We start from the raw sequence: 127,663 nt of genomic DNA, 5'->3' as shown, positions 1-127,663 counted from the left end.
TATAGACAACCCATTTAATAAGGAATATTTTACTGATAGGACATCCAACCGTTTTAATCATGGGTGGGGAACTTTAGGATATTAAAAAGAAGAATATAAAAGAACAGTTGGGGAAAAGGTCTACATCATACGGTTGTGATATTCTAAATTGTATTTGTTTATGCATTGGATGGGACCCACAGTTCAGTAGATCAAGTTGAATCTTGATGAAGGCATCTCTTAGTTGGGACAACCAATTCTACGGTGGAGACTATTTTCACACCCAGCACGTATGCCAGATGTCATTTGTGTAACATCTATACATTTGTACTGATAATACACGGAATAAAGTCCTTAGATATTGTTTTTTTTTATGTATAGAAAAATAAAAAGGGGAGGGGGGGAGGGGGAAGATGGAGTTGATGAGGGAGAGATCTGACCGTCCAATATGTGAATAATCTGGGCCTGCTATCCCCGTAAAGCTCCGGACTGACCTGACTAGTAGAGAAGAATCAAAGCTTCAGAAAATATTTAAATATGATTGATTGACTTCAACGAGTTCTTAGTTTCTTACTAATTAATTAAATAATGACGTTGGGTAGAACTGTAGAATTGTAGAAGAAGTACCTGCCAACCAGCTTCTATGCTGTTGAGATCTGGGCCGTCAAAGGATCCAGAAAGAATCCAAATCTGAGAAAGACTAAACTCGTTCACCACTTGGATTGATGGGTCCCACACGTTTATCGTAGCCTTCGCTCCATACAGCTCTTGAGTTGATGATCCCGTGTAGGCGATTGCATGCTGTAAATGTAAAGTAAGTAATTAAACGTACACGAAAAGAAAAGAAATGTTGATCTAGACCCTTAATCCAGTGGTCCCCACTCCTCACAATCCTATTCTATGGGCCTTGCACCATCGTATAACAAGCTTCGACAATTTGAATCCTCCTTACTCCTTAGAATAATAATACTTCACAAAATTACCATTAGCTGCCCCAACCCCCAAGACAAAGTTTAGAAATTGACAAAAATCTGCTTTCTGTTCTGTAGAGTTTCTTACAAAAAACAAAAGAGCCAAAGTCCACCCACTCTCTAAAAACTGTGATGAATAGAAATAGAATGGAAGAAAGTTAAAGTTAGACAGAAGGAGATGAAACTCAGAAACTGGTCTCTTGATTATATATAAATATCCACACAAACTCAAATTAAAAAGACGGTTTCTTCTCTGATTATCTATTTGTCTGTAACCTTCATTCCATTGCAACCATAAATTAACCATCATCTTCTTCTTAATTTGTTTGCTTGGTATTAAGATTACAGAAAGTCTGAGACGAGGAATAGATAGAACACAAATACCTCATGGCCATTGCCACTGACCACATCGGGAGCATCAACGTATCTGTCAAGAGGAAGCCTGCGTATGCGTTGTTTCTTCCCAAAGTGATACAGAGATTTGGCTCTCAATACATCATTCACTGAGCTTCGCCTAATGGGAACCGTTCCCTTGGGACATCTCTCCCCACCTAGATGCCATGTTTGCCATGCACGTCCTGTTCCTTCACTGCCATTAATCTTGTTTCTCATCCCTTCTCCTTCCTTGCTCACTCTCATTCTTGGCATTTCTGGTGGTGCTCTCTGTTACAGACATACGAGCAAACTCATGAGAGAGAGAGAGAGAGAGAGAGAGAGCTAGCTTTAATTCTGTGTACGTACCTGGATCTTGTGATTCTTCAGAAGAGGATGGTCTAAAGCTGGCTGTTTATGTCTGTGAACACAGTCAATGATATCTCCATCTGGGCTCTGAACAAATGAATGAGAAAATGTTGGAACTTCAAAATAAGGTCTACCCAGGAGTCCATAAATCAGAACGAAGGATACCAAAGAACATGAGAGCAATGGAACGGTGATGATGAGAAAACTAACCTCTATGGTTTTAATGGCGGGTTTGTTGATCTTGTCCAAGTGTCTCTGAATTCTTGCGAGTCTCAAGCTCGATACATGTCTAAAATTTGTGTAGTTCAAAGCCAAAACGTCGACTGTAGATCTTTGGAAGAAAACAAGGAGGAAGAGAGCCAAAATAAGAGGTGGGGCTCGCCTCTTCCTTCTGGTTTCGTTATCCATTTCATTCAGTGCCACCAAGAAACTGAGAAGCCTAGATCGCCATTACTGGTAAAACAAATAGCACAAACAAATCAGAGCCCTAGCTCTTAAATTCTTAATAATGCACCAACCCAACAATGGGAACTGGGAACGAACTTGGAAAACGACTGGAATTGAAACAAAGGGAGCCTCTCTCTGTCTCTCTCTCTTCACTCTCCTCTCTCCTCTCTTTTATTGTTCAGATGGGTAGTGGGTGCACGTTAATTAACCTGCGCATAGGTCTTCTGGTTCATCATCATGATGATGGAAGAACATTTACATTTGCATTTGCACCAGCAAGAACAGTAGCTTCAACGCACTATAAAAGCTTGACCTACCCATCTCTACACACCCTTAATTACACCTCTACTCCTTGAATATGCATCTGTCACCAAACAATACGCCATAAATACTTTTGAAACCGCACACACTTTCTTTCTCTGCTCACTGCTGAACTCTTCACTCTTTTCTGTGGGTTTCTTTTATTTATTTCTTAACTTCTTTCTGAAATCTCTATTTGGTACTTCCTTCAAGCATGGTGAAGCATGCTTCCCACCCATCAGGACTTGCTTCAACCATCAGGACACCCAGACCCAGTCATGGCCCACCACCAATCCATCCATATCAGTGCCTCTCAGTTCACTCCCAAAGAACACCATATTATTTCTTTGATGTTTTAAGACAATTATAATATAATATAATTTATTTCTAGGGTTTGGGTGATGAATTTTGAACAGATGGGGAGGCTTCTATTCTCGTTTAGTGTTTTGGGTTACAAGCAATCCCCCTTGATCCTTGCTGTTTTGCTCTCTTCTCCAAGTGTACATTTTGGAATAAAATAATAAAATATTAAATATAAAATAATAGTAAAATATGGAAATAATAAATATGTATAGTTTAATGGGTAAGTTTCTATTCTCGATTCTCGAATGCTTCTTAGCTCATTCAAGGGAAAAAAATGGCTGCCAGTCTCCATTCCTCTCCTGAAGCTCAGCAATTGTCTCTATATGGACTGAAATGACTAAAATGCCCACCACGAAATTTTGGTCTCTTTGTGCAAGTTTCTCGGCCACTAATTTCTCGTATATATTAAACCATTCTAGTGCTTGAATCTTGATTCATTTGGTCTCCTACCTAACAACCCATATTAAATATCAACCCAAGGGCCCGTTTGGATGTCAAATGGAAAGAACATCAAAATGGACAGAAGTGGGAGGAAAAAAAATGACACAAAGCATGCATCTTCCTTTATTAATTCCTTTTTCAATAATACAAAGCAAATAATTAGGACCCCTTTTTTTCAATGTACTATTTTGTCAAACATTCAAGATATATTTTCTTTAAAGAGTTGGGGCAAAATCAAATCCAAATTGTTATTAATACTAATGAACAGATGAAGATAAGAAAGTAAGCCAAGCAAACAGGTCGCAATCACCATACTATAGAGGTCTGAGCTGACTCAAGCCGACCGGAGTTCATCTATTGCCACACCTAGCGGCATAAAAAGCTCAATTCAAGACAAGATGGCTCGAGTCTAGGCAAATTATTGGAAAATAGTATTAACTTAACTATGTTTTTTTGGATGAATTTGGTTCCAGTGCCAATGGAAAATGACGAAATAACAAACACTGAACCCTAATCCTTAGAGTTCTAATGGTCATAGTGTTCCCAAATTTTTGTTGTTTCTTTATATCAATGCATATATGAATATATAAATAACTGAGTTATATAACTATTTTAGTGGTGATAGAGTTATTATTGGCCATATAATTCAGATTCTATATTTAGATCATACAATGGCAATTCAATGAACTGTTATTTGTTAAAGTGATAGTTAAATTGGGGGTCCAACTGGGTCCATGTAATCCATCACGTTCCCCCTCTTCATGCATTTAAAATGGTTTAGGGCCTTAACCCCTTAAGATGATTATGATGTCTTTATCTGTAGAGACTGTTGCTTTATTTCCTCCTAATTTAGTTTAGTGCTTAACCACTGTGGTCAGAAGGTTTTGAGAAAATTATTGTTGACAATTGCAGTCATCAGCATTTATTTAATATGATTTCATTGATTTTAAAACATTTATTGAGATTAATAAAGCTATTAGATATTAAGTCCTTGTCAACTAAATTTGTTTAATTAGTATTATCCAAGTAATATGCAAACAACTTTTGATTTTAAAAGTCATATCAAATACAAAAGACCTGGAGATACTAACAACATCTAATAAATAAATAATTTATGATGAAGATAAGGCCAGTCACCCTTGTTTAGTTCCCTCCACTCTTCAACTAACTTATCAATCAATGTCAGATAAAATTGTTGCCTAACCAACTACCCTTGAAAGATCATAAAGAAAAAAGCTCAGTTTAGGATCTGGGGTTCTTGATTCAGAGGAAAAGCTTCTTCAAGTTAGAACATTTATTAAGGGTTGTTTGGAAAGGCTTTTGGGAGCAAAGGGTCCATGTAGGAGTACTGGGACACATTCAGTCTATTTGATCTATCTCACTTTTAGGGATTTGAAAAGGTGGGTCCCATCCTCTCACACGTGCAACATCAATTAATTAAAGAGGGTTCTTTTTTTTGTATATCTTCGAGGACAATAAACAGCTCTTAGGGTATCCTAAGCAAGGCTTACATATGTAGCTCGATACTTTGAAAAAAAGTTTTAGATGATAGGATGTATCATCAAAGGGTCATTTTTGTCAATGCACAGCCATTTGATCTGGCTTTAAAGGCAAGGAGTTGTCGTGAATAGTGACTCTTTCCTAAACCAAATTTCAACCCGAAGGATCATCAGGAACCAGATCCATTTATTATTTACTCCCTAAGACAAAGAAATCACAGATGAGATTTACTGAGATAGCCCTAGAAAGGACTACTCCCCATTCATTGTTAAATGAAGAGCAGTTCAGTCATTAAGTGCACAAAAGGTAGGTCTTGATTGAAGCTTACAAGTCTCCTACTCTTTGCTGCCAAGTGTGTCCGCTTTTTGTGGTTGCTGCTTTTTTATTTATTTACTCATTCTTTGTCTTAACGGGTAAGGTAAGTTTATTTCCTCCTCTCTCTCTCTCTAAGTTTCAAGGGTTGGTATGTGGTTCTGGGAAGATCAAGTTCCTACCTACCACAGAGATTCTAGAGAAAATGTTATATATTTATGTATGGTTGAGCTTACCAGCAACCCCAATCTGATAGGACTGGCTGGGCAGGTGGGTTGACGGGTCATATTGGGTCAAGAATTTTCATTTCTAAGAGTAGAGGCCAGACCTAAGAGATGGATTCCTCATTCCTATGTGTGTAGATGTATTTATATGCCTTAGACTAGTAAGAATGAAAGATAAAAGAAAATCTGCCCAGATAAGATGTCTTCACTGGTGGTTAACTAATCTAAATTTAGATTTGATTTATTTAGGATCTGGGGTTCTATTAACTGATATAAAAAACTGGTGGTTAATCGAGTCGACCTGTATATATATATTTATATATATTTTTTATATATGTTTTATATTATCTATATATTATAAATGAATATATATGTATTATATATAAATATATATTTATAATATAATATTACATATATATATTTATAGTTTTTTATTAAATTTATATATATTTATTTATAATATAGACAATAAAAATAAAACACCAAAAAAACTGACAAACCAAACCAATCAACCGGTTAATCGATCTGTTTCAGCTTTGTTTTCGATTACTGGTTTTTAAAAACTGGTACTACCAGTACAGTTTGGAAAATTGACCCACAGTTTAGAACTGAACCATGAGAACCCCTAAGTGAACAGTTAGAGATGGTTCATACCCATCCCATTGAACCAACCACATCCACCTATTTATAACCCAACTATTTTTTTAGTGGGTTGGAAACGGGTTGAAACACTTACCTGTTGGGTGATTTGGGTCAACCTAAATGAATTGGGTTGAGTTGGGTTGTGAATACATGGATTAACCTCTAATAATACAAGTGTAAGTTGCCTACCTATTTTTTAATTAATTCCAATTGTCCCTTTTGTTAAATTCAAATAACTCATTGAGTTAATTCATGATTATTGTAAAAAATTCTCAATTCATAAAATTAATGCATTAATTTTTGTTAATTACTAGAAATAATTATTAACTGAAACCATTAATGCCTAGCATTAGTCCAACCTGTAATCAATTGTCGTAATAAATTCCAAGTGGAGTTTAACACAAACACAGATCAACCCATATTCGATCCGAATTAGCCTGAACCTGAACATAATCAAATGGTTCAGTGGTCCAATTCAGTTCAGTCCGGTTTCAAACAACCATGTTATAAGTCTTAATAGAATCAACCGGTCTGGTCTAGTCATTTTTTACACTTCTAACAAATCTGATTGTTTGGTTCAACAACTAACAGTTCTGGTTGGCTGGTTCAACCACGGGTTGAATTCCCATTGTCCTTCCACCTTAAATTCATTGGCTATTCCATTAACTTTCTTTGGTTAAGGCAGCATTCTTTATTTTTTAAGGACTTATTTTCTTTTTGCAGCTAAAACGCCTATATGAACACTGAGTTTTTAATTGTAAAAAAGGAGAAAAGTACTTAAAATAAGAAATTCCAAATGCAGCCTAATTCTACTTAAATTCTCCAAGACATTTTTACTATTAAGCCATGTCTAACTAATTAAGTTGTTAAAACTTGGTCATTTTTATGAAACTGAAGTTGTTACAAGGTTAATGGGTTAAGGTGGAATCTGGTTGAATCCAACACATTCTACTTTATTTAAATGGTTTTTTTTTTTCGCTCCAAGGGGCTACACAACCGGGGGGTAGCCCATCCCCCCAACCCTGGGTTTTCTCAGTTTGGCCCAATTAGAAGGGGTCAAAGACAGAGTGACCTTAGCCTTTCTATTCTACAATGAAGCTTGAAATTTTAGAGGCATATATTTGATTTGTCATTTAAGCGCTCAAGTAAAGATTTATTGATATGGGAAGCTATGTGAGATCCTGTAAAGGGCCCCTTGTAAGGGTGTTGTTTAGCCATTGAATTGGTGTCAGATTTTGCAGTCCCTATACAAGGTGGACATGGGTATGTAAAAAGTACATACATACATTCAATTCTGACGACAGAATAGAAATTTTAAAGGGGAAACCTCATTGAGAGGCCTTACACAGTTGATCAGGTAAACAACTGGATCTTTTTTGGTTGATTGGTCCAACACAAATCAGGTGTTGGATTAGTTCCAGGGGTAGGGATATGCTTGCTACCAACAAAACGCTCCCAATACTGTCCCAACTCATCTACTAGTTGGGTAACTTGGTGAGCTTTTCTGGACGACCACAGAACCTTACACATGGCAAATTAGTTTGGAGCTTAAAAGGAGTCTTTGGTTCTGTATTCATAGAAAAATTTAAGAAGAGAACACTTTGCTGTGTGTGCAAGACAAGCCTATATTAAATTGAATAGCTAATTTTAGATGTGAGAATTACCAAAGCAAGGTGGAGTATATGTTTGATTTGGATGGGATTGAACATGTTCTCAATCTAATAGGCCCCCGTATTTGTTGGATGGTCTACATACTCCAAGATCCTCTTCTTCAAAGAAATTGGCCTGTTGGTGTGGGGAACAAGATCTGACCAGTGTCCAGTGAACCTTTATAAACCAAAAAAATCCATATATCTCCCATAAACTTTCCATTAAATACTAGTCTAAAACTAACCCTTAGTTTTATCATAATCCTTGAATATTCCCTCAAAGGACCCTACCATTAACATTGCCAGAATGGAAGAAACATTGATGGCATAAAAGGTGAAGGTAAGTTGTGGTTTGTGCTGTCATGTCAGTCAATTGGAGTGAGGGGGGTAGGTATTAGTGATCGTTCAAATAGAGCTGCAAAGGTGCAAATGTTATTAGTTTTCTGAATTCAAATTCAAAATCGACCCAAATTCAAATTGTTATATATACATATATATATATATATATATATATATATATATATATATATAATTCAATCTATTCATGATATATCATATAAAATGGACTAATGCACTTTTAATTAATTTTTCTAAAAACATATTATTTTGATAATTTTAGTATGATTTATTAATGACATTCGATATTCAAATGCAGTCCAATCGAAATCCAATGGATAATATCCAATTAAGATGCGAATTTTAACAAATCAAATCTGGATCAAGGTATATACAATTCAATCTGACTCATTTGCAGCCCTACTTTAAAAAATATAAGGAGTGGTTTCAGTACTTGTTAGAAACCCTCAAGGGAGGTTTAATGATATTTCCCTTATTCATAAGCATCTTTTTGTAAGATATTCTTATTACATTCTGAATTTCAGATCAAAACTGCTCATGTGTATCGGCCGATTGGCTGATAAGTATCAATACTTTAAACCTTGGTACATTTCAGATTAAGCTTTCAAACTAGAACACCGAATTATGTAAAAATATTGTGAAGCCAGAAATGAACTTTTGTGAACTAATGATGTTAGCCACTTGGCCTTATGAAAAAAGACTTTGTGAACTAGACATCTGGCTTCCCTACCATAGCTTAAACGAAACATGGTTAATTCTCTAGGCTGCATTATCAGATCGGGACATCCATTCAACTTTATAAACTGATAAATGTGATGGGGTAAGGGAAGGAGTGAATAAATTATAAATATAAAGAATATATAACAGCGTGGGACCCTGGATGGGAGAAAAAAAAAAGCACATTTAATTACTATATCAGCTTCCCTTTCCATGTCTTTGACAAAGGTTGACAAAAATCATATTCTGGTCATTTGCGTTGTCAAGTCAATCTTGTAAAGTTGGATCAGGACAACTCCTGCATCCATCTGATATTTCATGCCAGAACAAATTCTTTGAAACAAAAAATGAAAAATATACATTGTGGTCTATATCAAGTCGTATACAATATTACATGGCCTCAATAGAAGCTTCAGTTGAGGAAAAATTGGGTTCCACCAAACCAAGCACCTTCCCTTTCTCTGCTCTAATTTTTTTTTATCAAGCATGCCAATGCAGAAGGAACCAATTCCACCTGGAAAATTTTTGTTGAAGGCAAAGGGAGAACTTTAAATCAAGCATTACAAGCAAATTCTTCTGAATGGTGGGACTTTAGAATTAAAATGAGTGAAGAAAACCATCAATCTGTCAGCCACTTGCAACATCATCTTCACTGTCATCGCTTCCATCACTGCAATTCCATATTCAAGACAACAAAAGGAAATAAAAAAGCTTTGAATATGTTCTGTGATTTCCAGGTGGCAGAAAACATGTTTGGCTGTTGAAAACCAAATATGATTGTCAGAATTTAGATCCAGAAAGAACTTCCAGACTTCTGAAACAGTTTTGAAGGGCCACAATGCACTTGGTTTTGTTTTATCTTTTAGGCTTGTATCATTCATTAAGCTAACCTTCTCTTTCAGGCTGGCATTTGTTTCAATGGAGTGGAATGGATTTGAAATTGAATTCCACCTTCATCCAAAGAAATAAAATCACACCCTCTGGAATGAATGAATACCTTGCCAGCTTTCTTTGGTTATTTCTCAAAATACCATGCCAGAAAAATGTATTCACGCAATGGGATCAAAGATTCACAGAATTAACAAATCCAATTGCATCTCCAGTTTCAAACCTATCCTAATCCAAATATAACCTTAGAGAACTTAGGATGTTATCACAAATTCTTTGAATGTGTTTAATTAGAACAAAGTTTATTGTTTGGATCTGGACCACAAGACATTGCTTGCCACATTCAACCAGCAGCACATTGGGAATATCTCTTGATCTTTATATCACCAATATTCCCAATGTGCGGCTGGATGAATGTGGCCAGCACTGTATTGTGGTCAGCAGATCCGTACTCCTAACTTTAGTCTTCCATTATAGTCTTTCTGTTTCAAACAACCTCAAATACAACTATGCATATGCTGTTTTTATGCAAATTACTAATGACAGATGGTATACTGCTACATAGGTAAAAGGGAGTGGAAGTTGTCTTGGTGCCTGTACAAACACAGAAATGAGAAAAAAATGATTAAGATGATTGAGTTCCTCGTATATGGTTGTGCACTAAAAATACAAAGGGACCATATTAAACGAGAAATGTTGACCAACAGGATTGGATTTAGGAGCATAAGATGCTGATTACTGCAGCAAGAGATGCTCAAGCAGAAGCAAAATTAACAACTGCGTAGATGGAACTGTTCTCCATAACTAGAAAAAGGCGACTAAGGTGATTACTGAATCACAATAAAAGTTGATTATTATCATTTAGAAGTCACAAGAATCCTAGAAATTAATGAAGAATCATAAAACTAAAGGATTCTTACAATTCAAATCACAAGAACTCATTTTTTTCTGTTAGTGCCCATGCAAAGTTGTCAAATTAAAGATAATAATTAGTCAATATAATACCTGTGCTCAGGAAGCTTTGATATACGACGAGCATCCAAACCGGTGATATACTTCTGTGCAGCTTGGACATTTTCTGTACCTATTAATTCCACAGAACTCAATTAGCATGTTTCTGTGCAACCACCAATTTCTCCCAGATTCAGTTAAGGAAAAGTCGGTTAAAAGCATAGGTCTTAAGATCCATCATCAATGAACACCATAAGAATTCTCAAAATGAAAAAAGCATCAGGCGAGATCAAGTATAAGTAGCTAAGGACAGTCGGTTAAAGGAGAAAAGATGCTATTGAGAAATGAAAATACCTTTTGTCAGTTGGAAGACATGAAAAACACATCTTTCAGCAGCTAGACGCACAGGTGTGTTTCCATCTTTCAAACATTCAGCCAGTGCAGGACCCAAATTTGTAAGACAGGGCTTAATAGCCAAAGGATTTGCCTGCTGTTTCAATAGGTATGGTCATTATTCTGGAAAATTAATATTTAACATGAAATAGTATAGAAGTCCATGGGTAATGAAAGGTAGGGTGTAAAAGAGTTTATCCGAGCTGAGCTTTGTATAACTTGGCTCCAGCTCATGAACTGATTGTTGAACTCAGGCATAACTGGGATAAGAAACTATGGTTTTGATGTTAGTACAACTAATATATTAAAAGAAAATAAAAACAAGAAACTATGGTTTTGCCTCATTTTCTACCCATATTACAATTACTTGTACAAAGTATTCACCACCTATACACTAGAAGCATAAGTTGATACAACATGTATAGGAATATAATGACTCTTTAGCCTATATAGGTAGGAAAATAAACTCACCAAGATTTTAAATAGGATATTAAGCAACCCCATTAAAAACAAAACAAATAAAGAATGACAAAGTAGAGAACTAGAATCTTGTTGAATCGATTCAATTAGCATAAATAATGTTTGTGAGATTTATGATTTGAATCATGAATCTTATCATAAAGCCCTTAGTATTCATGACTCAAATCATGTATCATATCTAAATCAGAAGATTTTGACAAATACAAAAGGAATGCATAAAGGATCAATAATACACCTTTGCAATTGCTTTAAGACCAGATAATGCTCTTCTTCTGACTTCACTTGAGTCATCCTGTAAAGTCAATACCACATATGGAAGGAATTCCAACTGAGCAGTGGTATTAACAGATACACTCTTGGTTTGGTGAAGTAGGAGCCTTCCCAATGCCTTGGTTGCCGTCTCACGCACAGGGAACTGCCAAGTGTGAGAGTTAAGAACCTATGAGGCCTAGTAGACAAATAGCACAACCATGACATGAATATCTGAATTTCCATACCTTGTCATCTTTCAACATATCTTTAAGGTGCTCTGCAAATGAAGGAAAAGCAGGGGACAGGCAAATCATGGAAGGATTGTGCCTAATTGCCGAAGAGATTGTGAGGACAGAACCATGCCTTGCAGACCAGGTAGGAGATGAAGCCAAATTTGATAGCATGTCAAGAACGTTAAGCAGCTCATCTTCTCCCATGTACTATGATTGGAGTGCAATGTCAGAGGACCAAAAGGAATTGTTAGTACAAATGAAATAATTGTTAATCCCAAAGAGATCAAATGCCTAGCAGTCTAAAATATTTACTAATTAAATACGGAGCCATTCAAATAACCAACACCTCACTTTTAAGTCCAAAAGATTGTCCTAGTTACATTTTCACCTTGTGCAGTAACAAAGGTGGCATGCACAATTATAGGAAAAGACACAGTACCACAAACTACCTACACTTGTTTACACAACCTGCAGAACCTGCTTTTCCATGTGTTTGAATGCATGCCCTCAATCAGAGGGAAGCCAAATAACCACCTACACTACATCATTGGCAGATAAGAACATGTATAAAACCCAAATTTTCAATATTTTAGCCCCAATTAATCAACTTATCAGAACATGATGGGAAGAAAAATTAGATTTCAGATGCTGGAAGATTGATTTTGAATTTATAATTATAACCAACTTATCAGAACATGTAAGAAAAGTAAAAAATTAAGGCTCATTTTTTTTATATAATTAAAATTATGGTTCATTTTCCAATGGTATACTTATCAGACCTGTGATATGGTTCCCAATACTCTAGCGGAAGAACTACGAACTTGATCATCTTCTACTGATATCAAATCTTTAAGCAAAATGTATACACGGGCTCTAACAGCACTGCTCACACTCTTTCCAGCATGCTTTAGGACACCTTTGAGTGCAGTCAGAACAGCCTCCCGGACCCCGCCATCTGATGCCTAAATCATAGTGATACTCTTTCAGCACCAATATATTAATATGGTTTAGAATTCATAGGACATTAAGGATGAGAAATAACAAGCAACACCTGCAAAGTGGACAGCAGGTCGCTCACTAAAGGATCAACACGAGTACTTAGGGCACTAAGCTTTCCAAGTGCAAGGGCAGAGCTTGAACGCACCGTCCTGCACAGGCAATTTAATAAAAATAAAATTGAAGCTGACAAAATGAAGACTATGTAAATTGGACATCATTTACTAGATCAAGATCTGTACAATTATGAGAGAATATAGAGATTTACGAAAACAAGATGTACCAAAATAGATAAATAATATTTTCCAGATAGAAATGGCATGCCTATACACTGAAAAGAAAAGATAGATTAAACAATGTAAACCTTGCATTATCTTGTAGGCATTTGATAAATGTTGTCTGAAGCTGTGGAAGAAATGGCTTCAATGCAATTCCACCTTTGCTTATTATGGTGCACAGGGTTGAGAGAATGGCACTCTTTACTTGCCAAGGGAACCGGTCACCTATAATCCGAATAAGAGGCCTGTACTCGAAACCATGAAATTAGTGACAACCATTATCAGATCAAATAATGTGAATCTTGACATATCCAAGCATACAAAATCCAACTAAAAAGAAAATACATATTAATATCTAGGATGGGTTACTTTAGAGGAAATCTAAACATCAGACACTAAAAAGACCAACCAACTTCTTGTTGAGTTGGTCATAAGGTGCCAGTTAATTTGAGACGGTGAAGATCAAAATTATAGATAGGAACAGATATCTAAGCTCTCTACATTATACTAGTAGGGCCTGCCCTTGTGGGGACCAAAGCCACATTGAAATACCAAAAAAAAAGGCGCTAAAAACCTCCCGAGATAGTTATTTCATGTTCAACAATTATTGTAAAAACAGTTAAAAGGGGGTGAAATCAACAAAATAATTATTACATTTAAAAGTCAAAACATATTGGGCATACATTTGACAATGTTTATGCTGACATCTATCTTCAATTCTTCATAATATCATCCATCTTTGTTGTCGAAGTGAAAACTCCAAGCAAAATAGTTTAAATTGGCAGGAACATATGTGCACCAATTAACTTTTGACAGAATTTGCAATCTTATTTTTAATTCGCAGTCCCCTAACTCTTCAAATTCCTTAAAGAACCCAGTACTCCATGTTTTTCAGCATAAATATCTTCAATAAATCTATTATACTTGGATTTTAGTTTTTCAAACCTCATGCATCTTTTTTCTCCCAGTGCCATATGACAAAGATATGATTGATCCTAATTTTTCAGTTGTCCAGTTTAAATATAAATCACCAGTCCTTGTAACTGATATCATATTACAGAAAAAACATGACAATTTAACATAGAAAGATCTATACAGTGGGATCAACTTTTCTATATTACTAATTCAATATGTTGATCAAAGCCAAAAAAACAAACTCATAACAAAACAGATCTATTACTTAAAAAGACCTATGAACAGACATGTTTAAACAGAATATAGCTTATAACGAAATAAAATCATTTTTCTTAAAAAGACTAATCTTAAACCTATGCACATTGAGACTGACCAAAAAAAAACATGACCCCTAAGGGTAATAATTTTTTTTATGGACTAAACCAAAATGCAAAATATGACCCTTAAACTCAAATAAAACATAAAACCACATTTTTAAATCATGATATTATTTATGTGCATACCCTGTTATTGGGACAACAAAATCCTTCAATGTTTTCTCACTGGTCACCTCAATCAAATCCCCCAAACCCAGTGCTGCTTGCTCTCTTAATTCTGCTGAGCCACTTATGAGACCCTGATGGTTAAATAGAGATGTTAGATACAGAAATTCAAAGTTAGAATATTGAATTCATTAAAAAAAAACTGCGAGTATTATTCTAAATTATTCGTTTATATCCTTGGCTTATAGAAAACAATCCTAGTGCTGACCAATTCAAGCATCTGAATTTGACATGTATTATTTGATCAACAAAAAACAATATGAAATTAGATAATACCTCTGGAAAAAAATCTAAATTAATAAACAATTATTGGTTCTGTTAATCATGTTCCAAAAATAATTACAAATGTTAGCAATTCCCTGCATTTCTTTTAAATTCTTTTTCCAGTAAATTGCCAGCAACACGATATCACCATTAGCAGTGCAACATTGGAAAGCAAAAACATATTTGGCAGTATAGGTATGCCAGAATGTGCCCCAAATAATATGAGCATAACATGGCATCTAAAATGGCCAAACATAAATTGTTGATATTGTTAGTTTATTACAAAAGTAATGTGTACTTACTCCCAGCTCTACTCAAGAACAAACTGTTCTTGGTTCCAGATTTCCATAAGAACTGCCTATTCGAGATTCTTAATATTTTAAATATTATTAGGCATAACCAAAATGACCAAAATACCCATGATTCGAGTATTCAAACACTCCCCCTCAAGCTGGAGAGTATATGTCATATAGTCCCATCTTGTTACAAATATAATCTACTCTACCCCGAGACAATCCCTTTGTAAAGAGATCTGCCCACTGATTTCCTGAGCTCACATGAGATGTGGTTATCACTCCACTTATCACTTTCTCTCTTACGAAGTGACAATCAACCTCAATATGCTTAGTTCTCTCATGGAAGACTGGGTTGGAAGAGATGTGAACAGCAGTTTGGTTATCACAGAATAGTTTCATGGGCTTATCAACTGAGAATCCCATCTCTTGTAGCAAGTTCTTCAACCATACTAGTTCACATGTGGTATGAGACCCTGTATTCAGCTCCTGCACTACTCTTTGCCACCACTGTCTGTTTCTTGGTCTTCCAAGTTACAAGATTGCCACCAAGGAAGGTACAATACCTTGTAGTTGATCTCCTGTCTGATATAGAACCAACCCAATCAGCATCTGTGTACCCTACTATCTCAAGGGTCCCTCCACTTCGGTATAGCAAACCATGACCTGGAGCACCCTTCAGGTACCTAACAATCCTCAGAACAGCTTCCCAATGAGGAACCCGAGGATGTTGCATAAACTGACTCACCATACTCACAACAAATGATGTATCTGGTTGGGTAATGGTCTGGTAGTTCAACTTTCCCACCAACCTCCTGTATCTTCCAGGATCATCAAACTCTTCACCTGCATCAACACTCAACTTGGCATTGAGTTCCATAGGAGTCTCTGCTGGTTTAGCACCTAACAGCCATGTTTCTTCAAGTAGGTCAAGAACATATTTTCTCTGACATAAGTTAATTCCATGTTTTGACCTTGCAACTTCTATTCCTAGGAAATACTTCAGCTTACCCAAACCTTTCGTATTGAAGTGGTCATGTAAGGAATTCCTTCAACCTGTCGATTCCGTTACTGTCACTCCCAGTTATGACAATATCATCCACATACACCACTAGCAAGATTTTCCCATCTTTTGAGTCATGGCTGAACACAGAATAGTCTACCTGACACTATTTCATCCCAAAGGCTTTCACCACTTCACTGAACCTGCCAAACCAAGCACGTGGAGATTGTTCCAGTCCATAAATTGCCTTTTTGAGTCTACAAACCTTACCATCCTCCCCCTGAGCAACAAACCCTGGTGGTTGCTCCATATACACCTCCTCAATGAGATCACCATGTAGGAAGGCATTTTTTATGTCAAGTTGTACAAGAGGCCAATCATACATAGCAGCTAATGAAATCAACACCCGAACTGAACCAATCTTAGCCACAGGAGAAAATGTCTCCATATAGTCCACACCATACAGCTGAGAATAGCCCTTGGCCACTAACTTGGCCTTCAATCACTCCACACTGCCATCAGGAAGATACTTCACTGTGTAGACCCACTTACACCCAACAGCATGCTTACCAGGAGGAAGAGCAGTGAGTGTTCCTCTTCCATGGCTTGCCGCCACCCTGAGGAGGTAAGGGCTTCCTGGACAGTCTTGGGAATGGAAACAAATGAGAGTAATGATATAAAGTTGCGATGAGAAGCAGAAAGGTGAGCAATTGAAACATAGTTGGAAATAGGATGAGAAGAACAAGTACGTTTACCTTTCCACAGAGCAATAGGAAGATCAAGATCTGAGGGAGAAGAAGCAGTAGCAGGATCTGTCGACTAGGGCAGAATTGGAGGAGGGTCCGATGCACTTTTGCGGGTATACACTTGTGTGATTGGCGGCCTCTCAGCAGTAACTGGCATGGGATGTGAATCTGCACCAGGAATAGGAGCCACGGGAAGAGGATCCGCAACAAGAACAGGAAGAGGAACTACGAAGGAAGGAGAAGAACCCACAACATCTGATAAAAACGGGACTGATTCAAAGAAGGTGACATCAGAGCACACAAATGACTTATGGAATTTAGGGTTATAGCACTTATACCCTTTCTGAGTCCTCGAGTAGCCAAGGAAGATACACTTAGTGGCTCGTGCATCTAACTTGTCTAAACCAAGCCCCAAGTGTTGAACAAAACAAACACAACCAAAGACTCTTGGGGTGAGAGGAAATGGAGACAAGGTGGGAAACAACACCGAGAAGGGGGATTGACTTCCAAGGATGGACATGGGCATCCAATTGATCAGAAAATAGGATGTGAGGACAGCATCACTCCAAAAATGCTTTGGGACATTCATATTGATCATCAAGGACCGAGCAGTTTCAAGGAGATGTCGATTTTTCCGTTCAGCTACACCATTCTGTTGTGGGGTGTAGGCACAAGAAGTTTGACGAATTATCCCATGGTGCTCTAGGTATTGCTGAAATGGTGATGAGTTGTACTCTTTGGCATTATCGAAGCGAAGAATTTTAATATGAACACCAAATTGAGTGCGTATTTCAGCATAAATTTTTTGAAAAATAGAGAACAATTCACTACGGTCTTTCATAAGACAAATCCATGTCATCCTTGAAAAGTCATCAACAAAAATTACAAAATACTTATAGCCATTGTATGACATCACTTTGATTGGACCCCATACATCAGAATGAACTAAATAAAAATGACTTGAGACACGACTATCAACTCTTGGACTAAATGAGACTCTACGATGTTTTCCCAATTGACATGACTCACAATCTAAAGATGAAAGATGACTCAAGGAAGGGGCCAGCAATTTCAGAGCCTTGAGAGAATGATGACCAAGTCTACAGTGCCATTGAAGAGGAGTAAGAGACGACTGAAAAGCTACTGGAAGGCCACCACCATCAAGGTAATACAATCCACCTGCTTCATGCCCTCCACCAATCTTCCTCCCCGTCTTGAGATCCTGAAACACACAAGAAGGATAAAAGGTTACAGAACAATTAAGAGACTTGGTTAATCTACTAACAGACATAAGGTTAAAGGGGAACTTGGGAACATATAAAACAGATGACAAAGACGAGGAGAGATCAACATCACCAACACCACAGATGGGAGATGTAGAACCATTAGCAAGTGTAATTGTTTGAGATGTGGAGGAGCGAGAAAGGGAAGAAAATACATCAGGAGTCCCGGACATATGGTCTGAGGCTCCGGAGTCGATGATCCAGTGTGAGGCTTTGGAAGCTAAGCAAGCCATACCTGAATGGGCAAGGGTAGCGGTGTTCTACTGAGATGTTTAAAGGAACTGCTCATATACTACACGTGGTACACTCACCATTTCCTTCCCAGAAGCACTAGAAGATGTGAAGGGGATTGGGTCAGTTTGCTGGCTTTCAGTAATTGTACCACTACCCTTAGTCATAGCATGGTTAGCCCAAATGTTGGGTGGACCACATAAATCATAGCAGAAATTAACTGTGTGTCCCTCTAAACCACAGTGTGTACACTTTCTCTGGGAATTACTTCTTCCTTTACAACGACCTCCCCCTGAGTCTCTGCCTCCACTCCAGCCACCAGCGCGGTTAAACATGTGACCACCACGGTTGCTTGGAAGTCCACTACTACCACCACCACTTCTATTTCCACGGCCACCCCCTTTAGTCACCACCAGACCAGATCTGTCCGAGAGAGAAGAATGCTCTACATACTCAATAGATGTCCTCTTAAGACGGGCAAAAACTTCTTCAAGTGAGGGAAGAGCATACCCCCCCAATATTTGTGCTCTGACAGGCTCATACTCAGCCTTCAAACCCACCAGAAACCTTGTCACATCAAGTTGTTCACGTTGTTGTTGTTGGATCTGAACATCCGATGTTAGAGGATGATACATATTGAGCTCATTTCGGATATTCCTCAGACTTGCATAGTATTCCTCCAAGCTTTGACTTCCTTGTTTCAGATTAAAGTATTCTTGATACACCCTAGTTGTATTGTCTTGTCCGGAGTATAGCTTCTTAGCATGATCCCAAATTTCTTTAGTTGTATCTAGGAACATAAAGTTCACACTAATCTTTGATTCCATGTTGTTCCATAGCCATGTCATTATTTGTGCATCTTCCTGTTCCCAGTCACTAAACCCCGAAGAATCAGAGGAAGGTTTCTCCTCTCTCACATGTTTTACCTTCCTCTTGGCCTTTAAGAACACCTCCACAAATTTTTCCCATGGTACATAATTCTCACAATTCAGCTTGATGGATGTTATTTGAACACTTAGGTAGTCTGGAGAAAGCATGACACCTGTTTTATTGTCATTCCCATCTCCAATCCAAGCCATCTTAATTATTTCACCTTCAAATATGCAACACAACCTCACACACTTTCACAAGACTTATCTTACTTACAACACCACCAACTCCAACTTCTTCAAATGCACATTGCACAACAAATACTAAGGCTGAAATCACTCAGTCATCACATCAAACACTTGTGCTGCACACCACAGAATCATTCACCCACCAAAATACAAGGGTCGAAGTCACTCAGTCATTACATCAAACACTTGTTCTACACACTGCAGAACTGTTTACACACAAGGTCTAAGAGTTCACTTTTAAATATTCAGAATCATAGATACACCAATCAACACGACACAACCACCACCACACCACTGCTGTTGTGAACTTCAGCAGTCGACAACTCTTCTTACATATGAGGTAAAACGAAGAAGACGACTGATATGCATATCAGTCACTCCAAACCTCCACAACAAACAAATTTTGAAGCAAAACACAGCATTCAGTCCCTTACTTGGGCAAAAGACAGCAGTGTTCATACCTGTCCACATACAGCCCTCTTCGTACACTGAATAGAGGGTGTTTAGTACACCACTTCAACGACCACCACCACAACGACCGGAGGCATTCTCACCTCCAGGACCACAAAACGACAGCTCCTTTTCAGCCCCTTGTCGAACTTCCACTCAGGTCAGCCGAAGAATGAAGATGGCTGTAATAGTTGGCGGCGAACCCAGAAAGAAAACAGCAGCAAGAAAGAATGAGAAAAAAAAAACGAGGAAAACAAGACTTTACTGCTCTTATACCATGTAAGTAAACCCTATTCGATTCTAGGTTGAAGTAGAGAAGAAGAAAGGAAAGAGAAAGAAGAAGAAGAAGAGAAGGGTTCGGCCAGACTAGAAGAAAGGAAAAGTCACCTCTCCCTAGCCGACCCACTTGTATTTATTCCAAATAATAGACTTACAAGAAAGACCATATTGTCCCTCATAAGAGATGGGACACATAACTTAAACTTAGATAAAATAGACCTTTCACTCTCAAACAGATAAACCAAAATGACCAAAATACCCCTGATTCGAGTATTCTAACAAATACAAATCGTCAAAATGGCGGATCAGATGCTTTGCCCTCTTCATTTGTTCTTTGTTAACCAGAAAAGGAGACACATCATTTTTTCACTTTCCCCCACAATTAGCATGCTTACAATCTCCAATATTCCCACCACAGACAGCATAACAAGGTATGCAATTCATGATTTATAATATGCACAAATACATTCTCTATACCTCTTTCTTGCATTAATAGAATTGGCATCCATCCCAAGTTTTCTCCCCATAGGCTATGCAACGTTGCTCCCATTTCAATTTTAAAGCTTAATTCTTTAAGGTTAGATCACTCCTTAGGAAAAAAAAACTAAAATTATTATATAAAATAAAAAACTAGCACTTTGACAACTTGGTGCAGTTCCTTATATGCTTCTACATCATGCCATATTGAAAAGTAAAAAATGGAACCTTATATACCAGGAGATTCCATTGCTGCAGGTTTAGAAACCACAGTGAAATTGGTTTTCTCAGTATCAGAGATGCAACCTGGGCAGGATTAGATTGACAATTCTTAAAATTTAAAGGGGACTGGCTCGAGGGTAAGACCCAATAGTATTACAAATTCTTCAAATCAGGTATCCAACTTGCACACCTTGGAGAGATTAGTGTTGTTGAACATCAATTGGCAGGAATGCAGGTCATTTAACAGCAGCCTCCATGGATTTTGACTGGAGAGAAAACCATTGTTGCAACAAGCTATCGAGTATTGAGTCTATTGACTTACTAATTTGGGATGGAATGGGAAGGAAACACAAATTGTCATATACATCGCATTACACTCTGACAACAGAATCAGAATGAAATTTTTATATTGCAGTTATAGGAAATGTGTGAACCTAAATTCCAAAAATTGTAGCTTGCATAAATTACAATTCAATTACTGTGATTGCATGCAGAAGTACAAATCTAAGGTGCCCATGTTTAAAAGCCTTAAAATGTAAAAATTGAGGAATACCTGGAGAAAGATAGGAAGTAATGGCTGAAGAGCTTTTGGAAGGCAGAACCCAGGTATAAGGACTGGTCCACCCTGCAAGTCCATTAAACAACAGGAGATGCAGTGTCAGGCACATAATACATATATCAACAAACCAACTAAAATGCAAAATTTTCTCCAACATACCTTCCTTTTTCTACGTTCTTTATCTCTAGATGTAGATATAGCATCACGGACTAGTTTTATGTACGATGGGAGTACTTCTTTAGGAACTGAACCAACAACCCTAGATAAAGCTTCCCAAGCAACCTGTTGCAAAGACAATAACTAAAATTAATAGAGTACAAAGAAGATAGAATAGGCCATAATATGTTCATATCATTTACCGCTACAGTAGCTGAATCTGTATCACTTAGCAAAATGATAAGCGTGGAGATCATGTTTGGGGCTTCATCAACCAAATATAATTTGCTGTTTTTGAAGAAATATCCTACTAGATAGCAAGAATTTCTTCTAATTAAAGCCTGAAAAAGATCATGAAAAGGAGATAAATAAACATTTAGAAAGATGTGGTTAAACAATTTGCCTCATACAAATGAAAAACCTACGGAAAACAGACCTGGTTATCACTGACACCTTTAAGAAGTTCTGACACCAAAGAATCTACACCCTCCTCATCAATGACCAACACCACTGTTTCTGCAGCCTTTGTTGCCAAATTTTGAACCTCCTAAATTTTTTTCAACAAACAACAAACACATCAATAGAGAATTCAAAACGTTTTTTTTTAATAGTGAATAACAGAACATTATCTTGCTTCCTTTCCCAAAACAATTTGTTACCTTAACCAATCAACCTATTTATTTATCCTTATAAACTTAAAATGTAACATCTTGGAGTTTTCCATGCACGCATAATTCTTCAAATCATGTTCATAATAAGCAATGGGTGATTTTCTTTTGGAAGAAGTCGGTAAATAGTAGACTTCCTCCACTTCAACTAAAGACTGCTAAATTTCAACAAATGGCACTAAAGCCCATATTGGTGTAAACAATGGGAGAAACCATACACATGAATTCAGAACAAATTCATCCAGAAAGATTAGAGCAGATTGGAAAAAATGGAGGGCAGCATCTAGACTTTTGTGTGATTGGGAAAAATGTAAGGCCAGCTATGTTGTATGGAGTAGAGTATTGGGCAGTCAAGAAACAACATGTTCAGAAATGAGTGTGGCAGAAATGTGAATGCTAAGATGGCAGAGTGAGAAAACTAAAAAAGGAGAGAATCGGGAATGAAGCCATCCATAGAAACCTAGGAGAAGTTCCAACAAGTGATAAAATGAGAGAGGTCAAGATGGTTTGGTCATGTGCATAGAAGACCACCAACAGTTCCAGATAGAAGAAGTGATTTGTCACAAGTAGAAGGGGCTAGAAGAGCTAGGGGTAGACCAAAAAGGAGATTGGTAGAAGTAGTAAGAAATTATTTAAGCACTAATAGTTTAACAGTGGATATAGTTTTAAATAGAATGGATTGGCGATGATTTTATCCAGAAAGACATTGTCTATACCCCAAAGCACTTTGGTGAAGCAACCCATTCCACAACCCATCCAGAAAGACATTGTTAGGATAAGTAAAAAAAAAAAACAGAAATGAAGAATATAAAAGAGGGATTTACAGAAATTTTCCTGTGATCTGGGCATAGAGGTTCTATTGGGGCCAACCAACTCAATCCCCATCTCTAAGAGGTCAAGATTAGAGGACAACTACCTATAAAAATAGATAGAGCAGCTTCTTCGGAAGCTGAAGGTTTTTTTTTTTTTTGTTTTGACTATTATATAAAAAACTGATTACATGAATTATTCTTTCTCAACATGGAACTATTATATAAAAAGAGATAGAGCAGCTTCTGCACATCATCAAGGATGTTATTCTTTCTCAACATGGAACTACTATCTCATGAGTACAGTACCTGCAAAACTTTATGGTTGTTAAGGAAAATGTACTATACACTGGAGGCTAAGTGCATCCTATTGTCCTAAATCCACAGATCAAAAATCACACTGCAAAGGCTATATCACTATTACTTATTGGTAATTTATGAATTGTGCAGAATATAATCAAAGCATAAAACAAAAGAAAGTTGGGGAAGAGGTAAATTGATAAAAAAACAAAGGTGTTTTACCAAAAATACGAAACCAGTCTCTTAAACATAATACTTATAAAAATATAAACTTAAATTTTAAAACAAACGTTTTAAAAAACCTATTATCTAAAATTAAAGTACATAAACATAACACGTAAAGCACATTCAAATGAAAATTTAAAAATAAAATAAAACATATAAAACATTTTCAAGCATGTAAAACCCACAATCTCTTTTTTCCCCGTCTCTAAAAACACATCCTATACCTGATAATCCAGGGTCTCCCGGACTACTTGCATCAAAATTGAGGTTAACAAAACCTCTGTTCAGTGGAGAGCAAATAGGATTAGTTATTATCCTACTCAGTGTTTTATAAGCACAAGGCACAAAAAAAGTGCAAACACCATTTTGCGCCCAAGGTGCAAGTACAGGCACACACCTTTTTGAAGGAAGGCACAAAATTAAAAAAAAAAAGAGTAAAAACATAAACAAAAATAAAAATAAATTAAGAAAATATTAAAAATAGTATTAATTAAATTTTCAAACTTTAATTTTAAACTAAATGTTGTAAAAAAACCTATTAGCTTAAATTTAAATACATAAGCATAACATATAAAACATATTCAAAGTGAAAAATGCAAAAATAAAATAAGAAACAGCATACAAAACATATTCAAGCATGTCAAACTTTTAATTTCTTTATTTCTTTCTCAATTGCATTAATTCAAATAGTTAATGTGATGTCACATCTTTCATGCCTAATTCTAACTAGGGCTGTCAATGGTACCCGAAAATCCGAGATCTGATCCAACATCCGATCCGATTATCTTGGATTCCAATTGTGTATATATGGATCAGATTTGGATGTTACAATCTATATCCGATTGATAATCGGATCAGATTCAGATTTGACCCCATCCAATCCAATTAAAATCCGAATCCGATTATAATATAACATTTATTAATTTTAATATATAAGTTTTATATAATTATATTTAAAATTATAATAATATATTCTATATGTTATATTATATGTAAATTTATGTATATAATATATCCGTTTGGATACGGATTCGAATCCGAGTCCTTAAATCCAATCAGATTTCAGATCAGATTCGGATGTATGCTATCAGCAATCGGACCGGATGCAGCAGTCTGATCTGATTACAGCCCTAATTCTAACAGTTGTCCTTGCACCAAGCCCCTTGGGGCAAGCCCATACAAGTCCAAGTTAGTGTCTTAATGCTCTTAATCCAAAAAGAAAAAAACGATTTTATAATTTTAATTATCTTTTAAAAATATCTTTTATTACCCGAACATAGGCTTGTTTGGCCATGCTCAAAAAACACCAAAAAGTGCAAAACATGAGAGAAAATTGCCACGGAGTTCCAACTGCTGAGGACGAGTAAGCCACTGCATATTACTCCTTAATGATATGAATAACAGATTAAGACTACAATGTACCTGATGCAGAACAAGTAAACCGTATATATTAGGGCCATACACCCATTCCTATAGGGCTCCCCTACAATTCATGTGCCTCAAATTTTAGTGGATTTTCTTCTAGCATTCTGGCTACCCATGCACCATAATTTACGCCCACAAGAAGAAGTTCAATATTGAAAATTCTGGAATAAAAAATTCTAAGATGTCTAAAAGATATTTTGTACTTTTTTATTTTATTTTGTTCCAATTTACACAATATTTGACTAGCAAGTAACGGTGATTGATACCATTTAGGGTTTCTTGCTTCTCAACAAATAGTAATGTACTCAATTTCATCTTAAAGTTAGCAAGCAAAATGAAATCTGAGTGAAGTTTATATCTAACCGAGGACATAAGTAGCAGCTTCCACTCCTATTAAAACATACTGTAACAATCCAAATAACAAAGAAATCTGAAACATTTATCTATCGCATCATAATTGCATCAACCTAGGAAGTGCTAATATAGAGAGCCAATGGCTTGCAAATAAAAAATAGGATCTTACTGTGTCATCATCACCCATTGCAGATAATAAAGCCGGAAGTATAGTCCCAAGGTGAAAATTAAGCCCAGGTCCAGCAACTTCTGCTAATGCTCCCAAAGCATGTGCATTAAAGGCTCTGGAAGCACATAAAAGAAGCTTTTAGCAAGAATCCACTTTTTCAAGGATAGAATGCTAAATACAAGATTATGATGAACTTACGAGAGGGGAAGCTGGACCAGCTTGGGCAGGATATGGGGCAAAACAGCTGCAGTCCTGACACTAGTATGGGAAAATGAAACAACTTTAATACCTACTACAACAAAAAAAAAAATGCATATTGACAAAGAAAGTGGCCAGCATTTATTAAATAGGGAACTGATTTCCAACCTCAAGATTTGCTTGAGACCATCAAGGGCAGTATCAGATGTTTCATCATCTTCCAGAGCATGTAAAAGTGTTGGGACAATCTCATCAATTGCTTGCAATCCCGCACTCTACATTTTTTAGATTATTTTAAGTTCATTTGCAACATCAGAGATCAAATTAAGTATCTCAAATAAACAGTAAAAATTAACAAAGCACACCTTGTATAGAGTACTGAACGCTAGGCCAGCAGACTCACGAACCTCAGGCATACTGTCAATAAAAATATGAGACTGATTTTGAGGTAATAGGGATAAGCATCAAAATGAGTATTCTGGAATAAGAACAAACCTATCACAAAGAGCTGTCCGAATAGTAGGAATGAGCTCATCCATGAAATTCAACAACTGACTTTTACCAGCACTAGCCATCACCTCACTCAGACCAATGCATACACCCTGCCAGTCAACCATGAATATTAAAGAGGATAAATGATATCACAATTTCACTAATAAAGACAGTCTAATCCAAATTGTGAATTTTCTTCGAAATATAGAAAGACTGTATATTCACCTTCTCATGAAGAGATCTAATATATGCATTCCTAATTTATCATTACCAGATATTCCTTTTGTTGGATTGTATGTCCACACTGTCACTGAATGAATATATTGGATAGGGACATGTTGAACTTTACAACAACAAACTTGAAATGGAAATTATTGCACATCACAAAGAAAATACAAACAGAAGCATCTTGAACACCATTTTCTCCTAATGTGGTGAAGTTCACAAAATACGGAGAAGTTAAAAAATCATTTCTCCACTAAGAGATATGAATAAAAGGCAAAAACTCTTTTGTTTAGATCATTAATAGATATGAATAAAAGATGGAAGTTAACTTATAAAAACAAACTTCACATGACAGCTTCCAAATATTGCAAAGGAGATAAAGACAAGCATCTTGATCACCATGTTCTCTTCTGTGGTGAAGATGGCAAAGACTATGTTGTTTAGATTATTAAGAAATGGCAAACATTAAAGGGAAAGGTTTAGAGTGACTTGTATGGTGATGCATGCAAGTAAAGCAATTTGATTCTGGGGCACACTGAAAATGTTTGCCATATATACATTGATATGCTAGGAAATACATAAGATTACCACATATGAAGGGATCATATTCGTTTTACTGTTTAAGCAATTAGAGATGAAAAATAGGAATTGTCAATAAAAAAACATACTTGTCCGTATTAGCAATTAGGCATTAGTAAACAATGTGAAAAATAAAATATATTCTTTTACTAACTAATAGCTTTTTAATGAATAACTCAACTTAACAAAATGTGGATAAAGAGAATCTGTAAGTACAATCAGCCAATGAGCCAAACAGCCCTATGCTCAGGTCAGCATAACTATCTAAACCCAACTAGTAGCATCTAATTCTACAATTGTCCCCAAAATATTTCTGTCCTATTAACCCCACTCTTGGCTAATGCATCCACAAGGCTATTGGCAATCATTGGCAACCTGGCAACACTAACTACCATACCTCTTGCTAAACTTCTTAACTCCCTCATCATGTAACTTTTATATTTAACATTGTATTCACTAAATTGTTTACCTGATCTATATGTGCAATATTAATATATACTCATTTCCTTTCAGATCACAGAAATATGTGGGTTCTATATATGAGACACATAAAGCTCAACATTAGGCTGATTAAATCAGTGAAACCATCTGATAATTATACATTCGGATTAAATAAATTAAATCCAAGTTTTCAGAATATATAACATCAGCAAATTGTCATTTTTCCGCTCTCAATGGTCAACATGTTTGAATGCCTTTACATTCGTGATAAGCTGGAAGAGACTGTAAGAGAGAATAAAAGGAACCACAGCTTCAATAGTTTTGACATCCATGTTGTTTGGTGAAGCTAAAAGAATGAAAAAAGGTAGAAGAAAGTGAAGAACCTACTGCAGTAGCACTGTAGGGTTAGATAACACTGGCCCATAACATTTAAGTTTGCAACACTGGCCCATAACATTTAAGTTTGCAGGGTTCAGACAGATTCAGAAACAACGCAAGTAGCACTGTTCATTATGAGTGCCTTGTAAAGAACCTACTGCAGAACAAATTCATCATAAAGGATCCAAACAAAATGTCGTATAATGAAACTAAGCAATTAGACAAATGTTCACAATCTTATACAAACTCAACTAGATAAAGGCAGCACTACTGCTGGCATATTAACTACAAACCAACAGAGAAGTGATTATTTAGATTATATGAAATCTAACAAAACCCAAGCAACCTCCATTGACAACTGAATGCACAGACAGTATAGTTTATCATTTCTCCTATGTGTACACAAACTTACTTGTCTTCTGCTAGTATTAGGGTCTTTTAGACCTTGCGATAAGATTGGGATAATCAGAGGAAGGACCCTTTCACCAAGCTTTCTGACAAGCTCACCCAGCGATCGCCCAGCAACCTGAAAATTCATCAGCACTTAGGTAGAAGAGTCAAAATTGGTGCCAATTAAGAAGCCAAATCTAAATTCCAGAACAAATAGGAAAACCTGACGCCTTTCAGATGACGAAGATGCAAGAGAAGTGATGAGGGTATTCATCAAAACTGGCATTATTTCCTTGAGAGTCTTAGGAGTGTTTGCTACTATAGTCTTCCATACATGCAAGGCAGCCTGATGGATGAATTAAACCACCAAAAAATTAATACTGTTAAGATTAATTTGGTATCACATGAAAGAATTTGAGGGAATGATACAAGAGAAGCATTCAAGTTGGGAATCCAATAAAAACCAATTATCTCACCTGCCGTACTGATAAGCTGACATCAGTTCGCACCATATATACAGCAGCAAGGACCTCATTACGCTTATCCCTTCCAAGTACCTCTATAATAGCACGGCCATGTGCTTCAGTACTTGAACCTTCATCATCACTACCACCCTCAAGAATCGCTTTTCCAGATGTACCAGCAACCTGGATGATGTTTAAATATTTTCATACAGTAAACAGTCAGGAACTAGAAAGCCATATTGGGGAGAATCTTAATGTCCATTACCTTGAAAAGAAGGTCACCCAAAAGTTCAACAGAGCTTTGTCGAATACGCCAATTATCATTGAAAATACCATCTTCTACAGCTGGAAGTAGCAGTGGCAATGATCTGATTTTGCAAGAAGAGAAGACATGAGCAAATCACTGTTGCATTACAAATAAATTCACATAGAAGTTCAACAGTAAGTAGGAATTCTTGGTGTACAGACGTTGTTGCATAATGTTCGACCAGAACATGCCCAGCACTGAGTGCAGCATCACGAACAGATTCATTCTCATCAGCAAGGCCTGAGAATATAAGCTGACTTAGCATCTAAAGCATACTAGAATTAAGATACATATGACATCCAATCACACGGGTATAAGAATGTGCACATACCATCTAAAATAGCAGGTAGCACCTGCTGCAAATAGTTCTGGAACATGACACCAAATGATCTTGGCAAATACTAAACCAAAGAGAGAGAACATTTAGTACTAAAGCAAAATAAAAAAAAAAAGGAAAAGAAAAAATAACCATGATAAACACAAAAGCATAAAACAATCTTATAATATAATATTCACCTTGAACACTGTTAAATACCCATCACGTACAGATGCCCTTTGATGAGAGCAGTTCCTAATAATATCAGGGAGTGTGTGCTCAAAGTAATCCCTCCCAAGAGCTGCTAAAACCTGAAACCATAGGTGCTCAAAGAAAAGTTAGCGAAGAAGAAAGGCATCAGCATAATTGCATGATGTAGCAGTATTGCCTCATACTTCTGATTTAATAAATTATATTCATCCATCAAAAAAAATGTGTGATATAGCAAAATAAAGAAAATCAAGCACAGATTATTAAAAAAAAGCACACATGGTAATATACATTTCTATCATAGGATCAGCCTATTCTTAGCTACTGTATGTTATACATTCATTTCAACATGTTTATATGGAAAATATCTAGAAAATGTACTACAGTAAATGAACTTTAATACCAGAGAAAAGATGCAAAAGATTTTATGAATGAAAGTTGATAAGGAGCTCCACAATGACTACAACAAGATATGGAACGGTATCATCAGTTTTTACTTCAATCTGTGCACCCAATTTCCAGACTGTCATAGGAGAAACAAATCGTTAAGGACAGAAGTTGTTAAGACAATCCAAAAGATCTCTGGGGTAGAAACCCTAATGTCATGGTAACTCTTTAATTTTTATTTTTGTGTTCAGCTAAAATCTCAACCTCACTAGTAAGATGAAAAAGACTTCTTCCCACAGGATTGAATTGAAGATTTAAATGTAAGAACGCTATCATCAGTTTTTGAGTGCAATGAAAAAAAAATAAAGAGCATTTAGAGAGTGAGTAGAACAGAACATTAGATTGAGAGCTAAATCACATGAACTCTGTGATAAATTACATCAGTTGAATAGTGTTAGAATCGTAATACGAGAGTTCCAAAAATATGATCTTCTCCCACCAGCAATCCTAGGGTGCCAAACAATGAAATAGTTTTACACAGGTATAATAAAAGCAGCAGTTGTTATGTAAGTTAGTTAAAAAATGATTTGAAAGATATAGTTCTACTGATCAAACTCGCCCAACACGTGGTGGAAAAAAAAGAAGTTAAAGATGGTCGTTCTCGTGAAAATGTTAACAAATCAATAACAATTTTACTGATTGAGAGAGAGAGAGAGAGAGCTTAAGTTGTTTTGAATTTGGATTAGCTGAATGCGTTTGCTGTTCAATGGGCTTTGGAACCAATGATGAGGTTCCACACCAGTAATAAATTCATTGGCCCCCTGTAAAAGACACGGGCCCCATGTATTCAAATACTGGCATGGAACCTTATCACTGGTTCCACAGCCTGCTGAACAGCTAAAGCATTCAGCTAAACCTTGCTTAGTTGTTTCAGTTAGCTCAGAACAGGAATATGAAAGCCCCAATATTACGAATAATCATCAGGTTCTTACAATGGCCCCTATAGCAGATCCCCAATACAATTCTATCGCTAATGAACCAGCTGTTGAATTGGTTGACCTGGGTGTGCATCTGAACTATCTGTGAGTTTCTTTCCATAGTCAGCCTTTTCACATCCCAAAGCCTTTGCTAATCCAAACCCTTGAAACAATTGACCACGTACAGGGTCAGAACTAACCAACAGTTACTTCTTATACTGTCCTTGGGGGAAGGGTTCTAGTGGCATGTGTTGCATTTATACTTAGAGGATAAAGAAAGAGCATACTGCCAACATTCAATTACATCATCAGTCCTTTCTTGCTTAAACCCAATGAGCCACTCCCAAATGTTATCCGCACAACCAAACAATACATCTAATTCCAATGATCTATTCCTCAAATTTGTTGCTATGTCACTGCTACAGAAAGCTATGCCAAAAACAATGAAGACACTTTGACCTGGGGTTCCCCTTCCATTACTTCTTTCACAACAAAGAAACAATGAAGCGAGAATTTAAAACTTTTCTCAGAAATCCTTACCCCAGAGTAAGGATCACGCCTAAAAATGTGAGAATGATCGCAATAAAGCAAAGATGGATTTCCAAGTAAGGTTGTTTTTCATGCCTGTCTCTGTCCCTGCCATTGATTTTTCACACACTGTTTATCCTTGCAAAAAACAGGGAAACTAGAGTGTTTGATGCCTATGATGTCCAACAAAGGGTTATTTCATGCTGCCCTACTTTGAGAACAAACCTGAATGATTAGGATGTAGAGAAGTGTTGGAGGTGGAATAAGTCTGCGGTTTTCTCAATTAGGTCAATGTATAGGCAGTTGACCAGAAGCCAAGATCCGCATATCCCTCACAAGGAAATTTGGTTGTCCCACATTACTTCTAAAGAAGCCTTCCTACTGCGAGCTGCAGTGTGGGAGAAATGTTTAACCAGGGACAGCGTAGTAAGAAGAACAATCAGCATACAATCGGTGGTTTGTGCTCTTTGCGGGAGTGACAGAGAATCTCAAACCATCTATTTCTGCATTACAAAGGTGTGGCTCAGGTTTATGCATACTTCTGTGGTTTGCTAAAGCTGAACATTTCTTGGAGCTCTTCAGCAAAGTTCTCAGATCATCTTTTATCTTGGAGGCTGAGCTGAACCCCAGCTGCAGTAATTCGACACATCTGGAAAGAAAGGAACCAGTGAATTTTCCAGAGCAGGAGCTGTTCCATGGAAACACTAAGCAGAAAACTCGTTGGTTCAAAGTATTCCTGGTTGGCTGCCATGGACCAATTCATAGATTAGACCACCAAAGTTATTTTGACCGTCATGTTGTCTTTGTAAGGATGGCTGGGAGCATACAGATTGAATATATTTGTATATAATAGACAGTGGGTGCAGATAGGTCGTATTTTCTAAAGGGTTGTACTATCTGGGTCGTATTTTCTAACCGAATCTCCATAACTACATACACAACAAAGAAGAATTTCTTAGTCTATACATTATTATACCCAAATAACACTCTTCTTTTAACCTCTATACATTACTATACCCAAACCACAAGCATGCCCATTATGATTTTCTTTAACCTATTTGTGACAAGCACTGATGTCCAAAAATGTAAAGTAACTAAGATGGTTGGAGAACATAAATCTAATGATAATGGTTTCCCCAAAAGGGTAAATATAATTATTTATTTCAGGTCAAAGTAGAACATGGGCTACTGAGAAATTAAACAACAAAGAGTGCTAGCACAGTTCACCATACTGACATCACCCAAATTGGCTCTTAACAGACCCAATTGATCTTCAGATAAGAGATTCTATTAAACAATTTACCAGGCATGAGAGAATTCTATCGATTTGCTCCCATAGATCTTAACAAAAAAATGATGTCATAGGAACATTTAAAATGAGATACAACAATTCCATCACTACCTACTCTAAAGCTCTTAAAGCCAACATTGCTATCCTATAAAATCCACAACACTGCTGCTCTTGTATATTTCCACATTAATCTTCCCCTTTTTTTTGGGCACCTAAGCACTAATGCATCGAACAACCTATTCAGTCTAATAGGACGAATCCATCTACACCCAGAAAGAACAAGAAAACAATTCCAAATAAAACAAGCTAATGGACAGGACATTAATAGGTGGTATGCAGTCTCACCATTTGATTTACACCTGATAGATCAATTAGGAGATAGAAGCCAGCTATGTATTTTTTATTTTTTGTTGTAGGTCAAGAGTATTAATGCTTCCACGGAAAGCTTCCCAACAAAAGGCACTCCCCAAGCCAAAAATCTATCATCCCATCCATTCTTTATAGAGCCCATGAATGCTAACCACAAGGACAACTAAATTCTTCTTGCTAACATTACCTATTTCCAAACCCCCATCCGCTTTCCTTATGGTCAGTTGGTCACTATCTCCCATCTAATCAAACAATCCTTCCTCCCCTCCCCAGGACCTCAAAGGAAATCCCTCATAAATTTCTCTAATTTTTAACAGCCAATTGTGACATCTTGAAGAAAGAGAGGTCAAACACAGGAAGATTAGCCAAGGTGGACATGATCAATGTCTCTTTTTATATTTGTTTCATGGTTTGGAACAAGATAATAATTTAAAGAAGTGTACTTCAGGTTCTTTATCATTTCACAAAATATCATTAAAGGATACAGAGAAAGCTTCCCACAAAGAAGCGTGAGGTGCAGCCTCAGGTAAAACAAAGAATTACAGTTTAGCCCAAAAAAGTTGATTCCTATGCACCCCTAGTTTAGCTAGAGAATATGCCAATCCATTTGCTGATCTCCTTTCCCAATGAAAGCTAACTGTCATATTTGTGGTCAGCCATTTGAATCTTCAAAAATCCCCCCTATAGGACCAAGCCACTCTTTCCAGTTCTTTCAACCACACCGTAAGTTTCAAATCACCTTCAGTTAACAACTGTTCGGAATTCAATTCTTTGGCAGATTCTTGATGGGATTTTCTTGGAACCCACAAAGACAGATAGTAGGATCTGGTCTTTGTTTCCCTCAGGATCCTTTACTTGTGCATCCTTCTTTAAAGCCCTGATACAACTAGAAATTCCTATTGGACTGCCATTCCCTGTCAAGGAAGTGTGGTGTAAACCTATACCTCCGAGGGTTGAGAGCTTTTGTTGGGAAGTTTTCCTTGAAAGAATCAACACAGGTGACCTACTTCGAAGAAAAAAACCCAATAGATGTTTATCTCCACACTAGTGTGTTTTATGCAAAGCTGCTGGTGAATCTGGGTACCACTTACTAATATCTTGTGTTTTGGCAAAAAATATTCGGGATTGGTTTGCTTCTTTATTTGGGTGTAGGTGGACACCTCCAACTAGTCTGCAAAGCTTGTTTTCCTCTTCACCTTTTGAATGCTCAACGAAAAGATCAAGAATTATGTGGAGATGCGTGAGAGCTGCTGTGTGTTGGACATTATGGGAGGAAAAGAAAGCAAAGATCTTCTCGGAAAAGGAGAGAGGCTTGGAAAATATGGTAGAGTTGATTCATATAAGAGTAATACACTGGCTAAAGACTATGAAGGAGTTTACAGATTTTTCAACAAACGATTTGCTAAGAAAGTGGAAAGAAGTTGCTAGCTCAGTTACAAGGAAGAAGACTTTGAATTTCATGTGGAACCCTCCACCTCCTGGTTTTATCAAACTAAATTTTGATAGCAGTAGCAAGGGGAATCCAGGGCCTTCGGGTATTGGGGGAGTCCTAAGGGATGAGAGAGGTAATATAATAGCTTTGTTCTCTAGTCCAATTGGAGTGGGAGACTCCTTGAGGGCTGAGGAGTTAGCAGTGTTGGAAGGGGTGCAAAGGGCCAAAGAAGTTAAAATTAAGAAACTGATTATAGAAGGAGATTCTGCGGTTGTGGTGGATTGGCTGAAAGAAGACACTTCCAAGATGTGGAGCTACAGAAATGAAAAAAGAAAATTCAAGTGGTTGATTAAGGATATGGAAGTCCTATGTACTTGGGTTAAAAGAAGTGCTAATTCCTTTGCTGATGGATTGGCTAGGCAAGGAGTTTTCAGAAATTCTGGGTTTTGGGCTCAATTGTAGGGTTCTGAGTGTTTAAATCAGATGTATCTCTATTCTGGGGAGTTAAGAATTTTTAGCTCCTCTTCCCTGTAACTTTTTTCCATTATTTAATGAATTCTGTGATTATTGATCAAAAAAAAAATTCTTTGGCACATTCTGCTCCTTGTAGCATTGCTTGGTTTTCTGTATTAACTGTCATATCCTGCTCCTTGTAGCACACCTCATAATGTTACAGATGTAGTCTAGTCACCTCAGTGGAAGGATGCTATGAACCAAGAGATAGAGGCTCTCTTAAAAAACAACACCTGGGAGCTTGTTCCTCTTCCTTAAGGCAAAGTCCCAGTGGGCTACAAGTGGGTAAATACCATTAAACATCGGGTTGATGGATCAATTGAAAGATACAAAGCTAGGTTGGTGGCAAAAGAATAAACCCAAACATATGGAATTGACTATCAAGAGACATTTGCTCCTGTGGCCAAAATGAACTCTATCCGAGTCATTATGTCTCTTGCTGCTCATTATTCCTGCCCTCTATATCAGATAGATGTGAAGAATAACTTCCTAAATGGAGATCTTTAGGAAGAGGTATATATGGATTTACCACCAGGGATAATCTTACCTAAGAGTGAGGGGAAGGTTTGTTGTCTAAGAAAACCTTCTGAATTTGAAATCAAAGATCTTGGGAATCTCGAATACTTTCTTAGAATTGAAGTGGCATGGTCAAATGGAGGGATATTCATTTCACAGAGGAAACTCCTATTGACCCCAATCATAAACTAAGTGTTGATGATGGAGATATTCTTCCAAACAATGGTGTCTATCGGAGGCTTGTTGGTTGCATTCTTAACCCGTGCCTGACTCAACCTAATATATCCTATGTTCTTAGCATGGTTTAAAATGTCCCTAATTTTCCTAATGCTTCCACAACATATTTCCATTTCCATGGGTAGCGACACGAAATTTTACCGGAATCGACCTTTCCCCACTGAACACTACTAGCACTATGTGGAGTACAAGAGATAATTTCCACGACATATTTTCATTTCCACTTCCCTGGGTAGCAACATGAAATTTTACTAGCATCGACATATTCCCCAGTGATTGGTGATGATATTGTAGATATGTAAAGCAACAATGTTACTTTCTACCACTTTGAGCTAACTCAATATTCATTTCAAACATGAAGTTAAGTATTGGTTTTTTGTTTGTGTAATAGACCACTTGGTTGATCTATTACAACCATTTAAATTTTCTGAGTTAAAATTTTGCTTTAACTCATTCTAATGAAGCTTTGAACCTTAAAGTTTATAGGGCAACTTCAAAACGTATTCTTTTATCTATAACCTTAGTTTCTTAGCTTTGTTTAATGATTTAGAACAAGACAATAATATAAAAAGGTGTGCCTATGCTTCTTTTATCATTTGATAAAATATCATTCTATATTTTGCATATTTTACAATGTTTCCACCATGACTATAATTTTTACAATATTTCCATACGATATTTCTGACATGTTTCTTATATTTGGATGACTAACATTTCCACTAACATCAACATTTTAAACCTTGGTCGTTAGCATGGTGAGCCAGTACATGCACAGCCCTAGAACTTCACATATGCAGGCTGTCAATAGGATCCTTGCCTACCTAAAGGGGTGTCCAGGTAAAGGAATGTTATAAACTAACCAGAGACATGTCAAGCTCGAGTTGACCGAGCTTGGAAAAGGGGTGTCCAGGTAGGAGGCAATGTTGTGTCTTGGAAAAGCAAGAAAACAATCCATTGTTGACCGGCCTAGTGCTGAAGCCGAATATAGAGCTATGGCTCATGGTGTATCAAAGTTGCTATAGTTGAAGTCTTTGTTATTAGAGATTGGGATGCAAGTCGAAACCCAAATGATTCTACACTGTGATAATCAAGATGCCAAAAACATTGCTCATAAACATATTCAACATGATCGCACAAGGCATAATGAAGTTGACAAACACTTCAGTAGAGAAAAATAGCCAATGGAGAAATATGTCTGCCTTTTGTTAGGTCAAAGAATCAACTTCTTCATTGCCTCACCAAGGGTCTCAACAAGCCAAAACTTGAAAGAAACTTGAGCAAGCTAGGCATGATAGATATCTATGCACAGCTTGAGGGGGAGTGTTGAGAATGTGCATTTGGCTTAGGGGTATTGTTGCCTTTTTCTATTATTTGTATTTAGGGCGCCCATATAGGGACATTAGTCACATAACTATAATTTTTGTCTTAGTATACAATGAAATACTTTGGGTGTGAATAGTAACACACCCTATTCTCTCACACAACCTTTCTTCTTCTTCCTCGTCTTCTTCTTTCTTCTTCTTTTTCTTCCTCGTCTTCTTCTTCCTCTTCCTACACTCAACAACTTAAACAAACCATGAGGAGTAGGAGTCCAAATTCTTTTATCAGCTTGAGGAGGGTCCACATACACCTCATCAAGGATGCCCAGAGACAGTACTATTTCATCTATAATCCCTAATAGCCCTTCTCAAACCCAAAACCTAAGTTGGAAGGAACCAATAGAGCTTTGTCAACAAGTTCCTAGTTACTCCATAAATCATCAAAGGAGAAAAGTGAAAAGAGGTCCAAAGTCTTAGCCCAGATGATGGCTCTATACTTGTATAGTCCGAAACACTAACCTCATCCCTCTCCTTATCACAAAAAATTCCTGTATATCTTTCCTCCCAAACAGTCCAAACCAAAGCAGCCCTAGCACACTTCCACAATACTCTACCTTTTCTCTTTGGCCAAGGCATGCTTCCTATATTTCAGTGGCTTATGTTTCCACTGATGCAAACATTTAAAGCCCTGTCTAGATGTAGTTCTCCATCTACAATTGACCATACTAAAATAACAAAACCAAGAAGATATAAAAAAATGTCTATGCATGCCTATATCTTTTTCAAAAATTCAAGTCAAATTACAATTTTCCTTCCAAGAAATCCGGATTAATAGTCGCAAGAGTGAATGGCTAAAAGGAAAACATGCTAAACAATATAGTACTTTCATCCTAATAATCTATTAGATACACTTGGTAAATCTCATGAAGGTGAACCGATAGAATAATAAATTAAATTTGCAATCTAAGATTTGAATAAAATCGAACAATTATTGCGCTAATTAATCTACTTCCATTTAAAATTGTAACCCATTTATATTCCATTTGAAAATAATAGAAATTAATTAACTATAAAAAAAATAATTTAGTAACTTGCTTAAATAAAATAAAAATAATTACTAAATATTGTTATTGATAAAATATATTTTTAAGATCTACTTAAAAAAATCAATAATAGTTAATTAAACTTCATAAGGCATTTAAATTTAATAAAAAATTAATATACTTAAATAAATTCAATTTTTACTAATTTCAAAAATTAATAAAAATATTAATTTTAAATATAGTTTAATTATTTTAAATCAACTTAAATTCCATTTAAAAATAAGGAAAATTATAAAAAACCTCCCTGGATTTTCTAACAATCCTATGAAACTCCCAGTGTTTTGACCTTAACAAAAACCTCTCCTATTGTTTTGAAAAAAAAGGTGCAAATAGCTTCCTTTTTACCTTGCTTTGTCCAAGAAGAGTAAGGAGAATTATTCTTTCAAAGTTACCTGACAAAATAAATTAGTGAAGGGTAAAGTTCAAACTTTAAATTATGTATGATAATGCATTAACAATGAGAAGGGTGTTTTGGTAACTTCAATGTCTTTTCTAACGAAAAGCCATGGGAAAGGAGGCATTTGCACTTTTTTTCACAAAACTATAGGAGAGGCCTTTGTTAGGATCAAAACACAAAGGCGGTTTATAGAATTGTTATAAGAGAATTTTTTTTATAATTTCACCTAAAAATAATACAAAAATAATAATAAAGCAATAAATTTTTTTGAAAACTGTAAAGTAAAGTGATTTCATTAAAAATCAACTAATAAAAACCCCTATACAAAGAAAAAAAAAATAGAGGATACACAAAGAAACCAAAACAGCCCCATACGGCTCCCCTAATCCAAAAAAAACTACTCCCTCCTTACAAACAAAAAATTAATCTCAAAAGAAGCACTTGGATGTCTGTCTTTAAACAACGGGTGCACAGTCAACCAAGAGTGGATCATAGCTTAGCACCAAATAAATCCACCACTCTTAACCATATCCAGTGAGCAAAATTGCAGTGTAACAGCAGATGACTAGATGATTCCACTATCCCAATACATAAGGGACATGCCATGACTACCACTTCTAACCCTATTTTGACTGAATTGTCCTTGCTTAAAATCTTATCCAGCACTGCTGACCAAACAAAGATGGCTATCTTTGAAGGCACAGTTCTAACCCATATTCTTTGACTTGGGAAAGATATTGCTTCCTCCTTTGAAAAGCAATAAAAATTAATAAAAAAACTTTTTTAGAAAAATAATAAAAAGTAGCATTAAGATACAAAAAAAATAATACAAATTTATCTAGAGAATATGAAATTGGCCACTCTCACTAAAGCACAACTTAGATTGTTATTGGATAAACTACACATAACCCCAAAAAGAAATACTTGAATTAAACTTAGATGGACACCGTTTAACTGGAGATGTCATAGAGCTACATCTTCAATTTTGCTTTTAAATAAAGCCAGTGCATAGCACGGGTCCTGGCTAGTAAAGAATTATTTCAGGACCCGTAATTCAGCAATGGGCTTTAAGAATATAAATAAAATCATCTAGAAGGGCTAGGAGCAGGCCTTAAAGCACAGACATTTTAGTGGAGAACATGATTTAAGAGCCTGTAATTCAACAATGGAAATGGTAACTGAATATGGTAGAATAATGGAACAGGTTTCATGGAGATAAGATATAATTGGGAAAAAAACTTAGTTTAATTGACCTGAGCAGTGCAAACTGTTAAACAAAAGTATAAAAAGAGAACCTTACTAATGGAAATAAAAGACAACCATGAACTGAAAGTGAAGAAAGAGAAGTTCAATAAAGAATGAAAACAATGAAAAATTCTAACCTCACTCAAACCTTGGGCAGCTCCAGAGCGTTCCACATTGCTATTATCAGATTTAAGCGTATCTAACAACCATGGGACAAGATCTGGGAAATTTTCTTCCCCCATTCCTTTAATAAGAGAACCAAGAGCCCTGGCTGCAACAGATCGAACTTCTGGAATAGGATCCACAAGAACCTGTTCATTCCCAACATCAGCAAAATATTTAAAACACAAAAGAAAAGTAAAGCACAGCACCTACAATTAAAAAACATACCTTTTTGACTTCAGGAAGGAGTAAACCTATGTAAGGAATCATATCCTTTGGTTCTGTTACTAATGAGCACATATTTCCAACTATCTGTGCTGCTTTCTTTTTCGTGTCAGCACTTCGCTCCCTTAAGCCTCTATGAACTATAGGTACCAATAAAGCCAGTGAAGGGGCATCAATTGAATTAACAAAAGTTGTCTGCATCCAACAAACAAACATTATGAGAGCATCTGAGGAAGATAATCACTCCAGGATGATTGACAGCGTTCACAAAAGCATGCTGATGAGCCTTACTTGAAGAAGAATATCGAGAGAGTGCTTTGTATAATCATTGGGATCAGTAAGACCCATCAAGAGGGTAGGGACAAGAGAAGATATTTCAGGGTTCTTTATTACACTCCCAACCTAGTAAAAGAAGGAAAAAGTAAATAATAAAAAAAATCAGCACTAAGCATAAGGATACAACACAATACTGGTTGTAATTCGATACACAAACAATACCTGCTGAAGGGCCATCTGCCCTGCTGACTGGACTTTAGGATGAGTATCTGTCAGAACCTGTAACAATGGATGGCAATTACCAAATTGATGTAAAACAGCTTTCAATAAGTAGCCACTCATTCAGGCCCAATGAAAACCAAAGTTTAAACTGGGAATGTACCTCTGTAAGTTTAGGCACAATCTTAGGGAGACATTGAGAGAGTTGTTGAGGAGCACAGTAAGCCATAGCACCAAGTAGTTGTACACTACTTTGCTTTGTTCGCCAAGCTTTATCTTCTAGAGCCTGAGCAAGAGTACATAATTTGACCATTTTAGAATATATAGCTGCAAGAAGTGAAACATTCAACGAAACAACAGTAAAGGAAAACTGCAGGTACCCTTAGTTTGTAATTCCTGGATGAAGAAAAAAACTTCAAGATACCAGTTGATCGAGATATAGGTTATAGAAAGTGAAGTTCCAGTCCTCTTCAGTGCCATCCATATTAAGGGTTTCATATAGACAGCACTGAAAAGTAAGGCACCACAGGCATCAGTGCAGATAAGGTTTTCAAAATATTGACATCAACTTGCAGAAGTCTTGTAAAAGACACCATGGGCAGTCAATTACCCAGAACATGGAAAGTTTACTTTCAGTAGCACGAAACTTGTGCCTTAAAGTATTGATGATAAAAAATATGAAAAGACAACTCTAAAAAGCATCAATCCAACCTCATTTCAAATTTAAAAAAAAAAAAGAAAAATATAAAACAAAGCACCTTCAAAAGTGAAGGGAGAACAAGTTTCACTCCCTGACCACTAAGTTGAGACATCATAGCACGAGCAGCACATTCAGCAGCTTCACGGACAGCAACAACCTGGTCGGAGAAAGATACCAAAAGCAAGGGCAACATTTGAATTACATACCTGGGACAACAAAACATAGATTCAGATATATCAAAATATATGCACTCAGTAGAATCACTTTTCATTACACAGAAAGATCTCTACATACGGCTCAAATAATCTACCAAGCTTCTCACATAGGCACTCAAATGCCAGTAGAGCACCTTCACGAGATTTTGCAGAATTCCTGTAATTCAAAAAAAGAATAAAAAATCAAAACTTATAACAAGATCATATACGGATTTTTATCAGTGAATTGTAAGATTTATTAATTCATAGCCAAGGAGAGTACATTTTAGGGAGAGGCACAAGATGCTACCTCCCCTTTAAGGAGGGGAGATGGAGGATACCATCAACCCTTTACTTAATAAACAGAACAAAGGACAAAGAAAATTACAGAGAAGCCCAATACAAAGAGACCCGAGTAGCCCCTTGTTTAGCAAGATAATCAGCCAAGGCATTAGCCGATCTACCCCACCCACTGAAATCTAACTGCCATATCCCTCGAAATTCATTTAACCTTTTTTAAAATATCCTTAAAACAGTACCTGGGTCAGCCAACCATCCTCGTACCACCTTGGAATCTCCTTCAATTATTAAGTTCTGCACTCCAAGTTTATAAGCAATCTGTATCCCCTGTGCTGCAGCTATGAGTTCAGCCCTCACAGAGTCACCTATTCTCATTGGTCCCGAAAAAAGGTCAAGAATATTGTTCTCATTCTCAGTACACCACCAATACCAGACGATCCTGGATTACCCTGACAACTCCCATCAGAGTTCAGCTTAACAAAACCCTCCATCGGCGAAGTCCAAGTTACTTGAATTCTAGGCTTCTTAGAAGAGAGGGCAACTGCAGACCAATTCCTCATTATATCATCGAAGGAGTAATTTTCAAAGAGATTTAAGGATTTCAGCCACAAAATAGTCATTGTCAAAATACACTCCTTGACCGGCTGAGTAGGGATATTGAGGTGAAGTACAGATGGGTGAAGAGAAGTGCTAATTCTATGGCTGATGGGTAAGCCAAGCAAGGGGTGCTTAAGGATTCTTTGTTTTGGGCCACTTTTTAGCTTTCTTTCTTGTTCTCTGTTGTGGGGGAGTTAAGATATTTTACCTCCCCTCTCTTGTACTTAAAGTTTCACAATTTTTATAATCTAATAAAGCATTCTGTTATTGATCAAAAAAAAAAAAAAAAAATACACTCCTTGACCTCAAGAATGGTTCTTTCCTTCACCTGAATAATTCTGGAATTTCTCTCTTCCCAAATAGTCCATAGAAGAGATGCTCTTATACACTTTAAGCATAACTGCACTTTATTGACCAATGGTGTAACTTGGGGAGTCACAAACCAAGCCCATCACAACCCCATCTGACATTTTACATTGACTGGTTTTGGATTTTCAGTCCTTGGGCTTGGCCTGGAATCAGGTCTTGGACCCAATCCAGCATCAACCCACCCAACTTTATATACACATCAGAACATCAAACCCACTAGGTCTTGCGCCTTGTGCTTTCTGAATAGTGTCTTCTATGATAATGACGAAACTACATATGATACAGACCATCAGTTCCAAGTTCCAACAGGATCAAGCACAATCCAAGCTTGTTAAAGTTTAACTCAAGCTAGGCATGGGTTGACCAGCTCAAGCTTTTCACTGAGTTGACTCTAAACCCAGACAAACAAGGCAAAGTTTGCACACCCTAGTTCCGAGCTACATCATATGAAACCTATATAAATACCAAACATTAGGAAAACCGGCCCTTAAAATGTACACACTTTGCAACATACATGCTGTAGACACCATTACTTTCGTTTTTTATGTAAAGAATTAAAATGACAGAGAGTAAAGCAAGGTGCCCTGTTCTAGTTGTGACATTTTCATTTTCTGTAATTTGCAACCTTTGCACTAGCCCTGAAAGTACAACATGACCTTTCTAGGTAATAAAGAAAAGCTAAAGGCACGATTTTGGGTTTCCATGCCACCTCATGATCTTTTCAAAAATCAACACAAAGAGCCAAGATAGCAAGACTAATTATCTTATCAATAATGTTTTGGTACAAATAAAAAGATCAACAAGGTTTTTGACCATGGCATCAGAAAGATGCAAAGACAAAAAATAAAATAAAACAAAACATGTAGACAATATTGATTCTTGTAGAAGTTTGAATATGTGCATAAATTTCCAAACAAAAATCATTAACTCAATGATACAGTGATCAAGGTCACCAAACAATGGAACATACTGGAAAGGAAAGTGCAAAATAAGTCGGTTATCAACTGGAAAGGAGACAAACCTGTCTTCCAGGCCTCCTCTTAATACAGCAACAATTCCATACTTTTTCAGCGAAGAAATTCCAAATCCTTTAACAACACCAGCAAGTCCAAATGCAGCTCCACGGCGTTCCCCATATTTATCACTAGTCATCAATTGATCCAACAGCCTAGAAACAAGTGCCTGAGCATCCTCCTGCCCATCCACAAGTCAACAAAGAAAAATAGAATAACAGTGTTCAATTATTAATATACTACTAAAAGGAATTTACAACCGACAACATTAAAAAAGACAAAATCACAATCTCAGATGTAATCATTCCTTTTGGTGCGATGATACAGAACAAAGTCAATAGAAAAATCTTGAGGATGCCACACTCCAATCATATCTAATTTTCAACCATTTGATCAACATATAGTTATTCCTCCAATCTCTCGTATGACCACAATAATTATCGAATTTAAGCTTAATTCAGAAGGAAATATTAGCATGGAGATCACAATAAATATCAAACCAGTCAAGCCATGGTAAATTTGTTGATCATATCTATACTTTCTTCTCTTTTTTCTTTAATAATTTGTTTCCTATCATTCTTTTCTGATGGCATAGAATTAATTGATGAAACTACAAAAGGATTAAATGCAAAATTAGGTTTATGTAAAATTGCATTAGAAACAAAAGGCATTAAAATAACAAGGAGTAAAACAGATTATAAGCAATGTAAAATTAATAATAATAGGAGTGCAATTTAGGGTGCACTTAGGTTTGGAGAGCAAGATATAACCTTATTTTACCTCCTTTGTTACCTTGGTTCAATTATACATAACAATGGAGAGATTTGTGGAGGATGTTGTAAATACAATTAGACCAGAATGGCCAAACTTGAGAGGTGCATCTGGTGTCTTGTATGATAGGTGAACACCACCATTCCTAAAAGGAAATTTCTATAAATAGTTACAAGGCCAGCTATACAGTAAGGAGGAGAGTTTTGGGTAGTTATGAAACAGCATGTCCACAGGCAGAAAGGCCATGGTTAAAAATGAAGTCATACAAAGGAACCTTGAATAGCACCAATAGGTGATAAAATGAGAGTAGATTGAGATGGTTTGGTCATGTGCATAGAAGACCACTTACACCAACTGCTAGGAAAAATCATCTATTACAAATTGAAGGGGATAGAAGAGATAGGAGAAGAAGAAAAAGAAAGTGGGCGGATTTTTTTTTTTTTTTGATAAGTGAAGTGGGTGGAAGCATGGTTCAAAGTATCAATACGATACGCCCCGTATCAGGCGTATTGTATTGTATCTTTCGAAAATGATACGGTCCGAAACGCCTGTTTCTAGGTGTTTCAGACCCCCAATTTTTTTTAATAATAAAAAACAGGTTAGAAGCTTTTCAAAAAAACAAACTTTGAAAAAAAAAACTAAAAAAAATAAAGTTTCGGCCATTTCCAAGTGTTGATACAATACGGCCGAAACTCGTATCGTATCGATACTTTGAACCTTGGGTGGAAGTATTAATGATGGAGGCCCATCACAAGGCCCATCGCACCCTAGGGGCGGCAACTCCTAGGATAAGGGCAAGTCAAGATAAGACTCCAAGAATGATAAGGCAAGACTTCCAAAATTAGCAGGAATTCAAGACTCCAATCAAGATCCAACAAAGACTCCAAGAATGATAAGGCAAGACTTCCAAAATTAGCAGGAATTCAAGACTCCAAGATTCATGCATAAGGAGAGCTAGGGAGATCGGACGGTGGAAGATCAAGCCCAAGAATTCTAAGAGGGTTCGACCTTATCAAGACAGCTCAAGAGGATCAAGATCAAGATCAAGATCCATGTTCTTTCCTAATTATTTTAAAATTTCTCAATGTATTATAAATACTGCTATTTCCCAGAATTATTAATCAATTCATACTTCAGATTTTTCAGAATTTCTTCAAGTTCTCTTCTTCCTATTTTCGCCACCTTTTCTCTCTCCTAGAGAAATCGGTGTTCTTCACTAGAAGCAAGCGATCACCCGGTGCTTGCGTAGCCAGCTCCGGTTTCCAGTGCTTCCATGCTGTGTCAATTAAGCACCCATAATTTAACGATGGATACGTAATGAACAGAATGGAATGCCAAAACAAGATTCATGAAGAAAAACCCATGTTGGGACAAGGCTTAGATGATGATGATCAATTTGTTGTCAATTACTGATACAATAATTATTGCTTCTCCTTTATTTTGGGCATTCTTCAACATTATTTTTGTTAAAAATAACTTTCAATCCCATTCACATAATCAGAATTTCAAATGCATAGAATTTGGTTATTATCAAAGATTGAACCTCAGGGCATGAGTTCAATGCCATTCTCATATGCAAATTACCTATTTGAGTTGCCCATATCTGGCCCATTTTACACCTAGACAGGAAATATTGAAATAAACTAGCACATCAAAGATATGTATGTTGAATAACTGACACATACTTGCTTAGACTGCATCAGTGGAGATAGGCAGGTAGAGACAGCACGTTGTACAGCTTCTGATGGAGTGTTTAATACATCCAACAATTTCTCAACAACAGTATGAACTTTAGGATCATCCTGTTCCACGAAATATTAAATAGGACTTGTCATAAAAGTAACATATTTCAATCTCGAAAGCACAGAATAAAAAATTTCTCACCTTGGCCAAATGTTTCGCCAAAGCTCCGGTAAAAATAACAACTCCTTCACGTACTAAATCATATTTTTCTTCATCCAATGCCTGCACAATAATATATCTCAATGAAACCATCCAGCTGATTAATATTTAATATTCTCAGTGATAACAACTGGAACAATTAGGTCAGATAAGACACTAAAGGAAGTGCACAGATAATCGTTCTTTACCCAAGGACATGTAACACTTCAGTCATAGCTTAAGAATGACAAACCTTTTTATTTAGATAGTTTTCAAAAATAGGAAATAGCAAAGACACATTATCTCTTCCATGCCTATCAATTATGACGATCCCAGCATTAATCATTCTTTCACGAACATCTGTATTTGGGTCAGCCTGCATAAAACCATATTATCCAGTAATCATTTCTGAGATAAGTGCCTTCATAAGAATAAGCAATACAGATGAAACCAAGTTGCACATTGACAGAACTTAACAAGTATAACAACAAGCTTGCTGAACAATTCACTTTACAACTCAAGTCACAACAAAAGTGGAAACATCAAATCAATCATGCCAACAAAGAGAGCAACTGGACCAGGCATTGGCCTGATTTTATGTTTTCCTTTCGTCATTTGATCAGGCTTGCTCTTTTCTTCTTCACTTGATGATATTTCAATTATTCATCAAAAACAAATGAATAAATAAAAAATCCAATAAAAGGTTACCTAATGCCCCTATGAAATAATCAGCCAAAAAGAATGACAAAAGGTTGATAGTTCACAGCTAGCCAAACTATAGAAAGATAATTGAGACCACCCACCAAACACATACCCAAAGCAGTTATGTAATATTAAAAAACTCAAAAAAGACAGTTGTATTTTTCTTAATTTGAGAGAGAGAGACGGTAAATTATGATTACATTAATATAAAAACTAACATGTACAACAAGATGATATATACAGGGACCATATAAAATCTGCCATGGCAGCACAATAGCCCCCACCATGCTTTACAAAAAGATTTCCATGTACAAGAAAGGAATTGAAACCTATCTTCTTGAAAAATCTTATGGCAAGTAAACCATCAGTTAAACTATAGAAATGCTTCATCCCATCTATTCTTCCAGGACACACAGTTCAACAACGGGTAAACTTGGATCAATCAATCTAAAAATATTTAAAAAATAAGTGTATATCTACGCAAGCATGCATGCATGCATGCATGTATTTCTCTGCATTAAGTTTTTTTTTTATGAATGAAAATAATTTATTAATTCAGAATATAAGGCAATACAGGAAACCCATGAAGGAGAGGCATGTGCTGTTACCTCTTCTAACAAAGTATTACATCAATTAAGAACCGGATAAGCAGAAATAAACAGAAATAAAATTACATAGCAGCCCAAAACAGATGATCCCTTGAAACCCCTTGCTTAGCTAGTCCATCCGCTAAGGAATTTAAGAGTCTTCTTCAACTATCAAGTGTTGAACTCCTAACTGTTCAGCAATCTGGATGCCTTGTACAGCCGCTAAGATCTCTGCTCTATTTGAGTCTCCTATTCCCACAGGACCTGAAAACAAAGCTAAAATGTTGCTCTCTCTATCTCTCAGCACCCCTCCTATCCCCAAAAGGCCTGGGTTTCCTTGGCGACTACCATCAAATTCAGCTTTGCCCAACCTTCAGGCGGAGGCTTCCACACTGCAGCTGCCTTGTCCCTCCTCGTATGACTAGTGGATACCGCCTTCCAGTTACACCAAATGTCATCAAAGGAAAACGTATGAAAGAAGTCCAAAGTTCTTGGCCAATGAATAGCTCTAGTCAGTATACAATCCTCAACAGTTTGTAAGCTTCTTTCCTTTTCTTTGAACACCCTAGCATTCCTTTCTTCCCAAATTGTCCACAAGGCTGCTGCTCTAATACATCTCCACATCGTTTTTCCTTTTTTTGTAGGCCACACAAAAAAAAAAGGATCGAACAGCTGACTTAATTCTGAGGACAAATTCCACCTGCATCCAAACAAAGAAAATATCCAACTCCAAATAGCACTAGAAAATGAACAAGATACAAATAGGTGGGAGCAATCCTCACCACTAGCCCTACAAAGTACACACCAATTAGGGGACAAGCACATGAAAAGCCTTTTCTTCTGCAAGCAATCCAAAGTATTGATCTTTCTATAAAACACCTCCTAACAGAAAATTATACTTTTAGGAGGAATAGGTCTGAACCAAATCTCCTTAGAAGGGAAACCCAACTGTCCCATGGAGGGGCAAAGGGACTTAAAAAAGGAAGCACAAGTGAAAAAACCTTTTGGATGAGGGGACCATAGTCTCACATCCGACCAAAGAGGGTCCAGAAAGACACTGCCAAGAAGAGACAACAATTCTGAAGCACTACTATGTTTAACATCCCTCAAACCTCTCCTAAAACCAAACTCCCAGCTTAACGAAGAGGGTGAAGTAATAGAAGGAAGAAAATGAGAAACAGTTTTTTCCTTGTAAAGGGAAAGAGAATAGAGAGCCGGGAATCTGTCCTTAAGGGCAACAATACCCACCCAAGTATCTTCCCAAAATAAAATAGTCACCAAAGTTAACATCATACCTGACCAAGTTGAGAAACTGAGGGAGGACACTCTAAATTGCTTTCCAAGGAGATGCCAACGTAGCTTGACGTCATACACCCGCATCCCAACCATTTTCTGGTCTGCCATGTATACTATCCATCACTTCATGCCACAATCTCTCCCTTTCTCTAGGCCACCTCCACAACCACTTCCCTAAGAAAGCTTTATTCCTTAGAGCTAACCTTCCTACTAACAGTCCACCCTCCTCTTTACTCCTACAAACTATTTCCCAATTGATTAGAAGATCTTTCTTTTCCTGCCCAGGCTCCCACAAAAAAGATCACATTATCCTCTCCAACTTCTTAGCTTCCCAAATAGGAATCCTAAAGATATAGAGGAAATAGACCGGTAAATTTGCTAGGGTAGCTCTCAATAAAGTCCCTAATAGGAATCCTTAATTTAATTTTCATTACTGAAATATTTTTACAATTGGGTAACACACCATGAATCTGCATACAAGGGGTGAGAGCAAGTGCATTTGTGAGTTTTTCACGCATATACTAGATAAAGGTCATGTCATCAGAATGACATAAGGCTAGATACATACAGAAACAAAGACTGAATGTTATGCCAGGACAAATTTCAGAATTTTGTCAAGAATCGGGCCATATCGTGACTCATCAATACACCAAATACCTTTCATTTGGGAGTTTGACCTATTTCAGGGGGTAGGCAGAGCTAAGACCTACCACCCTGTGGTCCGACATTTTTTTGAAAAAAAAAAAGTTAAAAACAAGGTGTGTGGTGGAAAGTAATGATACACCCCTACAAGAGTATCACGGTGTATCAATACTCTGAACCTTGTGCCAGGATACCAATGGAAAGATCCTCTGAACATACGTTTACATTGGAAAAACTAGGAAGAAATGCATAAAGAACATTAAATAACTTTCTCCTAAATATACTGAACCAAAAAGTCTCACAAGGATATAAAGTATCACCAAAATTTCAACAGTAAGGCTCCCCAATTTGTCTTCAAAACAAAGGGAGTGAAGCACAACAATTAAAAATCACTTAAAATCTTTCAGCATTACAACAAACCAATGGTTACCAGAGCTCGTGAAATGAGAAAAGTCATGACAACAGGAAGGTCCTTCGTACTAAGGACATCAGCAGCAGAATGTAATGCCAGAGCTATTCCTTGCCTCCCAAGCCAACAAGCATCCATGTTGTCCCCTCCAGAACCAATGTCACGGATATATAAAGAAAATAATGTTGAAAGAGTTTCCTACAAAAAGAAGGTACAACATGAGAAATCACAAGGATTGAATACAATCAAATCAAAAGATAGAAAACCAAAATATAACCTGGATAGTCTCTGGACTTTCATCCAAGGCTGCAGCAATTGCCTCACCAGCTGCTAAACGGACATTATAGTTGCATTGAGAAAGTGCAGCAAAAAGTCTCGAATAATCGGTACCAAAATCATTCTCATAATGATCCCATATCTCCTCAGCTGCCTCTGCAACTGACTGAAAAGACAACAACACAGAGACTAACTGGTCAAGGATACCAAATTTAGGAATTCAGAGCAATCAAAGGAACACATAACAAAACCAACTATGAAAATGGTAATGCTCAATCAAAACTAAAACCAACTAGTGGACATAAACCTGAAAAAAAAAAACCAAAAACATATTCCTGCATATTATAGACATAACAAGAGATAAAAGCCCATATTCTACACTGCAAAACCAAACAGTGTAATTAAATCTGATATGAACCTTTTCATCCTGTTATTTAAAATAATATATTAGGGGAAAGAAGAGTACATAAGAGTTATAATCTAGAGTTCATAACAACCTTGTTCAACATTTCAGAGTAAATAAAAGGTAAATAGTAGAGCAGCAACTTGGGCAGGCTCGGGTCGAACAATTGCCAAAATTTGAATGGGCAATTATTCAAGTTGGATAGCCGACTTGTACCCCAAGTAAAAAGATGATAAATATCAAATGATTTTAGTTTAACTACTAAAACAGCTAGATTGACATTACTGTGCATGAATATTGTATGCAATTAGCTACATAATAAGTGTCCTAATACCAAATAGTGCAGTAAAAGCATCCTCAAAGTACTAGCATTTAAAGGACATCAGATGTTACTAACTATTAACCATGGAACCCAGTGAGTCCCACAAAAAAACATACATAGTTTATTTAGAAGCCCAATTCTCTTTCAAGACCTAAGTTCAGGACAGACCAGTTCAAGACCAGTGGGAAGACCAATAACATTGTAAACATACAAGAAAACAGGAAGGAGAGAGAAGAGAGAGAGAAGAGAGAGAAGAGAGAGGAGAGGAGAGGAGAAGAAGAAGAGAAAGAATGTGGGAGTCGAAATCTTGGAGCTAGCGGCTACAGCTCCTCTTTTATTTAAAATGTTATAACTTATAACAAATATAAGAAATTGCAATTAGGCCCTTGGGGCTCACCCTAATACAAAGAAAAGAACATGCTGACAGAAGTCTAAGCTGACAGCATTGTAACAACATAAATAAAGAAATAACTTTTTAAATCTAACAACACTCCCCCTCAAGTTGGGTGAATATATCTATCATACCCAACTTGTCACACAGCTCATTATGCCGCAAGTGTGGAAGTCCTTTTGTGAAAACATCAGCAAGTTGCTCCTTGGATTTGACACAAGGGGTGCAAATTTCTCCCTTTTCCAACTTTTCTCTTATGAAATGCTTGTCTACCTCAATGTGTTTGGTCCTATCATGTAGGACTGGATTACTAGCAATGTTAATGGCTGCCTTATTGTCAGTGTAGAGGGACATAGAGTTGTGGACAGCAACCCCAAGTTCTCCTAAAAGGTTCTTCAGTCAAAGAACTTCAGCCACCCCATGTCCCATGGCTCTATAATTTGCTTCAGCACTTGATCTTGCCACTACACTTTGCTTCTTACTTCTCCATGTCCCTAGATTTCTCCCTACAAAGGTGCAGTACCCACTTGTGGATTTTCTATCATCCACAGCGCCTGCCCAATCAGCATCCATGTAGACTTCCACCTTCAAATAATTATGTTTGCCAAATAGTAACCTTGTTCCTGGATACTTCTTCAAGTACCTAAGAATCCTCTCTACTGCCTCCATGTGTTGTCTTTTAGGGGAATGCATGAATTGGCTTAGGACCTCAACTAGTAAGCAACTTCAATTCCAAGAAAGTACTTCCTCTAAGAGACGAAGATGCCCCTTTTTGAACGGGCAACTTCAATTCCAAGAAAGTACTTTAGGGGGCCCAGATCTTTCACTTCAAATTGAGAGGCAAGGAATTCCTTCAACTTTTTATTTTTGTGCTCCATTTTCCTGTAATGATGATATCATCTACGTACACTATCAACACAGCCACTTGTTCTTAATATCTCTTCACAAAGAGAGTGTGATCAAACTAACATTGCTTGAACCCCACTTGTTGAACTGCCATATGAAATTTACTGAACCACACTCGAGAAGATTGTTTTAGACCATAGAGAGACTTTGTTAGTTTGAACACCTTACTTTCACTTCCTTTGGCACAGAAACCAAGAGGTTGAACAATGTACACCTCCTCCTCCAGATCACCGTTTAAAACGGCATTCTTAATATCCAGTTGATGCAATTTCCAATCAAGGTTTGCAGCCAATGATAGAAGAACCCGTATTGAATTCATCTTGAATACTGGGGCAAATGTCTCATCATAATCAACACCATAAACTTAGGTGTACCCTTTAGCTAGCCTTGCTTTGTACCTTTCAACTGTCCTGTCTGCCTTGTGTTTCACTGTAAACACCCACTTACACCCCACTAGGTCTTTCCCTGTTGGAAGATCCACCAACTCCCGTGTTTGATTCTTGTGAAGGACATTAATCTCCTCCTTCATAGCATCTGTCCATTCAGGGTGTTTTAAAGCTTCTGCCACATTTCTGGGTACGGAAATACTATCAACTACAGATAGGAAGGCCCGGTGAGAGGGGGAAATGTGGTCATAGGACACATACTAGGTAATGGGATGTTTGGTAGTGCATTACCTGACCCCTTTTCTATGAGCAATGGGAATGTCAAGGTCATCCACAACTGAAATAGGGGCTATGGGATCAACAGGTGATGGACTTGCCTCCTGGGAATCAAATAGTGTTGGTTGCTCAGTGTTTGGTAGCTCCACCTCTGTCACATTGCTGATCTCTACAACGTTGACATTGGAAGACACGAAAAGGAGCGATATACAGAATGGATGGAAGGGAGACTTGACAAACCTGAGCCTGCTTCTCTTCCACATTACTCTCTCCCTGAGGAGAGGCAGGGAAAAACAGTTCAAAACATAGACCATGAAGAAGAAGAATATTGTTGTACTTCACACTTCATACACCAATTCTAGCACATACCTGGACAAAGGGGATCACACATCCCTGTACAGAACTTATACGAAGGTGCAAAAAAAACATAACTAGGTCTTCGACAGCATCAACCGAAGGTCAAAAAAAAGGATGCTTATGCCTTCATAGCATTAGTCGAAGGAGCTAGGCCTTCACAACCTCAGTCGAAGGTCAAAAAAAAAAGTTTAGGTCTTCACAGCATCAGCCGATGGAGCCAAGCCTTCATAACCTCAACCAATGGTCAAAAAAAAAAAACAAGTTTAGGTCTTCACAGCATCAGTCGATGGAGCCAAGCCTTCACAGACTCAGCCGAAGGTAAAAAAAATGAAGTTTAGGTCTTCACAACATCAGTCGATGGAGCCAAGGAAGCTTCACAGAAGTTTAGGTTACCATGGTGCTACAACAAAGGAAGAACCCAAAAGAAGTGCCAAGAGATATTTCTAATCAGTCCGGCTGAGTATTTTTGTCTTCATAGTCCAAGAAAACAGGCACCTAGGTTGAGTGAATACTTCTCAGCGAGAAAACCACAATTCCTATTGCCTAGAGTGTCGCTCTGATACCATGTAAACATACAAGAAAACAAGGAGAGAGAAGAGAGAAGAGGAGAAGAAGAAGAAGAGAAAGAATGTGGGAGTCAAAATCTTGGAGCTAGCGGCTACAGCTCCTCTTTTATTTAAAATGTTATAACAAATATAAGAAAGTGCAATTAGGCCCCTGGCTTACCCTAATACAAAGAAAAGAACATGCTGACAGCAGTCTATGCTGACAGCATTGTAACAACATAAATAAAGAAAAAAGTTTTTAAATCTAACAACAAACATTACAGGGTGGCAAAGGAAATACAGGCCAAACCAGTACAGGACCAGAATCTGAACCACATATTGTAGGATTCATAATAGATTCAGTCTTATAAAAGCACAAGGTGCAAAAGAAACGCAAGGGCCCTTTCATGCCCAAGGCACAAGACACAAGGCCAGGTGCACACCATTTTGAAGCAATGTGTGAAGTTATAACAAATTCAAAAAATGCAAAAAAAAGCAACAGGAATCAAAAAAAATAAATTAAAATAATACTAAGAAAACTGCAAACCCTAAATTTTAAACTAAATGTCTTAAAAAGCAAAAATAGAATACACAAACATAAGTATTCAGTTAATGCAGAAATTCAAGCAGTGCTACAAGGAGATGAATTTCCAAAAGAACTGAATTGTGAACAGCTTTTAATCAAAGGTGATAGCAAGCAAGTGATCCAGATGTTAAAAGAACCAGAAACAGCAGCCTGGTCCTATAAAGGGGCTTTACGAAGATTCAACTGGCTAACTACAAAAATGTCAGTCCACTTCCAATGGGAAAGAAGATCAACAAATGGATTAGTAGACTCACAAGCTGTGCGTAGGAATCAGATGTTTTGGGCTAAACTGTAATTCTTTGTTTTGATCTGAGGCTGCATCTTGTGCCTCTTTTTGGGAACTTTCTCTGTGTATCTCTTATGCTTCTAATTTTTTAATAAAATCACTCAATGTTCATCAAAAAAATAAAATCAAATCAAACTTGGCAATATAAAACTTATTCATGAATGTGAAGCTTTCAATATCTTTATTTCATTTCCAATCACATTATTTAAAATAGCTGCTGTGATGTTAAAGATCTTGCATTTCTAATTCTACAAGCTGCCTTTGTACCAAGTCCTCTGAGGCAATCCCATACAAGACCATGCTAAGGTCCTAAATTCTTAACCAGAGCACAAAGATTGATTTAATAATTTTAATTATAGCTCTTTATCTCTTGAAAAACATATTGTATTAAAGGATGACTGAGCAATATTATTATTAGCAAATAAGGTTGTTCTTGGCTAATTATAGTTCTTTATCTCTTGAACCCCTAATTTTGTTATAGGTTAAGAAGAAATGAAAAGGTGAAAGAAGAAAACGTGTTGATTAGACAACTATTAAGTTCTTCCCTACTTAATGGTTCAGGTTTTGAAGTCTTTGAGGGTTCAAAACATCATTTAGCAACATCTGTATTGATTAAACCCTATCAAATAAGAAAATACTAAAAATAAACTATTATATAAACACACAAAATGAATATTTAAGTTTAATAATGACTGTTTTAAAATTATAATCTCAAAAAAAATTAAGAATATACAAGTATTTAATAACACCATATATAAATCTGCTTGGCGATTTGGCAAAGCAACCCTCCAAGGGCTCTTGTCACCTTCACAACTATAAGGGTAAAGACAAAAGGAGAAAGTGGGTCCTCTTCTAAATTCCCCTAATAGCTAGAAGAAATCTTCAGCAACCCCATTAACTAGCACTAAGGAGTGACAAATATACAGACATCCACAAATCCACTTACACCATTTCTCCCTAAACCTACACTTTCTCAAGACTCAAGTATAAAGACTAACCCACAAATCATAGGCCTTTTAGTAACCAGTTTACACACCAAATGTTTCCCCCTAAATCTCATCTTTTCCTCTACATATTCATTAGCAATCAAGATTTGATCCAAATTTTGCCTACCCTGAATAAAAACTCCTTGAAACTGAGTGGTCCAACCACTAGTAGACTCCCTCCATAGACAAAGGCCAACACACAAACTCTGCAGTAAAAAGCCAGATGTGGACTTTCACAAAAACTATCACTTAGAACATTAAATTAATGATTCAAAAGCTAGTTTGATGGACTTAATGACTTGCACTGTAGCATACCACAAGCATTTTGTTGCAATAGTTGTCCAAATCAAAAAAATACAGCAATGGTACTTAAATGTGTTTGGCGCGCCGTTGTTGTCGAAAAACATTTTTGTAATAACAAGCAAGCTTCAAACTACGAAGCAAAATTAAACTAAAAAAAAGATACAAGAAGAAACACTAAAAATCCTCCCCTTCTGACACTTCATTAGTCTTTTAATTCAAAAAAAAAAAAAAACTCTTCCTGACCATCTCCTTCCTCATTGCATACCTCTCCCCCTACCCCTGCTAAGTTACTCTTTAATTTTTCTTCCATCCTGCCCTTTTTCAAAAACTCCAAATGCTCTTCTTGCAAAGTCCTTTCCACACCAAAAAAACACAGGTCTAAACACTTTCCCACCTTTAGGTTCCTCTCAGGCAAACTCTCAATCTCCACTCCTTTAATCTTCACCTTCTAACTAAAATCTCCTCACCATCTCCCTTCTCACCGTTGCAGCCTCCTTTCTTGTTCTTCTCTAGCCCCGAAAATAGTAAAGAACTTTTTTCCTGAGAAACCAACATCTGGGACTCCACACCGACTGAATCCTGAACCCCAAATCCTCTCCCCCAGCAGTCTTCTTATTCAAAGCTTTAACCTTTGATCCTCTTTTCCTGTAGATGCTCTTAAACTTCTTCATGGGGCATGTTCCAACTAAACCTTCTTTTTCAGTCGTGAAAATGGCGTAGTGACACGAACTATGAGAGACTTACTACAGACCAGAGCATTTTTCAAAACCTCCGTATCACCAGCAACTCCATGATTGATCGAAGATTTCATTTTCCACCCTAGATCAACTCCGAGTCTTCCAATCGGAACATCGAAATTCAGTAACTCGTCACACTCCTCTGGCTGGTCATACACACCCTCTTCACCCACCTCCTCGGCACTACAGAAGTCTTCATGTAACTTATTCTCAGCCATTATAGAAACCTCCCCTCCTCTCCTCCATTTCTCAATGCTCCCTTCCCCCTCATCTATCTCCTCCACTTTATCAACCACATGCACCATTTTGCCCCCCCCCCCCCCGTTGAACTAAACAATCACTATCTCGGTCAATCAGAGAAGAAATACCCCCCTTATCTGTTCCATTTTGAAACTCAACCAAAAAAGAACCAAAGTAAAACACAGTACCTACCTGACGCTTTGAGTCCAACCTCTGAACCTCAACATTCCCATCAATCAGCTCACCAGGAATGGGCACCTGCTCACGTTGAACCGAGCTTTGAGGATTCTCTGATCCTTCCCACTTGTCTGCAGCCCTCATAACCATACCCCCTTGTTTTTCCCATCTCTCAGCACTTCGAAACTTTCTTCACATTCTTAGATGAAGTCGCCACACAAACCCAAACCTCTTCTGGGTTCCTAGCAAGCTGCAAAATATCAATACACCCGAATACGCTGGATGGACTGCATCAATACTTTGAACCTTGTGGTCCCTATTTTTTTAGTTTTTTTTTCAAAATTCCATAAGTGCTAGTCTAAGCAAGGCCTACACACTGGTTACATCAAACTTTAATACAACATGGTATAAAATGTCCATAAATTTCCGAATATGTTCACAACATATTTCAATTTCAATGGGTAGCGACACGAAATATTAATGGAATCAACATATTCCGTAGTGAACACTATCAACACCATGTGGAGTACAAGACATAGTATTATAACATAAAGTTGGTGACAACATTGTAGATAAGTGGAGTAGTTATGCTATTGCTCCTTTGCTTGCCTAATGTACAAGATTACCATTTTTAGCCAACTAATATCCATTTCAAAAATGAAGCTAAATATGAGTTTTTGTTTGTGTAATAGATTACTTGGTTGATCAATTAGAATCATTTCCATTTGCCATGAGTTCAAATTTTGCTTGAACTCGCTCTATTATGTAGTTTTGAATCTTAAGGTTTACAGGACAACTTAACAGCGTATTATTTTGTCTATAACCTAGTTTCTTAGCTTTGTTTAAAGATTTGGAACAATATAAATTAAAAAGCTTGTGCCTATGCTTTTAACATTTCATCAAACATCGTTCAATATTTTTGCAAAACTTTAGAATGTTTCCACCATGTCTATAATCTTTAGAATATTTCCATACGATAATTTAGACATTTTAACTTGTTTCCTGCAAATCCACCAACACCAACATTTTAAACCATGATTTAAAAAAGCCTAGCATTTCACGTATCGGAGCCACAACAACACAATATGCCCCTATACATGAAAAAATTTTGAGCCTTGATAATGAGCTTTAGGATTCATTAAAGGAGGCATTTCTTGAATTCTCAATAAAAAGTTTCCTGAATTACCTTAGTGATCTTCAAAATACCATTGGGATATACAATGAGATATACAAAATTACTAGAATGGAGGAAGTTGAAACAACGCAAATATCATTACAACCGATATATTGTGCATCATCAACAAATGCTTTTTCTATCCTTTATTTCTTACTTTAAGGATTAAGAGGCACCAATGCTATTAAACTTCTTTTTAGTCAATAGATTCTATGTTTAATTTTCTAATAAAAAAACAGTATCACCCAAACTAATAAACCACCAAGCCTTTCATGTGCATCTCTAAGCCCCATCATCCTTCTGCATGTGACATTATCCAGATGGCCATTGCTAGTGACCCTCCTCCACTACTATGTGCCTCTCTTTTTCTCCCATACTCAACAAAGGAGATGACAATCCACACTCAAAAATGAAACTCTTGGCACAGAGCTCCCTCAATTCTATACCATATTCACCCACATTTATATCAATTTCTATTTCATTTCTTTCTTCCTTGATTTTTTTATTGGTCTTTCTATACCATATTCACCAACATTTATATCAATCTCCTGAGCAAATCACGGAATTGACAAATTGACACATTATTGTCAGTAGCAAGTTTGGTTCATTAATAATTAATAAGTTGGGCTACCAATGTAACCATTTCTAAGAACTCAATATGTAGAGTAGGCAATTGGGACATCCTTCTATAGAATGAAAAGAAGAAAAAACACTAACAAATGAAAAATTACGAAGGAACTTTGAGATTCCTAAAGTACAAACTATTACAGTGAACTCTCATTGAAAATTAAAAACCAGGCTGGAATTTAAATGACCTCTGAAAATTAAACATTTAATAATCTTTCAGAATTTTTTAGCTTCAAACTTTAGTCCCAATGACACAGGATGTGAGTGGAAGAAAAAAAGAGCATACTCTTGCACAAGAGAAAAGCAGAAAAGGCCTTACCAATAGTGTGGAAATTTAAACACATAAACCTTACACATGCAAATAAATAATAGGAATCATAACACCAAAATGATTAAAAAGACTACCACGAGAGTAAGAAAAGGTTCTGATACAAAACAAAACAAAGCACTAATCAATTATAAAAACAAAGCAGTAATTAATTACAAATTCGTATGCAGTCTTACTGAATGCATATTCTTAACTATCAAGTTCGCCTCTTCCCCATTCTTTTAGGGTTTATCACTTAAGATGACTAACCTTTTCTGGATCATGCAGGGCAATCCAAATGCTTGTTGCAACATCAACATCCTGGCAAATAGAACGCCTAGCAACAGAAGGAATACATTTTATAGCATTTAGGCAGGCAAGCCGCACATGGACATCTTTGGCATATACTCCACAAAGGGCCTGTTTAAATTGTATAAAAGAAATCAAATAACAGTATCACAATATACAAGAGCAACTAGTTCAAGTAAATTCAAAAAGAATCACACTCACAGGTGCTAGTTCTTCTGGTTGTAAACCCAGACATAACTCATTTAACATTGGTCCAACTAATGCTTGATATGCTGGAACAACACCAAGAACATGGTAGAGAACCTGCATAATAGATGACAAGGAACATAGAATACAAGAAATGCTTAATAAAAAAATAAGAATAAAACACAATACACAGGCAAGAGCTGAAGAAGATAACTGATAGCATTTGAATCCTAGGGAGAGGTAATATGGGATCCAAATGTAAGGAAAGTATCCGCAGAACATCATCATGAAGTCTTGTCTTCTTAGAAGACAACAATATCTGCTCCATAATCTGACAACAAAAATTTAAATTGACATGGACATTAGCAATATGGTATATAGACATTGTCAGCAAACATCAAATACGATAATGACAACAAGGCAACCTTACCGGGAATACAAAAGTAAAGGAGTCCACAGGAAGAGGTCCATTTTTGCACGATGTCAATAAACCCTGAACTATTCTCTCAAAGAGTCCCATTGATGGGCTTTCTTGTGATTCCCCTTCACCAATTGAAGGAAATAGCCCCCAGATGGCATGCCTTTCCACAGTTGAAATTATGCGCAAAGCAGCAGCAATATCAAGAGCCCAGTTACACAGAGGTGACGCCACACATTTTGAGAGCTTTATCATGGATTCAAATGCGGCGTCACTTACTACTGGTGACCGCAGTAAAGGGTCAACAAACTTAACCTGATATGAAGAAAACAAAGTATGGGTCAACAGAACAGAAAATAGGATGTTAGTCCAAACAAGGGGTGAACAGGGAACCACTAATGAATCTTCTTAATTTATATTCAAAAAAAAAGAAAGAAATGAACCTCAATAAATTTACTGCCAGAGATAGAACCACTAATGAAGTTCTGCTATGGTATAACAATGGGAGGGGAATGATTGTAAACTATAAAGCTAAGGGAATATCACATCAGGAAACTAGAATTCAGTGATAAAATAACAAAAAAGGAAAAGACAATAGGTTAGAAGCACACCAGGTAGGGCAACTGGCTGTGTGTAAATACAGGATTAGCAACAGCAATTTCTCCAAGAGCGCTCAGCATCAAAGAGAGGTTTCTCTGTATACCGCTAACCTTCTCACGAATAGATGCCTCCTCCCTAAGTAATAACTCCCTTGCCTCTTCCTTCGCAGATTTTCCCTTGTCTATATAAATCGAAAGAAAAATATATGAAAAAGTCATGATTGATTTTGCAAAAGAAAGGATATGAAAACAATTGGAATGATATCATGCCAGTTTTCTTTGTTGTCTTCCCAGAGTCCTTTTTTCCAACCGCAGTAGTTTCTCTCTTAGCAGGCTCACGCTGCACTGCATGATTAGATTTGACATTATCCTGTACAGGGGACCAAAAGTTACCATTTGTTTGCCAGTCATTTGGACTCATGATGTTAACTTTCTTTACAATATTTATATCCACTCATCTTGAAAACCATTCAACCTTATAAACAAATACTTCAAAACAGGTAAAAAAACAAAGGCATACTTAAACAGAGATAAAACAATCATTAAATCTACAATCAAGATTTGCTTTATTAATTTAATTTGTTTAATGAAGCTCACTTTCACATAAATCGCAAAGAAGCACAACTTACCATGTCATCTTGGTCATCATAAACACGAAAACGACCCTTTGCAAGCTTCGTGTTTTTAGTAGCAACAGTCTCTGCAATGTAAACACCCTTCTCACTGGAGAGCATTCCTTCAGGAGTGTGGAAAATCTGTGTGGATATGAGAAGAACAAGATAAATCAGCTTGAGAAAATTAAGGACTATCTATGATCAAAACCCAAAAAAGGGACATCAATGCACTGAGGAGAATGATGGGGACACTGGCTTTGCCTAAAGCCAGCATTTTTAAGTAAACCCAAAAGATAGCCAAGTAGAGAAACAACCCTCAACCTTCTTGAGGGTTGGGAGAACAAAAGATGATACTAAGAAAATAAATCTTATAAATTCCCCAAGAGAATTTTATGTAACGGCATTATCTTCTGCAAAATACTTTGCACCTTAAGAAACCACTATTTCCCAAAAAGATTTCTCTTCAGGAAATGACTAAAAACCTGAAATAAAAAAGAGAAAAGAAAGCTGTCTTCATACAATTTGATGTTATCTTAGAATTTTCTCCGGTGTTGAGAATGACAGATTTCCAGGACTGTTTGCTTTCTCTCAACAAAGATTCACTTATTTCAGTGTGTGTCCTTGTCTCACCTTGGCTTGGATTGGAGGGGAAGGAGTCATTAACCCAACCAAATCAGATTCTAGAGTTTAAAACCTTAATTCTCCAGGTCACTTCTCATGAATGATATTGAGCATTAGACACTGATTTCTAAACTGATACATTTCTCCATAATTTGGGGGACCAATCAAAATGAAGTGTAAAGTTAAAGGTCAATACAAACATTATAGCACGGACAGAAAAACAGAAACTGGAGCCAACACATTCCCAAGAGTCTAGCATGCGACAAGAAAAAACAGACTCATGGACACATCTATGAAAAAAGAGGGTCTAAAATGTAGCCTTTATAACTATTTAACATTGTATAAGAAAAGTTGTACTCGTGTTCTAGATTATCTGTTCATTTATGTCAGATGAGCTGGGAGAAGAAAAGGGTGTGCTACGCAGAAGTGTGCATGAAGAATCCATGCAATGTTAGAATCCACCCCGCCCCTGACAGACACGTTTTCCATTTAGTAGAGTCCATCTGCTCCCATGATATAGGACCATTACAGAGGATTTTGTTCAGGTACACCATCCATATAAAGAAACATATTTTAAAGGAAAAGTACAACAAATGACAAATAGGGTCATTACCCATATATGCGTATATGCTTACAATTGAAATATAATTTCATAATCTCATGACTGAGAAAAAAAGAAATATTTAACCAAAAATAAAGCATTGCTTACTGATTCTAAATCCTCCAGTAGTCCCTACTTTAATACCCAATGCAACTAATACTGAAAGCAAAAAATAATAACAAAAAAAACAATAAAGAATATAATAAATAAACAAATAACAACGTTGTTGAGGTTCATTTTAATTATTACCTTTCATAGCCATTAGAAAATTTTTTCCTTACAGCAATCAAAAAATACACAAGAGAATTACATTATATATCAATTAAAAAACAAGCAATATTCCAAAGAAAAGGAAATGCCTGAGCCCTCTTTGCTAGCATTTTCCAAATTGTTTTCCCAAGGACTGGTATACCAATTGCCAAAAATGACAAGAACTTATTTATTGCAATCATCCAATTCTTAACAAACTTATGAAAAAATAATTAAGCACGCTGTAAAAAGCATAATTTTTATATCAGAAATTAGTCCAATACATAAAATCAAGGAGATGAAAAGTCAAACCTGAATTTCGCTCTCTGAAAGTGAATCATGTAAAGACAGATCAGGAAGATGGTTCAAGTGCTGTAAAAGAACAATAAGTCACAATCAGCTTCAAGCAACCATGAATCACTATGCCCATTTGATTAAAAAAAATACCCAAGATAAGCAATAACTGAGAATCAAACCTTCTCAAATTCTAAGTATGTTTCCTTAGGTGTAATAGACATCAAGGATGATAAAGAACTTATTGCTGCCTGTCTTTCAAGAGGATTAGAACTCATTAATCCCATAGGTCCTAACAGATCCTGTAAAGAAAAACAAATGTTAGTGATATAAGTGTTGAAGATTAATTAGTTTTATGATGTTTTTCTGAGTAGATGTTTTATGTTAGTCGTTAGATAGGAGGTGGGGACCACAGTAGTTATGTGAGTCCAAATTTCATTATGTTTTTTGAGTGTTATACATGCTGTTTTATGTTCTGCCGCCCGATAAGGGCATAGTTGTCCTTGTACTGTTCTATTATTTTAGTATAAATAATAAGTGAAGGGGGCGGCTAGATTATTGCTCTCTTTTCTTTCAACTTCTCTTCTTCTCTTCTTCTCCTTCTCTCTTCCTTCTCTCTTCAAGAAACTACTTTCTTTCATATTTTTTAACTCAGCAGATTTCTACTTGGTATCAGAGCATCGGCTAGGGTTTCTTGAAGCATTCTCATGCAGTCCTAGATCAGCCAACTGCATGAAGTAGTAAAGGGCTGAACGAACTGCTATAGATTGCACAGTTCTTGGAGTTTTTGGTGGGATTTAGACATCAGGAAGGTGATCGACTGTTCGGCATCAAAATCAGGAAGAACTGGAGTACGGGGAAGAGCTCAAGGGGGTGTAGCCCCTGTGTTTCTTGCAGTCTTGCTTAAGGTATGCAACACAAGATATTAGAAATAGAAATTCAGACTTAAAAGAAGAGCTCAAGGGGGTGTAGCCCCTGTGTTTGGCCAAGAAAAGAAAAAGAACTTAAGAAGAAAATAGGGAAGCAGAGTCCCTGTTTTAGACCAAAAAAAGAAAAAGAACAAGGGGCTCCACCACTGTTTTAGACCAACAAAAACTGGGGAAACACTAAAATAAAAGAAGAAAATGAAAAGAAGGGGCAGAGGCCCTGTTTCAGGCCACCAAAAGCACTGGCCCAGGTCAGCCCCTGAGAATTGCAGGCCTGAAGTGGACCCAGGCTCAGGCAGGGCCTGACCACAAAACTAAGACCCACGCTGAGCCTAATCACAAAACTAAGGCCCAATCCCAAAATTTCCGAGCCAGGATTTCCAGATGGGGCAGAAAATGATCACGTAAAGAGTCAAAACACCTCAAATGCATTCATTCAATGAGATGCATTAATTCAAAGCGGTCAAGAAATTTTCTCCTCCTTTTGAATTTTTTATTTTTTTATGATATGTCATTTTCAAGACAACCAATGAGATGCATTTTCCCAATAACTTAAATAATCACTTCTCCTAAAATTTCTCCTAAACTACCTCCCACACTATCCCCTACTTTCTCCAAAATTATCTCTAATTCCTATTTATCTTACAAATTATCTCTAATTCCTATTTATCTTACAAATTATCTCTAATTCCTATTTATCCTCTCCCCTACTTTTTATCTATATCTATCTAAAGAAAGATTAGATTACAAACATTTAAAAATTATTTAAATACTCTAACAAAATTATATAATAACTAAAATATTTATTAAAAACACAAAAAAATATATATATTTTTACAAAATATATCACAAAATCATGTACTAACAATTTAAACTATGTTTTTCCGGACTACCAATTTAAATATTTTTTAAATATTTAATAATATGTAATAGCTTTAAATAAATAAAATTCAAATAACAAAACATTTGAAATATTTTATAGATTATTTGAATAACGAAATATTTATCTTAACTATATTTTAAATACTTAAAATAACGAAATTATGTAATAAAATTAAAAAATTTCTTTAAAGTAGATAAATATTTATAACATAATATTGAAATTAATAATAATTTAAAAGATAACAAAATTAATAATGAAATTATGTAATAATAGTATAAATTATGATTTTCAGGATATAAAATTCAAATAACAAAAGATTTTAGATATTTTATAGATTATTTAAATATTTAAATAACTAAATATTTATCATAACTAGATTTTAAATAGTTAAAATAACGAAATTATGTAATAAATTTAAAAAATTTCTTCAAAGTAGGAAAATATTTATAACATAATATTGAAATTAATAATAATTTAATATATTACAAAATTAATAATGAAAATATGTAATAATAGTATAAATTAAGACTTTATGGATTTCAATAAATAACTCATATTTTAAAATTTAAATATTTTACATATTATTTAAGTATTTAAATAAACAAATATTTTAAATAACAAAATATTTAACATAACTAGATTTTAAATAGTTAAAATAAAGAAATTATGTAATAAATTTTAAAAAAATCCTGAAAATTAGAAAAATAATTATAACATAATATTAAAATTAATAATAATTTAATATTTTTACATACTATTGTAAATAAATGATTTCAAATATATCAAGTAATAATTCGAGAAAATAACTTTCAAAAAATAATATTTATTTATAATAATTTTAAACTCTTAATCTGTATTTATTATATAATTATATATACTAAAATTAATATTTATTGTATTTCAGTAATTATTTATTGTATTTTGTGATAAATGTATTTTCAACGATTATGTATAAATTTATTTTGTTTTGCTACTTAATAGAAAACTTTTAATAATTGTTGGAGATTAAACTACTATTATTGATATTTTTAAGTTTAATTTATTGTACTTATTGTATTTATTATATTTTTGTTATAACTTATTGATTAATTTTTATTAGAAATTAAACTATTATTTGAGATTATACTATTCATTGACTAAGTTAATATATTTTTTGTACTTATTGTATTCTTGTAATTATTGTATTTTTTTCATTACCAACATATTTTCAAAAATTGTGTATTTTTCCTGTAAATTTTCAATAATTATTGGAGATTAAACTATTCTTATTTATCAAAGATGAGACTATTAATTTAGCTAAAATTATGAGTGTTCGTGAGTTGGTTCGGTTCGGTCGTAGGCTATTTGGCCAACCAAATTGACTTGGTCAGGTTGGGGGAGTTGGACAACTGAAACCGATTTACCTTTCGTGAAATACAACCCACTCAAGTTGTACCGGTTTGGGTCGCCTTTTTGGTCTGGTCAGTCGGTTCAAAAGATTTAAACTTAAAATTAAATTTAATTTTAAAAAATACAACCCAATTATTAAAAAATCAATTTAAAATTTAGATTTATGATATAAAACATTTTAGACTAAGAAATATGGGAAATTTCCCACTTTTCCATATCAACTCATGTCAAGTTGGTCGGGTTGGTTGGTTTCATCAGTTTGATGAATAAACCTAACTGAAATTAATTATTGTTAATTTATTATAAAAAAATTATCAAAAGTAGTATATAAAATATGAATAATTCATCCTATCACTAGCCATTTCAACCATAGTCCATGAAAAATTGAAGACAAAAATCAAAACACAAACACCTTACATATAGCACATTCAAAATGCACTGCAATCTTCAAATCTAATTTAGTAGTAAATTAAAAGGAAAACAATGAATATATAAGTAGTAATTTATGCTGCCATGTGGCCGAGCCAAAGAAACAGACCCACAGTGACAATAAGTGGCAGCTGAAGTTAGCCACATATCACCACCAACCTATATGAAAGGACCTGTACAAAACCAGACCCAAAAAACACCAAGAGAAACAAACACCATCCATCAAATTCTTACCCATGGAACATCTTCTGATCCACAAATGGAACAACTTCCACTTCAGAGCCTTCACTTCCTTCTTTACTCCTTTACTTCTGGCCTTACCATACCGAAATCCTAGGAAATCAAAATCCATAGCGGATGCGCTACCTAAATCAGAGGTTTGGAGGGACTTGTCAGCTGTTCAGTTAGTCATTATGTTGTTTCAACATCCTTTCATGTAGATCCCTTTTAATTTAACATATCATATAATATCAGCCTACAATTTTTTTAGAACACAATATGTTCCTCCAGATAAGAACAACCAACAATTTTTACAGGTATTAACAACCAAAATGTTCCTCCAGATTTTTTTTATTGTTTTTTTATCAGTAAAGGAGGATAAATTTTATTAAATTGAAAAATAGATTACAGTCAGCAGGAGAACACAGACACGACAATCAAAAGAATTACAAAACTGCCCAGAATAGATTTTGTCTGTACACCCCTTGTTTTGCTAGCGAGTCAGCAATCCCATTTGCAGTCCTTTTGATCCAAGTGAAAGTGGCATTGAGCTCCCTTGCTAAACTTTCAATCTCTCGCAAGGAATGTCTATAAATCCAGGGAGTGTTCCTCTGAAATTAGACCAAGAAATCACCAGTTTGAATCTCCTTCAACCTCCAAATTTTTAAAATCTGATCTGCTTGTTTGAATAGTTTTAGCCCCTGCAAAAGAGCATGAAGCTCAGCCTTTATGGAGTCTCCTACCCCTATAGGCCATGAATACATAGCCAGAACTTTGTTTTCTGAATCTCTGAACACACCCCCTATACCTGCCAATCCCAGATTCCCTATGGAACTGCCATCAAAGTTCAACTTTAACTTATTTGTAGCTCGGGGTTTCCATTCCATCACCATCTTTTCTTTCTTCTTAGTTGAACATGCCACTTCTTTCCAAGCCCGCAAGATATCAGCAACAGAGAAGCTTTTTTTTTTTATCAATAACAGTAAAACTTTATTAATGATGTGAAAATTTAAGAATATTTAGATACAACAGGGGAGGTAAAAAGACTTAACTCCCCTACAACAGAATACAAAGACAGAAGTTCACAAATTAGCCCAGAAAATAGCCTCCCTATTCACCCCCTGCTTGGCCAGCCCATCTTCAAGTGAGTTAGCAGACCTCTTCACCCAGCTATAGTGTATCTCAATGTCTCTGCCCACCCAACAGAAATTTTTCTTTTCATTGTTATATCTCCACAAGCCACTGTCCTCTTCCTTTAGACAGCTAATCACCGCCTTCGAGTCACCTTCCAAGACCAAGCATCTGATATTTAGTTCCCTTGCTCTTTGAATTCCTTCCAGAGCTGCAAGGATCTCAGCCCTGAGAGAGCTTCCTTCTCCAATAAGGCCTGAGAACAAAGCAAATAATAACCCCCTCCTCATTCCTGAACACTCCCCAAATCCCAGAAGGTCCTGGATTCCCCAAACTACTGCCATCAAAATTCAGTTTTATACATCCAGAGGGAGGAGGGGACCATAACTTCCTACCCTCCAGCCTTTAAACAGATTATTCTGATCTGCATTCAAAATCATCCTACTATGGATATCTGCAATTAATGTGAAAAGGAAAGGAGAAAAGGGATCCCCTTGCCTCAATCCCCTTTTTGCTGAAAAATGGTCTCTTGCCACACCATTAATCAGAATCAAATACTGTACAGACCTTAAACAACCCTTCATCCACTTCCTCCAGATAATGGAAAACCAACTCTTCTTTTCATTTCCATAATCAAAGTATACTGATCAAAAAAAAAAAAAAAAACATAACTAAAAAATGAAAAGCATAAACTTTACAAGTATTTGAAGTGACAGTGGAATAGACACATAAATAACTACCACCCCAGAAGATCAGCTAACCATGTTGTGCACATTAGTGAGAAAAAAGAGAGAGATTGAGAGTTATATTTACCTTGCACACATTTGCAACATCTTCACTGATAATGTAAACAATGTCAAGTCCATCCCTTTTTAGACTCCTTCGGAGCCTCTGCAAATGAAACAAAAGCAAATAGCCCCAAATGAACATTCCTCCATAAAGCTACATAATCGAATTTCATGGAAAACAGAAAAGTGTGCACGTGAAACCTAGAACACACGAAGCAACATGGTATCATTTACAGAAATAATTCTGTAAATAGCAATCGTTTTGTTTCAGAAATAAAAACATTTCAACAAAAATTTCCATAATTCTTTTACAACTCAATTGGGTCATTAAAAAACCATTCTGAGAAGGGAAAAGGAAAAAACAGTTTTCAACTTCTTTTTCATGGTTTAGTTGCAATTGGGAATCAGGAAAAGCCCATTACTTAAGAGGTTCTTAAGAAAATTGCTTAGGAATCCTGCCATATTAACCATAAACCGGTTAAAGAATAACAGAATAAAACCCTCAAATGTTCCAGCCACATTTGTTTCATAAAATTGAATAAATTGAAATGGTAGACTCCACTAGAATCCCAAGTAAAACATTGAATACAAAGTTTCTGCAGATTTCCTTCCCAATATGCAGAAATCTCCAACTGATTTGCTCTGAAATAGTAATTTAAATTCAGCAGATATCAACTCAGATTTGTGTACCTCTAACAATAAGTTGAATGAATCTGCATTGAGATAGCAAAGAATAAGACGAATTCAGATTGCTCTTGTAATGTCTAACGGAGGCTGCATCTCATGCCTCTCCAAGGGATTCTTGTAAAATCATATTTCTCTTGATTAATGAAATCATTTTCAATTATCAAAAAAAAAAGATAAATTCAGATTCCAACTAAATCAACAAGAAAAGACCATACGAAACCACCAATTCCACTTGGAACACAATATGATCTGTGCAGAAAAAAGAAGAAAAAATATATGTAAAAGACTCTCTGAAGGATATGAATTCATTTTCTTCTGGTCAGCAGGAGGTTTCTGGTAGAGGTGGCTTTTGAGATCAAGTGGCTGTTTGGCAAGTCTTTCTGGTGGATCTTTCAACAGTCCAGCAGATCATGAGACGCACAGAACTTTTCAGCTCATGCCTTTAAAGAAAAAAGGCCTTTGGTACGTATTTTGGTCTACCTGGTTGTTAAAACATATTAGAATGCTATTTGAAGCATGGGAAACAAAATATAAGCTCCATTTGAATCTTCCTGATTTTTGGCCATTTCAGTCTTCTGGGCACTCATCTTCGGGTCTTTTCATCATTCTATTACCAAAAAGATACAGACCAAATTTAAACTTTTAGTTTATCAAAAGACTGGAAGACCGTGCTTCTTTGAAACTTCCCAGTTTTCAGCCATTTCGGTCTTTCTACGCAATCATCTTTGGGTTTCTTCATAATTCTATTACCAAACAGAAGATCATGCAAACAAGTAAAAACCCTATAATTTGTTCCTAACACCAATTTTCCTCATTGGGATTAGGTTGTTTTGATGCAATACCCATCCAGAAAATTAAGAAACCGCATTTCAATACTTCTTTAGAATCATAAAACTGTTTATCAAAAAAATAAAAACCAATTCTCAAGAGTATCTTCTTTCCACAAACCATTTTCTCAGGAACCAAACAGGCCCATGGGAAATAATATAGTTGACATTTGTAGATGGCACACTTGTATTCTGTGAGGCATCCCATGAACAACACTGTTCTGTTATGGAAATCCTTAGGTGCTCTGAAGTTGCATCCATAATGAATGTAAGCATGCATAAGTGAGCTGGTTGTTGTGGGGGAAGTTCAGGAGCAAGAAAGTTGGCCAGAGTGGGGGTGTAGAATGGGAAAACAGCCACTAAAATATCTGGGATAGCCACTGGGTGCTAGATGTAATTCTAAATCAATAAGGGAGCCTATTGTTGAATGAATTGAGAACAGATTGGCCTATTGGAAAACCATGTATTTCTCCTACAGAGACAAGATTACTTTGTTGAAGGTTGTCTTCTCTCCCTATGTATTTGCTCACCTTGTATCCAATCCCAGCTGAAATGGCAAATATTATAGAAAAGAATAAGAGAGGCTTCCTAAGAGAGTGTGGGGGGAAGACAAAAGGAAAGGTCATGAATGTCAATATTACTCTTTGGGAAAAGGGTTCAGAGATTTGGAGAGAACCAAGGAAGGTTGCGGAGAAGGGTGGGTGATGACAGCTAAATATGGATATAGAAACATGGGATAGGACCTGGGGGTGCCAAACCAATCCTATGGGAGCTCTGTTTGGACAGGTATTGGAAAACCCTATGATCTTACCTCAAAGAGAGTAGTTCACAGTTGGAGATAAATTTCGGGTACAATTCTAGAAGGATGCATGGTTAAAAACAGGCCATTCATTGAAGTTTATCCTGATCACTTTGAGCTGGCTGCAGAAAAAGAAGCCTGTGTGCCAGATTGTATGCAGATGCAGAACGGAAGTGGTATGGATTACTCAATTTAGAAGAAATCTAAATGATAGGAACTAAATTCAATGGTGAAATTGCTGCACAAACTGTATAGCACTGGAGTTGACATAAGAAGAAAAGATGAGAGAACTTCAGAATAGGAAAAATCTGGAAATTTCTCAGTCAAGTCCTTTCACATCTTTACTTCCAGATCGGAGAAACATATAACCCCAGCTAAAATTGTTTGGTGCGAGAATATTCCCACAAAAGTAGACTTTTTTTTGTTGGACTTCCTATTTGAACAGAATGTTAACAAGGGATTGTTGAAATGCTGTTATTTTGTATGTTTAGTACTGCAGGGGTACTTTAGTACTTTCAGCCTGTTTTATTTTAAATTGTGTAACCCTAGTATAAATAACAAAAACCTGGCGCCGCCAGCAGCTTTCTGAGACTCCAAACTTTTGACTCTCTTCTCTCTTCTCTCTCTCTTCCTTCTCCTCTGGATAACATGGTATCAGAGCGGGACTGTTGGATCCAAAAGAAGAGATCGAGCACACCTTCCCTGTCTTCTCCATTCGCCAGATCCAGATCCAGATTCATTGAAGATCCAGATCCAGATTCATTGAAGATCCAGATCCAGATTCAGATCGGACTGAAGTAATCTCTCTCCCTTCTTTTTTTATTTTTTTCTGGTTGTGTGCCAGAACAGAACTTGTAATAGGTTCAGACTGTTAATGTGAAGCGAGCAGTTCCTCTTCCTTCCTTTTTTGTGGTATCGGCTGATCCCTGTAACAGACTGTAGGTCAGTAATGACCTTTACATGCTGAGACAGCAGCCTTCTGGTGAACTTGTAGGTCAAGGGATGACCTGTATATGCTGCAACAACAGCCACAATTGATTTGTAGGTCAAGAGAGGACCTGTATATGCTGCTACAGCAGCCATACCTGATTTATGGTAGGCCAGTGATGACTTGTGAGTTCGGTAACAGCAGCTATTTTTAGTTGAAGAACTTCGGTAACAGCAGCTATTTCTAGTTGAAGAACTGAGATTTAAAAGAAGGGAAAGGAGGGGAGTGGTTGTCTCTAATTCCCTAGTGCAAAATTTTTTTTGGGGTGTTCGGCTGCTTCTTTTTGGCCTTCCTTGTGTTCAGTTGGAGTGTAACCTGAAGTTGTGATTATGAGAGGTTAAGACTTTGCCACATCTGGAGTCTCCTTAATGCAGAACGGAACAAGTGGGGGAATAGATTTTTCCTTCCCTATGGCTGCTATACCCCTGGATGGTCTGAATAACTTAGAATGGTCGAGGGGGATCAAGTTATACATTACTGCAAGGGGGAAAAAAAGGTATATAAATGGGAGAATTAAAGAACCGAATTCCGAGAGTGGTGACTATGACAGATGGAACTAGGAAAACAGCATGGTTATGCCCTGGCTTTTGGTGTCTATGCAACCTCAAGTGAGAAGGAACTTTATGTGAGCTGAAACGGCTTATGAGATTTGGGAGCAAGCAAAATCGACATATTCTAAACTGCGTCACTATGCAAAAATCTATCAGTTACAGGCAGAATCATCCACTTGTAAACAAGGGGAGAGGAAACTTTCTGTGTACTATTCAGATTTGACCTCCGTTTGGAAGGAGTTAGATCACTATCAGAGTGTAGATTGGAAGTGTGATGAATATGCAAAAGCATACAATAAGCTTGTTTCCCAACAGAGAGTGTTTGCATTCCTCCATGGTTTGAATCTAGTATATGAATCCATCAGAGTCCAGATCCTAGGCAGCAAGGATCTTCCTTTTGTCCAGGAGGTTTATGCATTAGTATAGTCGGAAGAGAGTAGAAGAAATTTAATGAACAGCTCCGGAGGGGATGCAGTTGTGTTGGCAGCAAAGGGGAATGTTACTACAGGTGGGGGAAGATTTTTTAAGAAGGGGGACCCTCAAAAAAGGGTGGAAGCCAAAGACAAACTATGGTGCACCCACTGCCAAAAACCCCGACATACCCAGGAAACATGTTGGGATCTTCATGGGAAGCCCAAATGGGCCTAGGATTTAAGCAAGAAACAAGGTTCAAACCTGAATAAGAAGTCAGGACAGCAAGGTCTAAGAAAGTTCACCACAGCAAATGTGGCTTCTTAGGAGAATCGGCCCCCTATTACTGCTATGACTCAGACATACACTTCTGGTTCTAACCCGAGGGAGGATATTATCAATTCCTTTCGTGACCATTTGGAACTCTATGGTAGAGCAATTCGTTAGATGGATTCTTCTCCTCCTTCAACTTCATTTGCGTCTACATCAGGTAACCCTGCCACAGCTTTCCATGTATCGTCTCATCCCCCTAACTCTCCTTGGATAATTGATTCAGGAGCATCAAAACATATGGCTGGTAAGTCGACTTATTTTCATACCTACCACCTCCTCTCTGAAAGAGACAAGGTGAAACTAGCTGATGGTTCATATTCTACCATAGCTGGTCAAGGAACCATCTCTCTTCCCTTTGGCCTCCTGACTAATGTCTTACATGTTCCAAAATTCCCCATTAATTTGTTCTCTGTTAGTAGTATCACTCATTCTTTAAACTGCTCAGTAACCTTTTCCCTTATTGTGCACTCCAGGATTTGGCCTCGAGGAAGACGATTGGTAGAGGACTTATGGTGGATAGACTCTACATGCTGGAGAATAAGGCTGGTCTTACAATCACAGTCTAAGAGTCAGTCTAGTACAAGTCAGGTCTATTTATGGCATAGCCGCCTCGGTCATTTGTCCTTTCAGTCTTTAAAATTAGTGTTTCCAGAGTTGTTTAAGTCGGTGTCAGTGTCACAGTTACTTGTCAATTGAGTAAGCATTGTAGAACTCATTTTTCTTCAAAGAATAATAAATCTGAATTTCCTTTCCATATTATTCATTCTGATATTTAAGGCCCTGTTACTTTACCGTCCGAGAGTGGCTACAAATATTTTATTACCTTTATTGATGATTACTCCAGATACACATGGATATATCCTATGCGAACCAAGGATGAAGTACCCAAAATTATCCAAGATTTCCACCGAATGATCTTCACCCAATTTCAAACTGAGATCCAAATTTTCCAATCCGATAACGCAAAATAATATTTTCATAATGACCTCACGGAATTCTTTGCTTCGCATGGATCACTTCACCGTAGCTCTTGTGCCCGAACACCACAACAAAATAGTGTTGCTGAAAGAAAGACCTGACACCTTCTTGAAGTGGCTAGGGGTTTACTCATCCATATGAATGTCCCAAAACGTTTTTGGCTTGAGGCAGTCCTTTGTGCTACCAATCTCATTAACCACATGCCCTCCCACTGGTTAGAGTGCAAAGCCCCACATCAGCTTCTTTTTCCAAAGGCTCCTCTTCTTTCTATTCCTCCTTGTGTGTTTGGTTGTCGTTGCTTTGTTCAAAATCTGGCTCCCACCCGTGGAAAATTGGATCCCTGTGCTATTCCTTGCATCTTCTTGGGGTACTCCCTCACTCAAAAGGGGTATCGATGATTTGATCCCGTCTCCCGAAGATATTATGTTTCTATGGATGTCTCTTTCTTTGAGAGTGAGCCTTCCTTCCCTGTTTCTCCTCAGGGGAGTGTAGAAATGAGGAGAAACTAGTTCAACTGCGCCCTATTCCTGATCCTCCTCACTTTCGTGTTTTCTTTCGATGTCACAAAGGCCAGCCAAGTTCAAGAGTTGTGGAGCATCTAGAAGTTGTACCACCAATACCATCAAACTCTCTGAGGATGGATCCTTCCCTACCTTGGTTCCCATTGATGTTCCTGACCCTACTACCATTGATACCTCTATTGCTGATGACCTTAACCTTCCTATTGCTCATCGGAAAGGTGTTAGGTCTTGCACCACTAAATACCCCATGTCCCACTTTGTTTCCTATGAGAACATTTCACCTTACTTTCGGGCCTTTCTCTCTTCCATTGACAGTGTTTCTATTCCTAAGAATGTAGCTGAAGCTCTTTTGATACCTGAATGGACAGATGCTATGAAGGAAGAGATTAATGCTTTACATAAGAATGGTACATGGGAACTTGTAGATCTTCCTGAGGGGAAGGAACCAATTGGGTGTAAATGGGTTTTCACAGTAAAACATAGGGTCGATGGCATAGTGGAGCGGTATAAAGCTCGTCTAGTAGCAAAGGGGTTTACACAAGTGTATGAAGTGGATTATGCAACAACTTTTGCACCCGTTGCTAAGATGAACTCCATTAGAGTTTTTTTCTCCTTAGCTACTAATCTTGACTGGGAACCTCATCAACTTGATATCAAGAATGCATTCTTAAATGGTGACCTTGAAGATGAAGTATACATGATGCAACCCCCTGGTTTCTGAGCTCAAGGTAAGGAACAGAAAGTGTGCAGGTTAAAAAAATCATTATATGGCCTGAAACAATCACCGAGAGCCTGGTTTAATAGATTCCATGTAGCAGTTCAGCAAAGAGGATACAAGCAGTGTCAATCTGACCACACATTGTTTGTGAAAAGAGGGGAAGGAAGGATTGCAGCACTGATGGTATGTGTTGATGGTATAGTTATCACTGGTGATTGGAATGATGAAATTCAAAAGTTGAAGAGTTTCCTTGCTACCCAGTTTGAAGTGAAGAATCTAGATCCTCTAAGGTAATTCCTTGGAATTGAAGTGGCCCACTCAAAAAAGGGTATCTTCATTTCCCAAAGAAAGTATGTCCTAGATCTACTCCAGGATACAGGAAAATTGGGAGTGAAGCATGTTGATTCCCCTATTGATCCTAACCACAAGTTAGGAGACTATCAAGGTGAACTCGTCGAGGATGTGAAACAGTTTCAAAGACTTGTAGGAAGACTGCTATATCTTTCTATGACTTGACCAGACATTGCTTATGCAGTGGGAGTTCTTAGCCAGTTCATGCATGCCCCTAAGACTACCCACCTGGAAGCAGCAAAAAGAGTTCTCAGATATCTTAAGAAGTTCCCAGGTGCAGACTTGTTGTTTCAAAAGCACGGGCATTTGAAAGTTGAAGTGTATACCGATGCTGATTGGGCAGGATCCTTGAATGATCGGAAGTCAACAAATGGCTATTGTACCTTTATAGGAGGGAACCTAGTTACCTGGAGAAGCAAAAAGCAGAATGTGGTAGCTAGGTCTAGTGTTGAAGCTGAATATCCGGCAATGTCTCATGGAGTGGCAGAAATTATGTGATTAAAGAATTTGTTAAGTGAGTTCAGCTTTCTAGTTGGACCTATGACTCTTTACTGTGATAACAAAGCAGCCATAAACATCGTTGCTAATCCTGTGCTACATGATAGAACTAAGCATATCGAAGTTGACAAACATTTCATCAGAGAAAAGGTTGTCACAGGGGAAGTGTGTACTCCCTATGTCAGTTATGAAGACCAACTTGTAGACATATTCACAAAGGGGTTACATCACTTGTGACATTATGATTTATGTGATAAGTTGGGCATGATTAATATCTATGTCCCAACTTGAGGGGGAGTGTTGAGATAACAAAAGGCAGAATGTGGGCATGATTTTAGTACTGCAAGGGTACTTTAGTACTTTCAGCCTGTTTTATTTTAAGTTGTGTCGCCCTAGTATAAATAACAAAAAGTTGGTGCAGCCAGCAGCTATCTAAGACTCCAAACTTTTGTCCCTCTTCTCTCTCTCTCTCTCTCTCTCTCTCTTCCTTCTCCTCTGGATAGCAGGGATAATTTGCTAAGGGCATGTTGCTAGATTCCACCAACTGTGTTCCCTGCGAGGAGAAAACAGAAAACAGAATCAGATAATCATTTGCTGCTAGATTTCAGATTTTCTCTTGAGGTTTGGACAAAATTTTGGAACACTCTTGAGGTAAAAAGCTGTTGCCCAAAATTGGTAGTGGATTTTGTAAAGGGTTTGAGAGTTGGAGGTCTAAATAAGAGGGGGAAATTGGCATGGAGCATGGTTTTTTGGTGCATATGGCAAGAGAGAAATGCAAGGATATTGAAGAACAAAAGTAGTTCTACAGACACAATGTAGCAGTAAATCTTAGGAAAAATGTTTCCTTAGCTTGCTGTAACCAAATTGTTTAAAGATAGAAATTGCAGCATTATTTTGTATATGATAACCTTTTTGTAAAACAGAGGGTTTGCGCATATAGGGTTGCATGGGAAGTGATAATAAAAACCCTTTGTACAGGAAATTGTTTACATGCTTTTTGGCTAATGTTAATGACACTATACTCTACCTGCTCTCACAACGAAATGCACTAAAAAAGAACGAATCAGGGTGATAAGACACTCAATGTTACGACTGTCCCACATTCCCTTCTCTAGATTCAACAGTTATACTTATTCAGATCGAGAACCAAATCCAATGGGTCCCTCCATATCCAGCCCGTTCATACCCTATCTTAACAGTCTACCATAAAATTCAACACCAACATCCAAACAAATTTACTTTCAAATCAATTGAACCCAATTCAATGGAATATAATTCCCAAAATAATAATTCCGAGCCCACTACCTCAAACACAACTCTAAAACCACAAAAAAAAAGAAATTAAAAGGCAACACAAGCATAATGGGTTAGCAAAACAAGAGACAAACAAAAGCCAAATGCATTGTTGTATCAGGGCAGTCTAATTCCAGTAGGGAGGAAACCGTTGACCTTATAAAAATTATGCTTAAGGCAGCAAGCCAAATCTAGCTACCTTTGTTAGGTGCTTGGTGTTTAGTTCTACAAATTCCAAATACATTCTTCAATAAATAAATTTGTTGTTACCAATTAAAAAAGTCAGAAAGAGGTTCACAAAATTCAAGCTATACTCAATAACAAGGGGCACGAAAATCATAGTTCAAACATGAAATGCAAACCAAATTAGAAAGAACCTTACACCTTATTGCCTTAAACTGGATTTTGCCTAACTTTATAGAATGAGTATTTTTTTTCAGGTGAAAATGTTATTGAACAAAATAAATTCATTCACCTAGAAGGAATTGATACATTTTTCAGATTTTCTCCTTCACAGCAATGACGCTGTAGTGTTGACTACCAAAACATCATCACAAATCCCATAACATATTATCCTGTTCATGAAAAATTTGTTTCGCCCTCTGCATGAAAATTTTCAGAATGCAATGCCTGGGGAGGAGGTTTTAATATTTCCAATAAAGTATGCAATCATATCTTGTCTGCACTCATTCCTTTCCAGACATCGCAAAGAGTAGAGCCAGAGAAGTCCAGTAAAAAGTTGGGCATTAACCAAATAAAGAATATCTTATAGGAAGATATAAAACATTACCCTCCATACAGAATCTTTGTTTGCACTGCTAACAATGCATGGATGATGTGAGCAGAATATAAGCCTTGAACTTGCACTTGATGCAGCAGCTAGAGCAGGTGATGAAATCACAAGCAAAGCCTTCACTAAAATCTCAATAGTTGGAAGGAAGGGCACTTGAGCATCAACCGCACTTTCTGTGTCACTACAGAAAAATAACATACTTAAAATAGCTTGCCTTAGCATGTCAGAAAAAAAAAATAATTCTTCAGAAATAGAAAGGCATGGAGCTTGTTAGAGATCAGAAAAAAGGGGGAAAGAGAAATTCCAGCAGTCATAGCAATTAACAAAAAAAAAATGCATGAGAAAACCAATGGCAATCATCAAACAACTCGTTTCTGATCCAGCAATTAAGCATCTATATTCTTTTAGGTACTCACTGAAATCTCAAAAGGATTTGGATTCAACATTTTCTTTTCGAATTAGAAGACATGATACACATCAGTACCACAGGATTGAAGGTTTGATGAAAATTCATAGGCCTATGATATATCGTCAGAGATATTGAACATCAAAAAAGCTTTTTTTAAGAATAAAAGGAAATTTTTATTAAAAGGAAAAAGAGTTACAGCAGGAAGATGATAAGACATCATCCGGAAAAAAAAAGAACTAAATGACCAAACAAACAAAACAACAAGACCCCTTAAACAACACCTAAAGAACAAACACACCACTTACATACCAAAGACTCGTACTAAACTGGACTGAAGCTAATAAAACTTTTAAAACCTGGTAGAGATGCTCAATCTTCATCCACAATCTCATCCTTCTGATCTGAAACTTCCTCGTCCCAAGCTTCGTCTCCTTTCAACAGAGCTTTCTTCTTTAACTTCTCCTTCCTTTTTGTCCTTTCAAATTCCTCAAAGGCCCTCCTAGCGAACTCTTCACCACCCCAAAAAAAGAGACCCAAACTTTTTCCGATCGTCACCTCTCTATCTACCAACTTTTGAAGAGTCACACCGCCCGAAGCATTACCCTTAAACTCATCACTTTGCACCTCCATACTTGTACCTAAAACAGAACCCTCACTGCCGTCCTTGATAGCATGAACATCCTTCCCCAAAAGAGAATCCAGTGGCTGCTCCTCCATCGTTGTTCCTTTAGACTCAGCTCCAAGAGACAAATTGCCTCTCTTCCTTCTTTTGTATACCCATTTGTAGTTTTTTGTGGGTCCTGCCCCTGCCAGACCAAGCTTCAACCTAGAGAAGATTTTTGTCACACACACTACATTAGAGTTTTTTAGGCTGTGCGGTTTCTTATCATTCACTTCGTTGAACCTCTCATTTTTCTCTTCACTCTTGCTTCTTCGACCCAAGTCAACACCCAACCTTCCAACCTTCACCTCCTTAAAACAAATGGCATCTCCAACGTGATTCTCATCCTGAACACCAATGTTGTCTCCATCTTCGCTCGGCCCTCTTCCTCCTGCCGCTTCCCCGATCTCAGAACCCGCATAGATTTCCCCAACTTCCTCGGTCCCCTCTTCCAACCCCCAACTCTTGTCAGGGATAATCTTCTCAGATGTCAGTTGGCTGAAACCAAATCGTTCCTTGTTTCTTGGAGAGTCAACTCATCAACCTCAATTTCCAATGTGATCCAGGCCACCACAGTATTTCTTCCAACCTGAGCGCATAGGCCCTCTCCTCCAACCACAGAAGAGGCCTGATTTCCAACGTGATCCTCCTTTGTTCGTCCATCTGGCTTCTTAATTCCATTTTTGTCAAATTTGGTTAGCCTTACCCCTAATAACGCAATTGAAATTCAAGGTTTGGGCCCCACCTGTTTCTTCAAAGGGTCTATTCTACTCATTCGGGTTTTCAGTTTCCACCATTGTTGCTTCGTTCTTAAAGTTGTCCACGTGTCCCACCTCCCCAATCTTCTCACCAACTCCACTGTCTTCTGCAATAACCAAATCCTTCTATCCCTTTCAACCGACTTTACCTGGGCCCCACCCACTTTTCCATTTCTCAAGTTCTGCCAGCAACCTCCATCATTAAAGCCCCTCGACATCTACCTCTGTCTTTCCTTATCTCTTTGACTTCTCACCTGATTCAATAGAACGAAAAGCTTCTTTGCAACAGGGCTCCTTCCAGTCTTGTATTCCCCTCCCATCAAGAAATATTGACATAGGCAGCAAAAATCTTTTGGGCTTCTGCCATCTTCTTGTGCATGCATAAGGAGACAGTCACCAAAGCCTCCAATCCAATTACTACTCTACTCTAAGAATCAGTATACTCCTGATTTCTTACCTTCTTTTGTTTAAACTTTCTTTCTCTATTTACTTTATTCATAAGAATCATTTAACTGCAAAAGGAACTAACTTCCTCCCAAAACTGCAAAACGAAATACACTCCTTTGTTTTCTTGAGGTGTTTTCCAACCAGGGATGAGGGAAAGAACACAGGAAAGAAAAGAAACGTCCACATGTATCAACTCCCATGTCAGAAAGATGCCACTTTGAGAGAAGACTTCTCAAAATGGACTGATTGAAGCAGGGTTTTAAGGTCAAGGCGACGAGGGGCAAGAAAGATGGGAGTGGGTGGTTACAAGATTCATTCCAGGAAAAGAGAGCAGGGTGGAGGGTAAGAAAAATGGTGCTGGTGATCTCAAGCCCACCTCAGATTTTCAGCTCGTGACTGAACTTTCTTGTGATAAATTGCTGCCCCCAATTTCAAACTCGATTGTGCCTGGGCAGCAGCCAAAGGAAGATGGAAGCGAAGGAAGAAAGTAAAAGGTAGGCATCATTGAGGACGGAGGGTTGATTCTGGTTGAAGATGCTGAGAGTTTCTATCCATCAGTTCAAGATCTTCAAAAGATTGAAGGCAAGAAGCCAGTGGATTTGGATTTTTCTTCATTTTCAAAGGCTGAAGATAAAGGAATGGAGATTTCAAGAGAAGATTATTTGCAGAGGATGCCTTAGATGGACAACCAAAGGCAGGAGACTCTTGGTAGGGCAGAAGTGAATCCTAGAAAAAACAGACCTTATCTTGTCAGATGGGGATTTAGTGGTTAATGAGAGTCAAAAGGTGGATGGTGCAGTTTCAGAAGAGGGCTTGTTTGGTCACAGCAAGTTGAATGATTTGGTTGTGGAGAAAGATATATCTTATTTGGATGGGGATGACCATGACATGGTAAGAGAAAATGATAGGTCAACCAAATTCTAGAATCCTCAAGGAAAGAGTCGAAAGAAATTTAGAGGGGTGGACTTCCCAGTAAAAGAAATTTGGAGTAAGCCTATCCCACTCAAAATTCAAACTTTCTACTGGGAAATTTTTCTTGGTATGGTAAATGCTTATGACTTGCTGCACAAAATAAGGCCTTTTGTTTCTCTCCTATGTGCTTCCTTTGTAAGGGTAACGGGGAGACTATCTCATTTACTTCTCTCCTGTCCTTTGTTCTGAGAATTTGGGAGTTTTTTTGTTCTCTTTCTGGCTGCAGGTGGGTCCCACCTCAAGATGTGGAAGGTCTCTTCAACCCAAACTTCTTGACGCAACCAAAGAAAAGGGGGAAAATTCTTTGGAAAGCAACTAAGGCAGCAATCTGCTGGGTGGAATGGGAAGAGAGAAATAGCAGAATCTTCTTGGAAAAGAGCCAAGTTTGGCAGAGGTGAGGTGATAGACAGTATAAAAATAAGGTAGTGTCCTGGGTGAAGACTTTGGATATTTTCAAAACCTTCTAAGTAAATGATTTCTTCCGAGCCTGGACCGAAATAGCACAGTCATCAAGAACAAAAGACAGAAAAAGGATGGATTGAAAACCCCTGGAAGACAACAAAGTAAAATTAAATTTTGATGGAAGCTCTCTTGGAAACCCAGGTGTGGCTGAAATAGGGGGGTTGTCAGAAATTCAGAGAGGAGGATATTGGCTATTTTCTCAAGACCAATTGGCTTCGGAAATTTTTTCAAGGTGAGTTGTTGGGTTTATTACAACGCCTCAGATTAGCTAAGCAGTTGGGATTTAGAATGATTTCACAAGTAGTCATCTCCTAGGCCAAATCCAAAAGGAATATTCCTTGGTCCCTAAAGTATATTCTAAGGAATGTGGAAACAATTACAGAAGAAATAGTGGCTGAATTTAAATAAATGGGTTAGGAGTGCAAATGGTTTAGCTGACACCTTAGCTAAGCAAGGGGCTACGAGGCAAGGACTGTTTTGGGCATCCTTGTAATTTGGAATAGCAAAGTGGGCTAAAAAGCTGTACTTATCTTTTCTTCTTTCAAAATTTTAAAAAAATCTTTTTTCTGCTGATCAAAAAATAAAGAGAAAATGATAGGTCCTTTTAAAATGTTTGTGGGAACTTTAGAGAAGGATATGAGAGACATAAAGAGATTGGAAATGGAGCAAAGGTGATTACAAAGAAACCACAAGAAGCAAATAACGTTCATTTAGTGCACATGACCAAAGTTTTCTCATGACAAAAGGATAGAATTGTTGGGCCAGGACCTACCTGCAAATGCAAGAGAATTTTCAGAAGGGAAATAGAGTCAAAGTAAGAAAACAAAAGAATCCTGGGAATCAAGAGCGTCCAGATCAGGACTTGTTAGTGGGGAAGGACATTTTGCTGCAAAACATTGGTCGACAAGGATAGGTTGAGAATACCAATTCTGAAAGATCGGAGGAAAAGGAAGAAGAGGGTGATGTCATTCTGGATCAAGCTAGACCAGTGGAGAAGAGTTCTGAGCTGGAAAAATATAGTTGAACGTGAAGTGCAAGATAGGAGTCTGGATGGGCTACAGACAAAATTATTCACACAGGGCTAGGAAACCTATCAAGAGTGAACACGCCAGCGTTCTGTACACATAGGGCCCACATGGGACCCACACCCTTGCAAGTTAGCAAGACAATTGTTTTTTTTTGTTTTTGGGTGGGGAGGAATTTGCAAGGAAAACTTTCAAAGAGATGAGGAAAGAAATATGGTGGGCAAGGTTCGAGAGAATTTGGGGAGATAGAAAAGTTATTTGAAGGGATGCAGTTGGAAAAAGCTGAGTGAAGGTTGATATACATGAGTTTATTGAGAGTTTTTGGTTCACTATTGACTGTGATTAGGAGTGGAAAAAAGAATTTTCAGGGAGTTCTGCTTTGCTTGTTGGTCAGCAATGAGAGAGGGTTGTAGGATCAGGGTTCCTTTTTTTTTTTTTTTTTTTTTTGGGGGGGGGGGTGGGGGGGGTGATGTCGGTGTGGACAACTGCTTTACTAATAGTGAGTGACAATAAATTCTCAGTCATTTTTCTTTATATTCTCCTCCCTTTCTGTCTTTACTGCATCAGGATTAAACTGCCCCCAAGCTGATGTTCTACATCCCTCCTGTGAGTGTGAGGGGCTGATATCTCAGAACATCCACACACAGCCCATGTTGAGACATGCTCCCCTTGTGATTGCAGCAGCATCTTGCACTGTTGCACATCACAGTAAGTAGTAGCATTTTCCTATAATGCAGTTCTAGTTATTGGTCTATGCAGCAAATTCAAGATGACCTCCCCTTCAAGGTAATGAATGGGTTACTATTTTCATCCTATCCATGAATCAGAACCAAGGTTCAAAATTTCGACACAATACACTCTGTATCAGGCATATTATTTCAAAACGGCACACTGTCGATACACCTTTTTTAAGGCTAATTCCAGAAGCACTGGTTTTAATAGTTAAACAATGTTTAAACCTACCCCTCCCTGTTTTTAGAAAAAAACTAAAAAAATTGGAATGAGTGTGGTACAAAGTAACGACACACCCCTTCCACTGTATCAGCATGTATCGATAATTCGAATCTTGATCAGAACCTACTATAATAACCTCAGAAAAATACAGTACTTAAATTGCATTATAACTTTTCCTAATCAACATGGCATTTATTAAACAGAAGTAACATCTAGAACATGTCAGCATTGAACCAACCTGCTCCCTGCCAACTTACACATCTGGATCAGGTCTCAAAACATTAAATATAATATAATCAGACAAATAAACCTAATTGAAAAACAGGAAGCCAGACTACAAAGCTCCATTATTAACTATATATACCTTGTTTTCAGAAAATGCATTTTATCTCCAACTACAGAGAGAAGTTTTGCAAACTCAAGCAAAAGATCTTCAGACAACTTTGGGGCAGCAGTGATGATCTTCTTTGTAGCATCATAGGCCACCCGACGAACATCCCAGCTTGGATGGCATATGAGAAAGATTATTAACTGTACATGACAAATCATCTGTCAGTAGTGTTTCTTAGCCCAAAAAAAAAAGTAGATTGCACCTTGGTTTACCTGTAATAGTGATCTGACAGAAAAAGTATTCAACACTCTGCAGTAAAAAGGACCAAGAATTGAGTCTAAACAAAATCACACTTCCAGTTTTAAGTTGGAAGGAATTTAAAGAAATGAACAATTAATTTCTAAACAATGAACAATGAAGCAATAAAAAGCAACATAAGTGGAAAAACCTTTGCAGATGTTCCACCAGAAGCACCTCAAGAAGATCAATGCATGCCATTAAATCCTCACTCGGTAGTTTTGAAGCCTGCAAGAAAAGCAATGGCACAATATCACTGTTATCCGGAAGACGGCCATTGCAAAGAAGGCTTATAAAGAGACAAAAGGCTCTCGACATTGCCATCACTACATGGATTTTCAGATACTTTATACATAAAATGGTAATGCTTAGTGAACTCAGCTAAAAGCCTAAAACATACATTCAAGGATTTAGATCATCATCCTTTATCGGATTTGAGAGGCTGATAATCAAAGGAAAATTGTCTGATTGTATTAGATAGATCAGCAATGGCAATAAGGGTCCACAATGGCTTGGACTATCAAACAGGGAAACAAAGCCTTTTCAGTTCCAAATTGAACATGCGTGCCATTTGAAGGAAAAAAAATGTTGATACTCATCCTAATGATGTAGGGAAAAGGAGCAATCTGCAAAGAGATCCTTCATCGCCTGGTTAGGGACTTCTTTTATTTAGTATAAGGAGCCGTTCATGGAGCTACACTGGATCAATTAATGTTTTTCAACTGATAGCTGAAAATGAAATCTGTTATTTATATATCATTGACATAAATTGCTGCCTAAAGAATATCATTTTCCAGTATGTAAATAAACAAAAGGTAAATTTTAATTAATGCACTTTGCTATGAATAACATGGATTTCATTAAAAAGAGAATAGTATGCACAAACATTAAACTCTAACTTACAAATATCAGACCCTCACAGACTCATGTACTACAACAAAGTCCAGAACATTTGTTCTCTCATAACCCTTGCTTAGCTAGATGTCAGCCATGTAGTTGACTGAACTTGGAACTCATTATTAATGCACTTTCTGTTTCTTAACATTACTTATGTGAATTTGTTAATACCTCCTTTAGAAAAATTTGCAAATGCGGTGCTATCCCACATCCAATGCTTTCGCCTATTCCTCTCTGTTGAGCACTGACTCCAATGCCTCTCTGCATCAAACCTGGTTAAGTATGAGTCCTTCGTGAAGTCAGCGATGGAAAATATCACCAACGTCCCCAAGCCCTTGACAGGCTATCTTGCCCATTAAGGATTTATTCCATGAGTCCTGCACCACCTCCATCTGTGAATAAGAATGAGTCTTGCCAAATCCTTCAACAATCACCTCCTCCTTTGCTCTATTGATGGAGACCATCTCCCCCTCCTATGATGTCTCCATGTTCCTCTTGAAACCAGAACGCTCAAAGAAAAAAGTTATTTACCTCTTGAGAATCATTTCTACTGCCAAACAACCTCTCTCCAGAAGCAAACACCTCAAGAAAAACCTTTCTATAGAACTAAACATTCATCCGAACTAACGAGAAGAAAACACATGAGAGTAGATTCCTTCAGGCAGTCCAGGGTTTAGAGATTCAAAGCTGTTATTCAAAGGGCTCCCAGATTAACAGGGGAAGTTTTCCAAAAGGTTTCACTTTTGACACTGCTTCATTCCAGGTGTGTTTAATCTCAGTCTCCGCTGATTAATTCACCATTTGTTCCATGATTCCATCCATACATTTGTTTATGTTAAGAATGCCTGTGTTTAGGGTATTATTGTCATTTTACATCTTTTTGTATTTGGGCGCCCACATAAGGTCATTCTTTCTCTTCTCCTCCCCTCTTCTTCTTCATCTCTACTCATTCTCTTCTTACCTTCTATTCTTCCAATTGCTTCAGCATATTTTTTATAATAAAATAAAATTCATTGATAAAAAAGATATTACAGGGTGAAGCTCACCCAACAGGGAAAAAGAAAACCCCAACATCAAAAAAAAAACATCAAAATTACTGCTCCTCAACGAAATCATCTTCACACCTCCCTCAACCCATGCATCCCCTCCTTCACTTAAAAAGGTCTTTCGGCGCTTCTCCTCCTTACTCCTTTTCTGAAATTCTTTGAAAGCACTTCTAGAGAATGCTTCTCCACCCAAGAAAAATAACCCCAACACTTTACCACCTTAACATATGGGCCACCTTCAAAATCTTCCCCCGAAATAACACTTAGCTTTTCATCTCCCCTTGGTACTTTGCAATCTTCCTCCTTTGCTTATCCTTTTTCGTAAATTCTCCCAAACTCTCGAGCTCCCCTTTGAGTACACACACCACAGAAGCAATGATCAAAGTATCAGTATCGCATATTGCGTCGGACAGATCGGACATGGATACGGACACGCTTTGGAAACGCATGGATACAGACGAAAAATACGGAAGCGCTTGGATATGCTTGGGAAATGAACATAGATTCCATAAGTATATTAATAAAAGTAAATTTAATGTCAAAATAACCAGAAATAATGTATAAATACATAGAAAATTTATATTTTAATAGTATATATGAAGAAATGCATTACAATTAATATAGTGGGATGCATAAATATCATGCAACTTTATTGATAATACATTAATCAAGAGTCAAGACACATTATATAGATTTTTACAAATTAATACATGCACAAAACCATTATTTTATTTTCTATTAAAGTCCAAAGCAAAAAAGCATATGCAATTATTGTATTTGAATTATAATATCAATTATTTTATCTTTTACTATTTCTAATTTCAAGCATTAACAAAAAGGTCAACTAAAAACTTAATTCTTAATTTTTAAAAAAATAATATTTTATTTTTGTAAACGATAAATATGTTGTTGTAAATTAAAAGATCAATTAATATATTACAAAAATATATAATCTTAACACAACATATATCAAATCTATTAAAGCTTCGAAGATACATATCATATGTAAATTCATAATTTTTAATTACTAAAATAATTAGTCCATTATTAATATATTTATTTCTTTAAATTTTGTAAAATATAAGATCCATTTCTAAAATAAATGAGGATTAGTGGATTTGATAGATTCAATTTGTATTATATTCTCAAAAATTATGTAAACAATAATAAATACATTGTTATTTAATACAAATTAAAATATAAATTACTAAAATTTTTAAGATACATATCATGTGCAAATTTATAAATTTTAAGTACTCAAATAATTATTCTATTATTAATTTTGTATTTGTATAAATTTCTTGAGATTAAAAATTTTATTAATTAACAATAATAATAATAAAATTCCAGCCCTTTCCCTTGCTAAAGATGCAATTTAGAGAGAATAAGTAATTTAGAACTGTCCCATTCAACTATTCAAATTTGTCATAGTTTTTTTACAGGTAACTAAAGTAAAGAGTTAGAAATAAAGATCAAGTTTATATACTTCTACATTTTGTATCTGGTTCTCCCAACACTAAAAAATGTATAATACTATTGAAACTACAAATGTTTTCTATAGGAAAATTGAAACTACAAATGTTCATTCTTTATCGCAAGAGAAAACCGTAATTTACAAGGCATTTTGATACTTACAAATGAAATAGACACCACTGAAGAATCATTTTGAGATATCAACGACCAGATCTTTTCTTTTGACACAATATCCTCTGAAAAAGAAAAGAAATGCTTTAACCTTAACTGTATGCATGCATAAATAAGCAAATTACCCATCAGAGGCCAATAGTCGGCCCTCCAAATTCAGGATAAAAACTGCAAGACACCTGCTTTAATATCAACGGCTACAATTTGGGCAACCAAAAGAAATGCATAAATTCCATCCAACCGCTGTGCTGCTTTTGTAAAACCGGTTTTCACCAGTTGGACAAGAGGCCCAAACAAAGATGATAACTGCAGAGGGTACCATTGAAGCTCTAATTAGTTACTAGAGAAGGGGGAAGCAATTTCAAGAAAGTATAAGTTCAGAAAAATTACAAGTATGGAAGAAATAAAAATTTGGCTTCCTCACCCTCACAAAGACATCAGGATTCTTGCATATAATTCGGAGGCAACGAAGATGCCCCCGTCTTAGAGTTTCTTTCTCCTTGAGGCCAGAAACAAAAAAAGAAACAATATCTGGTTGAACTGCTTCAGCAGATCGCACTGCCCAAGAAGCCATTGCAGATAAGGTTGCAAGTTTGACCTCTTCATTTCCTGTGAATTAAGTTGAAACACAAATTCATGAATCTATTAACCAGATAAAAGTTGTTGAAAGACTTGGAATCATTAAAGGTGTAAAGACAGAAGTTGGGAGAAAGAAGAAAGGATTCAAATAAAATTCTTACCATCCTCCTTGTAACAGGACAAAAGAAATGTACAGATGCAAGATGCCAAGCTGTTGAGTGATTTTCCATCAGGAGCATTTGACAATTCTTGCAGTACATTGATCATTCCAATCCTCTGGTAAGGAAATGCTAGTCTCCCTTCTGAACCTATTTAAATTCAAAAAATTTTCAAAAGCATCTACATGATGGAGAGTAAGTTAAAAGATACTTGAAATACCTCACAAGAAATGGGAGAGAAAACCCAAACCTCCAATTACTGCCTTCACAGCATTAAACATTGCAAGCAGAACATCTGGATCACTAGATTTTTGGCTCAAACACTTAACAATTGACAGAGCCCCATGCCTTCGCTCTTCATCACTATGACGGGCTTGTGGCAATACCACTGAAAGAATTTCTACAGAATATTTGCTTAAATCAAGGTTGATTGACTTCAAGAGAACACCAACTGACTCCAATACAATTTCTGGGTTCCTTTTTAGCATTTTAACAGATGATGGAACCACAATATTTTTAAAGTCTTCATGCAACATTTTCATGAAAAGAGGATGAAATGCTTCACTGAGACCCTTTGTGGGCTTCTCCTTGGAGTTAAGAACAGCTTTGACATACATTTCAAGAAATACAGCCTGTACAAAATAATTAAAGAATACTCAGAATGAACCTGACATGGACTGACAAATTTTTCAATAAATACAAAGAAGAACATGGACTGACAAGTTTTTCAGGCACCAAGTAAATATAAATCTAAATTGATAATAGAATGGAGAATACTCTTACCTTGCATTGCTCAAACAGAGAAGGGTCTGTACATGAGAAATCTAGCAATAACCATATTAATTTGGCACTATCTTTAAAAGGAATTCTTGAACCATTTAGCTCCTCTACATACACTTTGAAAACGTTCGAAGACTGAAAAGACAAAGATCGGGAACAATAAGTTAATTGGAGTTTTAATAGGGAGTAAAGATAGCTCCAATAACACAAGGAAAAAAAAACATGCATGAAATACCTGAGAGAATAGATGAACAAATATTTTCTTGCAAGCCTTTTGCATGTGGAAGGAGCCCTGCAAAGCAATCTGAAGCAAGGATGCCTGCAATGCAGCTACTTTCCACAATGCATTCTTTGATACAGTTGTAAACTGGCTCTTACTTAAGAGAAGGCAAGACCATTTGAGAAGTTTGAAGCAGACTCTATGCAACTGGAACTTTAACTGCTTTTCTATGGCCTGAACTAGTGCAGCAGCAAAACCCTTCATAAAAGCAAGCTCACCCAAGGCTTTTACAATCACATCATCTACGGCTGTTCTTGACACTCGATCATCATAAATAAACAATGTCTGGAAAACTATATCTACCAATAGTGATGCATGCTCAACTGACATTTCTGCAATTTCAATATGGAAGGTAAAATAAATAATTCCAGTGTAAAATAAAGGATGATACTGCATCTAATCAGAATTCAGAAAGCTCCAAGGAAATCAAAGCAATCCACACAATTTAATCTCGTCAAATTGAAGATATTCAACTCTATTAGAGCAGAGCTACTCTTGCTTCTTTAGGGACCCAGGTTCTGTTTCTCCCTCAGCTATGATAAAGCGGAAGTTGCAGGTGACTCACAGGTAGTGATTGGATAGATGCAGGATGGTGGTGAAGTCCATGGCTGTATCATCATTCACTTAGGGAAGCAAAATCTCTAGCCCATATGATGAAAACCTCATTCAAATGGGTTGGAGAATCTGCAAATCAGTTGACAGATTCATTGACAAGGACAGGGCAAACCAGGTTGTTTGTACTACACTACACTCACTGGTAGTTTTTAGAATGTGAAAACCGAGGGGTGCCTTTGCTAGCATAGCTCAGCTTATACTCCATCAATGAAGTGTTGTACCCCTAATTAATTTACATAATTATTTAATAAAGCTAGTTGATTTGATAACTATAGAGAACGGACTATCTCATTTTCTGTTAGAAATCAGGGAGCTGGCCTCTTACTTACAATGCAGCTTCAGATGGATTCCTAGAGAATTAAACCATGTGGCTGATAATCCAGCTAAATCTGGGCTGGGAAGGGATTTTTTGTATAGTGATCATACTTTGCCATTGTAGTGGGCTTTGTCTTTTTGTTTTGTTGACAAGGCTTTGCACATCTCCTCATGTGCATCCCTCCCCTTTTTTTATCTAATGAAATCCGATATGTAATCCTATAGTTGCAACTGAGTAACCCAGATTAGAATATATATTATTTTATCGGTACCACTTTTAAATATACAGTAACATTGGGAGCCCAAAGTAAGAGATAGAAGTGCACATAGAGATGCTAAGTCATACTTGTCTAAAGTACCATTATTCCATTACACACATACAGCTTAACTGCTTCACATGACAAGCATCTGTCCAAATAAGAGAAAGAATCAGCAACTCCCCCCTTGTTTTTTCTTGGGTTAGATGGCATGAATGGCAATAGTCAAGGAAAAAATTATATTGCACAAAAAGTAACGTCCACTCTCATGTTTAAAAATGAAATAAAGCATAACTAATCTCATGCAAATCCCCCTCCCAAAAATGTTCTGATTAGGACAAACATGAAGGAAACTGAAAGGTCTAGTTCCTCCATTTGTGGTCATTTAGCATGAGAAGAAAAATAAAGAGGAAAAGAAAATAAAGTTATCTTCATCAAACTTCTACCATCTTATTTGTCATCATCTCCTCCAACACTGGTATCAAGCTAGAAAACAAATTCTTTATTGGATGGCAGCTGAGGAAAACTTCTTTCTTTGACTGGTAAGGAAAACACAATTTGTTATCAATCAAACTTAAATATAGAAAACAGAATCTATTGCCCCTTATCCAAAAGCCAAAGAAAAAATATACCTGCAATTACTCAAATTGCAGATGAGACATACTTCTGCAAATTCCCAGACAAATCATTCTATAGGAAGCTAACTGAAAGGAGAGACAAGAGATTCCCCTTTAAAGAGATATGGGGTAATGTCGCCCTTTCAAAGGTAAAGTTTTTTACATGGCTGGTGGTTCTGGACAAAAGTCAATCTAAGGAATATATCACAAGAAGGGGCCGGTCCTGGACAACACTGCATGTGTTCTACGTGAAGAGTATCTGGAAGCTTATAGTCATTTGTTCTTTCACTGTAAATTCACCAGCAGGTTGTGGGCCAATTTCCAGAATGCAATTCGATGGCAATGGTGTCATCCTAATTCTATTCTTAACTTTTAGTCAGGTGGCATGTTCAGAATATGAGAAAGAGAGGCAGATCAACCTGGGCCATGATCCCCTTGGCGATTATTTGGACCACATGGCATGAAAGAAATGCCCATCATTCTTTTTTGTCTACGGAATTTTTTGGCTCTTCTTAATGCCCTAAATTTTTTGGCTCTCTGCTAACAACATTCTTTTTTGTCTACCCTCATCATCTTCCTTTGAACTCTCCTCCTCAAACGATTTGACCTACATTCCATGCTTAAACGAGGATGGCCTATGACAATCCTCCAAATTTATCATGATGCCCACTTCATTAGGAAGCTTTATTGAAGCCCTAACATGTTATTCAGATGGATCCAGCACCTGCCAACCCAATTGCTTATGGCCTCCCTAGGGGAGAAATTAGGACTTGGGAGGAATAAGTTGCTTTATTGATCCTTTATGAATATTCTAGAGTACTTCCATTTAATGCCATAAAATCCTTGAGACTAGTACACTCCTCAAGTTCAGATCATGAAGTATTCTAAACCAAGGGGTCCAACTGAACAAGATGTTCATAGTAGCTTCCAAATCCTATCTCTGGTTGTTTCAAAAAAACCAAGAACCTTCTGCATTAGAATTGAGCCACCAAATTGCCATTTGACTCATGCTCTATAAGCACCCTGTTGGACATTGGGGCGGGGGGAGGTAGTGAGCTACAGCATACTGTCACTAGATTTGAACTATTTTTTATTGTTAGCAGAGTAACTTATTAATTGTCATAAAAAAAATGTATATACAAAAAGGTTGTTTTTCTTCTGTTAGGCTAGTTTTCACTACCTAAAACCTTCCTGTTACAACTAATTTAATAATTTTCACATAGAACCCCCACTTGTTACCCCCCCCCCCCCCGAGAATAGAAGCTCCTTATTAACACCCAATGTTTTAAATAGCGTCGAGGCATACACCCGGAGACACACTCAAAACGCCTTGAGGAATATGCTGGAGGCATGGATGCATCTGAGGAGTACACCTCAAACGTCTTTTGCATGAGGCGTGTGCCTCTGGTATGCCAAATGCGCCTCATGACACAAAGGAAAAGAACAACTTGTTCCTCAACTGTTTAGGTTTGTTTTCCGAGTTAAACAACACCGGGAAAAATAGGAATATAATTCGGTTCCCTACTGAATATTGTTTTCCATGGAAATCATTTGTTTTCTGTCATTCTACGTGCACCCAAATGCAGAATATATGTCAACACTAATAAATCGATATGTAACAACGAATAAACAATGTGCATGTGAATTTATAATAAACAAATTACTACCACTGAAGTGCAAAATCCAAGTCAATTAACTACAGATTAGGAGAAGTAAGCATACTACTAGTAATATCAGTATCAGTAGTAGAGAAATGAAGTTCCATTTCATGTCATCATTGACCAGATGACAAACTCAATTTACATCATTCAATTCTTCATAACAGAACATCTAAATGCATCCTCAATTCATTGAAACGCTTGTGCGTATTCAAAATGTGCGCAAAAATGGACCTGAATTGTTCAGAACCGACGGTATATCGTTGCGGAAGATCTGAAGTCGTTGCTTGGTAGATGGGGTCGAAACTGACGCGGCTGCAGCGCTCAAAACTTCTAGTGATTTGTCCATTTTTAATCAGATTATAGATCTAAGTTGAATTCAAGCTGTAAAACAGAATCAAGTGACAAAATTGAGGTTCTGGTGAACAGGTTCCGACGAAGAGTATCGCCTACTGAAATCGATATTTCAGTCTCAGAATCCGACCCTCCTTACTGAGCTACACTTGTTAGGGTTTTGAGATGACCTTCACGTCATTGGATGGCTTTTAAGTCCATTGCAGGACCAGGGTTTCTTTTGCCTTTGTATTCTTTTTCCTATTCTTTACCGGGTGAGAGAAATTAGGGTTTTAAAGGATCTGGGAGAGAGATGTTAAAACCACTGATGCCTACTGGATTAAGTCCTGGGCCTGGGCATGGACAACCCCAGTCCCACCAATCTGAAGGTAAGATTCCTTGAAATCAATATGAAGCCTAGATCAAACCATTATGAGAATAATCAACCCATTAACCTAAATGGGCTGAGGAATTCAAATTGGTTGAAATGATCCAGGCATACAACCAATCCAAGCCAAACCTTAATGCCATCCTCCTATCCGGGTCCCGGCTCAACCGGAAGCAAAACTGGGATTTGTCAGTGTCAAAGCTGAAGCTGAGCCAATTGATGCGGCAAACCATGATGAGAATAATCAACCCATTAACCTAAATGGGCTGAGGAATTCAAATTGGTTGAAATGATCCAGGCATACAACCAATCCAAGCCAAACCTTAATGCCATCCTCCTATCCGGGTCCCGGCTCAACCGGAAGCAAAACTGGGATTTGTCAGTGTCAAAGCTGAAGCTGAGCCAATTGATGCGGCAAACCATGATGAGAATAATCAACCCATTAACCTAAATGGGCTGAGGAATTCAAATTGGTTGAAATGATCCAGGCATACAACCAATCCAAGCCAAACCTTAATGCCATCCTCCTATCCGGGTCCCGGCTCAACCGGAAGCAAAACTGGGATTTGTCAGTCCAAGCTGAAGCTGAGCCAATGTATGCGGCAATGGTAGCATGATGTATGCGGCATAGAAGGACTAGTAAATAACTAGTTTATGCAACCCTTTGTGATCCCATCTTAGACATATAACACGATATGCTTCCAATATGCATGGATATAATATAACATAAACATTAAGGCACACGAATACAATTAGAAAAACTCAAATATATCAACAAAAAATAATAACATTAATATAAATTTTATATGACTACGAATAAACTATATACACATAAGAAATACATTATTTAATAGTTTATGTTAAATATGAACTACGAGAATATTTGGTTGATTTTGAAAAATGACAACAGAATTAAAATATACATGTATACGAGAATATATTAATTTTCAGAAAAAATAAATATATATATATATATGTACTTTAATGATCAAAATTTTAACATTTATTGACAGATATCTACTAATTAAAATGAGGAAATGAATAAAATTTTAACTAAAACAAGTAATTATAGTATATGGCTTCAAAAAAAAGCAAGTAATTAGAGTATGGTGCAAAAGTAGATTTATTATCTTAAAAAAAAAAACAGTGGGGTATAATTAGGGGAATCCAATGGCACTTAAGAAAACCCAATTGACAGATTTGAATTTAAATAGTTGCCTTAAATATAGAATAATAGTGGGGACCCGTGCGATGCATAGGATTTATTAAGCGAAGGCAAAACACATAAGAGTATATAATTGTTTTATACTTTTAACTTTTAAATGATTAATAATTATTTATATTTTGGGTTTGACTACAATATGGGAAAGATATGATATCTGAAATTTTTTTTACCAATCAACTGGTATCATAAATGTGGTAGTCAATTAGGTGTTATTTATCAAAATTCATGGGTAGATTTTGATTGATCAAAACTCTTTCGATACTATATCTTTCCCGCATCATAGATTTTCCCTTATATTTTATATAATACTTTTAATAATTTTTTATTATACAAAAATAATAATAATAATAATTAATTTCAGGTAGAGTAGTTCATCAAACAAATGAAATCAAACCAATACTTGAGCAGGAGTTAATGAGTATGTCAGTACCCTTTTTCTAATATATGCACTAGACTAGACACAATACAAAACAATGTCATGGGAGTATTAGTATATGGGTGGAATATCATGAGAGTATTAGTTGTGTATATGGGTGCAATAAAACTGAGTTTCGGTCACTGGACCAGTGCCACACATTCGTATCATTAGAAAATACTTAAAAACTTTGTTCAAGAGTTGCATAAATTCATTAGCTAGTAATTTATGAATTTTTTGTAAAAAGCAAACCTAATCCATGAAAAAAAAAATACTAGCGAGATGGGCTTTCATCTTAGGCCTCATTTGCTTATCAATAGTTATTTACCCGAGTAAGTGCACTAACCCATGTTATTTTTTGTAAAATTTATTCAAGTAAATGAAGCCTCCCAACTTTCCCATATTCTTGGTTGAGATCCTTTAAAAAAATTCCATGTTCTTTTGCATCACTCACTTTCCTGGATAAGTAGTTAATTTTCCATATTTTGCCATTTTTGCCCTTGGTCCCAATTTCATGTTTTTTGGATTATATTGCTTTGATGGGTATTTTTAAAAAATTGTATTTTGAGCATTTACTCTCCACTTAGGAAGGATAACTTTTCCAAATAGGAGAAGGGTAACACTTCCCTACATAGGTGATACCTAAGGAAAACATATTTATTGTGGGTCCCACCTAAATCCTCAAAAAGAATGTGGGAGAGTTGTCCAATGGGAATCACAATCCCATTGACTAACCCCCCCCCCCCCCCGACAATAGAATATGGGAAACAAATGAGGCCTTAATACCACTAGCTTAAGGTGCATACCATCATATGTCATTACCGAAGATTCTAACACAAGTGGCTGAATGAATTGAAACTGTTCAAAAGGATTTCTTATGGGAGGGTGTGCATGGGGAAGAGTTAAGAGGGGGAAAGAAATTTCATTTGGTGAATTGGTATAGGGTTAGGGTTTAGAAGAGTGGAAGTTTTTAAGGCCTTGGTTGGGAAGTGGTTATGGAGATTTGGTTTAGGGAGGGAGGAAAGTTCATTATGAATGAGGATTGTGGTGGGGAAGTATGGGATGGCAAGGGTTGGTTGGGAATCTAGAGAGGTGAGATCTTGATATGGGGTGGGGTGAGTTTGTAGAAAGGGATTATGATATTCAATTAGGAGTTTGGTAATTTAACAAGTTTTTTAGTAGGAGATGGTTCAAGGATCAGGTTTTGAGAGGATAATTAGTGTGGGATAGTGAAACTAAGTGAATTGTGTCCAAGGTTGTATGGGTTGGGTGAGGTTGAAGTTCCTATTAGCCATTGTTATTTGGCTCTCAATAGGAACAGTTCATTCTCAAGCCAATTTGAGGATGGGTGGTGAAATCCAATTCCCCCCAGGGCGGAAGCTTTTGTGTGGTAGGTGGCCATGGAGTATCTTGACTATGGACCACTTGAAATCAAGGGACTTGATCAGTATGGCTAAAAGGCCTTTAGAGCAGGAGGAGAATGTCAGCCAGTTGTTTTTTTTTGCAATTTTGCAGGTTTCATGTAGAGATTTGTTCAGTGTTCATTGCTGTATTCAGGGTCTCAGATTTTAATTCATGTTCAACTGCATAAATCTTCTCTTAATGGCCAAAGTTGAGAGGAAGTAAGAAAGCTAAAGTGATTTGGAACTGCATTTCGCTTGCAATATGTTTGAATATATGGAAAAAGAGGAATAGAATAATTTTTTATGAGAGAAAACTTGCAGCTTGTACAAAATTGTGGCTAATTGGTTTATGCCTTTATGGTGCTACCAAATTGAGGACGGAAAAGTTAGGGGAAGTTCTGAAATTCCTAATTTTTAAATTGGAAAACTTATTTTGATTTGTAGTACTTTTTCTTTGATGTTACAAGTGAGTGATGCCTTGCTACCTACTAGATTGTATTTTTATTTTATTTAATGAAATCTTATTTTACCCATGAAAAAAAAGGTGCATGTCATGGTACATGTTGCAAGTTAAAAGAAAAAAGATACAAATATGAAAATAAATTCATATTTTAAAACATATTCTTATTGTCATTCTTTAAATGCCTTAACCCATTCATTGTTGTCATTTATACCTTGTCATTGGTCCTTATTCTTAGATTTGTGGTGTCTAATTTTTTTGGGCTTTCCTTTATTTTGGTAATTAAGAGGAACTGATATTTGACAAATAAAAGTCAAATACATCGATCATGGCACTAGGGGAGGCAATTTTTAACCCAACCCGCTCAACCCGCCCAACCCACCCATTTATTATCGGGCTGGGTCGTAACTTTTAATATTGGGTTTTTAATGGGTGGGCCAACCCAATAACAAAATTTTAAATGGGTTGGGAGGGTTGGGTCATGGGTGTCCAACAGATCTCCATCAATTAAGGATTCTAGTCTTTCATCATTTATTTATATCTTGGAGAAAAATCTTGACAAATTTCTCTTCCTTTATGAGCGGCAAGTCTCCTCCTCTACAACTCTGAAATCTGAGGACAACAAGTCTCCTCCTCCTTTACAACTTTCAGATACGAGGGTAATAAGTCTCTTCCTCTACATGTTGGAGATCTGAGGATGACAAGTCTCCTCCTTTATTAATCTTTCTCTCTCTCTTTCTCTCTCTCTCTCTCTCTCTCTCTCTAGACCAGAACCCTAATTTAATGGTAGTTAGAGATGTAAAATGGGCTGGCACGGCCCATGGGCGGCCCGCGCAAAGTGCAGGCCATGCTGCCCAGGGATGGCAGTTTTCCCCATCCCCGACGGGGACCTGACTTCCCCGACCCCATCGGGTTGGGGATGGGGATGGGGATTGAGGTCCCTGCCCCGCCCCGCCCCGAACCCGATTATATATATATATATATATATATATATCAAAACATATTTAAAAATTTTATTTATTTTATGTGTATTTTTCAAATAAATACTATTATCTAAAAAAATTTCGGGGATTTGGGTCCCTGCAGGGAACCCACCCTTGTCGAAGATCGGGGATGAAGGACAAATTTTATCCTCGGTGGGGATCGGGGACGGGGATGGGGGTTTCATAATCGGGGTCTGGGACAAGGAATATGATCCCCACCCCGTTGCCATTCCTACCGCCCCCCAGGGATAACTTGGGGGGTCGGCCCGGCACAGCCCACAGCCCATACCTGTGTCGTGTCATGTCGTGTCGTGCATTGGGCCAAAGCTATTTATTTAAAAATATGACAAAAAACTACAAAATTTAATTTCATATGAATTTTGATATATAAAATTGCTTATATACAATAATAAAATAAATAAGAATAATAACATAAAAAAATATTTATTTTATTAATATATTATATACTATATATTATTATATAATTATAATTTACATAATATTATATAAATAATATATATGGGTTATGTCGCAGGCCGTTCTGTCACATGGGTCGCGGGTGGCATGGCCCGCTCGGTCATGTCATGCCGACCCAACCTGTGGACCTAAAACCCTAGGCCTAGCACGACCCACATGATCGTGTTGGGCCTGGTCCAAATTCGCGCCAGACCGCGGGCATCATGACCCGTTTTACACCTATAACGGCAGTAGTGTCAGTTCGAAAGAAGATCAATTGTTGGAGGTAGAGAAACCATCATTTGAGTTAGGGTTTTTTTCTGGGATTGCCTCCATTCAAATGTTTTTTTTAGGGAAGATGTTCATTGGAATCTGGAATCAATAGTATTAGGTGTGTGTGCAATGGGGCTACTATTGTTGTTTGCTAGATATCTAAATGACAAGTATCCTTATATACGACAAGAGGCATTTTACCCAATGGTGATTTTTCTACAATTTTTTTGTAATTTTTCTAGTAGCTATTTATATTGTCTATAATTTCTATTATATTTCTTCACTCTCTATGTTTTTCTATGATTTTTTATATCATTCTTGGATTTCTGTTCTTTTGTCTGCAATTTTTAGTTTTTCTTTTTTTTTTGTAATTTCTGTTATTTTTCTTCATTTTCTATGTTTTCCTATAATTTTTATTATATAATTATGCAATTTCAGTTTTTTTATGTAATTTCCTATTTTTTAAAATTTTATGTAATTTCTATTAGTTTATGCATTTTTGTGTTTTTGTTTAATTTCTATTTTATTTCCTGCAATTTCTATTATTTTTGTGTAATTTTCATTATTTTATCTAAATGGGTTGGATTGGATTCAGGTGGATTTGGGTTGAACCCAACCCATTTAATTCTATCTAATTGGGTCATTAATAAGTTGGCGGGTTAAATTGATAGGATTGAAACTCAACCTAAACCGAACCTAACCCAACCCACCCAATTGCCACCTCTACATGGCACCCAGATCCTGGGTCCTTTTAAAACTCTATTGGTGAAAACATCTGATAGGAAATTACACTCCTGAGGGGTGTAAACAAACTTGGAATCAATTCTCAAAAGAGCTTGGCATAGAGATGATATCGTGCTAGATTGCACCTAAAGGACACTAGGCATTAGATTCTGCATGGTCATCAATATAAATCCCTAAGGCTGTATTTGGTTTGAAGGAAAAAGGTCGGGAGAGAGAGGGAAATTCATACAAGGTCTGCTTGTGGAATTTGGTAGGGAAGCCTTACCTTCTCCTTCAAACCAAATACAGCCTGCCTAAGAATAAAGGCTGCTTGGAAATTGGTGCTATATTTATTTGCATGTTATTCAAACATCTCATAAACTTTTTGCTACTAATTATATTCCTCATACATTCATAGTGCCCGTTTGGGAGGGCTGAAGTGTAGCATTTTTTGTTTTTTTGAAAGCGCAATCACTTTTGGCTTTTGGAAGTACTTTACAAGGACACCCGATAAACTATATTTGGTGAAAAATCCAAAGAGCCCAAAGCTACTGCCAACCAATCACTTGAAGGGATGGGATGTTCCCCTTCAGCCCTTTCAATAGTTTATCTTAAATTAATGCTGCAAAGGAGCTCAACCAGCTTAGGTTAACAGAACTTGTCCTCCCAAAGCGCTTCAAAGCGAGTTTGATCTGCTTACCACACTCATCCAGCCACACATCTAGAACATTGGTTGTATTTTACCTCACCGATATTCTTGAAGTGTGGCTGGATGAGCGTGGTCAACAAATCCAGACTCCTTCAAAGCAATTGAGTATTCATACAGAGATATTTCCAATGCAAGACTGTAGGAACGAACTTTACCCTGACCGAAGTCGGATTCATTTTCTTAATGTAAATTTTGGATATCATCTAGTAATATTTGGACTTGAAAATCTGCTAAGATCCCCAACTATATATATAATATTAAAGTATTTAGAATTAATTAAGATTTGGGATTTAAAACTTATAATATAGATTTATTGATATTTTAATGGATTCGGATTCAAACTGGATGCCTAGATTTGTGATCGAATTGAATTTAAATCTATGTTTTCCATATCCGATATCAGATCGAATTCAAATCTCATGAATCCTTTTCAGATCGGATTTTGATGTACCTGTTTAAAATTGATCTAATCCATTTGTAGCCCTAATTAGGAGTCCTAAGTTCTTATAATAGTGGAAATCCTTTAACACGCCAACACTTCATCAATTGACTTTTAATCCAAAAAAAAACACCAACTTGTACATCTCATGTTATTCTATGCTCAAATACCTCATATAGAGAACAATTTTGTCGGTAAAATACACAAAATCCGTCAATATAGCTCTTTTGACAGAACAAAATAATAATAATAATAATAATAATAATAATAATAGTGGTCTATTGGTCTAAAGATATAGGTACCTTTGATATGAGACTGTATCTGCTCCTCACACCTGGTGCCACACACACATCCTACCATGCATATGGGAACATCTCCCGTACTTATTAGTTATTATTCACGAGAGATATCCCCAATGCATGGTGGATGTGCCTATGAGGCACCCATTTGTGAGGAACAGATCCTGGCTCCTTTGCTATAGGGTTTTAACAATGAATTTAGTCTCCATCGGTACATATATGCGACTCGTGACCGTAACTGAAAAGGTAGATGCTAGAAGCAAATTTCTTTTACCGGAACCCATGTAACTGAGAGAAGGCTTAGCTGATAATACACATATACACACACATGAAGTTATCCACATGCACATAATAAGGCATGCATGGCACTATAAAAGCCATTTAGGCCTTGTTTGGCATCACTCTGGATAATTGCTTCTAGACATTCTTGACTCTGGAGTAGAATTGCGTTTGGGTTGGCTTACTCCCAAAGATCTATATATTTTTGGATGGGAATGGAATTTCGCATCATGACTCGTTTCTATGATGAGAAATTCTCATCCGCCTAATTCTTGCTACATTTATTACAAATTAACGAACACGTGCGAGGTTTGCACATGAAATGGAGTGCATTTTGGTAATTTATCATAAAGCACACTCCACACTCGAGAAAAAAACCCTCAACCATAATATGAAAAAAATTACAGCCAAATTCTCATCAAATCGAGAAACCAACCCTTCTGCAATTACGTTAATTAGGCCCTATAGACACGAAATTACATCAATGAGATGCGTAACTTGGTCCTCGATGCGAACATACATAGGATGCTCTGCACTGAGATTTAGTGCGAGTCTGAATATTCTCATCCCAAAAAAGGTGACAGTTTTTTTTTTTTTTTTATCTCTCACTGAATTGGGTTCATCGAATAATAAGTTGATGTTCTTCTATACATAGCATCATTTTTGTGAATAAAGCCTACTGTGAAATTCAAATCGTTTATGGTGGATGATCGGCCAAAAGAGCAGTGGATCAGATTGAGAGGTAAATGTGAAGACAAGGAAAAGATTAAGATTGAGGATACGATGTTTGATGAGTCCATTTCTGTTCGCAAATCTGGTTATGATGCCAAAGGGGAGGATTTGAAACCTCACGTCAGCGTGATTATTGATATTAATTTCCAAGGGGGAGGGTTGTGATGTAATGGAGATTGTCTGCATGCCATGGTCAAATTATTTGGAGATCCAGAGAGTTTTCATGCTTCAATGTGATTGAATGCCTGCAAGATGTTACATGGGATGAAATTTTAAGAAATTGAGTGAGCTTCTTCAAGATGCACTCTAGAAATTCTTGGAGGCAAAGGGGTTAAATGACGAACTTGTTGTTTTCTTGCATGAATATATGATTAACAAAGATAAAACTGAGCTTATCCAATGGATGGGGAGATCTTTTGTTGACAATCAGCCAGAAAGAGATTTCTTGGGTAAACAATTTAGAAGAGATCTATATTAGTGTTTAATATAAACCAATGTTGTTGTGACAGTATACGTGATCATGGGCCCATTCATGGCCCATGCGGGAGTTCTACACAGACAGACTCCAAGCTCAATTCCCTCAAGAACCCAAATCTAGTGGACTCTCCTAGATAGCATCCTTATTCAGGATAGTCTCTCACCCCTTCTGGGATAAATTCTTTCCAAGATCTAAACGGATAGTGTAAAGCTCTTATCCCTCATCAATTGTAATCATAGTGTAAACCAAAATTTTTATCTATAAATAAGAGCGGCTCTTGGCACCACCACTCAAGGTGAACCGATTTATTTTATTGCTTTCTTCTTGTTGTTCTATCTTTCATTGTTACTATTCTATTTTTCTTGTTGTTCAACTTGGTATCAGAGCCAATGTCAACCAAAGCTGGAACACACGACAACAACACAGTTCTTTCCAACAATGGTCATTCGTCAACAATCAGCTCACCCCCAACAATCTAGAACGTCACTCACTATTTGCTTATCAAACTTGATAGTGACAACTACTTGTTATGGCACACTCAGTTCCTTCCTATTCTACGACATCACCATCTCATAGACTTTGTCGAAGGGAAGAAGAAGCCACCGCTTGAAGTTATTCCAATTTCCAAATCCAGATGTTACAGGGCCAATCATCAACCAAGAATTCGAAAAGTGGACAGACATAGACCAACTCGTCTTGAGCTGGCTGATATCTTCTCTTACAGAAGGTGTTATGGTTCAAGTGGTAGGCTTATCCATAACAGTCGAGGTATGGACTTCACTTGCTTGTAGTTATTCTAACCACTCTCGATCTAGAACAGCTGTGATGACAACTACAAAGCCTCAAAAAGGGATCACTTTCTACTTATGCTTATATTCAACGTGCCAAGTCCATAGCTGATAGCCTATCCACTGTTGCTAAACCAGTTCGCAAATCAAAACTTGTTCTCTATATTCTTAACTGACTAGGGAGTGAGTACGAATTTGTAGTTACTACACTCACCAATAGGATTGACATAGTTGACCTCGACATTGCGAACATTATGGGAGCTCTTCTTAATCATGAGAGTTGGCTTGAAGAACAGTCCCACGTCTCAGATCCTCAAAACGCCAATCTTGTCGGTGTTACCCCCAAGATCAAAGGTAACCCTCAAAAATCTCCACAACAATTTTCTCCAGCATTCAATAATAATAGAGGCAAAGGACGAGGTCATGGATCTCCCTAGTATAATCATCAATCTTTTTGAAATTAGTTCCAACAATCTTCTGGAGGTTGTGGAGGTAAGAGCAACATAATTTGCCAAATTTGTAGCAAAGCTAGACATAGTGCTCTTTAATGTCGTTGAGCAAAATATGTTTTTGCTTTTAGTAATGATAACACATATAATGAGTCATCTGCGTATCATGGAGGTGTAAGCACCCCTCAATATCAGAACTCTTATAGTGAAAACAACTTCAACCCTAACTGGTATCCAGATTCAGGAGCTACACATCATATGACCCCGGACTTGGATAATATGCAAAATTGGACTGAGTATACAGGATCAGATCAAGTCAAGGTCGAAAACAGTCAAGGTTTGCACATTCGACATACTGGATCATCTTCTATGATTTTTAACCAAAATGCCTTTTCTTTGGAAGATATCTGTCATGTTCCCTCTATATGCAAAAATGTATTATCTGTTAGTAGATTTACAAAAGATAATGATCTATTTTTTGAGTTTCACTGTGATTATTGTTATGTGAGAGATTATACGGGGAGAATCCTGCTTCGAGGGTCAGTAGAGACGGCTTATATAGCTTCCCTTCTTCGGTCACCATTACATCGGAATGTCACGAACCTAGACTCCTCTAGTGTTTCGTGCGGCACTTGGGCAGCAGTCCTCCACTCCACAAGTTGGCCTTCCATACTTAAAGCACTCTCCTGGCTCTTGAGATCAAGTAGTTTACTAACTTGTCCCTCACACTAAGGCACACACTTAGGTGACAAAGGCATAAAGCACACAAGGAAAGAGAGATGGAGAACTCAAATGAACTCTTTGTATTGCTCAAGAGAGGGATACAACACTTAATTGCTTGGTTGCTTGATGCAAATGAGGGAGGGGATCCCCTTTTTATAGGCACTTCCACCTCTTTAAAGGATTTCTTTAGAACTATGTACACTTGGCATCATCAAGAAGCACCTCTAGAACATTCTACCTTCTACACTTTTCTAGGGGATGCCTTATTCATCAGATTCAAGAACACTCTAGAGGAAGTCTAGATTGTTCCCAACCCCTCTAGGTTGTTCCACACAAACCTGGATTGTTCCACAAGGTTCTAGAGAGTTCCACCAACATCTAGACACTTCTAGACACATGGAAAACACTCCAGAACACCACAGAAGCATGCAGAATTGGCTAGAAGCCTCAAGAAACATCTAGAAAACCTCTAGCCCGATAACCCATTATGTCACTCCATGACAGCAAGCTGATGTTGGGGAACAAACATCTATCCATGGATGGCACCTTCGGCTTGGTCATGCAGCTTTGCGCATCGTACAACAAGTTGTTTCAAAATTTGGTCTTCCTTTTAATAGGTCTACAATTAGTCAATCAATTTGTGAGTCATGTCAAATGGGTAAGAGTCATAGGTTGTCTTTGCATTCTTCCAGTTCTAAGTCCAAGTGTTCCAAGTCCAACTCCCGTTAAGTCAAATGATGGATATTCATATTATGTTAGCTTTATGGATGATTTTTCAAAATTTTCTTGGATATATCCTATGGCTCAAAAATTAGATGTATCTGATTAATTTCTTACGTTTAAAAGGCATGTTGAAGTACTCTTTGATACTAAGATCAAAGCCTTCTAATCTGATTGGGGTGGTGAATATCGTCACCTGTCCAAGTATCCCGACTCACAAGGAATCACTCATCGACTGGCATGCCCCCACACTCATGATCATAATGGATCTGTTGAACGGAAGCATCGTCACATTATTGAATCAGCTTGGTCTCTACTGGCCACCTCAAAACTCCCCTTCTCCTTTTGGGTTGATGCAGCTAAAACTACGACTTTTCTGATCAATCGGCTACCTACTGTAATTCTCAATGGTATGTCTCCTTATGAGAAGCTCTTTCATACTAGTCCTAACTATTCCATGCTTCATTGTTTTGAATGTGTCTGCTATCCCTTCTTGCGGCAGTACAACGGGAACAAGTTCATGTTTCGATCTCTACAATGCACCTTTATTAGTTATAGTAGCTCTCATAAAGGATACATGTGTCTCCATGTTCCCACAAGGCAGACATACATTGCTCGACATGTCATGCTTGATGAGAGTATTTTTCCAGGAGTTGATAATCCCACTTCCAGCCCAACCACTACTTCTTCTAGTGTGTACATCTCTACACCACCCGTTCGACATCCAGAGTCGGCGTCAACCTCACAACCACACCACTCTGCTAATCCTCCTGTAATAAGCTCCAGTTCGGCTCCAATACTTCTAGAACAGACCTCCTCATCTTCTTCTGCTGGGTCTATTCCCAATACCTCTCCAACTTCTGATCCACCACCACGGTGTCGAAGCATCCAGGAGTTGTTGAACCACACTAAACCTATGCCACCTCCTATATGCACTCATTCTATGCGTACTAAATCTATGGACGGTACTCTTCCACGATCTCATTCAGCCACAAGATACCCCATACCCTCTGCTCTTCTCACTCTTCTCTCTAATGAAGAACGGGAACCAAAATCCTTTTCCCAAGTGGCTATATCTGAACAAAGGTGTGCGGTAATGTAAAAATAATATCAGACATTAATAAATAATAACACTTGGCAATTGGTTCCGTACGATTCATCCATGAACATTGTCGGAATTAAGTGGATATACAAGATTAAAAAGAATGTTGGTGGTTCCATTGACTGTTACAAAGCCTGACTCTTTGCCCAAGGGTCTCATCAAGTTCCAGGTCTTGACTACTTTGATACTTTTAGCCCGGTTGTCAAACTGATCACTGTTCTCTCTCTCGCAATCTCTCAAAACTAGTTGGTGCATCAGTTAGACATTAATAATGCATTTCTACATGGTTTACTTGATGAAGATATTTATGTTCATCAACCCAAAGGCTTTGTTGATCCACCCCATCCCACTCATGTCTGCAAATTGCGTAAGGCACTCTATGGGCTTAAACTAGCACATCAAGCTTGGTATTCTGGTTTGAATTCAGCCCTCAAACAAATGGGTTTTCAATACTCCACAACTAATCCTTCTATGTTTGTCTTCAACTCTAGTAACACCATGATGATGCTACTTGTTTATGTTGATGATATCATCCTTACTGGATATTCCTCCGCTGTTATCACTGGATTTCTCCAATCCTTATCTACAGTGTTTTCTTTGAGGGATATAGGCCCTATGCACTATTTTCTGGGCATTGAAGTAAACTGCTCTCATAGCAGTCTCCTTCTCTCTCAATAGCGATACATCTTGGAGTTGTTGCATCGCTCCAACTTGGAAGGAGCCAAACCAACCTCCTCTCCCATGGCCACTTTTAGCCAACTTTCTAAGGATTCTGGAACTCCATTACCTAATCCAACCGAGTATAGAAGTATAGTCAGCGCTCTCCATTATGTCACCATCACTCAACCCAACCTTTCTTTTGCTGTTAATAAAGTGTGCCAATTCCTCCACTCTCCAACTAATGAACATTGGATGGCAGTGAAGAGGATCCTTAGATACCTCAAAGCGACTCTCTTTCATGGGCTCCTATTTCAGTCTTCTTCATCTCGCCAACTAGTCGCTTACACTGATACTAATTGGGCTAGTTGCCCAGATGACTGACGATCGATTGGTGGCTATGCTATTTTCCTCGGCTCAAATCTCGTTGCTTGGAGTTATAAGAAACAACAAACAATAGCCCATTCTAGCACCGAATTTGAGTTTCGAGCTCTTGTCAATGTCGTCACATAACTCTTATGGATTCAGTCTCTACTCAAGGATGTCGGCTACTTACTCCCCCTCCAGTCCCCTAGTGTGACAATATGTGAGATACACATCTGGCAACAAATCCTATTTTTCATGCCCGCACCAAACATGTTGAAGTTGACTTCCGTTTTCTTCGTGATACCCACTTCGGATCATACCCACTTCGGATCAGATAGCTGATGTCTTCACCAAGCCACTCTCGTTTTCAAGATTTGCTCTTCTCTGGTCCAAGCTTCACGTCACCCCGTTCAGTTTGTGGGGGGATGATAGCATACATGATCATGGGCCCATACATGGCCCTGCACGAGTTCTAAACAGACTGACTCCAAGCCCAATTCCCTCAAGAACCCAAATCTGGTGGACTCTCCTAGAAAACATCCATATACAAGATAGTCTCTCACCCCTTCTAGGATAAACTCTCTCCTAGATCTAATCGGATAATGTAAAGCTCTTATCCCTTATCAATTGTAATCCTAGTGTAAACCAAACTTTTTATTTATAAATAAGAGTGGTTGTCAGCACCACCACTCAAGGTGAACTGCTTTATTTTATTGCTTTCTTCTGGTTGTTCTCTCTTTCACTGTTATTATTCTATTTTTCTTGTTGTTCCAACTTTTTGTGACTTGTGATTTCTTCATTGATATCAGTGTTTAATTCGAATTCATTGTATTCTGTTTTCGTTCTTAATGAATATGTCGTTGTTGATAAAAAAAAAGGATCTCTCTCAAACTGGGTCATGTAAAACATCATTTTTTATTCTTAGAAACAAGAATCAAGGTTTTATACCAAACACTAACACCAATTCTCAGAATTAAAAAAAAGAACACATAATCCATTCTTTTCTTGATGGATTGTGAAGACAAGAAATTCTAGAATTGATGCCAAATAGTGCCTTGGTGAGTTTCCCTTGAATGATCCAACTGCAGCATTGATAAATGGATGCTACTCGAAAGATTCTAAAATTTGGCTATACCAAAGAGTAATATTGATATATGAAAAAAATTTATAGATAAGAGCAATATAATCCAAAAGCACGTTCAATCATTGCATTCAAGTATGTTGAGCTCCTAAAATATTAATTGACACACTTTTATATTTAGAACATTTAGCATTCCACTTCCCACTCCTATTTTAGTAAATATAAAATGTCAAGTTCATATTTTGATTGAAAGAAGTCCCTTTGTTCATCCATACATTTCCTTGTTGATTAATGAAAAAGAATGCCCAAAATTCAACAAGCACACAAAGTAATGATTTGTTTATATTTATGATAAATTGTCATAAGTTTGCCCACCATTAATTGATTTAGTGAAAGCTATGATAGATAGGAAACATAAAATTTTTCAACACATTGGCCCATATTAGCTAACTAGTAAGTGGGCACGTACTTTGCACGTGGCAATTCTAGATGATGATAATGATAGTAATAGTGTATCGAAAAATTTTCTATAAAACCCATGTATTTTTTTATTTTTTTTTTATTTTTGTTTTTCGCTATTAATTGGATGCAAATTGCAAAATCTGAATATGATTATGTAAGCACTAGGGGTGACAATTTTCCCCATCCCCAACGGGTACCTGGGCTCCCTGACCCCATCGAGTCGGGGATGGGGTACCTTGGCGGTCGGGGTCGGGGATGGGGCTACCCTTGAATCCCCGATCGGGGACGGGGAATGCAATCCCCGCCCCGACCCATCCCCAATTAATATTATATATATGATATAATATTATATTATATAATATATATAACATATTATATAATATAATATATATATTATATATTATATATAAATATCATATAAGCATAATAATTATTATTCATTTTTTCAAAGATTAAAACTAAAAAAATAGTAAAATACTAAAACCCTCAATAGTAAAACACAAAACACTTCGACAGAGATAAGAAAGAACTCTGTCTTTGAACCTTTGCCGGCGACTATCTCTGAACCTTCATCGGCGACTCTGTCTTTGAACCTTCGTCTTCGTCGTCGGTCGCCGATTTGCTGACCGTCGTCTCGTCGCTATCACCACTTGCCTGTCGGGCATCGGACAGAGGATATACTTGACTGCCAGAGAAGAGCTACTCAAAGAAGAGTCGTTGTCGCCACTCGCCGACCGTTGTCGCTTCAACCTTCGTCTACCGTCGCTGATCGCCATCGTCGTCGCCCGTCAGACTCTTTCTCATCACCGACCTCAACTCTCGCAACAGTTCTCTCTCTCTCTCTATCTATCTATCTCTCAGTCTTAATTTTTCAGTCTCAGACTCTCAGTGTGCATACATATCTCGTCGGGATTCGGGTCTCCGATGGGGAATTCATCCCTATTGGGGTCGGGGATGGAGGGGGACTCCTTTCCTTGCCGAGGATTGGGGACGGGGATGGGGGAGGGGATTTGGGGGTCAGGGTTGGGGATGGGGAATGTAATCCCCACCCCGAACCAACCACGTTGCCATTCCTAGTAAGCACCTCATATCGGGCTTCAAAGTTTTGGGTTTCATTGACAGACCTACTTACTTGGCTAGACTATTCTTTTTGTAATGTTTTATTTTCTTATTATATATATATATTTGTTCATTTATCAAAAAAATGTAAAATTTACAGAGAGGAAATTGAATTATGTGAAAATTGTAGTTCAATCTACATTTTAAACCTCACAACAAAATATGATTAAATTCAAAAAATGAGTATTTTAGTCAAAAGAAAGTTCCATAGTGTAATTCATATTTTTAATAGCAGTGTGAATATGGAGTTATATATGTGTTCAATTTTTTTTCTATAAATTTTTATTTATATGTGTGTATAAATAATATTGTTATGTACACTTAATTTTTGTTTAATATGATAAATATATGATATTATACAAGTGCCCAAATGTTGTTTATGTAAAACTTATGTATTCTTTTATTTTTGTGTTTTTATATTTTATTAAATTTTATTATTTAATTATGACATTAAAGGTTGTTAGATTTGACCCAAAAGTTGAACTATTGATCTCCGCTAAATAGGAAAATAAAGTAATTTTTGGTCAGTTTTATATTATGTATTTCATTTTCATCATTAATAAAAATAATTATTGTTTATTACACTTATTTTTTTAATTTGATTAATAAAAAAATATCATAAATGTGCTATATTTCTTTTAAATATTTTTATAATTTTTTATATTTATTTCTATTTAAAAATTTTATTATCTAACTATAACTTCATGGATTAGCTAATTTAATTTGGATAGTTGAATTGCTTAGTCATCACTTGGATAAAGAAAGGTTTTGTTTTTTATTAAGTTTTAAAATATATGGGTTTATATTGCTAAAATCATTGGGCATAAATTTAATCAATAGCATTTATTAGTGAAAAATAACTTAAATATAGGATTTCGTAGGAGAGAATGGGAGTTCATACCTTAAACAAAAGAGTTAATGAGAGAGAATTAAATAAGGTGAAAAGCATTAACTGAAATTATGTTTTCAACCTTCATAATTAGATATATTTTTTTGCTTTGTTATATACATATACATATATATATATATATATATATATATATATATATATATATATATATATATATATATATATCGGTTCGGATAGGGATTAATCTGAATTCGATACAATTTTTTATCTGACCCTATTATCTGACTTGATCTGATCCGAAGATCCATACTAGGGATTCCTAATTCGACAAAAAGGATTGGATCGAACCATGATCTGATATAATTTACACCCTACTACTCGGATAGATTCTTCATTTTGTAATGTTTTATTTTTTTGGTGTATCTTTCTTTTTGTTCATTTATAAAAAAAATGTAAGATTTAAATAGAGTGAATTGAATGTGGTGAAAAGTAGTAATTCAATTTACAATTTAAACCTCACAATTAAATAGGGAATAAATTCAAAATTGAGTATTTTAGTTAAAAGACAATTCCATAATCTTATTTATAAATTAATAGTAGTGTAAATATAGAATTATAGATGTGTTCAATTTTTACTATAGTTTTTTGTATTTTTGTGTGCGAAACTAGTAATTGAATACATCTATCTATAACTCTATACTTACACTACTATTAAAAATATAAATAAGATTGCGGAACTTATTTTTTTACTAAAATACCCATTTTTTAATTTAATCCCTGTTTAATTGTGAGGTTTAAAACGTAAATTGAATTACTACTTTTCACCCCATTCAATTCCCTCTATTTAAATCTTACATCTTTTATAAGTGAACAAACCAAAAAAGATACACCAAAAAAATTAAGTATTACAAAAAGAAGAATCTAACCAAACAAGAAGGCTTTTCAATGATACTTGAAATTCACAACTCGATCCGATTATTGCATATTTGGATGAGGTGTTTACGTAATTAGATTTAGATTTTCAACCCGCATCCAATTAAAAATAAAAAATAAAAAATAAAAAATAAAAATACATAAAGTTTATAGAATAATTTGGATACTTTATTACTATCATTATAAATTTGTAAATGAGTGCACGTGATAATACTAGATGATGATAATGATAGGAATATGTATTCAAAGTTTTCTATAAAACTCATGTATTTTTATTTTTTATATATTTTGTTTTTCACTATTAATCAAATGTAGATTGCAAAATCTAGATCTGATTACTTAATCACCTCACATTGGGTTACAAAGTTTTGGGCATCATTGGCAAGCTTACCTATTTGGCTGGACTCGTTTTTTTGTAATATTTTATCTTCTTAGTGTATACTTTTTTGTTTCTTTATCAAAAAGATGTAAGATTTAAAGAGGGAGAATTGAATGAGGTGAAAATTATAGTTAAAACTACATTTTAAGCCTCATAATTAAATAGGGATTAAATTCAAAGAATGGGTATTTTAGTCAAAAGAAAGTTTCACGGTTTTATTTGTATTTTTAATAGTGGTGTAAATATGGAGTTATAGATGTGCTCAATTTTTTTATTTCCATGTGTGTAAAAATAATACTATTATTTACACTTATTTTTTTGTTTAATATGTAAATATATGATATTATACAGGTGCCCAAATGTTTTTCTAAAATTTATGTATTTTTTTTTATTTTTTGTTTGTTTTTTATATTTTATTAATTTTTATTATTTAATTATTGATGGGTTGTCGAAGCCCTCAAAATTAGTACTAGTCCCACAATCAAATAACTACAGTAAAAAGTGGTACTAGGTCGAATCCCACAGGGAGCAAATCAGTAATCTCTTAGCCGAATGGATAAAGTAATTGAGTGGGAAAAATAATTAAAATTTAAAAGAATAAGAAAACAATAGCAAACTAAACTAACAAGAGAAAATCAGTCTTACCGAATTCTGGTTCAAGGGTTCAGGTTGAATCAATTGGCCATCGATCCTAGGTAAATTTCAACATTATCGCAATTCAAGCATTTAACCTTAGATTTATTAGGATAGCCATAATAAACCTTGTGTTTTCCTAATTCAGTTGGCCAAACCCAGCATTCGATCAACACTTATCACCACTTAACTGGGTACGATAGCGTTCCATGTTAAAGAGTGATGGCATTAAGATTTGTGAAAACAGTTAAACCAAAACAACAATAATTGAGATAGCTGCAATTATTGAATCTTGTTCCATCGATTCCCTTTAGGTTAAACCATGTCAATACATTGGTCAAAGGCTGTCACGAACAATTGACCTAGAAATATATTAACCTAATTGCTACTTGTACCACTATTCGTGACAATTACGGATCACCGAAATCATGGATAGCAGTAGGAAAATAAACATTAATTCAGTTTGTCAAACTAATTAACATTAACATCCAATAAAAATGTGCACAAGAACCAATGAATACTTGAATTAAAAAGCAAGAAAATAAATTAACTACAGAACCTCACAATGACACAATCGAACCTCCCCCCTTGAACCAGAAAAAGAAGCTTATCTGCTCATGATCTGCGAAATCTCCATGCTTTTCTTCTCCATAGCCGAACTGCCTTCTTGAGCTTCTTGATCTTCTTGATGATCTCTTGGATCTGAGAGTGAGTGATGCTAGAGCTAGTTCGCCTCCCTCTTTATATAGCCAAAGGAGATGGCTGTTTTCCAACTCCTTCTAGGAGATCATCTTATCTTTAGGGAGTATTGATCTTCTTTGAACTAATCCTATCCTATCTCTTATCTAATCCCCAACCTTCTTATCTTTATAGGATTACATTCAAAGTTTAGATCTAATAAGGGAGATTACATTCGAATTAGGAATCTAGACTCTTGTATCTGAGTTGGGCTTCTCTGCTACTTGGGCTGCTTCCAGGTTCTTCTGCGAGTTGGGTTTCAACTGTTAAATGGGCCTGGCTGCGAATTTGCTCCGACTTCGGGCCCGGTTTCGTACGTACTCGATGCGGACCGAATCAATCAAAGCCCAAAAACATAAAAGTTGTGGGCCTTTCTTTCTTCTTTCTAATGCTTCTTGAATTGCCCAATTCGGAGTCCAGAATTGTGAGTTAGGCCCAGATCACTGACTGTCGCCAAAACTGTGCAAAATCACCCGAATTGGCATGTTTCCTTCCAATTGCCTTCTTTATTGCCCTGAATCGAAATATAAGAGTAATGAGTCCATTTAAGTGCTAAATAAATGTAAAAGTGTGAATATTAGGGGATAAAAATAGGGTTTTTTTTTGTCTCATCAATTATGACATTCAAGGTTGACATATTTAACCCAAAAAGTTGGACTATTGATCTCTACAAAATAGGAAAATAATTTCATTTTTTGTTAGTTTTAGATTATCTTTTTCCTTTTCATCATCAATAAAAATATCATAAATATGTCTATTTTTTCTACATTTATGTAATTTTCTATATTTATTTCTATTTAAAACTTTTATTTTCTAACTATGATTTCATAGATTGGCCAATTTGATTTGAATAGTTGAATTGATTAATCATCACTTGGATAAACAATGATTTTGTTTTTGATTAAGCTTTAAAATATACTAGCGGGAACCTGTGCGATGCACAGGATTTATTAAGCGAAAGCGAAATAATAGAAATGGTCATTTACTAAAATACCCCTTATGGTTTCATGGATTTACTAAAACCTGCCCTATAGTTATCATTTTACTAAAACACCACTTATAATTTGCAATGGATTTAATCAATCTTCCATTAGGTGACATTGTTGACCCTAATGCTCTTTTAAATAAATTTAATTAGAAGAAAATAAAAATAAAAATGCCATTTTATCTCTTAATAAGACACGGGCAACCACTCTCTTGGCTATATTTGGTCAATTTTGTTAACTATACAAAAAAAGTGTTAGGGGCATTTTCAGAATAAAAAATCATGGGCCTAATGGCAAAAAAATATCCTTAACGAAAGGATGATTAAGTAAATAAGTTATAAAATATATGGGATGTTTTAGTGAAATGAAAACTATAAGGTAGGTTTAAGTAAATATGTAAACTATAAGGTGTGTTCTAGTAAATTGGTACTTTTAATAATAATACTAGTAAGTGGGCATGTGCTTTGCACGTGGTAATTTGAGATGATAATATTGATAGTAATACTGTACCCAAAATTTTCTATAAATTTTACGTATTCTTTTGTTTTTTATTATTAATCATACGTGGATTGAAAATCCAAATATAATTGTATAAACACCTCATTTAAATATATAATCCAAATATAATTGGATAAACACCTCATTTAAATATGTGATAATCGGATCGAGTTGTGAAGTTTCAAGTATCATTAATAGGCCTATTTTTTTTGGCTAGATTATTCTTTTTTGTAATATTTAATCTTTTTTGTGTATCTTTTTTATTCATTTATAAAAAAATGTAAGATTTAAAAAGAGAGAATTGAATGGGGTGAAAAGTAGTAGTTCAATTTACAAAATCCCATAATTAAATAGGGACTAAATTCTAATATGAATATTTTAGTCAAAAGAAATTTCCACAATCTTATTCATATTTTTAATAGTAGTGTAAATATAGAATTATAGATGTTTTCAAAATTTTCTCTAACTTTTTTGTATTTTTGTGTGTAAAAATAATACTAATATGTCACATTTGCTTTTTTTTTAATATGACAACTATATGATATTATACATGTGTCTAAATGTATTTTCTTTAAAAATTTATGAATTTTTATATTTTATTAACTTTTATTATTTATTTATGACATTAAAGTTTAACATGTTTGACCCAAATTTTGAACTATTGATCTTTGCCAAGTAGTAAAATAATTTCATTTTATGTTAGTTCTAAATTATGTATTTTATTCTCATTACCAATAAAAATAATTATTGTTTATTACACTTATTTTTTAATTTGATTAATAAAAATATCATAGATGTGTCTAATTTTTCTACATTTTTTGAAAGTTTCTATATTTATTTCATTTTAAAAAAATTATTACCTAACTATGACTTTGTAGGTTTATCAATTTGATTCAGATAGTTGAATTGTTTATCCACCACTTAGATTAAAAATGGTTTTATTTTTGAGTCAGTTTTAAAATATATGGGCTGATATTGTTAAAAATATTGATACGTATTTAATTTAATAAGAGAAAATGAGAGAATAATTTAAGTATAAGATTAATGAGAGGGTATTAAGTGAGGTGGGAGGTAATAATTGAAGTTATGTTTTCAACATAACCATTAGAGATGGATGAAATACACAATTATGGCATTTTAGTAGCTATTAAAGTTGGCATTAAATATGTAATAAAATGGTTTTTATACCCTTTCTCGAACAAAGAAGTAGAGGGTAATTTTAGTTCAAAAAAGTTTCATATTGCATTCACACTTATATATATATGTATCATATCGGTATGTTACCTATATATAATAGTTTGATCATATGGTCACGTTTGTTTGAGGTGTAAATGAGAACCGGGTTAAGCTTTACACTTCGATCCGATTTTGTAGGCATTTGGTAGAAGTGTTAATAAACCTTGTAAATTGGTGTAAAGTCCATTCATGTCAGTATTTCCCTCGAAAATTAGTGGAAAGTCTACATCCATTTTCCCTTCTTCTCTCTCCAACAGTCTCCTCTACCTTATTCTCTTCTTTGTCTTGCAACAGTTTCTTCTTTTTCATTATCCAATTATTGGCAGCCCACCTCGTGTCTACCTTCCCTTACCTCAAGATGCTGAAAGTGGGGGTTTTATTGAGTCTACACCTGTTTCCGACAGCGACGAGCAGGTGGTGGCTATGAGTGAAGCTGATAGAATGTCTGGTTCATTTTCACTACTTGGATATTGTAATCATACGAAGAAGAGGAATAATAGAGAAGAGAGAGAGAGAGAGAGAGAGAGAGAGAGAAGGGAAGAAGAAGAAGAAAAAGATATGATGGGTCAAAAGAAATTGGAGCTGGTGGCACCTAGCTTCCCTTTTATTTAAAAAGTTTTATAACAATTCTAAGAAATTACAAATAGGCCCTTAGCACGCTAGCAACACACCTTAAACAAAAGAAAAGAACATGTTGCCAATAATCTAAGCTAATAGCATTGTACAACATGAATAAGGAAAAACAATTTAAAAATAACAACACTCCCCCTTATGTTGGGTTGAATATATCTATCAATGCCCAACTTGTCACACAGCTCATTGTGCTGTAGGTGTGGAAGTCATTTTGTGAGAACATCACCAAGTTTCTCCTTAGATTTGACATAAGGGGTGCAAATTTCTCCCTTTTCCAACTTTTCTCATATGAAATGCTTGTCCACGTCAATGTGCTTGGTCCTATCATGTAGAACTGGATTATTGGCAATGTTAATGGCTGCCTTATTATCACTGTAGAGGAACATAGGATTGTGGACAGTAACCGTAAGTTCTCCTAGAAGGTTTTTTAGCCAAAGAGCTTCAGCCACCCATGTGCCATAGCTTTCTACTCTGCTTCATCACTTGACATTGCCACTACACTTTGCTTCTTATTTTTCCATGTCACTAGATTTTCTCCTACAAAGGTACAATACCCACTTGTGGATTTTCTATCATCCACAGCTCCTGCCCAGTCAGCATTTGTGTAGACTTCCACCTTCGGATGATTATGTTTGCTGAATAGTAACCCTGTTCCTGGATACTTCTTCAAGTACCTAAGAATCCTTTCTACTGCATCTATGTGTTGCCTTTTAGGGGAACGCATGAATTAGCTTAGGACCCCAATTGACTAAGCAGTGTTTGGGCGATTCATGGCCAAATAAATCAACCTTCTCACTAGTCTCTGAAATTGTTTCACATCTTTTAGTGGTTCACCATCACAATTTTCTAGCTTATGGTCAACATCCATAGAGGTATCGACTGGTTTTGCACCTAACTTGCCTATATCTTGTAATAGATCTAGGATATATTTCCTTTGAGAGATGAAGATGCCCCATTTTGAGAGAGCAACTTCAATTCCAAGAAAGTACTTTAGGGGGCCCAGATCTTTCACTTCAAATTGAGAGGCTAGAAATTCCTTCAACTTTTGTATTTCTGTGCTCTAGTTTCCTGTAATGATGACATCATCTACGTGCACTATCAACACAGCCACTTGTTCCTAATATCTCTCTACAAAGAGAGTGTGATCAAAGTGACATTGCTTGAACCCCACTTGTTGAACTGCCATATGAAATTTACTGAACCACGCTCGAGGAGATTGTTTTAGACCATAGAGAGACTTTCTTAGTTTGCACACCTTACTTTCACTTCCTTTGGCACAGAAACCAAGAGGTTGAACCATGTACACCTCCTCCTCCAAATCACTATTTAAAACGACATTCTTAATATCCAATTGATGCAATTTCTAATCAAGGTTTGCAGCTAATGATAGAAGAACCCGAATTAAATTCATCCTGGCTACTGGGGCAAATGTCTCATCATATTAAACACCATAAACTTGAGTGTACCCTTTAACTACCAGCCTTTCTTTGTACCTTTCAACTATCCCGTCCGCCTTGTGTTTCACTGTAAACACCCACTTATACTCCACTGGGTCTTTTCCTGTTGGAAGATCCACCGACTCCCATGTTTGATTCTCGTGGACGGCATTGATCTCCTCCTTCATACCATCTGTCCATTTAGGGTATTTTAAAGCTTCTACCACATTTCTGGGTATGGGAATACTATCAACTCCAGATAGGAAGGCACAGTGAGAAGGGAAAATGTGGTCATAGGACACATACTGGGTAATGGAGTGTTTAGTGGTGCATGACTTGACCCCTTTTCTATGAGCAATAGGAATGTCAAGGTCATCCACAACTAAAACGGGGGCTCTGGGATCAACAGGTGTTGGACTTACCTCCTAGGAATTAGATAGTGTTGGTTGCTCAGTGTTTGGTGGCTCCGCACCTTTGTCACATTGCTGATCTCTACGACGTTGCCATTAGAAGACACAAAAAGGAATGAGATCTGGAATTAAAGGAAGTGAGACTTGACGAACATGGGCCTGTTTCTCCTCTTCCACATTACTCTCCCCCTGAGGAGAAGCAGGGAAAAATGGTTCAAACTCAAAAAAGGAGACATCCATGGAGACAAAGAACTTATGATCAACGGGATCAAAACATCGTTAACCCTTTTGCGAAGAGGGATACTTTAGAAAGACACATGGAATAGACCGAGGGTACAACTTACCACAGGACGGGACAAGTCATTGACAAAGGCATAACAACTAAACACCGTCATGGGATTTGAAAAAATATGACACTGAGGAAACAATAACTGATGAGGGGCCTTGTAGTTTAACACTTTGGAGGGCATGCGGTTTATGACATAAGCAACAACAAGTACAACATCAACCCAAAATCGTTTGGGAACATTCATATGTAACATCATCCTTCGGGCTACCTTAAGGAGGTGTTTATTCTTTCTTTTTGTAATACTGTTTTGTTGTGGTGTTCTTGCACATAAGATTTTATGAATTGATACATGGGAAGCAAAGAATTCATTTAGTTCACCATGGAAATACTCTTTAGCATTATCGGATTGAAAAATTTGAACTTCCACATGGAATTGTGTAAACACCTTTCTTTGGAAATCTCTTACGATCTTTGGGACTTTGTCTTTATTATGCATGAGAAAAATCCATGTATAACGGGAGAAATCATCAATCAATGTGATAAACCACTTATACCCATCCTCCAAAGTTATTGTAGTAGGCCCCACACATCAGAATACACAATATGGAAAGGGAAACTTGATCTTTTATTACTTGTAGAAAATATTGTTCTACATTGTTTGCTCAATTGATATGTTTGACAATGGAAATCTGACACTGAACATGACTTAAATAAAAATGGAAACAAAGACTATTATTTCAAAAGACACATGTCCTAACTGACTATGCCACAAAACAATTTGACCCTTATTTGACCGACTATGAGACTTTGAAGATGACACCGAGAAATCAGCCTTGCTATCAAGACTGTAGAGACCATCCATTAAACTTCCTCTATCAATTATCCTCCCAGAAGTTTGATCCTGAAAAATACATGAATTAGGAAAAATAGTTACACTGTAGTTTAATGAATTTGTGATACTACTAATAGAAAGAATGTTGATAGGTAGCAGAGGTACATGCAAAACATTACTCAGGTTAAGTCATTGAGGAATGGATATTGATCCCTGACCTGCAATGGAAGAAAAAAAGCCATCTATAAGTCTCACTTTATCCCTTCCTGACAAAAGTTTATAAGAATTGAATAGGTTTGGCTTATCGGTCTTGTGATTAGAAGCCCCTGAGTCAATGATCCAGGGGGAATTTGTGGTTGTGGAGACGTGGAAGGCAGAAGCTGCATTACTTAATGTAGATGAAAATGAAGTAAAAGGGTTACCAACGGCTGATCTGTCCATTTGGTGTAAGGCCTTACCATATGATTCCAAGTGACTACGTAAAGAGTTCATAGTGTCTTCCTTGGGGTCAGAACCAATGAAGTGTTCTCGAGTAGTATCAGTTGGCACCACAACAGGCTGAGTTTCTTGGGTTACCACATTTGCTGCGTTGTGTGTTGTATTAGGCTTCTTCTGACTCTATACCTTACCCTGATCTTGGTTCTTTACAGACCACTTTGGTCTCCCGTGGAGCTCCCAACATGTGTCATGTTTATGTCTTGAATGGTGGCAGTGAGTGCAGAACATTTTTTCCTTATCATCGGCTTTGCTGGAATAATTTTTCTTTCCCAGATTATTTCCACCCATTGCAGCTAATGCCACTTGTTGCTCCCCCTCAGTTGTAGCCATCACACTCTAACTACTTTCCTCAGACTGAACAAGGGCATACACCTTTTGAACTGAGGGCAACTCTTTACTTCCTAAAATCTGAACTCTAAGGGGTGTTCATATATGGGGTTTAGTCCCAACAGGAAGGCAAAAACCCGCTGTTGAGAGACTAGCTTCTTATAGGCTCTAGCATCATCCTCATGTTTCCATTCTATAGCTTGATAGTGGTCCAATTCCTTCCACACTGAGGTAAGAACTAAATAATAGGCTGATAAGTTGCGGTTTCCCTTTTTACAAGTTGAGGATTTAGCTTACAATTGGTAGATCTTAGTAAATTGCCTTTGCTTTGAATATGTGGTCTTGGCCTGTTCCCATCTTTCATCTGTAGTATTTGTCCACATAAAATTCTTTTTCACATCAGATTCCAAGGCTGCAAGGAGCCAGGACATTACCATACTGTTTTCTTGGTTTCACCAATCATGTTCAATAGTCCCACTATTGGGTTCTTTCACCCTTCCATTTATGTAACCAACTTTTCCCCTTGTTGTTACATAAAGTTTTACACCTTTGGCCCACTCCAGGTAGTTCAGATCATTTAAAGGAGTTATCGGCATAGGAAACATCATGCTTTTAGTCCCCATACTTGCTGTACCACGGGTTGATGTAATCCCAAATGATGCAGAATCATCATTCGCCATTTTCAAAGGTAGGTTTACAAGCCAAAACAGGAAAATTGCAGGTGCACAAGACAGTCCTCACACCAGTACTATTTCTAACAGTCATAATTAAGGCACAAATCACCACACCCTACTTCTTAAAACATGTACACATTGTTGAACCACATAAACCGTCCAAGAAGAAAAAGAATATTGTTGTACCAAGTATACTGTTGTATATTCCACACTTCACAGACTAATTCTAGCATATACCTGGACAAAGGGGATCACACACCCTTGTACAATATTTGTACAAAGGTGCAAGGAACATAACAGGCCTTCATAGCATCGGCCAAAGGTCAAAAAAGAAAGTTTATTGGTCTTCACAATATCCATCAAAGGAATTAGGCCTTCATAGCATCAGCTGAAGGTCAAAAAAGAAAGTTTGTAGGTCTTCACAGCACCAGTCGAAGGTCAAAAGGACATTTTTTGAATCTTCACAGCATCAACCGAAGGAGGCAAGGAAGCTTCACAGCATCGGCTTCCACCACTTAAGGTTATCTTGGTGCTACGACTAAGGAAGAACCTAGGAGAAGAGACGAAAGTTATTTTTGATAAGTCCGATTTGAAAATTTTGTCTTCACAGTCCAAGAAAAGAGGCTGACGCCTGGGTTGAGGGAATACTTCTCATTGAAAGAAAACTCCTATTGCCCAACGTATTGCTCTTATACCATGTAATCATACGAAGAAGAGGAATAACAGAGGAGAGAGAGAGAGAGATGATGAAGGGTCGAAAAAAATTAGAGTTGGTGGCACCCAGCTTCCCTTTTATTTAAAAGTTTTGTAGCAATTCTAAGAAATTGCAAATAGGCCCGTGGCACCCTGGCAACACACCCTAAACAAAAGAAAAGAACATGTTGCCAGCAATCTAAGCTAACAGCATTGTAACAACTTAAATAAGGAAAAACAATTTAAAAGTAACAACAAATACAATTTTTGAAATACACAAATGAAAGAAAATAAACCCATGATGTAAAAAGAACTCAAACAAAAGAAAAAGGGAAACAGGAATTACTCAAAACAAGAATAAGTTCTCTCTTAGTTCATTTACACCTACATGGGTATCTATTCATTTTTCTTTTCTCCTCTTCTTCTATAAGCCACTGCCATTTGGGGCAGCCTAGCTTGGGAATTGCGATTTGTGACCATAATTTGAGCCCACCATTGGTTATTAAAAGTCTTTCATCCGGGTACTTTGAAATTCAACTAGGTTCAACGACAAGGAAAGTTTCAAAGCAGAGGAGTGGGAAGCTTTTCGCTTTTACACCGTGACAACCAAAACCTCCTTTTTGGACGGTGTAAAAGTGAATTCACACCTAAAACAAACACAGACTATGGTATTTTCCCAATTTTTAGAAAAACAAACTAAAATAAACAAAATAAAGTATGTGGGGTTGAAGCACCCGCTATGCCCCATCCCATGTATTGGGGTCTATCGATATTTGATACTTACTAGGTATATGGCTGCTGCCTACATAGCTGCATAGGGAAATTCCTACTTAGGTCAAGTACTTGGAGCAATTGTTTAACTAAATTAATTATAGGGTCATTTACTAAAACACCCCCATAGTTTCATTGATTTACTAAGACCTATCTTATGATTTTCGGTTTACTAAAACACCCCTATATGAAAGTGAAAAGTTATTGTTTTGACCCTAATGTCTATTTGAATAAATTTAATTAAAAGAAAATAAAAAATACCATTTTTTGCACCTAGTAAGACATGAGCAATCAATTTTGGTTCTATTTGATCAATCTTGTGCAAGGGATACTTTTGGAATATGCAATCATGGGACCATGCCCTTGAACATTTGTGATTCAGTTTAGGTGATCATGTTATTATTTTCAAATGGCAAAACAAACTGTTCTTAATAAAAGGTTGATTAAGTAAATGGGTTGCAAATTATAAGGGGTGTTTTAATAAAATAAAAACTAGAGGGTAGGTTAAAGTAGATCTATGAAACTATTGGGGTGTTCTAGTAAATGATCCTTAATTATATGAGACTCTCACAAAATGATTGAATCAAGCAAACAGAAAAAAGGCATTGAACATGACTAGCTGCAGCAGAACATGAATGAAATAGTTGAGATGAATTATTGGGCAAACTATTAGATTTCAGAAATCTAACAGAACTACTAGAGTTGGTCCATTGTGAAAGTGTGCATATGGTAATGTTTCACATGCGGGTGACTGGGCGAGTTTTGTTCATACATGGTTTTGAAAATGAAAACCTTTTTTTTTTTTTAAATTTGGGTAGGGTTGTGGATTTTTTAGGGTTTTTACCACAATAGGATGGTTTAAAATCGGAGAAGACCCCATATTAAATTCTATAAAATGTAGTATTATATAGGGTAAATTGTTGAAACCTCTGCTGAAGTTTTGTAATTACAATCACCTCTCTTGAACTTTGTGACATAGTTGCAAGTAGAATCTCTTTGTTAGAATCCTCTAACAAAAGGCACAAAAATGTCCAAAAAACCCAAGCAATTATTTTTGAGGCTGTTTTTCTTAATAAAACCTCATGAACAACAAAATATAAGAGATTTTAAAGTTGTAGCTTTACCTTTGAGCGATTGATATGAAGGGCAAATTTGAAAAATAAATCAATTTTAGAAAAGAGATTGGAAGGGTCTGGGGTAGTGATTGGTATGAAGAGAAAATTAGAAAAATAAACATCTTGATCAAAAGTAATTGCATGGGTATTTTGGACATTTTAAGACCCCTTGTTAGAGGATTCCAAGAGAGGGGAACTACTTGCAACTGTGTTCGAAAGTTTAGGGGAGGTGATTGCAATTAACAAACTTTAGGAAAGTTTTAGCAACATCAAAAACTTCAGGGAGGTTTTAGAAATTTACCCTCTTATAAAAGTTCTTACACTTATATAATATGGCATTGCTATCCCTACACAATCAATTTTTGCCAAGTGCTTTGAGAAGTTAATGTTGTGTTTGGTTTGAAAGAAAAGGTAGGAAACCTATACAATGTTTGTATATTTGTATCGGTTTCCCTTCCTTTCCCTACCTTTTCCTTTAAACCAAACATAGCCTTAAAACACTTATAAAATGTATTTTCTGGTTTCATGAATCAGATACAAGGACCAAACTTTGAATGTTAAGGAATCAAATTTAGATCTACTTATACTATAAAGTGTTTGATCTATTTGCAGCCCTACTCCAAATAATAATTTTCTTGATGTTTCCATCAATGCTCAATGCAAGTAACAGGAAGAATAATAACCTGTTGCAACTTATGTTAAACACTCTTATTGCTAGTAGTTGCTATGTGCATTGTAAAACACTCTCAGTTATGGTTAGTGGTTATTCAATGTTCAAACTGCTCTTAGAGGACTAGTTAGGGGAATAACAACCTGCCACACTATTGAACATTGGTCATACTATGAATATTAAACCTGCTGCAACTTCTTAGAGGATCAGTTAGGGACTGAAAAACCATTTTTTTCCTGTGAAAACAATGAGCAAAGTTATAAGTATCGATACATAGATACATGTCGGGGATGTTTTACAACATGAATGTTTTTGTTTTCATTTACTTGGAATTGCGACATCAGCAAAAAATGAAAACATGTTCTTGAACTGTGTTTTTGTTTTCAAAGGAAAAAACAAGTTGGTTTTGTTTTGAAAAATAATATATGTTTTTGGAACCAATAAAATATTGGATTTTAAAGCAAAAACAAGTTTTTTAGTATAGAAATTATATTATTTATGGAACAAGATGTTGAATAAATAAATGGAAACATGTTTTTGGTTTCAGTTTTGAAAGCAAAAACACATACACAATCAAAAACATCTTTCTTGTATTTTTTTTTTCAGAAATGTCTGTTTTAAAACAAATTGGTTTTGATTTGTTTTTTCAAACCAGCAACAAGAAAAACAATTCACGTTATAAAACGCCCCACCAACAGTCGAACCAAGAGGGGACAATGTTATCATCTTCTGGCTAGGCTCCATTTATATATAGGTTTCTTTCTCTAAAAAACAGTCTAATTTCTTGCAAGCATGCATACATGTTTTGGAAGCTTAGGCCAATCTGCTAATGCTAGATATCGATGCTTCTCCACTTTGAGAGTTATGTACTTGCCTAAGTTTCTATGATGATATTGGCACAAGTGTTAAGGGCAGAATTCTGATCTTTTTTCTTTTTTGGTAGAAGGCAGAATTCTGATCACAGGACAACAATTGAATTGTCAATCATGCTTTTTTTTTTCTTTATAAAACACGGTGGAAAGGTTTTTCACAATAATGAGAATGTTTGGAACTTTGAACTTTAGCGCAGTATATTAAATTGTGCTTTTAGGTAAAGCTTTGTTGCAGTAAAGGGAGGCACAAATATGGATAAAGAATGGGATTTTGGAAGCAGAGCATGTCAGAGTGGTGGCAGAGTTGAATGAATTATTCAATAACAGTGAGAGCCTTGAACGCTTTGACTGGCAGCTATTGCCTCTTCATAAAAACATATTTTAGAGCTGTAACTTTGAAAAGAAGTTTTATAGGTTGTAAATCAATAAATATAGGTATACAAAGTAACCAGGCAGCTCATGTGGTATAGCTTCAAGAGATAGATACCCATTCACAGCACAGCAGCACCAATGAAAAGATGAAGACCCACGAAGAATTTAGGAATGACCCTACCTTTTGTTGATTTGAGTTTGAATCAGCACTTCAGTTTGCTTCTCCCTTGCATGTTTTTATTAACTTTTATTTTACTACTGTTGGGTTTGGGTATTACCAAATAGGAATATCTAGCCAAAATAAATGAAGAGACAAAGTTAGGGTTGGGGTTTCAAGTTTCAACAAATGACAACAAGTCAGTTTGGATGACAGTTGGCCTCAACCCAATCTCTTCTCTCCATTTTTTTCGTCAAGCCTCAACCCAACCTAATCAAGCCAGAGTTGCCAAGACACCAATATGCACCTGTAATGTCGTGTGGGAACGACTCGTGGGCAGCAATGGTTTTGTTTAAAAGAAACATAAAGGCATGCAGTGCATATTGACTAACAGCTAGATCCGTTGATGCACCGCTGGGCTCGGGTTGAACTTTTACCAATATTTGAATGGGCCTGCGCGAAGCTCAAGCCCACAGCATGTAAAATGTT

The 127,663-nt window shown here is 36.6% G+C and overlaps 2 protein-coding genes across 3 annotated transcripts in view; both read right to left on the bottom strand.

Moving 5' to 3' along the window:
- LOC104587627 (protein neprosin-like) overlaps positions 1 to 2,572 on the bottom strand; it is a 4,113-nt gene extending 1,541 nt beyond the window's left edge. Inside the window, exons 1-5 of the mRNA XM_010245313.3 lie at positions 1,902 to 2,572; positions 1,692 to 1,778; positions 1,335 to 1,613; positions 607 to 780; positions 420 to 473 (exon numbers count right to left, since the gene is read on the bottom strand). Of these exons, the coding sequence (XP_010243615.1) occupies positions 420 to 473; positions 607 to 780; positions 1,335 to 1,613; positions 1,692 to 1,778; positions 1,902 to 2,099 (792 nt within the window). The 5' untranslated portion in view covers positions 2,100 to 2,572. The remainder of the gene's footprint in view (positions 1 to 419; positions 474 to 606; positions 781 to 1,334; positions 1,614 to 1,691; positions 1,779 to 1,901) is intronic.
- A 6,237-nt stretch (positions 2,573 to 8,809) lies between these two features.
- Positions 8,810 to 94,758, bottom strand: ILA (putative protein kinase regulator ILITHYIA). 2 transcript variants are annotated; one of them, XM_010245315.3, is made up of 60 exons: positions 94,345 to 94,758; positions 90,604 to 90,980; positions 90,372 to 90,503; positions 89,839 to 90,220; positions 89,592 to 89,738; positions 89,276 to 89,460; positions 89,031 to 89,157; positions 88,843 to 88,916; positions 85,416 to 85,492; positions 85,240 to 85,276; positions 85,001 to 85,167; positions 78,946 to 79,129; positions 69,226 to 69,303; positions 63,618 to 63,737; positions 63,454 to 63,513; positions 61,686 to 61,811; positions 61,327 to 61,426; positions 61,069 to 61,238; positions 60,470 to 60,772; positions 60,254 to 60,370; positions 60,055 to 60,156; positions 59,815 to 59,964; positions 50,537 to 50,701; positions 50,281 to 50,457; positions 46,877 to 46,999; positions 46,627 to 46,707; positions 46,428 to 46,544; positions 43,980 to 44,152; positions 41,793 to 41,870; positions 41,557 to 41,704; positions 40,962 to 41,084; positions 40,802 to 40,858; positions 40,595 to 40,705; positions 40,307 to 40,498; positions 40,054 to 40,227; positions 29,593 to 29,703; positions 29,408 to 29,477; positions 29,238 to 29,316; positions 29,035 to 29,137; positions 28,782 to 28,952; positions 28,529 to 28,651; positions 28,328 to 28,441; positions 26,296 to 26,402; positions 26,166 to 26,217; positions 25,969 to 26,075; positions 25,801 to 25,860; positions 25,603 to 25,717; positions 22,089 to 22,199; positions 21,856 to 21,993; positions 21,656 to 21,778; positions 21,491 to 21,562; positions 14,533 to 14,645; positions 13,201 to 13,359; positions 12,892 to 12,988; positions 12,620 to 12,802; positions 11,853 to 12,047; positions 11,591 to 11,770; positions 10,837 to 10,972; positions 10,537 to 10,615; positions 8,810 to 9,313 (listed from the first exon to the last, which is right to left on the bottom strand). In XM_010245315.3, exons 1-60 carry the CDS (start codon positions 94,457 to 94,459, stop codon positions 9,271 to 9,273), a joined length of 7,890 nt encoding a protein of 2,629 aa, XP_010243617.2. In that variant the 5' UTR covers positions 94,460 to 94,758; the 3' UTR covers positions 8,810 to 9,270. The 2 variants fall into 2 exon arrangements, with proteins under 2 accessions (XP_010243617.2, XP_010243618.2); XM_010245316.3 differs by having other exon boundaries at positions 10,837 to 10,969.
- Positions 94,759 to 127,663: the final 32,905 nt, after the last annotated feature.

The sequence above is a fragment of the Nelumbo nucifera genome, chromosome 1 (genome assembly GCF_055504915.1).
Source record: "Nelumbo nucifera cultivar China Antique chromosome 1, China Antique-T2T, whole genome shotgun sequence".
Lineage (NCBI taxonomy): Eukaryota > Viridiplantae > Streptophyta > Magnoliopsida > Proteales > Nelumbonaceae > Nelumbo > Nelumbo nucifera.
Note: the sequence above shows the minus strand (reverse complement) of the source record. Positions and strands in the feature narration are given on the sequence as shown.

Bases quoted from the DNA above. Each gene is read 5' to 3' on its own strand.
- ILA (XM_010245315.3), bottom strand. From the start codon at position 94,459: ATGGACAAATCACTAGAAGTTTTGAGCGCTGCAGCCGCGTCAGTTTCG. The intron at 28,652-28,781 runs GTGAGATAATTG...TTCATCCATCAG, and splicing joins TCAGCTTATCAGTACGGCAG to GCTGCCTTGCATGTATGGAA. The intron at 11,771-11,852 runs GTATGGAAATTC...CACACTTGGCAG, and splicing joins ATATGTTGAAAGATGACAAG to TTCCCTGTGCGTGAGACGGC.